The sequence below is a fragment of the Dipodomys ordii genome, unplaced genomic scaffold, assembly GCF_000151885.1.
Source record: "Dipodomys ordii isolate 6190 unplaced genomic scaffold, Dord_2.0 Scaffold1, whole genome shotgun sequence".
In the NCBI taxonomy this organism is placed as follows: domain Eukaryota; kingdom Metazoa; phylum Chordata; class Mammalia; order Rodentia; family Heteromyidae; genus Dipodomys; species Dipodomys ordii.
Window position 1 is genome coordinate 55902270 of NW_012267217.1, and position 108789 is coordinate 56011058.

Sequence of the window (108789 nt, forward strand, 5' to 3'; positions counted from 1 at the left end):
CCACTTGAGCCACAGTGCCACTTCCGGCTTTTTTCTTTATGTGGTGCTGAGGAATCGAACCCAGGGCCTCAGGCATGCAAGGCAAGTGCTCTGCCACTGAGCCACCTTCCCAGCCCCGTCCTTGAGATTCTTATCTCCAATTAATTACCAAAAAGCCAGAAAGAGCTGCTGTGGCTCAAAAGGGTATAGCACTAGCCTTGAGCACAAAAATTCAGGGACAATGCTTTGGCCATGAGTTCAAGCCCAGCACCAGCACATGCACACACATAAATCATTCTTAATTACCTTAGGAGATGTCAGAGAGCCATTCTGGGATGATCTACGAAAACACTGCATGCACACCATGCTTCTGGGCAAAGTTAGGGCTTAGCCCAATGTCCAGTGAGAATGGTCTGATATACGCAGTCCTAACAATCATAGGCCAATTTGTTTATTGTTGTTGCTATTATTATTATCAATACTGAGGTTTGATCGCTCAACATGCTTACTAGGCTGGTGCTCTACCACATGAGACATACCTCCAGCCCTAACATTTGATGATTACTTTGAAAATGGAGCCTAATGAACTTTTCTGCCTGGGCTGGCCTCGAACTAGATCTCAAACACAGATCTCAGCTTCCTGAGTAGTATTACCAGGCATGAGCCACTGAAGCTTGGCTGACAAATTAATTTTTTTAATCACCTTCCCCCCAAAGCCACAACTAGGTACAGTTTTCATCTATTCTGTAAATGTGAGCTACATGGACTCCCAGAGTACACTGCATACAGGAAGGGCCCAGTGGCAGCCTAAGGGTGGGTGGGGCATCTTGAGCCTGATTGGGGGTGGGGGGAATTGACCTCCAGCTACAGCAAGGGCTCAAGGGGCTAAGATGGATAGTTGAGGTAACTCCTGGGAAGCAGGTGAGAAAAACCAGACATCTCAAACCCCAGACTGCCAAGAAGCCTGGTGAGTGCTTACAGTGATGGTGAAAATGTGCCCACTTTTCCCAAATAAATCAAACAAGGGCTGAGGTGTTGCTCGGTGGTAGCATGAGCTTAGCATATATAAAACCTAGGTTCAATACTTAGTACAAAAAGAAAAGAGAGAGGAAGGAAGAAAGGAAGGAAGGGAGGGAGGGAGGGAGGAAGACAGGCAGATAGAGAGAAAGAAAAGACAGAAAGAGAGAGAGAGTGAAATGAAGGAAGGGTAGGAACTGTTAGAACAGTGTGGTGATAGCACATACCTACGATCACAGCACTCAGGAGGCTGGTCTTGAATTTAAGTGATCTTTCCACTTCAGCCTACTAAAAAGTGGAGACCATAGGCACCACACACTTTCCATGTTGCAGTGTCCAGTTACACAACGTTATTTAGAGTGTGACTATACCATATTTCATTCCTTCTATTACTGGAGTGTAGATGACTTGGTTCCAATTTGAGACTGTTCTAAACAAGGCTGCTCTAAATTTCCTTTTACACACCTTTTAGAGCCAATGTAGAAATGGTGTCATAAGATGCACATATGCTCAACTTTGGAACCTATTATTACCTCTGCGCTCCCCAGGGGACTGTGTAGACGCTCCAGTTCACCACAGCCTTGTCTGCGCTTATTAGTGTCACTTATGTGTTAGCCGTCCTGTGGGCATGTCATAGCACTTCATTTGATCTCTGTTACTCCAAATAGTGATACTCAATCCCTTTTGACATTTTATTGGCATTTCTGTGGGATGTCCAGTTGTCTTGTTCTCTCCCCCCCCCCCCCCCCCCCCCCCGTCATGGGGCTAGAACTCACAGCCTGGGTGCTGTCCCTGAGCTCTTTTGCTCAAGGCTAGTGCTCTACCACTTTGTGCCATAGCTCCACTTCCAGTTTTCCAGTGGTTAAGTGGAGGTCAGAATCTCACATGCTTTCCTTCATGGGCTGGCTTTGAACCTGTGATCATCAGATCTCAGCCTCCTGTGTCCTTAAGACTACAGGCATGAGCCACCAGCACCTGGCTACCCATCCCTTCTGGGCTTCTTGTCTTTGCCTTAATGATTTAATGGAAGTTGTAGGTCAGATGTACTGACTGTGAATTTCTTTTCCCATTTTGTAGCTTGTTTTTCCACTCCTTTGTGTTGTCTTTTGGTGAAAACACTGGGGGGAGGGGGGTGTTTTGTTTTATTTATTGTCTCCTTTGGTGGTAGTTGCTTTTGTGCCAGAACTGGATTTGAGCTCAGGGCCTAGAAGCTGTCCCTAGGAGTCTTACAAACCTTCCTGCCTGGGCTGGATTCTCAGATCTGAGCCTCCCAGGGAGCTAGGATTACAGACTTACACACAAGTTTTAAATTTTAATGTGGTCTAATTTATGAGTCTTTGCCTGATAGTCTCCTTTACCTTATAGCAATACAGTATTTTTGCCTACTACTAGGTCATGGAGTAATTCTTCTATTTTTATAGTTGAGAAGTTTTATGTCATTTTCTTATTTATATCTGAAGTCTTGGAATTGATTTTGTGATTTATTTTGTACTTCAAGAAGGTCCAGTTTACTAAGCAGCGTTTACTGAAAGGATGAACCTTTATCCACTTACTGTGTCATAAACCAAGTGCCCCTCTACCCCCCTCTGTATCCTCTATTATTTTCCACTCATTTCCTGCTAGTACCACAGTCTTATTTACTGCAGCCTAGTCATAAGAATTCATGTCAGCACTAAAGATCCTCCAACTTTTGTTCTCCTTCAGAATTATCTTTGGTATTCTTAGCACTTTGTATTTCATGTAAACTTTGAAATTAGCTTGTCCTTTTCTCCAGTGCTGGATTTTTTCATGAAGATGAAATTGAATCTGTGGATGGATTCAGTTGGCATCTTTTTCAGCATCGAGTATCCTAGTACAGGGGTGTAGTGCATCCTGCATTGAGCTCTTTGATTGTTCCCAGTATTGTAGTTACTGCATAGATACCTTGCATACTATATATTAAATGGGGTGCGTGCGTGTGTGCGTGCGTGTGTGTGTGTGTGTGTGTGTGTGTGCATGCGCACCCGCGTGCGCCAGTCCTGGGGCTTGAACTCAGGGCACAAGTGTTGTCCCTCAGCTTTATTTGCTCTAGGCTAGTACTCTACTTCTTTCTTTGTTGATGTTTAACTGAAGATAAGAGTCTCACAGACTTTTCTGCCTAGGCTGGCTTCAGATTATGATTCTTAGATCTCAGCCCCCTGAGTAGCTAGGATTACAGGTATGAGCCACTAGTGCCTGGCTTAAATGCATTTTTAAGTAGTACTTCATTCTAAGCATAGAACGGTTAGTTATCAGCAACCCTAGAGGAAATCCTAATTTTATACCATTTTACAAATAGACACAGAGGGGTTAAGTAAACTAGCATGGTTATTTAGTTGATATAATTCCAAAATGCTTTTTAAAATGACTGTTTTTGGGTGCTGAGGATTGAACCCAGAGCCTTATACATGCTAAACATTTAAAATCAGGACCTACATTTAAAGAGCTGCCTATTAGATTTGAATACAAGTACAGTCCTAAACAAACAAACAAAACAAAAACACAAAACACCAAGCCAGGCCCCAGTAGTAGCTCATACCTGTAATCCTAGCTACTCAGGAGGCTAAGATCTGAGGATCATGGTTCATAGCCACCCCAGGCAGCAAAGTCCATGAGACTTTTATCTCCAATTAATTGCCAAAAGGAGAGAGGGAGGGAGGTAGGGAGAGAGAGAGAGAGAGAGAGAGAGAGAGAGAGAGCTGTATCTCAAATGGTAGAGCTCTAGCCTTAAGCAGAACAGTTCAGGGTCAGCACATAAGCCCTGAGTTCAAATCCCAGGACTTGCACCCCCACAAAAAAAGAAGTAAATGAAAGCACCCAAACAGTCTATACACACATTCCAGCCAATGCAAGGATAATACCAGTTGCGCTGCAGCCTGCCTGGGCCTGCGTGACGGTTCTATCACATGGAGCATTCTCCTCAGTTCTCTTGTGGCTCAGAGGCCCCTCTGCCCATTCAGACACAGCACTTAGATGTCTGACAGCGTCTTTTGTGTCTCCTAGCAGATTGCCCTTCCGACTCCCTGCTCTCGTGAGCTGCTTAGTAGTTGTCAAAAACGATGTTATAACCTGCCTGCAAACTTGTTTGATCTACTGTCATAATTTCACTGACCCGCCAAGCCCCATGACTCATTATAGTTGAACTGTTTGTATTCATGTGAATTACGGGTGGGAAATCTGGTACATTTTCTACTGTCCGGACTTGTTAAGATTCTATAAAGCCAAGAAAAGCCAGTGGTTAGTCTTAAACCACACTGTGTGGAAAAAAAGAGTTTAGAAATATAGAGCAAACTTAAATATCTTTCTAGTTAATACTGGTACTATAAAAGCATATGACGATGCTTTCACTTTAAGGAACATAATCTCTGTCCTGTTTACTTCTTACCCACCAGCCCCATTTAAAACATATTGAAGAAAAGTATATAGAAAAATTATGTATTTGCGTGGAATAGGTAATGTAATCCTGACAGTATTTTCCTTTATAATATTTAGTTATCTGAATAAGTACTCACATATAGTAATCCTTTTGCCAGAGGATGGATTAAAGGTAAAGTTAAAACGCTATTCCAAATATAAAATGAATGAATGTGGTAAAGATTTCATTCCTGATGAGCACAGGGAGCTTATGCCTATAATCCTAGAAACCGAGGAGGCTGAGATCTGAAGATCACAGTTCAAAGCCAGCCTGGGCAGGAAAGTCTGTGAGACTCTTATCTCCAATTAACCTCTAAAAATTGCCAAAAGTGCAGCTGTGGCTCAAGTGATAGAGCACTAGCCTTGAGCAAAAAAGGCTTAGGGACAGCACCCAGGCCTTGAGCTCAAGTCTCTATCCTGGCCTTAAATAAAAAGTTATTCCACTCATTGATGAATGAAGGTGACAGTAAGATTTAACGAGGGAACAATACAGACCCACAGTTTATAGACATATTAAGAAGTATTAAGATTGCTAGTTTAGGCCAGGCACAGTCACTCATGCTTAGAATCTCGCCTCCTCTGGAGTGGAGATCAAGGGCATTGTCAGGACCAGCCCAGAGACAGCCAAAGTCAATGAGATCCACGGGAGGCATGGCTCAAGTGGTAGAGTACCAGCCAAACAAGCAAGCTGAGAAGTGAAGCCCTGAGTTCAAAATCCAGTACTGCAAAAAGAAAAAAAGTTAAGATTCTCATTGCAACCAATAGCCAGGCATGGTGGCCTATGTATCCTACATACTGTGTGTGCAGGAAACATAAATAAGCCGATCATAGTCCAGGTCAGTGTGGGCAAAAACGTTGAGCCCTTATCTATAAAACTGAAAGGAAAAAGGGCTCAAAGGGGTGAGCACTTGCCTAGCAAGTGTGAAGTTCTGAGTTCAAAACACAGTACTACAAAAATAGATTGCTGGCTTATGTAAAACACGGGCTGTCCATCCTGCAGCGTGGCTCTTCCGCACAGCAACAAACTGGAACCTTCAAAGTACCCTTTTCGTTGGACAGGAATCTTTGCCTTTCAGCTAGCCAGCACTCAACAAGCTCACCTGCCACTTGCTAAACGGGAAGCTTCAGTCAGGGGTCAACAGTGAGGTCAACAGGGCGCTTTCTTGTCTGTGGCCTTCAGGTCCCTGTGTGATGCTGACATGAGGGTCTGCCTGCTATTCCGTGCCTGTGTAATTCCTTTCCACGCATTCAGAGGAAACCATGTTGTCAAGATGGTCGACAGAATTTCTACTGGACTTTGATTCCAAATACCACGGATGGCTGGTATTGCCGTACTTCGTTGTCTACCTTGCATGGTTCTTCCTGATCTTCCTGGAAAGGTCTTTAAATGTTTACTTTCTTTTACTTTAGTTGTTGCAGTGCAGGGGCTGGAACCCAGCACCTTGAACATGCTGAACCAGAGCTCCACCACTGAGCCCCAGCCCCAGCCATTCAAAAGAACCTTTTGAAAGGCTTTTCTTTGTAACTGCAGCTTTCCACGCCTGGTGATCTTAGTCCTAGATTTGTACCAACCCCAGGACGTCTGCAATGTCTGAGGACACTCATGGCATGCAAAAGAAGACCTTTAGTGACAGCGCACTGAAAGCCTCAGTTGTAGGGGAGGCTGCGCTCACGTGCAAGGGAGCTGGCTCCCTGCTTTGGACACAAACGCACTTCAAAAGGAAATTAATATTTCTAAACGAATGCATTCCCTTTCCTCCCCCTATACAAATGCTAATTACGGCACTTGTAGGTTTCTCTCTGAAATCATTTATATTCATATTCATGAACAGTGTCACTCCCTCTTGCTGTCTGGCCGCTGTTGAATCTCATCTGAATTATTTCCAGAAATCAAATTAATTGTGAGTTAACAGAGAAAGGGAGCAATCTTCCAAGTCCATGGGATAGGAAGACACTGATGGATAGGTTAAAAAAGTTTGTTTGTTTGTTTCCTCTGGAGTAAGTGCAGGGTTTGCATTCAAAGCATTTGCGTAGTGGTCTTGGCTTTCACTGGCCTTCTACTGGCTTTAGCTCACTTTGTGAAGCAGCCAAGGGCAGAGAAGGCCCTAAACATTCTCAGCGGGGGACCTGGCAGAGGGGAACAGGCCAGAGTCACAGTTCCCCGCATAAAGAGTCCCGAGGCCTGAATGCATTCTTGGCTAACAATTAAATGAATGGCTTGTTCTCGCCCCTTCTTTCTAGTTAGCTAACCTTGGGCTGCCTTGGCCTCCTCAATAGCATTCTTCGGGGGAGATGTTTAGAGATAGAATGGAAATGGTCACAATTCACAAATGTGGGCAGTTGAAATCTCAGGCAATGGTTTAGCAAAAGGAGGATGTTTCTGTGGGGCTACACTGAAAACCAACGATGGATTTCACCTGTTCATCTTCGCCTTTCCTTCCGTCTGTTCTGAAGCTCGGGAGAGATCGCTCACCATTCTTTTGGAGACACACTGTAGATGGCCAGTCTCTATGATTGTTTCCTGTAATGAGAAATAAGGAAGCTCAAATGTTTATCTACACATAAAGCTTTGTCACTGCAAATAAAAATAGGCACAGTAATGGGGCAGGGCTGAGGGCCTCTGCATCTTCTCGCTATAAGCTTGGTTCTCTGGTGTGCTAGTGTGACTGTCCAGCTTCCCTGATGTGCTCTGCCTCCAGGGGCTGCCCCCCCCCCCCAGGACGCTGTTGACATGAGGTTGTTTCAAAGAAATAGTCTCCTAAGTTTGAATTTGCAAAAAAAAAAAAAATCCAATACAGCAGATCCAATCTATAGATGGACCTTTTGTGTGTTTTCATAGTTTCTGTGAATTTTAGTAGCCTAAAAACGAATGTTAAAAAAAAAAGTTGTTTTACAATTTTTAGAGCCCTTATAATTGTTATAGTTAGCTGTGGTTTAGAATAATTTTGTTCTAAGAAACTTAGAGCCTCCAAGTTGAGAATCACATTAGCTATGGTTCAAGTATTTTCCTTACGAGAATACATAATTATCTTTATTACAGTATCACCTTTTATGGATGAATATCTGAGCATAGAAGAGTGGTGGGGAGGGGTGCTACAGAAACCATGATGACTGAAATTAGTTTTGTCTCAGATGCTGGGGCTGTGGACCAAAATAGCTTAGTCTCCTGATGGGTTGAGGATGAACAGAATTAGTTTATAAAGAATATTCCAACCAGATGTCTGGGACTTTGGTAACTGCACTTGCAAAGGAAGGCAGGGGGAAGGGGGGAGGATATTATTGTTATATAAAACAATGGCCACCAAAGATCAGAGACATTTGGATGAAAGAAAGATATGAAGTCTTCTCAATGCTGTAATTGAATATTGGCCTTATGTTAGACACGAGGCTAAGACCTTTGAGGAGGGAGAGGGAGAGGAAGAAACTATCTTCAGCTGTGGAAATACAGAAAGGTATTTTTTGAAAGTTGCTCTGTGCGTGTGTGTGTGTGTGTGTGCGCGCGCACATGTGTGCATGTGCCGCATGCTAATACTGGGGCTTAAACTTAAGGCCTGAGCTATCCCTTAGCTTTTTTCCCACAAGGCTGGTATTCTTCCACTTGATCCACAACTCCACTTCTGGCTTTTTGCTGGTTTACTGGATATAAAAATTTCATGGTCTTTCCTGCCAGGTGTGACTTTAAATGCAATCCTCAGATCTTGGCATCCTGCGTAGCTAGGGACTACAGGTGTGAACTGCCAGTATCCAGCAATGAAGCAGTTTATTATTTAATTTTTTTGTTACTATAAAGGTGATGTGCAAAGGGATTATAGTTACATAAGTAACATGTACATTTCTTTTTGGACAGTGTTGCTCCTTCCTTTGCTCTCTCCCAGCTGATGAAATAGCTTTAGAGCTGAGCCTAAAAGAAAAAAGAAAAACTTGACAGGAAGAGATGACTAAAATGTACCATGCCTAAAAATAACTGCAAAATTGTGGTAATAAACTTGTCATAGGGGCTGTGGGTGTAGCTCAGTGGTGAGTGCTTGTCTAGCATGCACAAGGCCTTGGGTTTAATACCAGCAACACACACATTCACACACATGTGCATGTGTGTGCATGCGCACGCGCATGTGCACGCACACACACACACACACACACACTGTACTAGGCATGTTTGGAAAAAGCAGGTAGACATATTTGGAGTGTAGTAAAAATTTAAATGGGAAAGTAGTAAGAAAACCCTTCTGAATAAAGTTAATTAAACCCAGATTATTGAGGATTCTGACCATCTATCTCCAAACTGGTATTCTGGATTTTTTTACTTAGACTTGCTGCACCCTAATCACAATGAAGTGTTAAAAATGCAGACTCCATGCCAAGCACCGGTGGCTCATACCTATAATCCTAGATACTCAGGAGGCTGAGATCTGAGGATTGTAGTTCAAAGCCAGCCCGGGCAGGAAAGTCCATAAGACTCTTTTTTTTTGGGGGGGGGGGAGGGGTCCGGTCGTGGGGCCTGAACTCTAGGCCTGGGCGCTGTCCCTCAGCTCTTCAGCTCAAGGCTAACGCTCTACCACTTGAGTCACAGCGCCACTTCCAGCCTTTTTCTTTTTGCTTATGTGGTGCTGAGGAATCGAACCCAGGGCCTCATGCATGCAAGGCAAGCGCTCTACCACTGAGCCACCTTCCCAGCCCCAGAAAACAGGAAGTGGTGTTGTGGTTCAAGTGGTAAAGCCCTCACCTGGAGCTGAAGAGCTCAGGGACAGCACCCAGGCCAGAGTTCAAGCCCCATTACCGACCAAAAAAAAATGCAGATTCCCAGGTCCCACTCTAGATCAGAACTGGGGCTGCAGTACGCTGAATCTACTACATTTGGATAATTTCCCAAGATGATTCCAATAGCTGCTAACGTTTGAGAACATTTGCTGCCATGACAGTGGCAGGCATGGGGTAGACTTTCTAGACTGGGGATGAGGTTGGGGTGGTGGGAGGGAGGGGGCTTGAGGGTCTGGAACACAGAGTGACTGGCCGTGATGGGTGGGGAGAGGCAGGAGCAAGCAGAGACCACCAAGGGGACTGAGCTGCTGCACTGGGAAGACTGGGGGGCATCGTCAGAAGTATGCACAAGGAGCCGGGCACTGGTAGCTCACACCTGTATGTAATCCTAGCTACTCGGGAGGTTGAGATCTGAGGATTATGGTTTGAAACCAGCCCAGGAAGGAAAGTTGGTGAGACTCTTATCTCCAGTTAATCAGCAAAATGCTGGTAGTGAGGCGTGGCTCAGGAATAGAGTGCCGGCCTTGAGTGAGAAAGCCAAGGGATAGTGTGAATCCCTAAGTTCAAGCTGTAGTCCCTGCATGAGGAAGCAGAGAAAGATGAAGGAGAAGAAGAGGAAGGGGAGGAGGAAGAAAGGGAGGAAGAGATGGACGAAAAAGGGAAGGAGGAGGAAAAGGAGGAAGTGGAGGAAGAGGAACAAGAGAAAGAAGAAAGGAAGAGGAGGAAGGAGACGGAAAAAATAATGACAATAACATGGGGTCACTCTGAACCTCTGCCAGTCTGTGTTTGACTCCCCCTCCCCCTCTAACATAAAATGCTTCTGGAGTTTTCCAACCGCTCTGCGCCATACTCTCAGGCTGGGCTCTTTTGCTGGGCCCCTTCCTCCCTCTGAGGCTGCCACCTTGGCCTTCTGAATCTTGTGCGCTGACCTGCTGGTCCAGCCGCAGCGTGAGTGAGCTATAACTGACCTGCCAGCTACGGCCAGAGCCCACACTGTCGCTCTGGGTGCCCATCTGGGCATTACCACTTTTTCTGCTGCTTCTCCAAGCAGAGCCAGTCTGTGCCCATAACTGCTCCAGGGGTCTCATGATGGATGCTGATGTTCAGCCTCACTTGTTCAGCTGACACCTGACACAAACCTAGAGCCCACACAAGGCATTGTGAGAAGCATTGCTCTGTCTGGAGGTCCTTCTGCCAGAGGGCTCTTATCATTCAGGCAAAATGCCCCTTCCGGTCTCCTTGACTCCCTGAGGGTCTGGTGGAGGCTCTTAGAATCTTCTCTCCGCTATGAAAGGGGATACGCTTGCTCAAGGCATTGTTCATTCTGTCTGCTCTCTTCTTTACTTCAGGGCAAAACATGGTGGCTCATCTCTGTCATCCCAACCACGTGAGAGGCAGAGATCAGAAGATTCAAGGTTCCAAGCCAAGCTAGGAAAATGTTAGCAAGATGCCATCTCAACAAACAAGCTGGGTGTGGTGGCCCGGGCCGGTCACCCAGTTACACAGGAGGCCAAGCCTGAGGCCACTTGAATCAAAAGGCTCAAGGCCCTAACCCACCCACCCCCTCCCGAAAGGAACAAAAATGGCATGACGGCTTGGGTCAGTGGTAGAGCACCTGCCCACCAGCAAATATAAGGCCCAGAGTTCAAACCCCAGGAGTGGGGGGAAATGTCCTGAGTTTGTGGCAGAGCTGGTTCCTAGCAGGTGCTCTGGGGACCCCCACTCCTTAGTGGGGGTTGTAGGGCAGATCCTGTTGACCAAAGAAGAGGCTGAGGTTTTTTTATTGTATTCTCTTAGGGAAGTAATTCATTCACCGGATAACAAATTCCAAAGATGCGGAGGTATTTATCCAGTGAAGTCTCCCTGGCGGTGTCCTGCCCCAGCGTACCTGTGTGTGTATTCAAGTAAAAGTCTACCTGGCCCTACCCTGTCAGTGAAAACAGCATCTTATACACACCTGCTGCTCACAGCTGCATAGTATGCACAGCATCAGACCTATCGCAGGCACATGTGACCGCCCCATCTCACCTGGGGCTTGGCCTATGTCCAGTGTGTTGGAATTAAGGCAACACTACAGTGGATAATTTGCCCAGGCCACCTTTAGTCATGATGGACAGTTCCAGGGCCACACACACACACACACACACACACACACACACACACACACACACACACATCTCATACCCCTAAATGAAGTGTGCATCATTTTACATAACACATGATTCCTCCTGCCTTAGCCTTCCAGGTGCTGAGATTACAGGTGTACACGGCTGTGCTGGGCACTTTATAATGAGCACCACCGGCTGCATCAGGCCTGCCCTGTTGTCAGGCAATGTCTCCTGAGCTGTCGAGGCAGAAACAGATCCGCTTTCTATCACTATAGTTTGTGTTTGTTTGTTTGTTTGTTGTCGGTCATGGAGCTTGAACTATGGGCCTGGGCACTGTCCCTCAGCTCTTCAGCTCAAGGCTAGCACTCTACCACTTGAGCCACAGCGCCACTTCCAGCTTTTTTCGGCTTATGTGGTGCTGAGGAATCGAACCCAGGGCCTCATGCATGCAAGGCAAGCACTCTACCATTGAGCCAACTTCCCAGCCATGTAGTTTTTTCTTTCAGAGAATATCGTAGAAACGTATAAAACATGCTCTTGGAGCTTGGCTTTTTCCATTTAGCCTAATTTCTTGGAGATTTCTTCCAGTCTGTTGCATGCAACAGTAGTCCACTGCTTCATGGCTGAGAAGTCTTCCATGGTCTGAGCATGCCCCAGCCTGGCTGCTTGTTTACCTACTCAATGATACTGGGGTGGCCTCCAGATTAGGGCTAATTATTAATACACTTCTGTAAACATGTGTATATTACACCGCAGATAAACATGGACGTGCCAAGTTCTCCTCAACATTGCCTAATGTTTATACCTTATTATGAGTCCATATAGAGATGATGTCAAATATTTGAAAGACACATGAAAAACTCTTATTATATTCTTCTTTCTGTAAATTGTCTGTTTCCTTTGTCCATTCTGGAGGTCAGAATAATTTTTATTTCAGGAAAAAAAAAGTGGGTTTGGGGAGCTGGCAGGCCATCCAGATGGAAATGTTTAGCATTTCATATAAAAATGCAGGACTGAGGCTGGGGCAGAGCGGCTCATGGGCAAGTACAAGGCCCTAAGTTCAAACCTCGGCTCCACCAAGAGAAAAGTGATGCAGTATAAGAAGCAGGGATATCTTACTAATGTTTTAGGAGCTAGCCATACACACACACACACACACACACACACACACACAGACTCACACGCATACATGTTTAAGGAATCATGTCCAAGTATACACAACATTTAATTGTAGTTCATGGATCTGCAGATCTCTTTTTCTTCTTACATTTTTCAGTTTTCCAGATTGTCTACAATGCATATGAATATGTCTTGGTGTCTTTCAGAGAGGAGGGGAGAGGGAAAGAAACTGGAAGAAAATCTATGCCACAAATGACATGATTTGGGTGTGCGTTTACTTGTCTTCAAAGTTTTGTAGCATTCTCTTTTCATTGAACATATGCTGTTCAATAAAACACTACTGAAGTTGTATTTCAGTTATCCAATCAAGCGTGTTTGACTCTGCCTGTCGGACAGCGAATACAAGGAAGTGTTCACCAGTGCTCTCCATTCTGTTCTCTCCCGGCAGGATGTTTTGGGCGGGGTCTTGATCACCGCTCTGCTCATCGTTCTCACCTACCCTGCCTGGACCCTCATTGACCGCCTGGACTCGGCCAGCCCCCTTTTCCCTGTGTGCGCCATCATTGTGCCCTTCTTCCTGTGCTACAATTACCCAAAGATGGATTACTACACCCCTACCAGGGCGGACACCACCACCATAGTAGCTGCCGGGGCTGGAGTGACTGTGGGCTTCTGGATCAACCATTTCTTCCAGCTCATGTCTCAGCCCGCCAAACCTCTCCCTGTCATTCAGAACATCCCACCGCTGACCACTGAGATGATCATTTTGGGTCTGACCAAATTTACAGTGGGGATCGTACTGATCCTCTTGGTTCGTCAATTTGTACAAAATCTCTCACTGCAGGTGTTATACTCGTGGTTCAGGGTGGTCACCAGGAACAAGGAGGCCAGGCGGAGACTGGAGATTGAAGTACCTTACAAGTTTGTCACCTACACCTCTGTTGGCATCTGTGCCACAACCTTTGTGCCAATGCTTCACAGGGTTATGGGATTACCCTGAACCTCCATCCTGCTGGTCCTGAGAGCCAATAGTATACTAGGAAGTTGCGGGGCAGATAATCTTGACAACTCATATTAAAATCTTAAGTCATACCCTTGCTTTGCTGATACAGCTACTGCTGTGAGTCTAACAATGATTGGTCTGTAAGAATTACGGTACAGTGGATCTGTGATGAAACCTTGAGAAAGTTCTTTGAGAACATGCTTGTCTTCTCTGTTACATGGACTTAGAGGATCTCGTTCTGGGTGGCAGGAACTGTGGCCTGGCTTAAGGAAGATCGCAGCCTTGCTGGGCTCTGGGAGTCAACAGACCTGGGGTAATGTGAAGGCAGAGCATTATTTCAATTCATGCTAGAACACAGTCTCATATCCAGTATGGGAGAAAGGACAGTGCTTTGCGTAAAACTTCCTTCCTTCTGCAGATGGACTGCCTGGGCCCATGTGGGAGTGAGACCACCCTGGTCTCTTACAGCAGGTGAGGCAGTGGGACGGGGCCTGTTGTAGGGGAGAGCCATGGTGTCCTTCAGGGCCCACAGTTACAGGGAGCTGGGAGGCCATCCTTGAGCCTTCTGCAGGTCCACGGAACGATGGGTGAAGGCCATCTCACAGGTAGATACCAGGGTGGGAGGGGCCGATGCTCCTGCCCCCTCCTCTCTCAATCTTCACAGCCTTCCACCATTTGGGCTTTTGCACAAACCCAGAAGGCCCTGGCTCCTGTCCACGAGCAGAAGAACTTTATCCTTTGTCGGACCTGACCAAGCGGGGCCTAGGTCTCCCTAACATTGCCTGATCCTGACAAAACCTCCTGGCACCACGCTTTCTTTTCTTTGTTACTTTCTGGAATTCTATTACTCATCTACTAGTTAGCACCTGGGGCTTCCTTTCAGTCTTCCCACCTCTGATCTCGGGGCAAATTTTACCTCTCTTGGGAAAACAAACGAAGCAAAAATAAAATAAGTAATAAATATACAAACAAACAATACCCATTAAACCTAGGACTGGGCTGGGCACTGATGGGTCACAACTATACTCTTTGCCACTCAAGAGGCTGAGATTTGAGGATCGCCATTCAGAGCCAGCCCCAGGAGGAAAGTCTGTGAGGCTTACCTCTAATTAACCACACACACACACACATACACACACACACACACACAGAGCCAGAAATGGAGCTGAGGCTCAAGTGGTTAAAGTACTAAGCCTTGAGCAAAAAGAAGATCATGGAGAGATCCTAGGACCTGTGTTCAAGCCCCAGGACCAGCATAAAACCAAACCACTCCAAAACCAAACCAATCCAAAACCAAACCCTAGGACCATCCTGGTTAGACTTGGAAAGGAGATCATTATGCGAACACCACAGTTCCCTGCCAGGGATCCTCTTCAGCTCTTACAGATAAGGAATGGGTTCCAATAACTTGGTTAAAGGCTAGGATAAAGACAGGGTTGGCTACGTACGGTTTGAAGAATGGCCCCTAAAGCACCAAGGTCAGTGTTCTACATCACTAGCCCTTCACCTGCGCTTGTTGGACACTGCAGGGGCTCAGACCTGTGTACCCAGCACAAAGGCTGCCGCTACCCTCACGAGGCCTCAAGGCCTGGCGGTTGGGGTTTTCTTTGGTATTTGGCTCCATACTACAGTTTCTGAAGAATAATTCTTAGCAAAGCATTCCATTCTTTTACTTAAAGTTATTTTCCCATTTATCAGCATTCAAAGGCAGGGATTGAAATGGCCCAGGGTTGACTGACCAGTCTTTGCAGTCCCATGAATGGGGTGCAAGGAACCCCATGTTACTGGTCTCCCTAGCCCTTTGGGGCTGTGGCTGTTCGTGGAAAAGGCTTCATCTGTCTCTGTCCCCCAAACTATGGTGACAAAACTGGATAATATTTACACCAAATCATTTCAGTCCAATTGTCTGAAGCCAAGCCACAAAACATTGAGCTTTCCTACTTGTATCTTTGGAAAAGAGGGCCTTGGGAAACATTTTTACAGCTGGCCCTTCTAAAGTCCACCAGTAGGAAAGGCCTCAGTAGTACAGATACACTTAAGGCTCTGTTTATATAATTTGGAGTGAGGATGGATATATTAGCCACACAACTTAAAGAATCACAAGGACTTGTCCTGATTGGTCTACCAGTCTCTGAGAACAGCTAGACTTTAAATAAGTGTTCATTCATAAGTCCAACCTTGACTTAGCATTCTCCTGTTTGGTGGCACAGAATCAGATAGAAACTGATTAGAGAAAGTTATTAACTCTATTTAAAATGCTACCTTTCCCAGACACTTCAGAGCTTGTGTTGGGTCTCTTTAAGACATCTAGATTCTCTCTCTGGATAAAGGCTGCCCCCTGCTGGCTTGTCTATAGTTAGTTCAGACCCCTCTTCTGGAGTGGAAGATTGTGAATTTACAAGTTTGGCTCCCCACAATGTGGCCATAGAAAGCTTTACAACCTGGCTCACCTGGATGCCAGAGCTCTCAGGATTACTGGTTTTCTTCCTACCTTGTCTCCATTCTGCCCTCAACCTGCTACGACTCAGGATATTTCCCCTGGAACCTTCATTCTGCCCAGCTATCATTTTGTGCTAGACTTTCTCAAGCCTGTACCATAACAGAAAACAGGAAGAAAGAACACAGGTGGGAACCTGAACTGAAGACCCTTAGATGCTAGTGGCTTAAATCGCTGGGCGCCAGGCCCAGTGGGGCCACGCTTCCCACGCATCATCACAGCACGCAGTGCCAGGCCGCACACGCCAGCATTCTTTGCTGGAAGCAGGAAACTATCTTGCTTATGTACTGTATGTAAATGTATTCTTCCTAAAGGAAAATCTTTTTTGTTGGACTGTAAGTTCTAATTAAATGCCTTAAAAGCTATTATCCTGGACTTTTTTTTTTTCTCATAACCTAGGTCTTTTTCTCTGGACGCACGGGACTAGAGTCAAAAAAGGGGGCAGGAAGGATAGGAACAAAAACAAATCCAATGTTAGGGGCCTGGTGTTGGTATAGTCGGGAGTCTGAGATCTGAGGATCACAGGTGGCAGCCAGCCTAGGCAGTCAAGTCCATGAGCATCTTATCTCCAATGAACCACCAAAAAGCCAGAAGTAGAATTGTGGCTCAAACAAAAAAGCTAAGGGATAGGTGCCCACGCCCTGAGATCAAGCCCCAGTACCAGCACCATAAATAAATAAGTTCAGTGGCGCGCTACGTCATCCAGTTGCTCCCATGATTTGGTGAGCGTCACAGAGACCACAGGTGTTCGCTGCAACTCCTTGACACTGAAGAGCCTCCTCTCACTGTGTGTGGAGTCTGCACAGGTGATGCTGAAGCCTACATGCTACCAGCGCTGCGAGTGCAGGCAACTAACAGCGTTTCACCGATGAGTTCACTGTCTTCTAAAGAGAACAAACAGTCCCCCAATTCAACTTCATTCACATCACTACCTTTAGGCACCCCTGTGGTTTGCAAGGGCAAGCCAAGATTCTCTTTCCACGGTGAGCAGTGTGTGTGTTTCATACGTGCATGCTGTGCGCCACGGGGGCGGAAGGCTCCCCCTTCCTTGTTCTGGGCAGGTTCTCCAGAGCTGTACTGTCTCCCAATGCAGAAAAGAATGACAGATAACGACCTGGGGTAACAGGGGTGTGGGGAAAGAGAGCTACACCGTGGGATCTGGGAGGACAAGGAGACTGATCTTGAGATGATCACAGCAACTCGGAGAAGGCTTTGTGGAGACAGGCTTCCAGGACAAACCGGGTTTGCCAGGGATGGGTTGGGGACTAGGAACAAGATGCTGCTCCATGCTAAGGAATAGCTAGCTAGTCAAAAGGACTTCCTCAAATCCCTAGCAGGTAACAAGGGGAAACCAAAACCCTTGTCATTGGCAACTGTGTCCAAGGAAGAGACATCCAGAGGTCTCTCCATCAACCTCACCGGAATATTTAACTGTCTGCCTTGGGCACACTCCTTATCTGCAATATCCCAATAGCTCTCATGCTTTATTTCAAAGTTCTGTCTTGGCAAGATGGCCAGCAGCAGGGACTTGTTCTGGTTCTTCATGGTCGCTGCATTTCCTGACCTTCTCTTTGATTAACTGCTTGAAGAAGTCCTGAGGAACTTCATTAAATATTTTTACCTAAATTAGGCACCAGTGGCTCACTCCTACAATCCTAGCTACTCTGGGAGGTGGGTATTGTGAGGACTGCAGTTCAAGGCCAACCTTGGAAAGCAGGAAAAAGTTCATAAGACCCAATCTCAACCAAATATCTAGCTGGGCACCTGCACCCCAGCTATGATGACTCACTGTCTAGACCAACTTGAGCAAAAAGTTGAGACAGGATCTCAAAAGTAAGGTATGGAAGCTGGCTCACTCTCATAATCCTAGCTACCCAGGAGGCTGAGATCCTGAGAATGGTGATTCAAAGCCAGGGCAGAAAAGTCTGTGAAATTCCATCTCCAAAATAACTAGTAAAATGCCAGGCTAGAGGCATGGAAAAAGTACTAAAGTGCCAGCAGAGCAAGTAAACTGGGCAAGTTTGAGTTCAAATCCCAGTACTACCCAAAATTTAAAAGGTGTGGGATAGGGGCTGGGAAGGTGGCTCAGAGGTAGAGTGCTTGCCTTGCATGCATGAGGCCCTGGGTTCGATTCCTCAGCACCACATAAGCAGGGAAAAAAAAGCCGGAAGTGGCATTGTGGCTCAAGTGGTAGAGTGCTAGCCTTGAGCTGAAGAGCTGAGGGACAGCGCCCAGGCCCAGAGTTCAGGCCCCACGACTGGACCCCCCCAAAAAACCAAAAAACAAAAGGTGTGGGATAAAAGGTGTTAGATATGTGTCTCAAGCAGTAGCAAGGGCAAAGCCCTGAGTTCATGCCCACCACTACTCTCTCTCTCTTTCTCTCTTATACTCCAGTCCTGGTTCTCTGAGGACTCCTAAGTGTCTGATCCTTTCTCTGTCTAATGACTCTAAGAGTAGTGCTTTGTTTTTTCACCCTGAACCAAGCAGAAGAGCAGTATATATTTACCTTATTTTAAACAGTGTCTGCCTCAAAACTACTGAGCACTGAAGGGATGCCTTTTAAAATTCATTGGCTGAGTGCCGGTGGCTCACAACTGAAATCCTAGCTACTCAGGAGGCTGAAATCCAAGGGTTGTCATTTGAAGCTAGCCCAAGCAGGAAAGTCCATGAGATATTTATCTCTAATTAACCACCAAAAAGTTGAAAGTGGAGCTGTGGTTCAAGTGGTAGAGCACTTATCCTTGGGCAAACAAGGTCAGAGACAGTGCCCACGCCTGAGTTCAAGCCCCAGAACAGCACCAACCCACCCCCACCCCGCCAACTCATATGGTGATTCTTCATTTTTAGAAACATAAGGCTTTAATAAATTACTCTGGGCACATCCGTTGTTTTCTTAAAGTGGGGCACACCTGTAGTACAGACTCAAATATTTACAGATGTACACACTGAGAATGAGAGTTGAATGTGGGCCATGAATAGAATGCTACATTCTTAAAACCATGGCCACATGAGACAAGGGAGCTATATGAAGCCAGAAATTCTTCTTCCTTTTCCACGCCTGTCTATATGGCATGCAAAAACAAACAAGAAAAGCAGGAATGGAGCTGGGGAGTTCCGGCTGGAACCCGTCTTTAATGCACACACTCAACACATCTGCTAACCTTGCTCTTTTTCTCCCTTGCTTTGACATCAGGAAGCACAGGCAAGGAGTCTTTCCACTGTAGGTGCTTAGTCAGTAGCTCCTAATCTACACAAACACCAGCTCCATTCTCGGAGACTGGGACATGGGGGTGATCGGGCCCATGATGTCTCAATGCTCCTCCTGCCTGCAAGGACGGCACCATGCACCCACAAGGGTCTGGGGAGGAGTGAGGTCTCCCAGGCTTCCAGTACCCCAGTCACATGGGAACCAGATGGGCAGCACTAGGAGGGGGGCAAATTATGCACAGCACACTCTAAACACAGACCACTTGAGCCATCTTCATTCGAGACTGACTCCAAGATGTTCAAGTATCTTGAAATCCAAAGGATTTCCATTATGCCTCCTTAGAAACCCCAGCCCACAGCCTCCTCTGCACAACAGGTAGGCGTGTATTCTCTACAAGTCACACTGATGCAGGCCGTCTGCCTGAACTGATCTTCCTGCAGCACAGCTGATGTGGTGCCTCTGTCTGGTTTCGCATCATCTGCCTCAGTAACACCCAAAGTTCTTGGTTTAAATGTCCTGCTTCAGGCCCACCGCTGAGAGCTCTAGGTAATCCACCTATCTCTGACTGGGCTTTTATTCCTTATCTACTCAGCACCAAATGAGGACATCTATCAGGCTTCTGTCTGCAACTGGCTTCCTGTTGGCCCTAAGGAGGTGTTCATTTCAGAGCCCAGGTATATATTAATTTCTCATGACAAAAAACAAACAAAACCTGGCCTGTGGGAAAGTAAATTTTCCTTGCTAGCAACTTTGATATCCAAAAGGCACATTTTCTGGGCTGGAGGCTTGGCTCAGTGGTAAAGTGCCTAGCAGGAGAAGGCCAAGTTCAAATACTAGTAAAGGGGAGGGGCCCATTTTCTGCACATCTCACTTTTCTGTACAAGAGGCCGGCCTTGCTTGCTGCCTGATAAGCCTTCCAATTCCAGAGTGGCAGAAGCTCTCAGCCTTGCCAGTACCCAGCACTGGTGAGCTGTTCCAAGTTTCCTACTGCAGAATGATGCCACATTCCAGCCTTCCTTAAACGAAAACCATCAAGGCCAGCCCTTATGAATATGGAGTAATAATGTAGACCTGGCACATATTCTCACCACACTGAGCAAGGAGAGAAAAAAACATGGGGTTTAGGCCAGATGTAATCTTACTGAGCCTTTTGCTGGAGATAGTTATTTATATGACATTGTGTATGTGTAAGGTAGCAAGCTTTTAAGAAAGCAAGTTCTCTGAGGTCTTTTCTAAAGGCACTAATCCCGAAGGCCTTATCCTGATGCTGTCAGTTGACGTCATCTAATTGCTTTTCAAAGGCAAGAGGGGGGGGGGGAAGGGGAGAAAGAGGGATCCCCATTCTGTAGCATAGTTTCAAACTAATTTATTCAAGATATGTAATGTAGGATATCCAAGTTTATGTTGTATACCATTACAAATTAAACTGTGACGCTAAACAAATGGAAAGAAACTATTAAAAAAAAAACCAAAACTCAACAAAGGCCTCATCTTCAGGTACCATCACATTGGTTTATACCATATATAAGATTTTGGAAAGACACATTCAGTCCCTAACAATATTCAAGATCTACAGGCTAGGAATATGGCTTAATGGTAGAGGGCTTGCCTTGCATGCACGAACCCCTGGGTTTGAGTCCTCAGTACCACATACACAGAAAAAGGCAGAATTGGCACTGTAGCTCAAGTGATAGAGTGCTAGCCTTGAACAAAAGAAGCTCAGGGACAGTGCCCAGGCCAGAGTTCAAGCCCTGGAACTGGAAAAAAAGAAAAGCAATATTCAAGATCCTTATAAACATAATTAAAGCAGAACTTGAATGTGATTGGCTGGGTCAAGTGCTCTCTAATCACTAATAGGTTCAATTTTGCCTTAAGGTAGTTTTGTCCCTTTTTGGCCAAAAATGTTCTTTCGGATAAAATAGAAGAGCCAAAGTTAATACCCACACCTTGGAGTTGTTGATGTTTATATATCACAGAGACCAGCTTGAGAAGCCGATAAGCAATGTCCTCAGTCACTGCTGAGCCTGAGCAGTGGCTATGCTGGCTGATTCCTAGTTAGGACACTCCTGTCTAAAACGCTAATAGTCAATTCAACATGCTTTAAATTCAAAACACATCCTCTGACCTGGTAATACCTCCATGGAGGAATATAAGCTACTTTACAGACATTTTAGTGGGTATGCAGATTAATATGGTGGGTTTTGAGTTTTTCTAATGATTAAGTGTGTGTGTTTTGAGTACTGGGGCTTGAATTCAAGACCTTGAGTTCTTGCTGAGGTTTAACACTCAAAGCTGGCACTCTACCACTTGAGTAAAAGCTCCACTTCTAGCCTTCTACAGGTTAATTAGAGATCAAAGTCTCATGGACTTCCTGACCCAGGCTGGCTTCAAATCATGATCCTCAGACCTTAGCCTCCTGAGCAACCTGGGCCTGGCTACAAATCCTCTTTTTAAGAGATGGAGTCTAGATTAAGGCAGGAAATGACAATGTGAGACAGGGAGGACTGACAGGAAACTAAGCTTCAGGGAAAGAGAGCTCTTACACCTTCCTCTAAAGCAAGACACAAACTAGTTGCTTAAGTTTATAACTAGTTATAGCATGTATGGCCTCAGACAAAATATCTTTCATGCTTCCTAAGGTCACACTGCGGTGTCAATCTTGTTCTCTTCAGCTCTTATAGCACAGCATATGCTCCATACTACATATACTTAGGGTACCATAAACGAGAGCAAAAAAGACTTCCACCTCCTCAATCATTTTGAATACATGTGTTACATGTTTTTCTTTCACTTTAAAATGACTTCAAAAGGGCTGGGTATGTGGCTCCAGTGGTCAAGCAGTTGTTGTGCATGTGCCAGGTGCTGAGTTCAATTCCCAGACATTGCCAAAAGCCATGCAAGCAACCATAAAATGACTTCAAAAACTGCAAATGTCTGACAACAACTGATTCTTTATTTGGGGGAAGGGAGTGCCAGTTCTGGGTCTTCAATTTAGAGCATGGGCACTATCCCTTAGTTTTTTTGTTTAAGGCTAGCATGCTGACACTCAAGCCTCAGCTTCATTTCTAGCTTTGTTTTGGTGATTAATTGGAGATAAGAGTCTGACCACTTAACTGGCAGGGCTGGCTTCAAACCACAATCCTCAGATCTCAGTCTCCTGAGTTTGCTAGCATTACAGGCATGACCCACCGGTACGTGGCCACTATTGATTCTTTTTTTTTTTTAATTTCTTTTTTTTTAAGTTAAAGCTTTTCTTCACATTTTTAAATTGTTATTGTAAAGGTGATGTACAGACAGGTTATAATAGTTATATAAGTCAAGTAATAAGGACATTTCTTTTTGAACAGTGTTGCCCTTCCCTCACTTTCCATTATTGACTCTCTAAACCTAACTGTATTGTCTACGTCAAAGGTAAAGGGCAAAGGCTGACTCCTAGATAATGTCACACATGTGTACTGTATGTTCTACTGCTTGCAGGTGTCATGGGTGCAGTGAGTAGCACTAGCGTATGAGCTCCAGCTCCCAGGGCCAGCACAGCCCCCTGCCGGCTTTCCTGGGCCTTTACCCCACAGTGCAGCACCACACAGGCACACGAGTCGCATGAGCTGGCTTAACGCAGCACTTTTTACTTTATTAGACACTGAAGCACACACAAATGGCCACTCTCCACAGAGCAATACTGGAAGAGAATCACACTGCAGAGTCCCATCTTCATAAAAATGGCTCAATATTGATTTCCAGCGAGGAACAGGGCATGGTGAGCTCAAATCTGGTGATAACATCAGGATGAAGGACCCCAAGCTTCCCCACGCTGAGACCCCTGGCAAAGACCTCAGCACAGCGCCCAGGAAAGAATGCAGGGCCTGAAACACACAGAAAAACAATCAGTATTTCCTCTGGCCAAAAAAACCCAGCATAGATAGCTAACACCAGTGACACTGATCAAGATGCAATGTACTCATAAACTGTTGTATACAACTACTAAAAGATGGTAAGACATTTTAAATTAGAAATAAGTTTAAAAAATAGAAGCCTACCAGTCAACTTTAAAAATGATTCTCATCAAACCACTGATTATGAAAAGAGGCTTCCTTACTCCAACACTGGCAAAAGCATTTCTTTTGCTATTACACCAAGGAACCACGAGAATAAAGCAAGGGCAAATGTGACATCAAGGCAAGAGGAGGCTGCAGAAGAGGCAATGGGAGAGGCTGAAGGGAGATCTGTTCACACCCAGAACTGAGAAAGAATTAAAACTGATGGACCACATGAGAAGGGTCCCGCTAAGAAGAACATAGTAGATGCACTTAGCTTCCCTCCCTTACTTCATGGAGAAACCCAGGCTGAAGTGTCATGGCAGGCCACTGGAATCGGCACGTCTAATTACAGGCCACCCTGTGCAGTGACGGCCGTTCCTGTCTATAAGTGCTTCCTAAGCAATTCTGGGGTTACTCATGTGGACCCACTGCAAAGACCAGGCTCCCCCACAAGTCCCAGCTGATCCTGGCTGTGCTTCAAGATGGGCAGAAGGCTCACTCTTCATTTGGTACCAGAGCCTGAACAGCTTGCAAACCAGCACCACCCTGGAGGTTTCAGCAGCTAAGAACATACACACACACAGGATCATCCCCTACTTGCTCCATCACCAGAGCCACAGGAAGTGATCAAGGCTCTGCACTCGGTTCAAATTGTCTTTTAAAGTTCACTCATCTCTTTCACCACCCACTTGAAGAAGGATCAGGCCCGCTGCTCTTAAAAGATGTAACCAAAACATTACTGGCACGGTCTATAAATACCCAAGCAGAGTCAAGAATCAAGTTTCCAGCCTGCTACTCAGAGCAAGTGCATTATTTATGGAACAGTAAACTGCTGAGTCTCTAATGGCTCCAAGGTCAGCATAATTAAGAATACAGAATTGGGCTGGAGGGGAGAAGAATCTGACACTGTTGAGTTAATACCACAGAGACATAGAATTACACATATAGTCCGATCAATATAGAAAGAGCTTTCTATTCTGGGGAAGACTTGAAATATATTTTTAATTGGCATTCAAAACCCCAAAGCAAAATATAAAGTGTCTGATTTTTCACAATCTGCCAAGCTTAACAATTCTGCTCGCTATCAAGGCACAAAGTCCACTGAACAGCATGGAAGTGCTGTATTTGGCTCTGTGCACTAATCCACTTAGCAAGAGGGTGAAGAAGGGAATCACACAAGATTGAGAACAGAAAGGCATGGTGGGATGTGTATCTGATAGAGACTACAAATTTTAATTCTATCAAATGAAAGCCAAACTAACGACTATGACTCCAACAACAACAGTGGAAAACAAACAGGAAGAGAATTTGTAAAGGAATTAAAGACTAGAAGAAATCTTCAAATGACAAAAACCGAAGCTTGTCTGAAGGTGTTGGTAGTGATCTGAAGGAGTGCTGGGAACCAGTTCTTTCAGAACTGCTCCCCACATTGAACTGGACCTGAACACACACACACGCACACATGCGCGCACACACACACACCTGCACCTGATAACCTTGCTATACTAAAAATCTGGCCTTGGATCTATCTTTGAGTTGAATTTGATCATACCCATTTTAACAGAAGCATAAAACCAAAATATTTTAGAATCTAAGCCAGATGTACTAGTTCTGACAATGTTAGCAAAATACAGCCTCAGAAATAACAAGGCAGAATTTTTACTTCACACAACTTTCTGAGTCAGCACTTCTAAGCTGAATGCAGTTATATTATCTTTCTCTCTCTCTCTCTCTCTAGGAATTTGCATCAAACTTTGCTTTAGCTCATTAACGAGCTATGTATGTGATCAAATAAACAGAAACATTCCTATCACTAAATAAATTCTTCTTTCTGAAAGGCAAAGGAAACTGAAATTCGAATCATATATGATACATGATAGAAGACAGATCTACATGTGATAGATATGAATGAATAAATGAATGAATGACAGGAATATGAAAAGCTCTTATCCCACACAAGGACCCATATGAGTCATGACAGCACCCTAAAACTCCCCTTGGTCAAAATGCCTACACCAACAAGGCAGGAACTAAAGGGACCTGCTATCCTGTCAGTCAGCACTAAGCGTGTCCCCACCTCATTCTCAGATCCTAATAAAGCCCCAAACTGGGACTTCTGTATATAATCCACTTCATGGAAAACTTCATGCTTTAACATGTGATGACTATTTTAACTTGTCCTGCCATTTTTCACTTTTTTAAAACTTTTATTGGCAATACCAGTGACAGAACTCAAGGTCTTGTGGCTCAAGAGCTCTACCACTTGGAGCCATACCTCCAGGACTTTTTGCTTTCATTTATTTTTCAGATATTATCTTGCTTTTGCTTGGGGCTATCCATGGATTAAAAGTCTACCTAGCCCTCCTACCTATTTAGGATTATAAGCATGCACCACCACATGTATGAGGACCTGGATTCAATTCCTCAGCACCACATAAGCAGAAAAAGCCGGAAGTAGCACTGTGGCCCAAGTGGTAGAGCGCTGGCCTTGAGCTGAAGAGCTGAGGGACAGTGCCCAGGCCCAAAGTTCAGGCCCCATGACTAAAAACTTGACAGTTTCATCTTGCCTGTTCAGTTAGAACAAGACTGAAGTTCTGTCTTCTAAACACACACTTTGAGAAGTTTACAAAAATATCCATATTGAGAAATACACTTCAAACCTAAAAATATATCCCTTGCCTGATACCACCATGAACTAGAAAATAGTTTTTACCTACTAGAATGCAAGCATTTCTTAATGTTTTAACAAACTGCTTCACTGGCAAAATAAAGAACCCACAGTCCATGAAGGCAGCAGTGAGGCCCAGAATTTAAGATGACACCATGCTCATAGCTGGCAGGAGGGCAGCTTAGCATGGAAACTCAGCAGACTAATATAATCATGGTGATCGAGCTGGGACTAACACATTTGAAACCAGAATCCTTATCTGAACAGAACTGAGGAAGGGTCTGAGCCTTGTGGATATCAGATCTATATGATAACTAAAAGCTACCTGTGTAACATCAACAAACAAAAGCATTACTTTTTAAAAGCTTATTACATTAGTAATATGAGGGAGACGTTGTTAAAATATTTCCATATGTGCCTGATGTTCTTTTGAACAAATTCGCCCTGCTACCATGTTCACATCCTTCTACCTTCTCCCTTTTCCAAACAGTGCTTGGTGGGTTACTACCGCATCTTCATGTGTGTGTGTATGTATGTTTGTATAGGTTTGTATGTAGATGTGTGTATATGTATCATATAATCATTGTAGTCAATATATAATTCTATTATATGTACTATATTGTATATGTTATATATATAATACTGTCATATAGCACACACACTATGTGTGTAATGGTCTTTGGCTCTCTCCTCTTCCTCCTTCTCCTTTAGATTCACTGACCCCTCATAAATCTAAGTCTCTTTTAACAACCATGTCCTATTACCATTACTATTACTATCATTATAATTGTGGATTTCTACCTCAAACAAGCAAAGAACATACACTATATTGCTATTTGAGTTTGGCTCATCTTGCCTAACATGGTAACCTCTGCATCTACCCATGTTCCTGCAGATGGCATCATTTCATTCTTAATCCATCCATGGATAGTTAGGTACCTGAGCTGACCCCACAGTTTGGCTATTGTGAACAGATGCAATAAACATGGGTATGCTGGGATCTTCCTCTATAATGATTTACTTTCCTTTGAAATATATTCGAGTGGTATGGTGGGATCATAAGGTGTGAATTTCTAGAAAAGAGTAATGTGGAGTGTCCAGAGACATGGAGTTGCCAATTCATCTATTGTCTACAGAGCACAATTAGTTTAATCTATATTTTTAAGCCCATAGTCCCTGGTTTACTGATGTATCAAGTTGTATAAATAATACAATTTTCAGACAGGGAGGGTGGTTCAATGGTAGAATGCTTGACTTGCATGCATGAGGACCTGGATTCAATTCCTCAGCACCACATAAGCAGAAAAAGCCGGAAGTAGCACTGTGGCCCAAGTGGTAGAGCGCTGGCCTTGAGCTGAAGAGCTGAGGGACAGTGCCCAGGCCCAGAGTTCAGGCCCCACGACTGACTGACAAAAAAAAAAATTACAATTTTCAACCTCTATCTAAAGGTTCCTCTCAGACCTCTTGGAGGTCCTTGTGTTGATTAAACTTTTTGCACACTAAATAACTTCCAACACACACACACAAAAATGTGCAAAATAGATTTGGGGAAGATAATATTCTCTGTTCAAATACATGTGAAAAGCACAGACAAAAGAAACATCGGTTAAGCACAAATAAGAGTTTAATTTCCCAAGCTTAGTGGGGTGTGAACAAGCTCCTTAATTAAAGCCTTTGTGGAGTCTCTTCAAGGTCTGTAATCGTCTCTGTGCTCCAACAGCAGGGACACTCTGAGGACCTTGGGGTCATTCCTGGACCGTAATCCAGCACAGCACCCAGTCTTTAGCACATTTTCTGGCTAATTGACCATCAAAGCATTCAAGAGTGCCTTCTCTCACCCGTTGCCAAACACCTTTCACAGTTTCTTTTTGCCTCATCTTTTTTTAAAGAGTAATATTATAGGGCCCAAGAGTGGATAAGCTTTAGACATAGAGTCATTCCTTTAATTTCATGAAGCATCAGAAATAGAAGCTTAGGGTGGTAACTGAGCAGATCCTAATCTGAGAGCTTCACAGGGTCCTCAACCCAAACTCCTGCATTGGCTGTACACATTCGCTGAGCACCATGCTTGGTCCATCTCAAAAAACTCACCAAGTCTACTATGTCACCCCTCCTCTCTTCATGCAATCAGTACATGATTTTAGGAACAAGCTCACATATTATAAGTGTTTGCAACCTGATACTTTGCCACCTCAATTTCACAAGAAAAAGATAAAAACAAAAGGAGGACAGGGAATACTGGTAGCTGCCACATATCATACATGTGATAACTAATAAAAGAAATGATCTACATAAACCACTGAATCCAGAAGTGAAATACAAAACGTAGACTTATATAGACATCATAAGCCACTGGGCCAAGTAATTTTTTTTTTTTTTTGGTTGGTCGTGGGGCTTGAACTCTAGGCCTGGGCACTATCCCTCAGCTCTTCAGCTCAAGGTTAGCACTTGAGCCACAGCGCCACTTCCTGCTTTTTCTGCTTATGTGGTACTGAGGAATCAAACCCAGGGCTTCATGCATGCAAGGCAAACACTCTACCACTGAGCCACCTTCCCAGCCCTCCAAGTGAGTAATTTTTGTCTCTCTGATGACTGATAATGACTGATAATGTAACAGGGAGTGAAGAAAGGAATAATCATTTAACAGGCTGACTCTAGGGCTGGCACCTGCCCAAACCTTTCCTCTCTACAAAAGAAAAAAAATCCTACCATTTCATTCTGGGATGAAACTGACAGGGTAAAAGCCATAACTTCCTGTGCAGGACTCTCTCCTGTTTTCTGCCAGTTTTCTGAGAACCTGATGCCAGCCTATCAACATCACCTTCCTTTTCTCATTCAGACTGAAGTAAAGGAAGAGAGGACTAGTGTGTAAAACTGCACGACGGAAGCTAGGGATGTCCTAGGGTGCTTGTCTAGCCTGTACAAGGCTCTGGGCTCAGTCCTCAGACTGGCAAAAATTGAAAGCAAAAACTTGCACACACATGTGAGCATGGCATTACAGTGTTTCTCAAAGTCATAGAACAAGCAGTTTTTTGAGGGTAGAAAGGAATTAACATAAAGTATGGAAACCTCAAGGGGAAAAGAAGTATAATATAGGGAAGATATACATTCAAAAAGAAAGGTTTAGGAATATGATGATCCAAAATATTACTTCCAAAATACCAATACAAAAATATTTTTTTCAGATCTTAGCATACTCAGGAGAAAATGTCTGTACAAAGACCATTTAATTTGTAAGTAGAGACTGAATAATTTCCAACTGGTAATATAAAACACCCATTTTCCTCCGTGATGTATACAATTCTTCACCTTGCATTTGAAGTGAAATATTTATGGTACCTAAAGTCTATAAAGAGAGGGGACCTAATCCTTTTGAGTTTAATGGCCATCTTTCATCCCTTTCTGAAGATCAAAAGAAAGAAAAACCCCTTACACAACTTTACAGTGCTAATCCCAACACACCTGCAGACATCATTAACTCTTAAAGCAAAGCAACAGGACATGAGGAACTGGTACCTACTTAACCCCACCGTGCAGACTCTGGGAGGGAGCCAGGTTACGGCAGCCCTGGATCAAGACAGGGTATGGCAACCCCTGTTATAAACAAAGACAGGGTCCTAGGACCTTATTCCTAACAGGAAATCAGAGCCAGGTTTATCATAAGTAAATGTCTTCAAGGATAGAACCATTTTTTGGCTGAGTATGATAGCACACATTTGTAATCTTAGCATTTGGGAAACTGAAGCATAATAAACAAAAGATTGAGGGCAGCTCATACTACAAAATGGGATCCTGTCTCAAAAAAGACAAAAAATGAACAAACACCACCTTTCTTATAAATCACAATGTCTTTGTAACTATTTAGAACCCTAACTCCAGAATCTCCAGGTCTCAGTGTAGAGAGTATTATCATTTATTTCCATGGCTGTCACTTTCTGAGCGTTAATTAGCAGAAGAGATACTAAATGGTTAAGTAGAAAAGGCCAGGGGAAGCGGGGGGCGGTGATCAGGAGGGGAAAAACTGGGAGAAAATGAGGGAGGGCTGACACTGTTCAAAAAGAAATGTACTCATTACCTGACTTATGTAATTGTAAACTCTCTGTACATTACCTTTACAATAAAAATTTAAACTAAAAAGAAAATGCCAGGGGGACATCAGGTCTGTCAGTTTTCGCAGTATGTCTCATATATACACACGCGATACAACTATTTCAAAACCTGAAGGAAGTTGGGCATGTTGCAGAAGCTTCTAGGTGACCTACCTAATCACAACTTTAAATGAGTCTCAAATTTAAAGGACTTGTAGCTCTGGGCTAACAACGTTCTCACTGTCAATCAGTTTTGAAAGTGCGCCTTCCATCTGTCTGACACTCACATCACTCTTCCCAGTATTTTTTTGTAAGTACTCACAGGGTATACTTAGAAAACTTAGATGAAAATAGGGATCACCTGCCTTCCTGTACCAACAAATGTTTTTCCTATCTTTCATTTGACAAACACCCATTTAAATGGACTGTTTCTCAAACCAAATACGGACAACATATTACTTCCTCTATGTGATGATGATAATGATGATGACAAAGAAGAGAAAAAGAAAATGTCGAATAGATGTGACTGCATCTCTAATTCCACAATTAATTAACAAATTCAAATGAGACCTTTGTGTACAAGCAGTACTTGGAACAAATGTAACTTCAAACCTATAATTATAATAGATGTGTTTTAGAGTTAGATTTCAGTTGCCAAGCAGGGAGTGTTAGAGAAAAAGAAAAAAGCATACGCAGTTGTGAGAATGTGGTAGTGTGTTTTCTACTCACTTTTTTCCATTCCCAGTAAAAGCAGTGCACAGCCTCTAGGCAGCCCTGGCCAAGCCCTCTGAGGACCAGGCAAATTACAAATGGTTTGAAAAAGTAAAGCACATGGAGATTAGGAGGCTTGCCCAGGGCGAGCAACAGGATAGGCGAGAGAGCAAGCAGAAGGTGAGGGGCCACGCACATGCCCCTGCTGTGTGTGGCCCACGGGCACAGAGGGCCTACAGCAGCATGCTTTTAACCTTTGGTCAAGCTGGCCATTCGTGTTCACAAACTCCTGGCAGTTCATCCCTTTCTTACCTTGTGCCATACTCAGCTATACTCTATAACTATTAACACAATAGAACACTGGCAAAACAGAGAGCAACCCAGGAAAAGCAGGGACATTATCTTTTTCTCTCTTGCTCATTCACTTTCTCAATGAATAAATTCCAGATTCATAAAATAAGGCTACAATTACATGAGGAGAAAAAAGCATCACGGTCAAATCATCTAAAAGTTCAGCAAAAACAAACAAAAAAACCTGTGGTAGAGATTGCCTCCAAATTTAAAGTCCTGCAGAATTCTTGTGACATAAAATCTCGTGACTTAGGAGGCAACCCCATCTATTATTTTATCTGAGATAGAAGAAAATGTCCCCTAATGCTACTTTTTGAGGACAGATCTAATGTGTTCCAAGTATACTCTGAGAGTGACTCATCCTTTCCAAAATGCTTTCACAAATTCTAGCCTCTGCTCTCCCAACTAGATCATGCAGACTGGACAGTATTTAATTCCACTTTACAAATAGGAAACTGACACAAAGAAATGAAATGTCATGCTGGGGAAAAAAACCCTGTACAGCTAAAGATAATTTTAAAAATAAAATAATTAAAAATGTCACTGACACTCCTGAACCTTTTCTTTATATGTTACTAGCCACATGGCACACATTTGTAATCCCAGCTAAGGGAAGGCTAAAGCAGGAGGACTAAAGTTGGAGGTCAGCATGGGCACATATAGATCCTGTGACCTAACAACCCAAAACACAAAGTAAAACCACAATGAAGTCCTTGTTTACCAGTTAAAGTGATAAAGACTATGCAGCACCCGGTTTGACTTTTGCTGTAGCACAGGTGACTTACATGCATGGCTTCATCATGATTACTGTCCATTCAGGCAAAAGTGCCTCACACCTGTAATTCTAGTTACTCAGGAGGCTGAGATCTGAGGAGAGGCTGAGACCTGAGGATTGAGTTTCAAAGCCAGCCAGTGCTTTGAAAGTCCATAAGATGCTTTTTAACTACTTCAAGGCCAAAAGTGGAGCTGTAACTCAAGTAGTAGAATGCCGGCCTTGAGCAAAAAAAAACTCAGGGACAGTATCCAGACCCTGAGTTCAAGCCCCAGTACCAGCATTAATAATAAAATAACCACTGTCTATAAATCTTGACTAGCCTTTTCAAGTTATTTTATATACACATGGCTGAAGATTTTTTTCACCTTCCATTATATTTAATCTTTAAGGTTTTTTTTTTCCCCGAACTTCTCTAAATATATGTATTTCTTTTTGGGTTTTTTGTTTTGTTTTGTTCCCAATATGTACCCTAGGCTTTGAATTCATAAACCTCCTGCTTCGGCCTCCCATTAGTGGTATTATAAGGCACATGCCACCCAGCTTTTTTGCCTCTTTTCATTTTTCTAAAAGTAGCAGTACGGGGATTGGGGGGGGGGATCAAAACCAAAAATGAATCACTATGTGAATCATTAGATATACAAATTTCACAATGGACTTCTAGCACTGGTATTAACAATTCACAGACAATATAAAATTACATCGACCTCTTTTTTTGAGACAGAGTGTCACTATGTTGTCCACACTGGTTTCCGACAGTTTTTCCAACTCAGTCTCCTAAGTAGTTATGACTACAGGAATGCCACCAGGCCAGATTTGACTCTCATCTTGTAATACAGATTTAAAAAACAAACAAACAAACAAAAAAAACCTTCCACTACCTTTCTAAAAGCAACAGAGATAAGCTAAGCACTGGTAACTCACTACTATAACCCTAGCTATTGAGGAGTCTGAGGATATGAGGATTTTATTTAAAGCCAGCCTGGGCAAGAAAGTCTGTGAGACTCTTATGTCCAATTAACCACCAGAAAACTGGAAGTGAAGCTGTGGCTCAATGTGCTAGCTTTGAGCAAAAGAGGTAAGGGACAGTGTCCTGGCCCTGAATTCAAGCCCCACAACTGACAAAAACAAAACAAAACAAAAACAGAGATGTCTACAAAAGCTTTCTCTCCGGAAGGTGAGTGCCAAAGTAATGTGACTTAGAAGGGAGACCGTGAGGTATCTTGAGCCTGAAGAGAAGGAGAAAAGAAGAAAAGCAGAGAAGGCTGGGTTCACATCAACCACAGACACAGCTCTTCAACAACAGTGTAAACAAAATGCCATCAAAATCAGAACTGGGACCTCCTGAAAGAAGATACCAGCTGCTGACCATTTGTACAAAATGAGCCCTGGGAATATGCAAGAATGTCAACCTGCTGGATTCCTGCAAAAATATGTTGTAATTAAACCTAAAACCAGAAGGGAATTTCTCCAAACACTGAGGGGAAAGACACATGCTAAGAGATTTGAAGAAAAAAAAAAAAGACTGAAAAAGACAGGAGGCTTGCGGAGTTCAATCAAGGGAGCTGAGGAAAGAAGGTCTGGATGTGGGAGAAGAGGAACTCTGGGTAGCATGTCAGAGGGAAAGCCAGCTGAGAGAAAGCAGGAGGAAGGCATGTGAACTGTGACAGTCCTGCAGAAGCATTCAGGCTCATAGAAGTGAGCAGAGCAGCCTCACAGGGAGAAGATGGCAATGGAGAAGAGGGTTCAGCTACAGCACCAGGCACTGATCTATAAGTAAGTGAGCAAGCTACACAGCTGGCCTTCCACATCTGCAGGCCCCCCATCAGCAGATTCAGCCACAGGCACATCAAAAATATTCAAAATAAAATGGTCTGCTCAATAAATGCTTCTTATCATTATCCCCTAAACTGAGCAGTACACCAAGGGTCTTAATTAGGTATTGTAAGTAATCTAGAGATGATTTAAAGAACATGGGAGGAATTCGATACTTTATATGGAAATACCATGAATATGGTTTTACATACGGGACTTAAAGAGGTCTAAGTCTTGAAACCAAACCCCTTGGACACGGAAGGAAAGGTAAGTGCATATAAATGTACGTGTATTATGTATACACAAGTGTATGTAAAGTGAGACATTACCGGTTCTGAGAAGACCTTAGAATAGAAAGCCCTTCTGCCCAGAATATCACTCTAAGCAGCAATGGCTTAAATACAACAGGAGTTCGTTTCTCTTTCATGTCAAAGCTACAGTACTCTAGAATAGTAGAGACCTAAGTCTAGTTTGAAGGCAGGAGAAAAGGAAGTGCGAGGTAGTAAGAGTTTCCTTCTTCAGGGAATAAGGCCTTTATTCTCGGTGGCATATGCTCTGTACACTGTAATACATTTATCAGCCCTAGAGAATTATTTATTTTTGCAGTTACCCACCCATCTATCCAAACAATCCTTCGGGACTGAAGGCCACTAGGCCACCTACAGGGCAGACATATAGTTTACCGGAACATACTACTGTCTTAGGACTTAGTGCTTTGTAACCACTACGCTGCTCAATGTGGCCAGACCCGTGCCAATATCTAAACGCTAACTGATAAAAATTAAACTATATGATGAAAGCCGAGCAGTCAAAATTACACTAACATCTGGGACCTTCAACAAGCTTCCTTTATAGCTCTTTGTATTTAAGGTTTTTTCTCTTTTTTTTCTTTTTGGTCAATTGAGGGGCTTGAACTCAGAGCCTGGGTGCTGTCCCTAAGATCTTTCACTCAAGGCTAGCACCCTACCACTGTGAGCCACAGAGCCACTTCTACTTTTCTTACTGGAGGTAAGAATCTCTCTAGGACTTTCCTGCCCAGGACTGGCTTTGAACTGCGATCTTAGATCTCAGCCTCTTGAGAAGGTAGATTTACAGGCATGAGCCACCAGTACCCAGCTATGTATTTAAAGTTTTTAGTGGAAGACTGGAACTCAAAGTCTGGTTTGAAGAACAAGGAAAAAAGGGAATACATCATGGGAGATAAAAACATATTTCTCTCCCTGTCTGCCCAGTAGTGGTAGGTAATTCTAAAGCATGAAATGCTGTTCTATGTAGTCCACAACATGTGTGCCAACAGCTCCATGAAGGAGAAATGGGGAGGATCAAATCTTACATAGGACAACTGTTTGGTGTCCTCCAAAGAGGAGCCCTACTTCACAAAAGTGCTACTACTCACTATCCAGTTACTCTTATCGGGTTTTCTTACGTAGTGCACAAGCAATTTAACATGAAAACACAGAAATGTATGTAGCCACAAGGCCACAAAACTATGGCCATAAACTGGCTGGGAACAAAAAGACAATCAGGGCCATGATCTAAGACATTGCAAGGGAGTTACACATACCAGGGGCCACTGGGCTGCCTTCTGGAGGCTGCTTGTGTTTCATCCTCATAGCTTTGTGTGCAGCTTAGACTTTAAGAAATAAAAAGTTGGCATCTGTAATCTGATAGCATTTATGTAAGAAAATAAGCAACATTAAAACTCACTCAGCACATATAATTACAAAGGTAAATGATGGTAATTTAAAAACTGAACTGTTAACTTAATTTTTTGTTACTAAGCCAGGCACTAATGGCTTACACCTGTAATCCTACCTTCCTAGGAGTCTGAGATCTAAGAATCAGAGTGTGAGTTCAAAGCCACTCTGGGCAGGAAAGTCCAAGAGATTCTTATCTTTAACTACCAAAAGGCCAAAAGTAGAACTATAGCTCAGGTGGTGGAGTGCTAGCTTTAAGTGGCAAAAGCTAAGAGTGCTCAGGCTCCAAGTTCAAGCCCTAGTACCAGCACAAAACAAAATTTTTTTCTGGTCATTGTTAACACTGCATTTAGTAAATAAAAAAGCTTTATATTTATCTTCCTAATGCATACAGCATAGCTATATATACAGTACTTAACAGATACAGTTATCTGTGGTATTAAAATTTCATAGGGAAGCAATTAATAAAAAAAAAAAAAACTCTTTAAAAGGTCCTTAGAGGAAAGGCAATTTTTAAAAGGCTGGTTACTAGACAGATTACAGACATGTATGCTTAGCTACTTGGGAGGCATTTTGAGGTAGATTATAATCCAGGCTGGCTTTGGGGGAGAAAAATCCAACTCTATTTAAAAAAATACGTGAAAGGAAAATAGGACTGGAAGCATGATTCAAGGGCCAAAGAACCTGCCTCACAAGTGCAAGGCCCAAGTTTAAACCCTAGTACCTCCCTCACCAAATAAAACACATAAATAATGCTGGCACGTGAGCTACAGCAATATCTAGCAGATGGAATATTAAACCTGACCAAGCCTTTTAATGTGGGACTTGGTGTTAAGAACTCTAATTTTCTGTGAGTACTAAGATGTCAAGTGCCAAAACTCATGAAAAGAAAAAGAAATCATTTAAAATTTTGTTTAAAAAAACAAAACAAAAAATGAGAGGGGACTGGGAAGGTGGCTCAGTGGTAGAGTGCTTGCCTTGCTTGCATGAGGCCCAGGGTTTGATAACTCAGCACCACATAAGCAGAAAAAGCCGGAAGTGGTGCTATGGCTCACATGGTAGAGCGCTAGACTTAGCTGAAAAGCTGAGGGACAGCGCCCAGGCCCAGAGTTCAGGCCTCACGACCAGTGGGGGGAAAAAAAGGAGGAGGGATAAGAAAGATTAATAGAGAGGCATACACCTTTGTACAATTAATAGAAACTAACTTTTAAGGGCTGGGAAGGTGGCTCAGGGGTAGAGCGCTTGCCTTGCATGCAAGAGGCCTTGGGTTCGATTCCTCAGCACCACATAAGCAAAAAGAAAAAAGCCGGAGTGGTGTTGTGGCTCAAGTGGTAGAGCGCTAGCCTTGAGCTGAAGGGCTGAGGGACAGCACCCAGGCCCAGAGTTCAGGCCCCACAACTGGACCCAAAACAAAACAAAAAAAACTAACTTTTAAAAAAAGGTGAAGTGAACAATGAATGGAGAAAACTTGATCTTATCCATATAGCATAGGGACGAGAATGAATGCGCTCAAAACTAAGACAGGGCCAAGTAAGTCCCACGGTAAGAGCTGAAGCCTTTAGGAACAGCCGGCAGCCCTTGTTACACTGCTGTGCCTAGGGTGCAGCAATTGCTCCCTAATGGTTCCATGTTGCTTCACATCTTCTAATTCCTTCAAAGATGCTATGAGAATGGCAGTATTTGAGAACTTGCCTCAAACACAAAAAAGCAGATAGCCAGTGGGACAGGAACTACTTTTACACAAGGTAATAAAGGAGCTTAGAAATTTCCACATTTTTTCAAAGCCTATCTTGCCTTAACAGAACACTGTCTTTGTTAGGTAACTAAATATGGACACACAATGCACATTCATTATAGTCCAGAATGCTTGGCATAAATCAAACCATAAACTAAACACCTTGACTTCAATACAGTATTCCAGAGATACTTTCCTAATACATTCCGAGGCTCATATTACACTAAGAACCAGTGTGACCATCAGGAAACATCCCAATTTCACCCGGATATTTTAGCATCTGCAACCTTTCCCAGGTGTCCTGAGAGGGGAACAAGGTTAAGACCTACAGGTCAAGCCAATGATCATTAGGTATTACTGTAACAGAAGGTACCAACCTCACCACAGTGTGTGCATATGGCACAGGATTAAATGTGCAAACTACTTACAAGATTATTTTTCATTTCACAAAATGAATTCTGAACAGCATGAAAACTAGAATTGTCAAAACTGAAATGTCTTTCTCTTCATTGAGAGGTTTGCTTCAAGTTAAACTGGAGTTTTCTACAGCACTGTAAATAATCCAAATCGAAGTAGGTAACAAGCTAAAGAGGGAAAAAACCACATGCTTAAGCCACTACAGCAATCACAAACAAAACCCGCTACATTCTACAAGAAATTATTTTTGCCACTGATCTGCCCAGGAACCACATAACTGTTCTAAACACAAAAATGTCGAGAATTTTTCCCTTGCCCAGAAGTGGTTTTTGAAAAGGATAAATGCATCTTAACATACATAATTTAGTTTGCAACAAACCACAAAAATGAAGGGGAAGAAGCCTGAAAAAAATAAAACCTGTACATTTGCTATAATAATCTGATCAAATACCACTGAAACACTCTGTGCTGAATCCTTCTGAAGCCCTTAAAATAACTCTGTAGTCTACTAACAAGTTCAAGTTTTTCTTTAGAACACTAACCTTATTCTAGCATCAATGTGACATTCTATCTCACTTTATGGTCTTCAAATACAAAGTCGCTAAGCAAATGAAGCATATGTAAGACTAAGCGACCACGGCCATTCACTTTGGTTGTGGCCTTTCAAGTGCTCCACAGATATTCCCGCATGGTGCAGAGGGTGGCTTCCTACATAATGAGCAAGGTTACAACTCACACCAACACAGTTCCTTGGAATCAATGTGAGCATCAACTGACTATCAGATTTCTCTTTACAACAAACAGGGCCAAGTTTCTCAAAGGAAACTCATTCTATTCCAATGAAGTGGTACATGAGGAAGCTGTGTAACAAACATCAGGAGGGACAGAAAGAAATTAGGTATAACCGCCAGTGTAATTAACATTAGCAGAAATCTCTGGTGAACAGACTTTGCTCAGTTATAATTGCAAAGCCACCAGGGATCTTTAATTATTAAAAAGTAAACCATATGCCAGAGTAATAGAAGACAGCTCACTAATCAAGAATGGTATGAAACAGTAGTTCTTAATATGGTTCTAATCTACTTTTTGATACTCTGAAAGCTTTTCTTAGCAGAAACAGCTATATGCAAAATTTGAAAAATGATGTAGCTAAATACATCCCAACAACTAAACTACAATTTTATGTATGAGTCTGGAAAACAATTTTTCCCCTTAGTTATGGTATACGTGTATACATATACATTAGATGAAGAACTAATACGAGCTTGCTACTGACTTCTTTTGACAAGCCATTTCTTTAGACCTTGATTTGACCATAAAAAATGGATAATCATATTTGTCATTAGATAATCAAAATAGACTTAGAAATCCCTATGAAAAACAAGGAACAGTTATTTACAATGACACTAATTCTCTTTGGCTTGACAGTTCTTATAGAAAGCATCCTGAGAAAGAAAAGCACTTGGGAAATAGGAGCATGTTCATGAATCCAGGGAGACTTATGTGGCCAGTGATGGTGATAGGCAGTGAAAATACAGACCCCACCTTTTCACAAGGAAAGCCAGCTAGACATTTTGTGTATGTGCTGATTCAGGCTCACATATATTTAAAGGAGCTTCTCAAATTCATGCATCTTGAATATTTCATTGATATAAAAACTTTAAAATATGATACTATTCTATTATGAAGGCCAAAATAGACTAAAAAGAAAACACAAATCTGAATCTGTAAATACTCATAATAATAAAAAAAAACAAAATATAGCTGAGAGCAGGAGAACATGTAAGATTCTGAGTTCATGACCAGCCTGAGCTATCTATTAAGGGCTAGGATGAAGCGTAGTGGTATAGTGCTTACTTAGCATGTACAAGACACTGCCTACTGTCAATATGCAGCACCATTAAAAACAAACCAAAACAAAAAATAAACAAAATAAGTAAACAAAAATTGAACAAAAACTTGGCCTAACAAACTAAACATAAAGATCTATAACCACACAAGAAAGAGTTTTACCATCTATGTATGTATTTCTTAATTTTAAAAAGTATATTGTAAATTAAAACAGCATTATTTACATTAACATACTTAGGATTTCAGTTATATCATAGGTTTAGAATTATAAAACTCTGACTTTAAAAAGGAGATTGAGTTGGGCACCAGTGGCTCACAACTATAATCCTAGCTACCCAGGAGTCTGGGATCTGAGGATCCCCGTTGAAAGCCAGTCCTGGAAGAAAAGTCATGAGACTCTTATCTCCAATTAACTACCAAAAGCTGGAAATGACGCTGTGACTCAAAGTGGTAAAGCACAAAAAGCTCAGTGATAATGCCCAGGGCCTGAGTTCAAGGTCTAGGTCTGGCACACAAAAAGGACAGTGAAGTCAGGTACTGGAGATTCATGACTGCAATCTTAGCCACTAAGAGGCTCAGATCCAAGAACCACAGTGTGAAGCCAGCCCAAGCAGGAATGTCTGAGAGTCTTCATCTGCAATAAAGTAACACAAAATAGCCAGAAATGGAGCTGTGGCTAAAGTGGTAGAGTACCAACCTTCAGGAAAAGGCTCTCAGGGACAGTGCCCAGGTCCTGAGTTTAAGCCTTAGGATTGGTACAAAAGAAAAAAAAAGGGGGGGGGGAGTTTGACACACATTTGCTGAATAATAAAAAGTTCGAAATGGTGTATGTATTATGAAATTTTCCAATGATGAAGGTGAAAGCTTCTGCATTAGCAAGATTTCTTATATCTGAATTCTTGGTAGAGGCATGACTACTAGCAACCATGAAGCCTTCATTCTAAAATTGTGGGACACCTATTACCTACCCCAACACCTATCACTGCCGTATCAGTCCTACTACAACACAGGTCTAATTCTCTCACCTATTGAAAAGCAGTAGCTTCAACGCTTCCCTCCTAAGTGGCTGAAACCCCTACTGACAGGAATATGAAAGGTAGATGGCTTCCACAACCCACAATCAAATCACAGGGCACTCCCTGCTCTACACCACGTTTGCCATGCTTAGCTTCTGCAAGGGGTCTGCCAAGTTTTCCCTGGCCCCATCTATCCCCACAATGCCCATCTCACTTTGAAGGCTTCAGGCCTCATCTGGTGTCTTGGAGAACTGTAGTACAGTGGCCTCTTATCTTCATGCTTCTCAGCAATAAGGCATATGTCTTACCTGTCCTTGTCTCCAAAATGAGGAGACAGGAATACAGAAGGAACTTACCCAGGCAGCAAAGTCAAAACATAAAAACACTGGTCTATATAAATATCATTACTATAAGTGTCATATAAAGAATGACATCAACAAGTCAGGTTTGAATGTACCATTTCTGCTTTTTGTAATCTTACAAGTAATTAAGACCTCACTTATATGGCACAATCTGCTTTAGAACTGAAGTGCGTCTAACCTTGGTCACTTATTTTTTAAGTAAGAGTTCTAAAGTTCTGATAAACAAGTTTGCAGAAGAGGAGGACAGGTCTCAGAAGTGAGACTTCTAGAATGGTAAAGCAGTGAAGGAACAGCTAAAGGCACTGTGAAGGTGACAACATGGCCTGTGGAAGCAATACTGAGGGACAAGCCTGACTCAGTCAACTCCTATGACTAGCCTCACCCTAGTTCCTTCACTTCCTTACACCGTTAAATCTCTTGATTTTATTGAAAAATAAATAAAACAAAGACAACTCCATACATCTTCAGTCTAAAGAAACAAGTATATTTCAAGATCATTTTCAAAAGAAAAAGAATTCTCCAAATGAAAGAGAAAACAAAAATTAAACCACCAACAACAAAGAAGCAATCTCTGAGAGTTAGGGAAAATAAAATATAAACAAAAATATTTCTGCACCAAATCTTATATCACATTATAAATAATTTCTAAATAACTTAAAAATGAAATTTCTCTTAGAATGTTAGGATGTCAAAAAAAGTTATTAAAAATCAGTAAACAGTAGGGATAAGGAGTAAAGTATTTTCTCAAGTTGTTTTGGGGTCTCTTGTCAAAGAAAATAAACATACTCAAACTACAGAGCCACGAAAAGCAAACACTGCAGAAACCCTGAGACAATGAAAAATCAGCTCAGCCATAGTGTGAATACCATTCAATTAGCTGAATATTACAATTCTTAGACCAAGATTCACAGGATTTCTATGACTTGACTAACGTATATGAAGTCTTTCAAAAAATGTTGGGATTTGTGTGTTTATTTTTTTCTTTTGCCTTAAAGCCTCAGATGGCTCTGAGTGCCAACTGTCATTTTGGGTTACTCAGCTTTTGGCTTGAACTTCTGGGCTCAGCACAACACTGGCAGCAGGAAGGTGCCAGGAACTAGGGATCACCATGGCTCTTATGAAATAAAAAGTATATTGTTCAGCACTTAGGAGTTATTACACATGTATCCTGAAAGTGCCAAGGCAAAAGGGATAATTTTGTGAGGCTCATGCCTATAATCCTAACTACTTAGGAGGCTGAAATCTGAGGATCATGATTCAAAGCCAGCCTGTGGAGGAAAACCTGTGAAACTCTCATCTCTAATTCATCACCCAAAAAGCCAGAAATGGAGCTTTGGCTCAAGTGATAGAGCATCAGCTTTGGGCCAAAAAGTTAAGGGATATGTTCAGGCTCTGAGTTCAAACCCCATGACTAGCCTGCAAAAAATAGAATAAATGAATGATACGTTCTGTAAAATATTAATAATTGAAAAAAGCTGTATCTCCTTTTCTTTCTACATCCAGTAAATCAAAAGCAGGAAACACCAACCAATCAACCAGAAGAAAAGTGTTAAAGGAGCTGGTCTATTCATCCATTCTCACTACATCTGGATCCGGCAGGTCTTACCCTCTGACGCTTTAATCACATAGCCGCCCTTGTCTTCACCAGGGGGCACATTGAGCAGCTGCATGACCCTGTCCAACAGTCCATGGATTATCTCAAACCCAGGATTCTTGTTGTAGTAAACAGCACAGAGATGCCTGTAGTTTTTTGCACCTACATCTGGAAAAATACAAAAACTGGTCACAAAGACACATTAACCATTATTTAAGGAACGTATTATCCCCAACACAAACTTGGGCAAATTAACAAAAAAGAAAACCGATTATTTAACATAAAGAGAAATATTCAACATCAGAAATGCAGGGTAAGATAAAACAGTCTTTTCGACAACCAAATTCCCTGAGGTATTTAATCGGGAGGGAGGAGTGAGTATCCCTCAAAGTTGACCTAGAATATAAGACTTCTTTTGCAGTACAAAGTTGTCAAACTCTTTGTAAACAGTTTAGTAGTATTTATCAGTATTACAAGCCATACTCTCTACCTATGATACCTTCCAAAGGAACTAATCCAACAAGAAGACTTTGTTTACAAAGATGTTTACTCTAAAATTACTATTTCCAATGTAAAAAATTAGAAACAATCCATCCAGAATAACTTTAAAAAACACAGTACAGTTACTCCTGAGAATGCTGCACTAGCTGTTAGAAAGCCATTTTATGAAGGTTTATCCCAACAGAGTAAAAGAAAATAGTACATTAAAAAAAAAAAAAACATGTCACCAGATGCTAGTAGTTCAAGCTTATAATCCTAGCTACTCACGAGGCTGAGATCTGAGGATCTTGGTTCAAAGCCAGCCTGGACAGGAAAGCCTGTGAGACTCTTATCTCCAGTTAACCACCAGAAAACCAAAGTGGCACTGTGGCTCAAGGGTAGACCACTCACCTTGAGCTGAAGAGCTCAGGAACAGTGCGCAGGCCCAGAATTCAAGGCCCGGAGTTCAAGCCCCACGACCAACCAAAAAAAAAAAAAAGTCACAAGTTCAAAAAGAATCATAACTATACTGTGTTGTGAAAAAAAATCTGTGAAGTTAGAAAACTATGATGCAAAGCTGGCAATGGTAATTATCAATGTTAGAAAACCATGAAGCAAAGCTGGCAATGATAATCATCAATGATAGGCTGGTGGTGGCCCCAGGTGCAGGGACATGGATGCTGGAGAGGATCCCGAAGAAGCTTAGAATCCCAGCAATGCTCGTTTTTAAATCTCAGTGGTGGTTATAGCCATGTCTGTTTTATAATCTTTAAAAAAATATATAAACAATACATAGTGTATATATAGTGTATATACAGCATTCTACATATCTTCATAATTAAAACATGGAAAAGAAGAGTAGGAAAAAGAGAAAGAGGAGAAGGAAAGGGAGAAAGGAGAAAGAAGAAAGAAGAGAAGAAAGTAGAGAAGAAAGGAAAGCAGAACAAAGAAAGAAGGGAAGGGGAAAAGGAGTGGGAAGAAAGGAAGAGAGGAAACAGCAGCAGCAGTATACAGATGAATCGTGTGTGTGTGTGTGTGTGTGTGTGTGTGTGTGTGTGTGTGTGTAAGGAGAAAAGGCGTGGGAAGAAAGGAAGAGAGGAAACAGCAGCAGCAGTATACAGATGAATCGTGTGTGTGTGTGTGTGTGTGTGTGTGTGTGTGTGTGTGTGTGAGTCGTGGGTCTTGAACTCGGGCCTAGGCGCTGTCCCTGAGCTCTTCAGCTCAAGGCAAGTGCTATACCACTTCAGCCATTTCCGGTTTACTGGTGGCTAATTGGACATAGTCTCCTGGACATTCCTGCCAGGGCTGGCTTCGAACTACAATCCTCAAATCTCAGCCTCCTGAGTAGCTAGGATTACAAGTGTGAGCCACTGGCGCTCAGCTATAGATGAATCTTGAGGGCGGTCAGTGAAATAAAACAAGCCAGTGTTAATAGGACAAACCCCACCATTTAGATAAGATATCGCTACTGAGCTGCAAGCCCACACCTTCCATACCCTTAGCTCTCTCTTCACAGTAACAGCATAGTGAATGATGACTGCCACAGCTGGGGGGGGGTTGGGGGGGAAGAGAGGGGAACTGCTGCTTTGTGTAGTTTCAGCCACAGAAGAAGAAGAAAAAGCTGAGGTCTTCTGAATGTGTACAGTTAATCACACTGCACTGCACACTCAAGGATATTCTGAGGATAGTTCTTACGATTTTTAAACTACGTAATTTCTGAAAGTATATGGTGTACAGAATCACAACTATGCAGACATATAACCAGAAATTAAAACTTCCAGATCTAGGAAAGAAAAAAATAATAGAAACAAACAAAAAAAAACCTGTTAACAGAGGTTAAGTTTGGGGAGGGAAAATGTTTTTTAAATTTATTTTTTCAAAAATTAATATATTCTATCTTGACATGAAAACATTCTATAAAAACCCAGTATTCAAAAAAAGACTAACAATTCATAAATGAACTCTGATGTACATAGATAAACAAACTATTATCTATACAATGGAATATGACTTAGCAATACAAAGTTACAAACTATTGATGAACTTGACAACTTGGCTGACTCTCAAAGGCCTTATGCTGGGTAAAAGAAGCCAGTCACAAGTCTACAGAGAGTATATGTCTGTGTTTATATGACCTGGCAAAGTCAAAACTTCAGCAAGAGAATAGCTATCTTCATTTACATGTGGAAGAATGTGACTAAGAGAACAGCAGGAGGTGTCAGGGTAATGGAATGATTCTAGATTTTGTGGTGATGGTTTAAAAAGTGTACTGCATATAAGACTCAAAGTTAAATAGTATCATTTAACTTTATAACTATTATACACTATGGCCCTTTAGTAACAAATGAATATGGGACTCATTTTGCTTTTCATATTATAAGAGAAAGAAGACAATGTCTATCTCAGGGAATAAACTGAAAACAGAAAGTTCTTTCATACTGACATACAATGAGCAAAAGCTCTTCTACAGACTCATCACCACAGGTAAGAGCTACTAGTCATACTTACATAAGACTTCCTTTTATCTTCCTAACACCCAAGTAAAACATGGGTATTTTAAGACTCCATACTCCATTAGTAAATTCAGAGGACAGTGAGCACATAAGCAGGGTAAAAGAGAACTACATATACTGATATTCTGATAATATCAGGTGTTTAAGTGCCTGTCAATCAACCTATGTCCATATAATTAATTATGAAAAGTATTATTGTGCACATAAAAGAGATGGAGAAAGAAGACCTCAGAATGGTAACATTAACTTGCCAAAGTCAAGCTAAGTAGCCAGAGATAAGCATAATGAAGTACATAGTAAGTTATAATAGCAGAACTTGATCAGGGTTAGCTGACTCTAAAAGTGCTTGCTCGTTCTACTACTTTATGGTATACTCTAAACAAATTTTAGGTAAAAAACAACAGTGTAGTAAGTACAGGGAAAACTTATATTTTTTTCTTTCCACGCTTAATAGAGCCAAAGATGTGCAATCTTGAAGTATTTATACCATAATAAACACATTTTAATTTTCAAAACTTTGCTAATATATAAGAATTCCACTTAAGTAACTGATGAAGTAGGCCCTGAGAGGAGACTCGAGCTCATACAGCTTCTTTCCAGGCTTTGCCTTTGTTTAGAAAAAAGACATTTAAACAAGGTTAACTAGACCTTGGCTCCAATCAACCCAGTTCCTGGAATGGAAAGAATGTCCCTAGGTCCCCCTCCCCTTAACAACATAACCCACCTTGATCGTTCAAGTTAGGGACCGACCCATAAAACAGATAGGATGTAATATGGCTCCAACTGGCGACACCATGTGCCCAGGTAAACTCCGCCTATTGGCCACCTGTGTGTGATCTGGTATGACTGTACAATCTTTTGTGTGTGTTGTGATCCCATTAGTCACCTGCGCACAACCAGGCTCGACCTCATGGATTTTGCCTTTAAAAACCAAAGTACTTGGGCCGCTCAGGGTCGCAGTATCAGCATCGGAGCCTTCTCAATGAAGTTGCTTCTTTGTTAACAACTTTGTTGTGGTGGGCTCTGTCACTCCAGATGACTAGGTGGGCTTGCCTGACTGTCTTCCTACTACACTGAAATAATTTTTTTTTAAGTTGGTGAAGTTTCTATTCACCAACAGCATTTTAATTTATACAAAGTCTATTCTGAGTTCAATTTCTGATTGAACAGACATGGAGAAACAAGTATTCTTACCATTTAACATTTCTTAGTGCATTGTACGTCCAAGGCTCTTGACTCCATGCAAAGTAGAGGTCAAAGCCTGGACACTGTTGCACGAACTACAGCCTTAATAATGATTTTCTGAAAAACAACAAGTCTGGAAAAAGAAGGAAGCACACACAAACACTACTAAACAAGGCCAGAGGCAGAGAGTGGGCCATAATACAAAGGTCAGGTGAGGTCCATACAGGAACACCAGGAAGCTGTTATTCTCCACATTCCCATTTCTAAGGATAAAGAAATCTTACATCGAAAAGCAAACTGAAAGGTGCAAGAATAAAGATCAGTATTAAAATCAGGCAGGCATAAAAGCCCACTGACCATCACATGAACATAATAAAATAAGGGACTTAAGTCTACTACGTACTCCACCTTCCCTTTACCTATCTCTCCCTCTCTCCTCTCCTCCTTTCTTTCTCCCTTTTTTTCTCTCTTCCTGAAGGGGAAAAAAAATGAAACAGAACCAAATTATCCCTTTCATACTACTGCTTTGCTTCTGGGTATTTCTGCCATGTGGTACCCATTTGTTAGTGTCACATGCTTCCACTTAAACACACAAGCACGTATTGAAACTACTTTGTAGTTCCGTTTTGACTGTGAGAGTAGACCAGCAGTAATGCCACCATTCAGAGAACTCAGCAACATAAACTAGAAGCTTTATTTTAGTAATCTTTGCTTTGCAATATTCCTTTCCTGATCACCAAATTATAGAAAACTTATCTTTCTGAAAAAGATCACAACTTCTCAATCAAAAACATGAATTTTTTTAACAGTGTTTTTAGTGATCAAAGCAATGACATAATAAAAATAGAGAACTTAAACAATTAAATTCTACCTTATTTAGGAAAGGTTTCAAGATCTTCACAGACCAGACATAACACACACACTTTTATATTTAATTTTGAAATATTTTAAAGAAAGACCACTGGCATCTCTAGCTATGTAATTAGTAGTTAGATTAGACTCATTACTAAGGCCTCCTTCCATCCTACCACTGATTGGCTCAATTTCACATTTTCCAAGGACTACCATCCCCACTCTCCACCCACAACTTGCTTCTTCTTCACATCTTGCTCAGATATTCCCTCTACTGTAGTTGAATTGAATTAAAGAAGAAAATAACCACACACTCTATTTCTACCCATTCTTCCTTACAGAAACTGCTATGTACACTAAAATTCCCATTTCCTAGTATTTGCACTGAGAGACCATATTACATCACAGGAAGTTCACTAACTACAAGCCACAAGCAAGAACTATTTAAATTTCATGCCAAAGCTAGGGTTTGTTGGAAATGCCTCAGTTCTTTATAACTCAGTTAACAGACCTCTTGTGTCATGCCATCAAACAATTCTGCTTTTTAAATGGAGCTGCCAAGTATGTCAGCCTAAATTATCCATGTATTTCACAGACTTCAAAGTACTGCCTGGAGAGGGCTGATCTAAACCACCCAAAGGAGGGGAGGCTAGCTACAGTTCTGTAGGCTGAAAGAACATGCCAAGCAACTTTTTTCTTTAAAAAAGAATGGTATGTGATGTCTCAGTATATGACTATACATAAAATTCACATTTTTAGAATTAGGTTTCTGCTTGGTGTAGATTCTCTCTCAAGAATATACCGCTGATCAGAAGTGAACTGGTTGTGCTGGGTAATGTGATCCTGTAAAAGAGACTGGAAAAGGGCAGTCTTCAAGAGACCCTTTTCCATCCCTCATGTCACATTCACCCAGAAGCCTACCCCAACATGCTGGGAAACCAAGAAGACTTCTAGGGGAAGTCAGGGACCGATATAATGCTGAGACTACAGCTTGGTCAAGCTCCAAAAATAAAACCAGTAACCTTTGTATCTATGTCTACTCCACTCAAACATCTTATTTATTAGTACTGGCACCTACAGGACCATAATTTAGAATGCAAAGTCTGATTAGCTCCTAAAGAATTCTAGTGCAAATGAATGAAAGAATTCTGTGAAGCCTTAACATCTTCAAATATAGTATACAATATATGGAAAAAGGAATCTTATACTCTTGATAAGACTGTAAGTCAATATAAAAATTCTTTTTGGCTGGGTGCTGGTAGCTCATACCTGTAAGCTTACCTACTCAGGAAGCTGAGATCTGAGGATCGTGGTTCAAAGCCAGCCTGGGCAGAAAAGTCAAGACTCTTATCTCCAAAAAACCACTCAGAAAACCAGAAATGGTGCTGTGGTTCAAGTGGTAGAGCGCTAGCCTTGAGCTGAAGAGCTCAGAGACAATGCCTAGACCCATAGTTCAAGCGCCATAACCGACAAAAAAAAAAAAAAATTGAGAAAACTTAGGACCAACTTCCCTTAAGTGTTTCTATATTATGCCTCAAAGTACAGACTTCTCATTTTTAAATAATGCCAAAAAACAAATGTGAAGAAAAATGTCTAACCTTCTCAACGCATGAGGGGGAAAGTTATATCCTTGTGGGTTAGCTTTTATTTGGTTACCATAAACCTGGAATGGATTTTTATCTATTAAAAAAATATAATATTCAATGCATGACAGAGCACATTATATTCATGTTAGCAGATCTTAACTCTGTGGAACCAAATATACTAAAATAACTTTCTATATTAAAAATGATATATTTACACAGCTAAGATGCCATCACATATGCGGATGATGCTACTTCAAAAATTGTTAATGTCAATGTGCCTTATACCCATATTTTTTGAATTATTAATTGGAAATTCTACATGCCAAAAATATGAAATAGTGAAATTAAATTAATCCAGACTGATGACATAAGCCTTCCCTGGAAAACCGCATTCCACATGTGGATGCTAGATAATCTTCCACTATTGGAGGGTTCCAGAATTAATGGACCACTTCTCAACTGAGATATCTCATAAGACCATAATGAAATGTTTTATTGAGCTCTTTATCAATCATATAATTATACAAAAGACTATAAAGCTCTAGCTCCTATATTATATTGATTTATTTCTTTGTATGTTTGTTGTCCTGGTGCTGGGGATCAATCCTAGGACTCTGCATAAGCCCCGATGTTGTAACAGCTTATATAAAGCAAACACACACACACACACACACACACACACACACACACACCACGTAACTGACAGCAGATTAAAAGAATAAATACAATCTCAAAGACAACAGAATAAGTTATGTTCTCTGGTAGCCATGGTGGTAAAGAAAGGAGGGAGAAAGAAGAATCTGAAATATATTGCAATTAAAGGCTTTAAAAAGTTCAGTGCTAAGCCTGGCGCTGGTGGCAGATGCCTATAATTCTAGCTACTCAAGAGGCTGAGATCTGAGGATAAAGGTTCAATGCCAGCCTGGGCAGGAAAGTCCAGAAGATTCTGATCTCCAGTCGACCAACAGAAAACCAGAAGTGGTACTGTGGCACAACATGGTAAAGTGCTAGCCTTGAGCAAAAAGGAGCCCAGGGACAGCACCCAGGCAAGGTAGGTAAGGTAGGTAAGGTAGGTAGGTAGGTAGATGATAGATAGATAGATAGATAGATAGATAGATAGATAGATAGATAGATAGATAGATGAATACATACATACATACAGTGGTTAAAGCCAAAGTGCACAGTACTCCACTGACACATGTCTAAGTGACAAATGGATCCTGCTAATCCTGTGAACTTTACAAATCAAACTAATTTCTCTAGTCTTTAGCGCCTTTTAAATTCGAACACCTAAAGTCAGTCATGGGCTTCCTTCCCCTGGCCAACCAGTGAGTCCAGGTGTGCTGGCAGCTTCAACAGCCCTAAGGAATAATGAAGGATTGCAGAGCTTAATCTGGATATAAGAAAAGGCCACGTTAGTGGTATACAATTTATACTTGCTTTTCTTGGCAGAAAGATTACAATTTACAATTAGGTCTTTCGCTCCCCTGCATCCCACCTCCCTCCCTCTCTCAATTCATTCTTTTCTAGTTATAGTTATGCTTCATACTGAACAGAAAGAACTAGTAATGACTGAAATCAACTCACAGAGCAGCTTGATATGAAGGCTTCAGCACACCACTGCTGCCTTCTGTTTTTAAACTGAGCAATTACTCTATGGTAGTCTGTATTCAACTTCTTGTTCCAATAACACATGCCACCCTGCCCAACAGAAAAGATAAACCAGCTCAGTCCCTTTGAGGCCTAATTTTTAAAAATGCTGCAGCAACTTCTGATCTTGAGGTTCAATAAATGCACTAGCCGGCTCTCTTAACCTGAATGTGTCTAATTTACAGTAGAAGTAAATGCTTCAAGGGTATGCCTGGCTCACTATCAAACCAGCAGCCTGATGATCTCATTCAATACAGATGGTCTCTTGGATTGTCTGTAAAATCTGTTAAGAGTCCATATTAATCTAGCACTGGTGGTTCACACCTATAATCCTAACTACTTAGGTAGATGAGATCTGAAGACTATGGTTCAAAGCCAGCCTATGCAGGAAAATCAAAAAAAAACTCAGGGACACTGACCAGACCCTGAGTTCAAGCCCCAAGACCAGCACAAAAAAATGAAGGAAAGGAAGGGGAGAGGAAGAGGGAATGAGAGGGAGAGGGAGAGAGATACATTCAGGTCAATCATGAAAACAGGGGCCTTGTGAGCACCAAATTGACTGTAGATTCATTTCCAGTTTGGAAGATATGATTGTCACACAGAAACTGATATGAGGCTAAGATTGTTAGGTGTTTCTTAATATTAACTAAATAAGCCAGGGCAGTTATCACTCCATTGTGCTCCCTGGGTACTTCATACATTTGGAAGGCTATCTGTAAGAATTTGCTTTAGGTCTGTCCCCTTCCACTTGGCAACTTTTTCTCTGTAGTCTAAAAGAAAAAGGAAGGATTGGAGGTATAGCACTTGCCTAATAAGCCCAAAGCCCTGAATTCAAACCCCAGTTCTGCTAAAAGGAAAAGTAATTCCAAAATATTTTCCAGCAATGTGCTGAATGAAACTTTTGGAGGCATGCTTGCCACTCATCGCCTCCCACTCAGCCCACACTAATGAGAACCGGAGAAATTTTCATTTAATTTATCAGTCATTATACTTATGATGGTTTACTATTTATTTCTCCAGGAGGTTTCATTATTATGAAAGAGATCAATCTAAGCTAGGTAAATCTAACAAAAAAATGGCTTAAGAGTCAGTAAAAATAACCAACTATCTTATTGAAAAGTTGGTGATGATTTTCTCTAAAACCAAATCAACATTCCTATTTTCTTAAGCAGACTCCTTATTGCCCCTAGTGCCTCACCAAAACAACCATAATACTTTGATGGCCAGAAGAGGTTTTCAAGTTACTCTAGGAGAAAAAATTCCATAGTCCAAGATACTAGGTATCTGAGACTGCTAATACTTTAACAGTAAGAGCAAGAGCAAACATTGCTTATTATGAGGTAATTTCATTCAATCCATATAACAAGTGTAATAAAGTGCCATCACCATTGCCACTGTATACATTAAGAAACTGAGCCACAGAGATACTAAATAAATTGCCCAAAGCCAACCACTGGACACTATGGTGCTGATTTGCTTCACTATAGAGTTCTGATGATAGGAGGGACCCACATGAACATATTTTAAATACTGCATTAGAAAAGCTGTCTTTGCTATGAAATAAAATCCAGGCCCACCTAAACAGAAAACATACTCCAAATAAATTAAAACAAACCTATGTTTTCAAGATGACAGACTTACCTAGCACATTTATTGCTTTCATTGTTTAAATCCTATCAATATGACACAAAGTAATTTTTGACAAAAAGTAGTATAAGACAATGAGGAAAAGTAGAATTAAATGGAAATGAATCATGGTAAAGGTACAGTCGTTACAAATGAAAATGGGCTAGGGGGAAACAAAGGTTTGCTATGGAGACAACAACTCTTCTCCACAGTGCAATGGTTCAAAGGAAATGTTAACCTTTTGAGTAAAAAGGTACATAGCCTGGGTTTAATTTGTTAAGAATTGGCTGACAGCACTAGCACTTAAGATCAACATCTCAATAGAAGAATTCTTTCCAAACACAGTTTGGGGCCAGTCTGTGCCAGGACCTTTCAACATACAGATTAAGAAAACAGCACAGGCTCCTTTTCCCAGGACTGCAGGTAATACAGTGCTCCCTGCCTATAGCCAAACTTTTCAGCAATTGCAGGCCTCCGTGTACATGTCATCCTCATTCTCTGGAGCTCCTGCTCACTGCGCTCCTGCTCATGAGCATGCCCAACCCATGGAGCTCTTAGAGACCCTGGCATTATGGAAGATGTCTACTGTCAAAAGGGTCATAACAAAATTTGGGGGGAAGTGTAATGTAATTAACCTAATCCTTTGCTTATAAATATTGGTAGATCACGGATCAAGATAGTACAAAACATAAAGAACCAAGGTTGAAGTCAATGTTAACAAAGTTACCCAATATTGACATAGGTAACAAATTCTCAGCTCCAAGTCATAAAGAACCCTCAAAACTATTTGCAGCTGGTACAAACAAAAAAATGTTTTTCACTTTCTATTATAGATTTGCCACCACCCCACAAAAACATTCTACAGGTTGATATTGAAATGAACTTGTATCTCTAAGAATATATGCACCAAGACCTAAATTCTGGCCCCAGCTCCAAGTCCAATATTTTATGAAGCTCTGGGAATATTACTAGTTATCTATCTAAATTTTCCAATTTGCTGGAAAAGAGATGGAAACCAACCTTAAACAAAACGTTTACTACAAATGTTAGAAAGTCAAAGTATTCTCACAACACCTACTTACAAGATACAGTTTCTGACTACTTTTATAGTTAAGAACGATGCTTTCAATCCCCTTCAAAAGGAATTGAGGAGTCAGGCACAGGTGACTCATGCCTATAATCCTAGCTACTCAGGAGGCTAAAATCTGAAGATCGTGGTTCAAAGCCAGCCTGGGCAGCAAAGTCCCCATGGGACTTTTAGCTCCAATTAACCATGCAAAACTGGGAAGTGGCACTGTGGCTCAAGTGGTAGAGCACTAGCCTTGAGCACAAAGAGGTTCAGGGACAGTGCCTAGGTCCTGAGTTCAAGCCCCACAAACAAAAAAAAAAAGAAGAAATTGAAGAAAAGGTTTCTGCTTTTGTCTTGCCATTCAAGGGAACATATTCTCAATTTTTCAGTCTGAAGTAAGAACCACTGAATAAACACTGCCAGAATGGTAGGTACAAAATCCTGAGAACCAAGGACAGCTGCCAGCCATAGTCATGCTCATAAGGGGACCGCTACACATGCAGGTCCAAACCATGCATTAGAGTCTGCGCCATTGCCTTTGAATGAAACAGACTTCTTTGGCAAGTGTGTATTTACTCACTATACTCACAGTTAATAAACAACCAATGCATTTCTAGTGTTGCTATACTAACAAAGGAACAAAACCAGTGAAATGCATTCACTATTACTGGTACAGCTCAACTAGAATGCCAAGATACCAAGTGTGTTATAATGATATGCATACAACTTACACATTGTAAGGAAAAAAAAAAAGGAAAGTGTCTCATTGCTTTTTGCTTGTTTGTTTTGTGGTGCTGGGGATTGAACCTAGGCTCTTATACATGCTAAATAAACACTTTACCACTGAGCTACAATTCCAGCCCTCTGGGGCTATTCAAGTTGAAGTTTTGTTTTGCTTTGTTTTTATGTTGATACTGGGGCTTGAACTCAAGGCCTCATATTCTGATTTAGCTTTTTTACTCAAGAATGAAGTTCTACCACTTGAGCCACACCTTCATTTCTGACATTTTGCTAGTTAGCTGGAGGTAAGTCTCAGGCATTGTTTGCTCAGGCTGGCTTTGAACCATGATCCTTAGATTTTAACCTCTTGAGCAGCTATACAGGCATGAGCCACCAGTGCCCCACCTTCAAGTGAGTAAATTTAAATCAGGATCTTCAAATTCTTTGTGAAAATGTGATTTCCATTCATAAAAGACATATCAACTGAAACCTAGCATTACTAGAGTTATTTAAATAAATCAAACAGGATCGGAAGTATAGCTCAAGTGATAGAGGACTAGCCATGAGCAAGAAAAGCTAAGGAGAGTTCAAGTTCCAATACAATCTGCACCCAAAAAATCAAACAACAACAACAAAAATCAACCATAAAAACACGTTTATGAAACAAGTGGGGAAATTGAAATCCTAAGATATTTGATGATAGTAAGGTGTAATAATGATCCTATCATTTAAAAACAAATGAACAACAAAAATGGTAGAACTCAGGTGCTTTTTTTTTTTTTTTTTTTTGGTGGTTGTGGATCTTGAACTCTGGGTCTGGATGCTATCCCTGAGCTCTTCAGCTCTACCACTTGAGCCACAGGGCCACTTCCAGTATTCTAGTGGTTAACTGGAGGTAAAAGTCTCACAGACTTTCCTGTCCAGGCTGGCTTTGAACCATGATCCTCAGATCTCAGCCTCCTGAGTAGGTAGGACTACAGATGTTAAAAGTATAAACTAAGGTATGTACTGACAAAATGATAATCTGTCTCACATTTACCTTAAAATTATCTGAGGGGGTTGGCAAGAATATGGATGGAAAAAGAAAAAAAAGCCTGAACTACTGAAGTTAGGTGCTCCATTCACAGGAATAAATTGGACTATTTTCTCTACTTAAAAACTTAAAAAAAGTGTGCAAATGAAAGGTGATTCATTCTTACCTTTGCTAGAATCTTTCACTACAATGTCAGAAATTTCAAAGAGTTTCAGAGGAAGGGGCATCTTCCTATTTGCTGCTATGGTCTTCAGGAGACCAGGAAGGAGGGTAGTTCGCGCCACCTGCAGGAAAAGACATGACACTGCACTGACCAAACAGGAAGCATACAGGCACACTGTGCTGGAGGGGAGACAAAGCCAAAACACTCCTGGACTTCAAAGGAATGCCCTTCTGGGAAAAATCAATGCCTAAAATATCCAAGTCACTTTAAATGTTCAATTCCAGTCACTAGAAGAACTGAAAATATTCTCCAGTACAGTCATACAAAACATAATTTAAATTAGTCTGACCTAGGGATTACTTATCATTTTAAAAATTAAAATTGGGAAACAAAGGAGGAGGTTACAATGCTTGATAAGAAATGTACTCATTATCTTGCCCATGTAATTGTAACCCCTCTGTACAGTATTTTCACAATAAAAAATAAATAAAATTGGTTTTCAATATTTGATATGTATATTTTCATAAATTAATTTAAATAAATTAAATAAAAAGTAATCAAACCAAAAGCCAAGACCTGTAGCAGTGGTACTCATTAGACACTACAATGAAAATGAACTATACAACTTGTAGGTGGAGATGGGAGGGAAAAACTGGGAGAGAATAAAGGAAGGGGAGACACTATCCAAAAAGAAATATACTCATAACCTGACTTATAATTCATAAAACAAAATGTGGGGGGAAAGCCAAGACTATAAAAAATGTAAATGTAAGTGAGGACAATGAGGAAAACAGAAGACAAATATATAAAGCATTAAAGCATACAGCTGCTATGAGCAGGCTGCAACCAGTTCTCAGCTTGTTATTTATTAAGGGAAACAGGAAGACATGTACATTAATTTCATCCTTACTGTTACAAGAAATGCACATCTCAGTTCTTCAAAAACAAAAGAGCAACACATCGCTGCTTTTATCTGTAAATAATTTCTCACTTTACACTATACATTGGCTCCCAGCACACCATGTTAACAGAGTGCTTATGAGCAGTGGTGACACAATTGTTATTTCTGTAGAGACTCTATGCACCATTAGCCTGAGCTTCTTAGGCTAGCTAATCTTCATCCATTCTCCCTCTTATGTTACATAGTTCTTCAACACCAAAGTCAGATCACATAATTCCCCAGCTCAAAAGTCCCAGTAGCTTTCCATCCAATTTTGAAAAAAACATATGCTTTATATGGTGTGATACAATCTGCCTGTGGCTCCCTAACTCAGCACCCCAATTCCACCTAGGGCTCCCACTTGTTCTTTATTTCCACATTCTTGTGTGGCTAACTTACTCCTCCAGACATCAGCCCTGCCCACCAGAGAAACACAGGCCTCCTAGTTAGCACCCAAAGCTATCAGTAAGTCCCAGAAAGATTTGCTGGATAGAGTGCTGAAAAAGAAAGAACATCTCTCCTGCCCTTGGAAAGCTGCAGTTAGGCTTTCTCAACTACTGCTCACTTTCCCGGCTAGAGGCAAAGTGCCCAATTATCACAGGAACAGAAGCAGCCCCTCTCTCTGTTTCTTCTATAACTTCAGCTATCCATGGTCAACTGCAGTCAGAAAATATTAAACAGAAAATTCCAGAAGCAATTCCAAAGTTTTAAATGGAGTAGTATTGTTAAGGTCTCTCATCCCCACTCCATCCAAGCAAAGGTATGAATTAGCCACTAGCAAATCTACAAAGTATGCTGCATGACTGGCCATTGGCTGTCAGTTATCAGTTATTAGGCAGTGTCAAAGGGCTTATACTCACATAACTTCTTTTACTCACTAATGGCTCAAAGTACAAGAGTAGTGCTATAACTCAGATATGCCAAACAGAAAGGCTTCCTTTATGCAAGAACGTAAAAATTCCAAACTTAAGAGAAAAACCATACTATGAGGCTGCTAAGATCTGTAGTAAAGTTAAGACACTCTAGGACAGAGGGACTACATCTGTGTAAGTTTTATTACAGGAAATTGTTATAATTGTTCTATTTTACCTATCATTTTAATTAAGGTCTTACCGTGCCTCATTCATATATAACTACCACAGTTACTATTGATAGGAAAAAACAATACATGTAGGATTCAGGTTTAGGCATCTTTTGAGAGGCTGGAAATATATCTGCCATGGGTAAAAGATTTAAAAAAATGTTTAACTTATTAGAATATAATAAAACTACTTTTGAAGAGAACTATTTTTTTCAGCTTACTTAATCTTTATTTTTGGTGGTACTGGGGTTTGAACTGAGAGCCTCAAGAATTCTACTGTTTAACCATGACCTCATACCCCAGTCCTTCACTGATTCATAGGGTCTCATGCTTTTCACTAGGCTGATTTGGGAAAAAAATCCAGCTCCCTACAGTCCCTTACATAATTCAGATTACTGGTATGAATCACTATGTCCAGTTTATTTGTTTAGACAGAAGTCTCACTAAACTTTGTCCAGGCTGGCTCTGAACTATGATCCTCTCAATCTCAGACTCCTCCATAGCTGGGATGACAGAAGTGAACCACTGCACCTAACCTTTCAGTTTATTTATCGATAAGCCTTATGTGGTTAATTTAAAAGCATCAACAATACAAAAAAGTAATGCCTAAGCCAGGCACCAGTGACTCATGCCTGTAATCATAGCTACTTAGGAGGCTGAGATCTGAGGATAATGGTTTGAAGCTAGTCCAGACAGAAAAGTTTGTGAGACTCTTATCTCCAGTAAACTACCAAAAAGCTGGAAATGGAACTATAGGTCAAGTGACAGGGGACAGTGGCCAGGCCTCAAGTTCAAGTTCCAGTACTGGCACTACACACAGAAAAACATACGTGTGTATGTGTGTGTGTGTGTCTACACACAGAAAAACATGTGTGTGTGTGTGTATGCTTGAACCTGACCAAGCTTCTAGATCTAATAGGGTACCAGAAATAAGCCACTGGAATATATTCAGCAGAATCTTAAGTTGTAATTATGGGGATTCTACAGAACAAATGCCCTAGACTTAATTCGAACCCAGATTAGAGTCCTCAGCAGAATCCGACCACCCTGAAGTCTGATCTCCAACTTCTAGGTTCTACACTTGTAATAATAAATTTATTGTGTAAGCCAAAATTGATTCCATAACTCTGCTTACAAAAATTGTAATAGTTTAAATTTTATTTTTGAATTAAAATATACTCATTTACATATTCATATATGAAGACGGCTTAAAGAAGCCCATCACATATATATGAAGACATGTATGTATATATGTGTGTATATATAGTTCTCTTTTCACATTCATGTACTATGTACTAATATTTAACATGCAATGAAATTTTACAATGTTTTTCTTGCTTATTCTCTTACCTACTGGAAGAAAGTACAAAGTTAAGAGTTATGCAAAAGAAAACAACTTCACATGTAATTAACCATAAATGTCTGTTAGTCATATAAGTAGTGGTGGTAAAGCAGAAATATAGAATCTGCTACGTCTAAAAGACATTCTCATCTCGAATGAATTTTATGCAAGAATACTGATTCTTTATGCTAAATCAAATAATCAAATAAAAGTTCATTAAGTTTTAATGAAAATCACTCTATGCAAATTAGTCTACTTCTAATTTTCCACATTAATACACAGTTCTATAATAAAATTTAGAATCTTAAAATTTAAACATTTTTAGAACTTTAAAAATTTAACTAATCCAGCCCCCTATATTAACATAGGTCCTAAGAAATTGTCTCTCAAATCTGAACTGAGATATTACTTATAATAATATTTAACAATATATACTTTTTTTTTTTTGTCAGTCGTGGGGCCTGAACTCTGGGCCTGAGCACTGTCCCTCAGCTCTTCAGCTCAAGGCTAGTGCTCTACCACTTGGGCCACAGCACCACTTCTGACTTTTTCTGCTTATGTGGGGCTGAGGAACTGAGCCCAGGGCCTCATGCATGCAAGTCAAGCACTCTACCACTGAGCCACCTTCCCAGCCCCAATATTTAACAACATTTAAAAGCAGATTCTTCCAGTTTTAAGATTCTCCTGGATTCTAGAAGATATTTACATACTCTAGAAAATTTATATACACTAGAAAAGCAGAATACAAGAAGCATAGCTCCTGTTAGTAAGCAAAGATAGAACTTGACATGCTATCTCTTTATAGTTAATGCCTCAGTCTGTAACAAGTCATTCACTATTTACTATTTCAGAAATGTTCTCATTTAAATATCCCCAAACTCTGCAGGAAGCTGCCAAGGGACTGCAACAACTACAAAAGCTATAGACAATACAATCAAGAGCTGATGTAGAATGACTTATGGAGGCTCAAAGAACACGTTCTGGTTCATTTATTACAAATGAATGGTAAAGAGATGAAATCTGACAGCTTATGTGAAAACACAATTATGAAATGGAAGTTCAGGTAAGAGAAACTAGGCCAGATAGTATAAAACATACAAGAACTAATTTACAGGCCAGGTGTGATGATTCATGCCTACAATCTCTTCCTCCAGAGGAAGAGGCAGGCAATCACACACATTCAAGGCCAACCTATACTATACAGCAAGATATGCCTTGGAAAAATAAACAACAACTATGAAGTTCATCAAGAAAAATTTATTTTTTATTTTAAAGATTCTTTCAAAGAGGTTTGGGATATAGCTCAGTAGTACTGTCGGCCTAAAGTGTATAAAGACCTAGCTTATATCAACAATCACAAAAACAAACAAAAATAGGAAAGCATGTAACAACTGACTATCATCCTATCGAAGCTCTAGGACTGTGCCATTAAATATGTTTTAACTGAAGAGATTTCCTAACTCATGTGCTAACTCTGTCTTAATTTAAATTCTTACATAAATTCTTACCTGAAATTCAGCTGTTTTAGGATTACTTATGTGGACTGCCTTTGTCGCAGAAATATCCAAACCAAGTTTATCAGCAATATCTTCTTGGGAACACTAAGAAGTACAGACAAAATAGGTAGATATGGAAAAGAAATGACTACATTTAACTTTAAAACTCAGCAAGGTTAATAACCATAAGCTAAGAACTTAGGTTACTAACTTCCACAATTAGTAATTTATCAGTTTCAAGTCTAAAGAAGCTACAGTGTAACATTAATAGCTCTCTTACTTGGAGTTCTATCCACAATATGAAGGCAAAGTAAAAATTTCATGTGTGTGTGTACAAAATAGTGTGACTACACCCAGGGCCTTCCTACATAAACTCCTGCTCATCTTCCCAGTCCAATTCCTGATTCTCTACATCCCCTAGACTTCAACACTTTTCTAGCCCCACAGATGGCCACTCTCCAAGGCTCTACTTACCTATCTTCCACTTATCTCATGAAAATATCCTAATGGTCCAGTCAAAATTCTCTCTCCCTTCTGTTTTTCTAGTTTCAGTACCAATGTTATTCTTCTCAATCTATCTGGGGTTATAGTGGGATGGCAGGACTTAAGAGAATTCAAAGCCTGAACTTAGCCCATATTCTACTGTATCTTCCCTGAACATGCTGAGGCTCCTAGCAACAAAAAACTGTTAATCCACTACCCACTAAAAATCGAACATCTGTCTCCCCTGTCCAGAAACCAGAAGTTATAGAAATAAATTCACTAAGCATGAAAACCTAATAAAGAATGTAATAAAGACATTATATATTTGCACAGCGCCTGACAGTAAGAGACCAAAATTAGATAGTCTACAAACATGATGTCAACAAATCATTACTGATGATAATTACTGTATATACTGATGCTATTTAAAAAAAAACAAACTTGAAGACCTAACATGAAAATAGAAGTATGTTAAGATTCCTGGACTGTTTTCCAGAGTTAGGGCAATCTTGCTCCTATGAGGCTCTAAAGGTAGTCTTTATGGACTAGTTGGCCTTTCCACCACTTTTTTATTTATGTATTTTTTGTCGATTGTGGGGCTTGAATTCTGTGTCTGGGCGCTGTCCTTGAGCTCTTCAGCTCAACGCAATTGCTCTTCCACTTGAGCCACCGCGCCACTTTCGGTTTTCTAAGTGGTTTATTGGAGCTAAGAGTCTCACGGACTTTTCTGCCTGGGCTTTGAACCCTGATCCTCAGATCTCAGCCTCCAGAGTAGCTAGGATTACAGGCGTGAGCCACTGGCACCCAACTCTATCACTTTTTTAAAATGATGAAGAATAACTGAAGTAGATACATCAACTTATTTTATACCAGTGCCAGCTCTGGTGATCCTTGCCATATTCCTCTGTTAAGATCCTGAAGCCACATTCAGATAGAACAGGGCAGGGTTCCCTGGCCTACAATGGTGGCAGAAAGGGACACAGCACAGCACTAGAAATAAGCATTTTCCCACAGCACACTTTACATAACAAGATTTAGATAGAAGGCAAACAATGAATTTTAAAATGCAATTTACATAGTACAAGCCACTCTCAAAGAGAACACCATGCAAAAGGGAAGGGTGCCACAGACACATGGCAATGAAACTGTGTATCTGAATGACTTATGATTTACCATGAAGATAGACGGGAAAAGGATAAAAACCATTTACATTAAGCAATACTAAAGTGGCAGTAATTAGGACATGGGAAAGAAGATGTTTTTAAATATTAATATATATGTGAACATTAATATAAAAAAGCAAATGAAGTCCATAATTTTTATGGATAGTTTTCTTTTAGTAAGACTAAACTAGGTATATAGTCTTAAAACTGAGCCATAAAGAGATACAAAAAAAAAAAATCACAGCAATGAAATGTGAATTGCTTGTATTTGGAAAGTCAAGGACTGACCACCTTTTAAGAAATGATTGGCCATCTTTCTTGGGCAAAACTGGAGGCATCAATAATGACTACCTTTGTTCTGAATCTATCAAAATGAGAATGTATTCATGGCTATATGCTACATACATTCTTTCAACTCTATGGCTGACGGCATGGCTTGAGTGGTAGAACAGCTGCCTATAAGTGCCTGGCCCTGAGTTCAAATCCTAGTATCAGACACAAAAAAATCCAACACTATTCTTTATATTACACTTTATATAAAATTATGAGTGCTTACAAATGGAAGTGTACATGTACATCCATGAATGACAGTGCTGTAAGCCAAGCATGAGCAACACAAAACAGTGGTAAAGAATGGTTCTAAGAATCCAAAGGCCAGAATTCTAGTTATGGTTCTCCTATTGTCTGTGAAAATATTATCACTGATCTTGGCTCAGTTTCAGGCATCCTCACCAGTATAGTGTCTAGTCCATAACAGTATGAATGAATGATTGCTGAATTAGAAAAAGCAAACAAAGCTGAATTTAGGAAACCTAGACAGTCCCTTAAAATCCTCTACCAGGGCTGGGAAGGTGGCTCAGTGGTAGAGCACTTGCCTTGCATGCTCGAGGCCCTGGGTTCGATTCCTCAGCACCACATAAGAAAAAATAAGCCGGAAGTGGCACTGTGGCTCATGGTAGAGTGCTAGCCTTGAGCTGAAGAGCTGAGGGACAGCGCCCAGGCCCAGAGTTCAGGCCCCACGACCGGACCAAAAAAAAAAATTAAATAAAAAAAAAATCCTCTACCAGGTGAAGAATTTCAGGGGTGGGAGTGAAGTGTGGGTGCTGGTAGTTGCCAGTAGTAGTTCCTTCCATAGATCAGTAAGCTGAAACTTACTGATATACTTAATAAATGCATTGTAGGTTCAGTAATGCTCAGCAAGAAGGAAAAAAAACTACAAATTACATACACATTTTATTATTTCAAATGGTCAGTCTGGTGGGGGAGGGAGATTTCCTTCTTATTTTATAATAACATTCGTTTCCTGATTTAGGTCTTTTATGTCAGCTTTTCAACTCAAAACAAATGTTTATGAACATGTTCAAAGACAGAGAAATAATGTGGAACAGTCCCCATGCCCTCAACCAGGGCGGCCTCTAGTGGGCAAAGTCACAACCAAATTAAGACCAAATATTCTAACAATAAATTTGGTTACGAACTCCACCGTGAACTTTCAACACTTATTTCAAACTATAAAACATTTGGTCATCTGTCACTAGAGACATTATTTTTATGTCTCCACACTTTTTTGACTATACAGGAAATGTTTCATATTCTTTAGCAGAAATATAATCTTGATGAACAATTTTTTCTTGGAGGAACTGGAAATTTCAGTAGTCTAGATTTTATAAACTCATAAGAAATTAAAGAAAAAACACTTGAGAAACTCTAATAATGTGCTAAATAGAAAAAGTACATTTAAGGCATACCAAAGCAAAGGTGAGTGCTTCAGTGAATCCAGCAGCTGCCACATCAACCCGAAGGAGTTCTGTTAACTTGTTAAGAGGAAACTGAAAATTAAAAAAAAAAAAAATCACTATTTTACATTAATTAAACATGTGTGTGTGTGCGCACACTGGGACTTGAACTCAGAGTGTGGGTACTGACTCTTTGACCAAGACTAGCACTATATCATTTGAGCTATAATTATAAAATGTTACTTCTGGCTTTTTAGTAGGTAACGGAAATACAAGTCTCATGGACTTTTCTTGTCCTGGCTGGCTTTGAACCATAATCCTCAGATCTCAAGATTCCTAAGTAGCTATGATTACAGTCATTAGCTACCAGTACCCTTCAATAAAACCTTATGGAAGGATGGAAGGAAAGAAGGAAGGAGGGAAGGAAGGAAGGAAGGAAGGAAGGAAGGAAGGAAGGAAGGAAGGAAGGAAGGAAGGCAGGCAGGCAGGCAGGCAGGAAGGCCAATTAACCATTAAAAGGCTAAAGTAGAGCTGTAGCTCCTGGGCATTTATTCAATAGAACACAAATAACGTCACACTAAAGTGACCAGCACTTTATGTTCATTGCAGTTTTTTTTTTTACCACATCCAAGATATGGAATCAATCCAGATGCCTCTCACTGGATGAATGGATCAAGAAAATGTGGTGTATATATACAATGGAATTCTACTCTTCCATCAGAAAGAATGATATTGTACCATTCATAAGAAAATGAAAAGACTTAGAAAAAAATTGTATTATAAGCGAAGTAAGCCAGATCCAAAGAAACAAAGGTGGGCTGGGAAGGTGGCTCAGTGATAGAGCACTTGCCTTGCATGCTTGAGGCCCTAGGTTCGACTCCTCAGCACCACATAAGCAGAAAAAAAAAAGCCAGAAGTGGCCTTGTGGCTCAAAGTGGTAGAGTGCTAGCCTTGAGCTGAAGAGCTGAGGGACAGCGCCCAGGCCCAGAGTTCAGGCCCCAAGATCAGACCCAAAGAAACAAAAGTCTGTATAGTTTCTCTCATTTGTGGTAAGTAGAATGTGCCTATAAATCTACAAGTAAACATACTGAGTAGTTACAAAAAATACACTTGGACATAATAAATTACACGTCTTTGGACATTCATACAATGAGACCAAAGGAGGATATGCATAGGAGAAAGATCACAAAGGTTTAATAGCTATGTGCATATGATCATATAAAATAATATAGGAAATGAACTCAAAGAAAAGGAAACAAGAGATTTTGTTGTTGCTGCTGTTTTTGTTGTCTTTTTCCTTTGTCTTGACTGATAGTTTATCTTTGGGAGGGGAAGGGGGAAGCAACTAAAAGGTACAAAAGGTACAACAAAGAATGAACAAATATAGCAGTCATATTCACTAGACACTATGTGGAAAATGAATTCTACATCTTGAGGGTGAGGATGGGAGGGGAAAACTGGGAGAGAGCAAGGGAAGGGTAGACAAAGTTTAAAAAGAAATGTACTCATTACTTGACTCATGTAACTGTAAGCCCTCTGCATACCACCTCTACAATAACAATACAATATATATTTTTTAAAAAGCCAATTCACCATTAAAAAGCTGAAAGTGGAGCTGTGACTCAAATGGTGCAGCACTAGCCTTGAGCTAAAAAAGCTGAGAGACAGAACCCAGGCCCAGAGTTCAAGAAGAGAAAAAAGGGAAAAGGGGAAAGGGAAAAGATTTATACAGAAAATACTATTAAAAGGAAATTACCCTTTCTCCCCTTACTAACATAATGCTAATATGACACACACATAAATACACTGCCATAATTTCATGTACTTCTACAGACGTGCACACACATACACACACACAGCCTTTTCCTTCCGGCCCAAGTTGAAAAAAAGCATCTCAAATTTGGAGACTCAACAAGGACTCCACACTCAAAACCTGTCTTTCTTCAAAGAACCAGTCATCTCAGGTTTTCAACTCAGTCCAATCATCTGGGCATCTGTTTTGTATCCTCCCCATAGCAAATGTTTCCCATAGCAAAGCATGTCCAAATACTGCCTAATTCTTATGTTCTGTTTTTCTCAAAGCCTTCCTGGCATTCAATAATCAGTTTCTAACAATAAGGAGTGTTTACTTAAGGGTGCAATCTTACTTGATTAGCTATGGTATATGTTTTGGGGAGAGCCATCTGAATATTGTTATATCCATAAGCAATAGCTGCATCTTCTACAATATCACATGCATGGATAATGTCGGCTCTGGTCGGTGGAATTTCAATCTCAATCTGATTGCCATCACCTATGACTTCCGACTTTAAGTACATCCTGGTCAGAAGTTTGGCAAGATTTTGTGGAGTTTCTCTGAAAAAGAAATGTACAAATCATAAACTTCATTAGATTATATAAAATGTGTTCACAGGGCTGGGAAGGTGGCTCAGCAGTAGAGTGCTTGCCTTGCATGCATAAGGTCCTGGGTTTGATTCCTCAGCACCACATAAGCAGAAAAAAGTTGGAAGTGGTGCTCTGGCTCAAGTGGTTGAGCACTAGCCTTGAGCTGAAGAACTGAGGGATAGCGCCCAGGCCCAGAGTTCAGGCCCCACGACAGACCAAAAAAAAAAAAGTGTTCACATTTTCTTTTAAAATGTTTTAAAATATGCTGAAATAGTAAGCTTTCCTTTTAAGTTCAATTAGACCTCTATATCTAATAAAGTTAGCATTCTAAATGAAGCTTAGTCTCAAAGATATCAAAAGCCTCTCCAAGAATTCCCTCGGGAAAAGTTCAATAGCCTCTGTGTATTTTGCTTTTGAATCCTCTCCAACAGTAAACAAATAAATGAAGTTTTCAAGGCATACCTGATTCCAACTCTTTTGTTAATTAAATCAGCCCTCACCATCTCCCTTCGGTAAGCCAGTTCCTTCAATAAAAAGAGTTTGAAAGCAAAAGTCAGTTCCCATTAGATACACCTTGAGTATTCTTTTAATTAAATTACTTTGTTCCCATTTTATTACCTAGATAAGAAAAGGTTCTTACAGCCAGATATTGAAAACAAACTTCATATTTAAAACATTAAATATTAAATAAAGAAGAAACTTGCCATATTCGATTCACATATGAGCATTCTATTTGCTATATGATATTTGTTACTTGGAGTTAATACAAAATGCCAAACTTTTCTCTTTTATATGGTTAATTCCCATTCCCATCATTTCTAAGATGTTTAAAAATCCTGCTAAAAGTTTTTCATTCTCATCTTCTGCAAGTAGTGTGTATGAACAAAAAGAACAATTCTATCATAATAACAGTTTACCATACAAGATTATTAAGAAGACATGTCTCTCTTGCCATGTCCCAAGTGAAGAAATGCAAAGATGCCCCAAGACCTGGCTGAGATGTGGGAACATTTCAACTAAAAGGTACAATTAGTAATCATTCTCTTCCAAATGGTATACAACCAAATGGGGTAAGAACAGACATGTAGAAAACCCAGGCTTTATCATACATTGGAGTATTTATCACCAAATTACTCTCAACAACATAACTGTCACTAGCAAGAAGGCTACAAGTTTAACCACCTGTGTTGATCCAAGTAAAGGCCCCATGCCAGTCTTGCTACTCAAAATGTAGTAGGGCAGAAACATCTGCATCACCTGAGTGCTGCTGAGAAAGGCAGACTTCAATTCTTAGAGCCAGCAGTAGACACTGTACATATAGGTATCTACAGGTCAGTAAGATACCCAGGTGAAGTGAATGCACAGGACAGTTTGAGAAGCACTGGACCAGATGCTAATGATTAAAAGAGTAATAACAAATTTTTACTAAGTAGTCACTATTAGCTGAACAATAGAAGACACTTTCAAGATAGTCTGACCTAGTTCTCTAACAATTACTAGGATTCTCATTTTACAAGTAAGGATTTTAGGTTTTAAATAACTAACCAGTTGGTCCTAGATCAAGATAATAAGCTGCAGAACCCAAGGACTGCTACATTCTCAACTGCTCAGAAAATGCTTGTCAGATAAGTATTCCATATATTAGTGAGTGTGTGTATTAGGGAATAAACTAGTGAATTTGATAAATTCCAACACTCATACCATTAATCACTAGTTTCTGACTATCATTCATCTCTAGTCAATGTATTAAAAAAAAAAACCTTACCTTATTTTCTATGAAATAACAAAGACTAAAAAAACTTTCAAAGTACTTGAGAAAATATGGTAATTCATTTAAGAAAGAACTTTTCCCCCAGAGTCCTTCCTCTCTGGGAGAACAACCTAAGGATTAGTTAAATTTATATTCAGGAGAAAATAAATTAACAAATGCCAAAACACTTTTTTAAAAGTTTAACATCTCAAATTTATGACAGCAATCTAAAATAAAAATACATTTTAAAGACTTATCTACATGAGAAAAAAGTGAACTAAATATTAAACTACATTTCACTTCTTCACAAAAGTATATATGCAACACAGCAATTATTCATATTAAAAAAGAGACTTTTCGGCCAAGATCAGTGAGTGGCTCATGCCGGTAATCCTAATTACTGAGGAGACTGAGATCTGAGGATCACATCTGAAGCTGGACCAGACAAAAAGTCTGTTGAGTCTCTGATCTGCAAATAACCACCAAAAATGAGCTGGAAGTGGAGCTGTGGCTCAAGTGGTAGAGCACTAGCCAAGGGAAGGGGGGGGGAGAAGGAGAGAGGAGGGAAGGGAAGGGGAGGGGAGGGATAAAAACTTTTCTTAAGTCAGATTTGTTTTGTTTGGTTTTGGGGTTTTTTGGTTGTTGTTTTAAAGAAAAACACTAAAAAGCTAGCACTGGTTAATTCCAACTACTGCTGAGATAAACTATAAAACAGGCTAAATTCTTCCTTTCTGAAGGAGACATAAATGATCCCACTGGTGCTACTTCTTCCCTCAAATCCAGTTCCATAAGGGACTGTCTGCTGGAAAAGCACAGAGTAATTGCCTAGCAATCACAAGTTCAATCCTTAGCACCACAAAAATAAAGAAAAGAAAAAGAAAAATTTAATTTTCAAAATAATTATAAGACTAAGCTAGCCAGGATGGTAAGGAAAGCTGATAAGAAGTAAACCTCTGAGTGAGGCCTACCCAGATCATTCTGCTAACAAAGCAGCCACATAACTATACATATGAGCAGGCTTAGCAGAGACAGCCCAGTTAATCTGGCTCAGACCAAAAGACTCATAAGATTAATAAATGACCATTATTTCAAGCCATTAAGTCTTTAGCTACTATCTATAATTGCAGCTTAGTAGCAGAACACTGCTCAGCATGTGTGAGGTCCACTGATATGGCCAAACATTTGTTATAAGGAACGGGGAGACTTTTGACCCAGCTAAGTTTTTATCTACTGCAAAAGATGTTTAAGTTAGTAAGATGGTGGGGGACACACAAATGGAGAGAGGAAAGGTGATCAAATGAAGTTATTAGATCCAGTATACATTATGTAAAAACTGAACTATGTAACTTAAGGGAACTACATAACTTGAAGATAGGAACGGTGATGGAAGAATGAGGGAGAACGAAGAGTAACATTCACCAAGATGCATTGTACTTATAACCTGACTTCTGGAATTGAAATCCTTTTGTATAACTACTGAATGAACTTTAGGTTCTGATTCACGTCACATATGGCAGGAATAGTTAAAAGGAGAAAAAAATAATAAAAGAACGGTGTCACTGAATCACAGTGCTGTACATCTTTAAATAGCCATCTTTATATCAAGTCATTTTGGGGAAAAGAAGCCCAACAAGAACACTATTATTTTAAGCCAGCCACAGTAGTGTACCTACTTGCAACCTCAGCACTCCAGAGGCTGAGGCAAGAAGAGTAGGAGTTCAAGACCAGCCTGAGGTACATAGGAAGTTTGCAAGGCAGCCTGGATTACACAGTAAGACTGTCTCAAGAAAAAATTAGCAATACTAGTTTAAACTTCTATTCTTACAGGGATCTTGGAAGACTGACTCCATGTAGGAGTCCACAGTATAGAGCTTAAACAAGGGCCAGTGAGTGATACAGTACTCTATATAGTCCAGGTAGGTGGCACAGTTATCCTTAGCATTTAAGTACTTACAGGAAAGGTACTTGATTTCCTGTTAGGAAAAGCTACCTCAACAGCTTCAACCCTGAAAGAAAAGGGGCAGGGAGGAGTCAGAAATAAATTACTTAGGGAAAAAAAAGGGAGCCATAAATTCTACAAATGTTAGCCAATAAACCTTTTTTTGGTCCACAACTCCAGCCTTAACATTATTAATCACCAAACTTAATACTGCTGATTGGATTAATCTTCTGTACATAATAGTCTACTGATCTGTCTTTGGAAACTTCCTCCCAGTTCTTCAGTCATTGTCAATTGAAGTGTCCATTTGTTCTACTTATGTAGAGTATGACTCCTTTCCAAAATTGATATGTAACCCAGGCTTTAGTGGGGTATTGTGTTACAGACAAAAGATAACTGATACAACCACCAAAATACAAATTAAAAAACAACCAATGCAGGCTGGAAAGGTGTTTCAGTGGTAGAGCGCTTGCCTTGCATGAATGAGGCCCTGGGATCGATTCCTCAGCACCACGGAAGCAGAAAAAAAAAGCCGGAAGTGAAGCTGTGGCTCAAGTGGTTGAGCACTAGCCTCGAGCTGAAGAGCTGAGGGACAGCGCCCAGGCCCAGAATTCAGGTCCCACAACCAACCAAAAAACAACCCATACATAAGCAGGGAGCAGAGAGCTCACGCCTATAATCCTAGCTACTCAAGAGACTAAGACCTGAGGATCACAGTTCAAAGCCAGCCTAAGCATTAAAGACAGACTGTTATCTCTCTCCCCACCCCCTGTCTCTGTCTGTCTCTCTCTGCCTCTCTCTCTCTCTCTCTGCCTCTCTTTCTCTCTCTGCCTCTCTTTCTCTCTCTCGTCAGTCATGGGCCTGGGTGCTGTCCCTCAGCTCTTCAGCTCAAGACTAGCACTCTACCACTTGAGCCACAGTGCCATTCTCAGATCTTAGCCTAAGTAACTAAGAGTACAAGCGTGGCCACTAGTGCCCGGCTTGACTCTTATCTCTTAACTATCAAAAAGGCCAGAAATGGAGCTATGGTTCAAGTGACAGAGTGCTAGCCTTGAGCAAAAAAACTCAGGTGCAGCACTCAAGTTCTTAAGTACCAGAATGGGCACCAAAAAGAAACTCCACAAAAGAATACAGTCCACATCATGTTAGTCATACTTTTTATAGTTATAGTTTTAGTCTGAATTATAACTAATACCTCAGAATAAACTATGATCTAAATACCCAGTAAGTGCATGTAGGTACATTAAATAATTTTTAATTTAAAAATATTGGAAAAAAGTCTTACAAGCATATAAATGATATGCGCTTACATTTCTTTCTTTAGCTGTTTCTTTTGCTACTCCATTTTTTCATTCTCAAATCCAACAGTTGCTAAATACAAATTGAAGTTCATTCTCTCCATGACTACCTTAGTTAGCAGGAACTTGGCCTTACTAGCACCACATCCCCAAATCTTCTTTAAGGTGCTTTCGGTTTTTATTTTATATTTTAAACATATATCTTATCTCCCCCAAAACATTCTAGGTTCTAGTTACAGGCACCAGATTTTTGAGTGTTCTGTAGCACAAGGCCATAATGCCTTCATAGGTCTTCCATAAAGGTGTTGAATAAACTTACGTAAACTGATTTTCACAATATTCACTGAACATGGTGACAATTATATCAAGGACTATTTTTGCCTGCAAGAGGAAAAAAACAAATATAATGGTAATTTCTCAATATATTCTCTTCACTTAGATAGTAATGATATTTTAATGTAATTTAATTCTCAAACATCTAGGAATAACTTCACATATACATTCTAAGAAAGGAAGTGGAGTGAACATTGAAATAGACGCCCGTTCTTATCTTCAGGTGTTGTGCATTTAGGCAGTTCTCTGAGAGTTACCATCCATGACTGAGACAAATCATTTAGTTCCCCAACTTCCAACCTCAGGTCACCAGGTTTTAAGAGACACATATGGCTGATTACAAGAGTAAATGCAACCAAGTTCACAAATCTCTGAAGCCAGACTGAATCCTGCCCAGTCACTTACTAAGGGTATGACTCTGGAGAAGCCACTTACACTCTTTCAATCTCAGTCAAATTACTTGTTCAGAGGAAATAATAAAAAATTCCTATCTCATTCATTACTAACAGAATTAAATGCATAAGTCACAAAACATGTATTTTTCTATTGTTATTATAAAGTGATGTACAGAGGGATTACAGTTTCATAAGTACATTTCTTTTTGGACTCCAATGAGTGAAATAGCACTCCACACATATCACTGTGAATAAAACTCAATTTGCTAAATAAAACTTCATAGCTACCTCACTTTTAGAAAAAAAAATTTTTTTTACCAAGTATACAAAGATCTCTAGTTTTTCAGCATTTAAATCAAGCCTATTAAAATTTCTATAGGTTTATACAGTTCTTGTTATGGTATTTATTTTCAGCCTGTTCTCTATTACACATATGCCCACCTCTCTCACTAAACTAAGAATTCTCTGAAGCTAAGAAACAGGTAACTCAATAAATTCCTACCATGGGAAAAACATTAGTGCTCACTAAATATCTGCCAAATAACTAGGCTCTGGTATCTCATGCCTGAAGCAGTAGCTACTCAGGAGGCTGAGATATGAAGATCACAATTCAAAGCCAGCCCTGGAAAGAAAGCCCAGGAGACTCTAATTTCCAATTAACCATGAAAACGCTACAAGTGGAGCTATGGCTCAAGATGTTGAGCACTAGCCTTTAGTAAAAAAGCTCAAGAACAGTGCCCAGACCCTGAGTTTGTCAGCCCCAGGACCAGCACAAAAAATAAAAATTGTCAAATAAAGAAAGTACCATAAATGAAGTAGAGAATTTCTTCATTTTTGTAATTTTCTCAAATTTTGAAACACCCTGCTACCTACAATAAACATTTTAAATTTTAGCCAGCTTTAGCCCAGAAGTAAAATCTGTACTGTTTGATAATACAAAAACAGACTAAAAATTTTATTTACCTTAGTAAAATCAGTTCCTGTGCATTCGATAAACACATTTTTAGTATTTACTGTTATTTTGGAATGATCCCCTGCAAACAGTAACAATAAAGCAGTTTCAGAAAACAAAGCATGTTGTGAAGCTCAGCAAAACAGAAAACTCATTTTGACTTTAGAATACAACAAAAACTAACAGCTGAGAGGTAAATGAATGTAACATCTTTCATTTTAGGCTCCCATTGGAAGTTGGAGAATGCTGAAAATAATTACAGCATTGTCTTATCTAGTCTTCACAGGAAAACTGAAATTTGGAAACATGAAGGCCCTTCCCCAAGATCACAAGCTATTAAGCAGCAAAGTTAACATTTGGTATAGCCAGGCATGACTGTACTAGAATTCAACATTTCAAGAAGGCATTCCTTCCAGCTACCTATCAGCTAATCCTCCTCACTTCCAAAGTCAATTCTGCAAGCATACTCATATAAACACTTCACAAAGAAATTAGGACTGTAAGTTTAAGATTTAGATTTTTATTTTAACTATCAAACTACACGTGCTAGACAGTCTGAGTTTAAGTGAACTACTGTGGAAACTAAAACTAAGATGAAACCACCATGAAGTGACTCACCATTGATGATTGGAGGCATTGACAGGACAACCCCATTGCTGTCATAAATAACTGGGTACAGTGGTTTACTTTCAATGATATGTAAATAATGTTTAAGGTGGTTATCAGTCTGAAAAAAATTAAGACAAACAAAATTAGCTGTTTCTATGCAATTAGTTTGCCAACCTAATATTTTAAAACGTAAGGAGGGCAAGGAGTCAGAAAACATTAGTAACATTAAAATATCCTAAACCACAGAAACTCTAAAGTTTAATTATATTTGAATGGGAGAGCTAAAACTCTAACCAATTTGCTTCAATGTACTACTGACTAAGGAAAAAGGAAGGGAGAAAGAAGTCTTGGCAGAGGGCTGGGAAGGTGGCTCAGTGGTAGAGTGCTTGCCTTGCATGCCTGAGGCCCTGGGTTCGATTCCCCAGCACCACATAAGCAAAAAGAAAAAAAGCCGGAAGTGGCGCTGTGGCTCAAGTGGTAGAGCACTAGCCTTGAGCTGAAGAGCTGAGAGACAGCGCCCAGGCCCAGAGTTCAGGCCCCACGACCGGACCAAAAAAAAAAAAGAAGTCTTGGCAGAACTGGAACTGTTGCTTTGAATTTGCAATTGGTAAAAAGAGGATTCCCCTGTCCTTCCACTTATAGTCATTTGCTTACTCAGCCATTCTACCACTTACAGTTTTCATCAATCACTGATATTTTCAACAAACTATAAAGATATCAGCTCAGGAGTTGTGGATCAGAGGATCAGTTTCAGGCCAGTTTGGGCAAACATTTAACAAGAATTCACATCAACCAATAAGCTGGTAAGGTGATATTCAAGGGAGGCACAGGTAGGAAGAGCATAGTCCCAGACCAGCCCATAAAAAAAGCACAAGACCCTATCTGAAAAAAGTTAAGCAAAAAAGGGCCAGAGGTATGGCCGAAACTAACAGCTGCTTTTTCCACATTATAGTATTTCTTTTATGTTGTTGTTGTTGTTTTTTTTGGAGTCCAGTCCTGGGGCCTGAACTCTGGGCCTGGGCACTATCCCTCAGCTCTTCAGCTCAAGTCTAGCGCTCTACCACCTGAGCCACAGTGACACTTCCGGCTTTTTTTCTTTATGCTTATGTGGTGCTGAGGAATCGAACCCAGGGCCTCAGGCATGCAAGGCAAGTGCTCTACCACTGAGCCACCTTCCCAGTCCCCACATTATAGTATGTCTATTTGATATTTGCAATTCAAAATGATGGTTGAATTCATTTTCTCTGTTGGACCCAAAATTTCTAGGAATCTACAAGACACACACAAATACACATACACACACACACACACACACACACACACACACACACACACACAACCTATTACTTTGCTTATATGAGTTTTAACTATACACAAACGTGAAGATCATAATGTAGTATAATCTATTTCACTGTGTCTCAATTCTTTTCTTGGAGTACATTAAAAATAATCCAAAGCCAGGTGCCAGTGGCTCATGCCTGTAATCCTAGCTACTCAGAAGGATCACAGTTCAAAGCCAGCCCAGGCAGGAAAGTCTGTGAGACTCTTATCACCAGAAAACTGGAAGTGGTGCTGTGGCTCAAATGATAGAGTGCTTGTCTTGAGCTGAAGAGCTCAGGGGCAGCACCCAGGCCCAGAGTTCAAGCCCCATGACTTAAACCCCCCCCCCCCCCAAAAAAAACCACACACACAAAAAAAAACAAAAAAAACCCACAGACTAAAGTTATAACAAGAGCCTGCAAATCTAGCAACTCAGGAGGCTGAGATCTAAGGATCACAGTTCAAAGCCAGCCTGGACAGTAAAGTTCATGAAACTATTACCTTCAATTAACCATTAAAAAGCTGGAAGTGGAGCTGGGGCTCAAGTAGTAGAGGTTTGAATTCTCCTTTTTTGGGGTGTGGAGCAAAAAAGCTAAAACCTTTAAGCAGCCTGAATTCCTAGAAGCAGGGGTGGGGACTTAGGACAATAGGTTCCCAGACCTGCCAAATTTGTACCATGAACTCATGAGACTCTGAACTCTTGGGCTCCCTGTGACCCTGCTCCCTAACCATGACTCTGTTTAGGCCCCTCAACTTCTGCCGCCACTACTCCATGCCTCACATCTCCTGACTCTCCTCAGATCACTGTGATGTCCCTCTTCAACCCTCTATTAGCATTTACCTGGCTTGTTGACATTGTTTTCTGCTCTTTCTTTACTACCCTTGTGGCTTAGTTTCCTAACAGTATTAAGTGCATTTGAGGCTACAAGTCTTTGGGACATGAGTCTGCTTGCTGTTGTTGGCTTTCTAATAAAGATTCCCAATTCGACCTCTCAAGGAAAAAAACACATAAATAAATTTAAAAAAGCTTTAAGCAAGAGAAGCTCAGAGACAGTGCCCAGGCCCTGAGTTCAAGCCACAGGACCAACACACACCCACAAACAAACAAACAAAAATAACAAGAAGCAAAGCTAAAGCGTGAAGTAGACTCCACTGTCAATAAATCTCAGGTTAGCCTAGACACTCCTGTTTATTAAAAAAATTCACTCCGGGCTGGGAAGTTGGCTCAGTGGTAGAGTGCTTGCCTTGCATACATGAGGCCTTCGGTTTGATTCCTCAGCACCAATAAGCAGAAAAAGCCGGAAGTGGGGCTGAGGCTCAAGTGGTAGAGCGCTAGTCTACAGTTGAAGAGCTGAGGGACAGTGCCCAGGCTCAGAGTTCAGGCCCCACAACCGACAAAAAAAAAACTCACTCCATTTCCGTACTTCTGAGACTTGAATGTAAAGGCATTTTATGACTTACACAAAGCTACCATACAATGAAGATCAGCATGTACCTTGTATATGTTCATTAATTCACAGGCTGTATGCTCCTTTGTCTTATTGAGAGGCTTGAATTTGATATCTGAAGGGCGCTTTGCAGTGTATGTAAACGGGCCTGACAAAGTGTCCAAATCATGGGTGCCAATGGCAACAAGGGCTCTTTTCCTGAATGTTAAGAGGGAAGAGAAAAGGGGGGGGGGGAGAAGTAGAAGAAAGGAATAGATCTGAATATTCCATAGCAGAAATTCCACATGGAACAGAATATTTACTTTAAATTTTAAGCACTTCCCTAAAGTAGCAAATTGCTCTTTTATGGCATCTTTCTAAAAGGCATAAATTCTCACATTACAATAGTAAGAAATAACAAAGGCACTTAAAACACATTACTCCAATAACTGGAGCACATTCCTTGCCACTATGCAGTCCATATGACCCACTTCTTTTTTCACTCTTTTTCCTCCCCATGTCCTCAAGTAACAAGAAATGTTTTCTGCATTAATTTACTGACATTAAATTTACTGTGTTTGTCAGCTTTTCTTTATTTTCCTAAATTTTCCATGATATAGCTGTAGGTTTTTGGTTCAGAAAATTCTATTATAAAAGCTATGAATTGCATTTAAAGTTCAACATGTAACAAAGTTTAAAAGGTATTTTCAGTTGTTGTATAGTTTAGCCACAAATGATTTGAGGTAAATTTATAGCAAGCTATAAATAAAGAGAAAGAAATCAAAATAGGAATTTTAAAAAGAAGCAGAAAAATAAAGAACCAAATAAATAAATGAATATGAAACGAAGGGATGAAGATATAGTTCAAATGGTAAATCAAATAGCCTTGGGTTCAATTCCCAGTTCAATAAATAAATTAATGTTATTTTACTCAATGAATTATATTATTTTGGAATACCCAGAATTATCATATACAATGAAATATATACATGGCTCACTAAGTTTAGATAAATTAACAATTGCCAAATCCATGTGTAAAAACAAAATAGAGACTATCTGGTCTTAGAAAAAGTACTCCTTGGGGCTGGGAAGGTGGCTCAGTGGTAGAGCGCTTGCCTTACATGCATGAGGCCCTGGGTTCGATTCTTCAGTACCACACAAGCAAAAAGAAAAAAGCCGGAAGTGGCGCTGTGACTCAAGTGGTAGAGCACTAGCCTTGAGCTGAAGAGCTGAGGGGCAGCGCCCAGGCCCAGAGTTCAGGCCTCACAACCGGACCAAAAAAAAAAAAGAAAAAGTACTCCTTGGCTGGGCACAGATGGCTCACCCATGTAATCCTAGCTATTCAGAAGGCTGAGATCTAAGGATCATGGTTTAAAGCCAGCCCATGCAGGAAATTCCATAAGATGCTTACTCCAATTAAGCACCAAAAAAAGCCAGAAGGGGTGCTGTGGCTCAAAGTGGTAGAGCTCTAGGCTCTAGTGCCCAAGTCCTGAATTCAAACCCCACAACCGACAAAAAAGAAAAAGAATAAGCACTCCTTAATGGGTAAAAAATAGAAAAAGAAGAAAAAGGAATCAATGAAACTAAAAGAAGGGAAGGCCAGGGAGAAAGAAAAGAAGGAAGGAAAAATGGAAGGAGAGAAGAAATAAGGTAATCTATAAGATGATCATTATATAATAAAAAATATGGGTCTGGCACAGCAACGTTAGACTGTCTTGAGTCTAAGTAACTAATGTTACTTAACAATATTATTAATGTTACTTAACAATATTTTTAAAAACAATCTGCTGGAGAAAAGGATTGAGGAAGGGAAAGCAGAAGGACACAACAGGGAGGAAACGGCAAGATGGGAAGGGAAGGGGGACGCAGTGAGACAGGAAAGAATAAATGAGACAAAACCACAAACCTGCAAATATTCTGATGTAATTTCTCCTGAAGTTCAATGAAGCTGTCATATCGATCTTTAGTAAACTTTATATTCCGGAGAACTGCTGCTACGGCATAAGGCCTCACTTTACCTGTCTGAAATTCACAAACTATCAGAAAGAGTAAATATTAAGCCTTTATTTATCTTATGCAGCCTTGACAGGGTTATGAGGTTTTATTCGAACAAGTGTATATTCATGTATTCAATCAACAACTAATAAGGTGGTAAAAAGACAGTTACTGCCTTGTGCTGGTGGCTCACATCTATAATCCTAGCTGCTCAAGAGGCTGAGATCTGAGGGTAGCGGTTCAAAGCCAGACCAGGCAGAAAAGTCTCTATGAGACTCTTATCTCCAGTTAACCACTCAAAAAGCCAGATAAGGAGCTATGGCTCAAAGTAGTAGAGTGCTAGCCTTGAGCAAAGAGCCACGGACAGTACTCAGGCCCTGAGTTCAAGCTCCATGACCAGAATAAAGAGTCACTTTCTCACAGAATTTACTCAGTAAGTCTTTTGAAATTATACTAATAACAAAAAAAATCTTTAAATAATTTTTTCATAGTGCATATCTTTACCAAAATAACCTGCCCAATTTTGTCTTTATAAATTTTATTGATGTAGCTTAAGAATTTTATCTCAGACTGGAGGTGTGGCTCAAATGGAAAAACATTAGCCAAAAGCAGAATAAGCTAAGCAAGAGTACAAAGCCCTGACTTTAGGCCCCAGGACCATCACAAAACAAAACAACAATAACAACAACAGAGAATTATATTTAAATGGGTATTATTTATCTAATTCAATTATGTTTTTGGTAGTGCTGGGCACTGAACACTGGGCCTCTTGCTAAGCCCGTCCCTAACACCACCAGTCCTTAAATGGGTTTTGAATAAGCATTCGGGTATTTTCCAAGATAATTTATGAAAAATAGATACTTTGGGAGTTTTGTCACTTTTTGGTAATAGGATGACAGTTTTGAAGTGCTAAAGACTAACACATCCCCCTTAGCGAGTGCTCAGCGTGTCAGAGGGTTAGCTTTGTTCTCTTCCCTCCCCACCTTACTGACATACACAATTTTTTAAAGGGAAAAGTATAACGTTATCCTTATTACCTCTTCTGTGACAATCAATTTTTGGATTTCTCCATTTGGCATTACCCGCTTATATACTGGAGCTTTTATCCTAAAATAATATTCAAATAGTTTTAATCAAAACATTTGATAAATTACATTAATCTTAGACTTACAAACAGAACATACACAAAAATCACTAGAATTAGAGCACTGAGTCAACTTCTGGCTGAGTACTAATAAAAAACTGACAAACTTTCTAACTTTAAGTTGTCTAAAATGATACAACACCCCTCATGATAATGAGTTTCCTATCTCTGAGTCTCAGCAAAGGTATCAAAAGCATTTGAGCAGTGATGGAAAGTGCTGAATTGGATAATCTTACTACAAACACAAGATTTTGTGCTTCTCAGAAAAAATAAGATATATTAAAGATATAGATTCACTGGTCTAGGCTAGAGCTGTTGCATCACAGAAGAAAGATGGTACCTGATGAATCTGAAGGCATCTATCTCTAGGCAATTCTTTTTTTGGGTGGGGGGTACGGTTGTGGGCCTGAATTCTGGGCCTGGGCGCTGTCCCTCAGCTCCTCAGCTCAAGGCTAGTGCTCTATCACTTGAGCCACAGCACCACTTCTGGCTTTTTTTTCCTGCTTATGTGGTGCTGAGGAATCGAACCCAGGGCCTCATGCACGGAAGGTAAGCGCTCTACCACTGAGCCACCTTCCCAGCCCATCTAGGCAATTCTTAGCACTACTAGTTAACTACTCATGTTTTCTGGCAGTGCTTGTCAAACTTCCATGTGTTTACAATCAACTGAGGAGTGTGTTAAACCTCAGATCCAAATTAATGTTATTTTGGATAGAAGGTAAGAGTTTGCATGTCTACCAAGCTCTCTGTGATACAGATGCTACGGACTCAAAGACTAAACTTTTCAGTTGAAAGTCACTTCATAATGGTCTTATAAAAATCACTTGTGGTACTTTTTTAAAATACAGATTCTAGCCAGACTGGAGGTATGGTTCAAACAGTAAAGGACCAACTGTCAGCAAGAATGCAGAGATAGAGCTCAACGCCCTTAATTCAAGCCTTAGTACTAGCAGCTTTTTCTCAAGGTCTCAGCTAAATATTCAAAATAAAGTACAGATTTGGATCAGACAGGTATGAGAAACTCTATAAATAAACATTTGATTATCATGCATGAAATCAATTGTCTAAATCCCCAAGTCACTATCATTTCAGACTCATTGTTCATCTGATGTTTTCATAATTTTACAACAGACCAGATAATATATAAGTAATTTGAAAAAATTATAGCTATTTTTTCATCCTATTCATTTACGTATTTATTACATGAAGAGTTAGAAGGGCCCTTAAAATCTCCTTCATTATAGACCAGGATACAGCAAGAGAAGCCAATGAAATTACCCAAGAGAAGATAACATGGCCATCATAAGAAATTCAAGTTTTCTAGCTTCATTTTAGTAATTTCATCAGGCATATGAAGAATTTTTTAAGAAACCATAAAATCATCACTCTCCCGTTTTAAAATATGCCCCAAATGAAAGGTGACTCAATGGGCCAGCTAATTGTTAATGGCTACAATTTACAAGAATCTCATCCTGAAATCATCCCTTTATGCTGACCTAACTGCTGATTACAATAAGAGAAAACTTCCTTACCTTTCTTTGAAGACCTGAAGTCCTCGAACCAATCCTTCTAGGCATAGAAGATCATATCTATTGGCAGGGACATCAATTTTGTAAAGAACGACATCAGAGGCCCCCTGTGCTTTCACATTACCTTGTTCCTTACTTATTATTTCCTTCTCAGAAGTCTAAACCAAGCAAAAAAAAAAAAAAGTTAATGAACTACATTCTTTTCTACAACAAAATTGGTTTTATTATATCTGCAGTGAAAATACTAAAATGTTATAATATGCAGAAAAATACTCAAGATATATTCAGTTCTGTCTCCTCAGTCATTATAGAATAGTGGAAATTCATCTAAAGCAAGAGTCAGCAAACCATGGCCTACTGGCAACATCAAGTATCTTATATTGTAAATACATTTTTTTATTGTGAAAATACTGTACAGAGGGGTTACAATTACATGGGCAAGATAATGAGTATATTTCTTATCAAGCATTGTAGCCTCCTCTTTTGTTTCCCCTTCCCATCCCTTCCAAGCCTCCCCCCACCCCCCCCACCAAAGTTGTAAAGTTCATTTTCAACATGATAACTTGTACTTCTCATTGTTGCAATGGGTCCACCTGTATCCTTATTTAAATGACTTGTTTTTCCCCTTCCCCTCCAAAAATTATACCGACATCAAATACAGTGAATTTTTACTGGAATACAGTACAGATATATAGCTATGTATAATCTATTGCTTCAGGCTGGGAAGGTGGCTCAGTGGTAGAGCGATTGCCTTGCATGTATGAGGCCCTGGGTTCGATTCCTCAGCACCACATAAGCAGAAAAAAAAGGCCGGAAGTGGCGCTGTGGCTCAAGTGGTAGAGCACTCGCCTTGAGCTGAAAAGCTGAGGGATAGTGCCCAGGCCCAGAGATCAGGCCCCACAACCGGACCAAAAAAAAAAAAATCTATTGCTTCACAATGCAACAGCTTAGTTATCTCAAACAATATAAGCTACGAATTCTACAATATTCACATCTAAAAGAACAAAGAGAACCAAGAACAAAGAGCATCAATAAAATGAATCACCAAATAAATACAATTCCTCATAAAGATTTGAACATCTTAGTCCTGCCAAATGCCAGTGGCTCACACCTGTAATCCTAGCTACTCAGGAGGCTGAGATCTTAGGATCACAGTTCAAAGCCAGGCTGGGCAGAAAAGTCTGTGAGTCTCTGATCTCCAATTATTCACAGAAAACCAGAAATGGAGCTGTGGCTCAAAGTGGTAGAGCACTAGCTTTGAGCAAAAGAGCTCAGAGACAGTGCCCAAGTCCTGAATTCAAACCCCATGACCAACCAAAAAACAAACAAAAAAGACAATATAAAAACAAATCAAAAGGCAGGTCTTAGTGGTTCACACCTCCAATCCTTAGTCACTCAGAAGACTGAGATCTGAGGATCTAGTTTCAAAGCCAGCATGGGCAGATAGATCTAAGAGACTCTCATCTCCAATTAACCAGCAGAAAGCCAGAAGCAGAGGAATGACTCAAGTGGTAGAGCACTAGAATAAAATAGCAAATCAAGAGGTCAAGGCCCTGGGTTCAAGCCCCAGTACCAGCAAAATTAAAACTAAAGTGTCAAAACATTAAAAGAGATTGTGAGAGGTGATGGTGGAAATCAGAAAAGACAATAGGTCAATGGGAAATAGCCTAGGGACAGAAGAGTATGAACAGCAAGCAGAAAGCAACCAAGAGGAAGGAATGAGAAGAAACACCACTAGGACAGTAACTTGTAATGCAATAGCAGGGCTTAGATATCTTAATTACTACATTACAGCAAAAACTTATGAAAAGATAAAAGATAACCACTGCCAAAAAGTTAAAGTCTATACTTCATGTTTACAACAGATAACTATAAACATATAAGAAATTCTCAATAAAAATGACTATTACTGCCAGGCGCCAGTGGCTCAAGCCTGTAATCCTAGCTACTCAGCCAGCCTGGGAAGGAATGTCTGTGAGACTCTTATCTCCAATAAACCACCAGAACACTGGAAGTGTTGCTGTGGCTCAACTGGTAGAGCGCTAGCCTTGAGCTAAAGAACTGAGGGACAGTGCTCAGGGACAGAGTTCAAGCCCCCCCCACACACAAAAAAGACTATTCCTATTACCATTTGCAAATCCCATTTAACCAGTATTTCCATAAATAACATGTTAAAATAACTGATGTGTTTCTATCAACATATGTAGTGGCTTTGGTTTTACATGACATTATCTTCTCACTGACATAATATGAGTAATTCAAACCATTGCCCATACTACAAATTACAGTCTGTGCTCATACGAAGTACAGAGGAAGTTGCTTTTGGACACAAAGTACTTTGTGCCAAAGCAGTCACCCTTGAGGAACCACTTCAGGCAGTGCTGGGATTCCAACACTCAGGAGGCAAATTACCAACTAGAGAAAATAAGAAGCCAGAGAGGCAGGAGCAAGAGGAAGAATGGGAGATAAACAATAAATGGGCAAGCAAATAGAGTAGTTTTTAGAAATACAAATGGCTAACATACATATAAAGAAACAGTCAACTTCTTTAGCCATAAAGGAAATGCATATCAAAACCACACTGAGATTCCATCTCACACTAGTTAGAATAACATTCATTAAAAAATAGCAACAGGGGCTGGGAAGGTGGCTCAGTGGTAGAGCGCTTGCCTCGCATGCATGAGGCTGGGTTTGATTCCTCAGCACCACATAAGCAGAAAAAAAAAAGCCAGAAGTGGTGCTGTGGCTCAAGTGGTAGAGCGCTAGCCTTGAGCTGAAGAGCTGAGGGACAGCACCCAGGCCGAGTTCAGGCTCCACCACCGGAGTCCCCCCAACCCCCCCCCCAAAAAACACAAATGCTGGCAAGAATTTGAAGTGAAAGCAAATTTCACACACTGTTAGTAGAAATGTAAACTAGTACAACCACTAAGGAAATCAGTATAGAAATGCACCGAAAAACTAAAAATAGACCCATCTTATTATCCTGCCATTCCCCTACTGGGCATATAAAAGAAGGAATACAAATCAACAGACAAGAAAGACATCTGCAGTGCTGCTCACAATAGCCACAGTATAATCAGCTAAAGTACCCAACAACATATGAATGGATAAAGGAAATATAATACATATGTACCATAGAATATGTAAAAGTAAAATTATATTATTTGCATGAAAATGGATGGATTTGGAAAGCATCATGCTGTGTAAGATAAGCCAAGCTGAAAAAGCCAAATGCCATGTTTTCACTCATATTCATAGACATACAAATATGTATATATATATATACATATTGATATATATACAATACATACACACACAGAACATGCTTCTAACTGTGGGACTATTTAGTGGGATGAGGGAGAAAGGAGAGGGAAAAAGAAAGATGTATGAAACTATGTATGAAGATGCCGTAAGGAATCTAAATGAAAGCTGTTTATCAATAAGGGGATGGAGAAAGAAAAGCAGTAGAGAGGGTTATTCTGATAAAAATATGATTTATGTACATCTAAAATTCCATACTGAAACCCCTTGGTAAAATTAATGCACACATACACACACACACATACAGAATGGCAAAAAAATAAAACAGTTTAGGAAGGGAAGGTAGCAGCCAAAAGAGGACACGTGAAAGGAGAAGGTGAATATGGTCAAAGTGATTTACTCTCATGAGTGAAAAGAGAACAATGAAACCTGCTGAAGTTGTTGGGAGAAGAGAAGTGAATAAAAGAAAATGGTAAGAGGTGGTGAGTTTGATCAGGATTTACTGAATGAATATATGGAAATGTCAACATAAAATCTTCTCTCCTACAACTAATGTATGCTTAAAAAAATTTTCAAAAAAGAAAATTGAGAAGGAAAAGTAAAAAAACCTAAATTTAAATAATGTATAATTAAACACTAATAAAATATCATTTTTAGTGAAACTAAGTTACTTCTCTGAAGACTTGAGGAAGGTAGATTTCAGAAGATTATAAAAATGACAGAATCTAAACCATTTATCTCACAAATAAAATGAATATACTGAGAGACAAAACATACAAAAAAAAAAGACTCAAGAGGCAAAGTAATCTTCCCTAGAACAGAGAGCACAAAGGCCCACAAATGAATCACCTTCATCTAACTATAAAGTAATAAGGATGGGCTGGAGAGATGTCTCAAGTTGCATAAAGCACCTACCTACCAAGCACAAAGCCCTGAGTTCAAACCCTGGTACATACAATAACACAATAAATGCTGAAAAATAAAGATATCTAAAATACGTATGTAAACATATACATGTGTATATATACATGTGTATATATATAAGTACATATCAATACATACAATTTCATCAAGTTCCAAGCCAAATTCAAAACATAGTTCATCAAATTCTTCGTCAGCTAAGGAAAAAAAGAGAGACTGTTAATTTTAATCTGTTCAACACAAATGAAAATGATTCACAAATTTCATTCTTATCAATCACCTTATGCCAAGCATGTTAAATGTCAAGTATCAGACGTTACCATTTAAAAATAAAAGTTTTGGGGCTGGGAAGGCGGCTCAGTGGTAGAGTGCTTGCCTTGCATGCATGAGGCCCGGGTTCGATTCCTCGGCACCACATAAGCAGAAAAAAAGCCGGAAGTGGCATTGTGGCTCAAGTGGTAGAGCGCTAGCCTTGAGCTGAAGAGCTGAGGGACAGTGCCCAGGCCCAGAGCTCAGGCCTCACGACAGGACCCAAAAAAATTTTTTTTAATAAATAAATAAAAGTTTGGCAAAGGTTAAGAAAAAGGACCAATTACTCTATACTAATATCAACCATAAGCTTAGGTTACCAGAGCTGGGACATTTTTTTCACTGGGGGGGGGGGGAAGGAGGAAGAAAACACCTGTTTAGTAGAGATCAAATAGAAAGCAGCTCCAATTCACAGATTCACACAAAGGAATGTCACCTAAATCCCAGCCTTTAAAATACTCTGAAGCGACCTGACACTTGGCTTTGGAGTCCGGCCAATCACTTCCCAAGTGTGAGAACTTGGCACCTGAGGTAAAGTTTCTTGGCACTTTACCAATACCCTCAATTGAAAAACAACTTTTCACGGTAATTTTCATCATAGAACTGTTGGGAGTATTTAAATGACATCAGGCATAGTACCGTAAAATATATCATAGTTTTCTTCCTTATTCTACTTTGCTTTTTTACCTGGTACATCATTTTCAGGGTTTCTACATTACTGAAACTTGAACACAAACCAGCATTATCAGGATACTTTAAGGAAAACTTAGAAGTCTGTAGATTCCTGATTCAGAGCAAGGGCTGGGTTCAGTTATACAAAGCATGCAAAGTATGTATGAGACTCAGGTTCAATCCCCAGCACAAGAACAAAAAAAACAAAAAAGATTTCTCTATTCCAAACATTAAACTTCAATTCAAGAGGTATTTACTGAGCACACATGATATGCCAAGGCTATAAAGATTAATAAAATATAATTCCTGCCTTGATTACTTCCTCTTCTAGCAATAAAACCACAGTGTAATAAGTATAATCAAGTGCAAGGTACTGCAGTGGCATGAAGCTCCACTTGAGCCAACACTGCTGCATAAAAAATGCGTTGATTAGTAAATAGCTGTAGGTACAGAAACAAGAGCTTGGCAAAATGGCTAACTCTAAGTAATTTAATATGAATGAAGACTAATGTTCACATCAAGAAAAAACAGAACAAGTAGAAAATGAACAATTCATGACATGTCTAAGGAACAGCTGTGCTATCTGCAGGTAATAGGAGTTACACTAGCAGTGGAGCACCAACCAGGAGCAAAAAAGCCCAGCAAGAGCACAAGACCCTGAGTTCAAGCCCTAGTACAGCATGCGTGCACGCACACACGCACACACATCAAATCTAAGACATAAGGTAGAATCAAAGCTATAAATGAAAAAAGTTATGAGACAGGAAGATCAAAGGCACAATTCGAAGAATATAATAAAGAAATTAAGAATGTGTGTCACAAATCTATTCATACAACAGAGCTTAATTAAAAGCACTCTATGAGCAGAAATTTCAATCACTGTTGGATACTTTGGCTTTTATCTCATGAAAGAAAGGCAAATTCACTAAGGGCCCACAAAGTTTCCAAAACATATAGACAGAAACATCACTAGCTTGGAATAAAAGGAGGAGAAACAGGTCAAAAGTCTTTGCTCCAAAACTGTATTAGCAGGAAGTAGAATCAGAAAGCTAATCATGCTTTCTGGGAATAGTGACAACAGGAAAAATACAATGGAATCTCAGATAGACCATCGCTGGAATGACTTTTAAACAACAATACCAACAACAAAAAACGAATGTTGATAGGAAAAGCATAAACGAGATATTATCTGAAACAAAAAAAAGAAAGAAAAATGGAAAAAAAAAAACAGAAGGAAACAAGATGGACCCATACAGTGTGGAAACCAGAAGATGTGTGAACATATTTCTGACCAGAGCCTTTGAAAGACCCAGAGGCTAACACTCTCTAGGGACAATCAAGCTCACTTTCAAGCTCACTCTCATAACATGGGAGGTGGAGGTGGGGAGGGTGAAAGGGAATAAAGAAGTGCAGCTCTAAAACATGTTAAAACATCAAATAACTGTAAACAGGTTATGAAGCCTCACCATTTCTTAAAATGTGGATAATTGCTTACATCTCTAGAGATGGAGACCTGGCTGGGAACTGATTATAGACATTTTTAAAATTGTCCAGACATCATCTTGTGCTACTCAAGTAGATCATACACCACTGGTGAGACTGGTTTTCAAGGGAAAGCAAAAAATACAAGTAAGCATATTATATATACTAAAGAGTGGTTAAAGAATTAAAGCCAAGTTACAAAGGGTAAGGACTTGGGACAGAAAAGAAAATAAGGCCTACAGAATAGGTGATACTTAAAAATACACCTTTAAAAATATTTTGAGGGTGTGTGTGTGTGTGCACGTGCGCATGAACTCGGAATCTGGGCACTGTCCCTGAGCTTTTCAGCTCCAGGCTAACACTCTACCACTTGATCCACCAATTCCACTTCCCACTTTTTGGGGCGATGAGTCTCCAGCACTTTCCCATGGGGCTGACTTTGAACCGTGCTCCTCAGATCTCAGCCTCCAGAACATTCTATGATTACTGGGCGTGAGCCACGGGCACACAGAAGTTTTTTTAAGTTAACTTTTACTTTCACAGTAAGAATAATACTTTATTCTGAGAAGCTCTTCAGCTATTACGAAGTGAACTGTTGCTTTGTTACCATCCTGCCATCCAGTACCAAAAACAGCTAGCTCCAATCACGTGAACAGCCTTTAAACAATCTGCTAGTTATGGGGTGGAGTAGATGTCATTCCGCTTATTACATCTTTGGTTTCTATGTCTCCTCTTTCCCTCCTCCTCCCGCCATGGTTGTGTTTTCAGAACAGAGGAAGTGATCATGCATAGCAGGAGAACTAAGTCCAAAAAGACGTATCTTTCAGGCCTCGATTCAACGTAACTACTGCCCAGCCAATGCTTTTCTCAGCACACCTTATTGCCTTTCCTGGACTGTGTGTCTCCTTTACCAAAATGGGGACGAGGTGTCGGGTGCACAGGTGCACAGCTGTCGGGTCGGTGCCAGAGACCTGCCTGGCGTTCAGTAACCACAAAAAAGGAAACGAAAATGCCCTCCATCCTCAAAGTCCTGCTCCCACCCCCGGAAAAACTGAGTTTCCCCAGTGCCAAACCTAAGATGCTTATTCCCGGGTGCGTGAGCCACGGGACCCAGGCTGGAGCTACCCACGCCACACGAGCTCCGCGCCGGACCACGGAATGACTGACACGCAGGGCGGCGCATGCGCGGGAAGCGCCACGGCCGCCGCCGCGAAGCCGGCTCCCGAGAAGCTACCTCAGCCCACCTGAGCTGCCCGCTACGTCAGCCCTCCCCTGTGAAACCCTAACGGCCCGGGCCTCACTTCTGCCCGACCGTAGGAACGGAGCCGCGAGATCAGGAGGCCCAACGTGTGTGGCGGCACTCACTGTAGGTCCGGCCCAAGGCTTGAAAGAGCAGATCGCGCTTTACGCTGACAGTCGGCATGGCGAGGTGAGCGCACCGCGCCTGCGCCCTGGCTCTGAGGACACCCCGCCTCCACCCCCCATGCGTGGGCCTCCGCTTCCCCCGGCTGGTCAGGGCTGTCTGAAGTAGAGCCAATCTCATTCCAAAAATTTTCGGCTACAATTTTTCTATCTATCTATGATGGAAATGCACCTCTTAAGATCACTGCAAGCGTACCTAATTGCCTGAGACTTAAAAGCTTGTAAGGGAGGCATGTTTGCATATAATTGGCTACAGTTTGACAGGCAATATACTGGACAGATCCTGAAGGCCCGAATGCGCCACGCGCTAACGCCGAGGCGGGACGGAAGTGAGGAGGGGCGGGACTTCCGCATTGAGGGGCGTCCTGCTCCGAGGCCTCGAAGGAAAGCGCGGTTGTGCTCCAGGACTTCCTGGAGAGGAGGATCGGGCAAGGCTGGCCGTCACCTTTTACGTCAGCTTCCTCCTTTATTCCGTCCTGGGCCCCTAGGCGTGGTATTCCCGGGCTTTGTTTGAACGGCACAGCCGACCTATCAGGTAGGGGTTGTGACTGGCAAAGGCCTCTTTGGGGAAGAGGACAGGGGTAGTTTTATTTCCCGCCGCCCACTGTCAGCTGCTAGCTCTGTCCTCTGCCAGCATTTCCAGCTCATAACGACCTCTGGTTAGGTCCTGAAAAGATACCCGGAAAGCCCCTGAAGTGTATTTCCAGTGAACCACCAGGAAAGCCGGACGTGGAACTGAGGTTCAAGCGGTTCAGCACTAGCCTTGAGCAGAAAAGCTAAGGGAGAACACCCCGGGCCCTGAGTGTGAGTGCCAGGACTGGCACACAAAGACACCAGCCTCTACGCTCCAGTCCCTGGAAGTTACTTGTGACTTTATAGGGAATCTAGGTTTCTGCAAATCAAGCTAAGAATGTAGAGAGATTGTCGTGGGTTGTCAGGATGGGCCCTGAATGCAATCAAGGGTATCTGTAGAAAGGAATCCGCGCTTAGCGTGTGGCTGCTGCGAACCACGGATGCCAGCTGCCCTCAAAACTTGGAAGACATAGGGTATTTCTTCTGTAGTCAAAGGAGCAAACCTAAACCCACTTGTATTTGTCCCAGTAAACCTGCTTTTAGGGGGTTTTCAGCCTCCAGAAACGTGAGCAAATAAATTTTTACTTTAAACCAACAAGTCTGGTAATTTGTTTCCGAAGCCCCTAAGAACAAAAACACCAAAGTAGGTATTAACGTTATCACCTTTTTACAGATAATGTAACTAAGAGGCAGGTCCAGATGGAAGCCCCAGAGGCCTTTATCCTTTCAACCACAAAGCAAGTGAGGGCTCCACAGCTCTTCACTTGAGGGAGCAGAAAGCTAGCTAGGTGGGATCTAGACCACCCTTTCTGTCAGCCATGCAGGTTGGTTGGTTTGTTTGTCACAGGAAGTCACTTCCCAGTAACTTACAGATGGGCAACATTTCCCAATACCATATACAACTTTTTGTCAAAATTGCTGGTTATATTAAATTATTAAGCATTTCTCTATTAATGCATACTCTCCTATGGGCATTCCAGAGGTCTCTGTGACTTCTGAAAATCAATTTCCTCATTTATAAGATGGAAAAATAATAAAAATCCACACAGAATTTTGTAAGGATTAGAAACAGTTCTCTGAATAATCCTGGGTCTGAAAACCGGGCAGGTATTAAATTTTTTTTCTGTACTTATTATCTATTGGATTCCTGCTAATTTCTAACTTCATTCTCTCCATACCCAAAATTTTCCATTTTGCTTTTTATCCTTACACACATTGCAAATACTATGCACCTTCCTTGTCAAAAGTCTGTTAGAAGATGCTTTTTTCAATACTAGTACTGGAGCTTAAACTCAAGGCTTTGCTCTCTTGCTTGGCTTTTTCCCTCAAAGCTGGTGTTCTGCCACTTGAACCACACCTCCACTTCTGGTTTTGGGCTAGTTAATTAAAGATAGGAATCTCAGATTTATCTGCCTGGTCTGGCTATGAACTACAACTCTCAGATCTCAGTCTTCTGAGTAGCTCAAATTACAAGCATGAGCCACTGGAACCCAGCTATTAGATTCTAATAAAAAAAAATAGAAAACTACACTAGGAGGGTCCATTACATTAGCTGAGTGATAGGAAAGATGCATGGAAATGTTGATATAGTATTTCATAAAATGTAAGTAAGTGTCATTTATTTTAGGACAAACGAGAACAGGAATGAGGTGGCAGCATTTCTTAGAATGAGAGGCTGTTATAAGCCTTTAGAAAAGATTATTTTATTAGAAATTAGGGAGATGAAATAATGAAACACATTTTTTTACACACCAGGTTGGTAAAATTCTTAAGAATGTGGGAGAAAAATGGAGCATGTGCATACCCAGCAACACAACAACTGCACCCCTAGGAATAACCAATAAAGAAATGATTCCTGGTGCACCAGAAGACACACAAAAAAAGTTCATGATTGCATTATTGATTGTAACAAAAAGTTGGAAACAACCAAATATCCATGAATACCTGAATGAGTAAACAAGGACAAATCAGTGAAACACTCCTGCCAAAATGAACTATAGCACATACTAAAGTGTATACATCTTAAATCATAGCAAAGAAAAAAAAGTCAGAAGAATATATACAGTATAATGCTGCCTATAGAAAAATTAAAAAATAGGGGGCTGGGAAGGTGGCTCAGTGGTAGAGCGCTTGCCTTGCATGCATGAGGTCCTGGGTTTGATTCCTCAGCACCACATAAGCAAAAAGAAAAAAGCCGGAAGTGGTGCTGTGGCTCAAGTGGTAGAGCGCTAGCCTTGAGCTGAAGAGCTGAGGGACAGTGCCCAGGCCCAGAGTTCAGGCCCCACGACCGGACCCCCCTCCCCCTCCAAAAAAAGAAAAAAAAAAGACAAATTTAAAAATAGGCTAACTCTAGGATCAGGATGCACCCAAAGAACTGTATGTTAAAGCCCAATACCCAAATAGTGCTAAAGGAAAATGGCAAAAACTTTAAGAGGTGGGGACCAGTGAGAGTTACTGAGCTTATTGGACCCTGCTCTTGAGAATTGTCTCTTCTACTCTCTCTTTTGCTTATAGAACATGAGTTGAGTGGTTTTACTCTGCTATATGTTCCTGCCATAATGTGCTATCACATACCCAAAGCCACAGAGCCAAAACCATAAGCTAGAATAAACCTTTTCTTGAAGACCCAAGAAAGTAGATGATCTGGTGTGAAGGCCTGGGAAGATTGGCCTGGGATTACAGGTGTAAGCCAAAGCACCTGGCTAAATAATTAACTTTCATTGTAAAATGCATGTATGCAGATTAGTGTGAACAAAAATGAAACCCTGGGGTGTGAGATTTTCTTTACTGTTTCTCTTACAGTCTAAAAAATTGGAATTAATAGTTATTGATTATATTATGATTTTTAAAAACATGTATAGAAAATACAGTTATGCATGGTGACAGTGGCTCATGCCTGTAATGCTAGTTACCAAGGAGGCTGAGATCTGAGGACTGCAGTTCAAAGGTAGCCTGGGCAGGAAAGTCAGAAAGATTCTTATTTCCAGTTAACCACCAAAAAGCCAAAAGTGAAGCTTGTGCTCAAGTGGTAGAATACTAGGTTTGAGGAAAACAACTCAGGGACAATACCTAGGCTCTGAGTTCATGCCCCAGGGCCAGCACAACAACAACAAAACCTTTAAGGAAATGGAGGTGTGACTTGAGGTAGAACACCAGCCTTGAGTGAGAAAGACTTGAGTGAGAGTATGAGGCCTTGAGTTCAAGCCCCAATACTGAGACAAAAAAAAACAATTCTCCAAAACTAATAAACCAATTAATAGAGGGGAAAGCAGATAAAGAGACATCTCAGAAGAAGTAAGAATGGCAAGCAGATACATGAGCAAATAGTCAATATCCTTGGCCATAAAGGAAGTGCAAATCAAAACAACATTGAGATTCCATCTCGCCCCAGTTAGATCGGCCAATATTGAGAATTGCAACCTTTGTTGCAATTTTTGAGATGCCTCAAAAAAGTTAAACATAGAACTTTCTCTAGGATCCAGTCAGTCATATCACTCTTAGGCATCTACCCAGAATGTCACATACCAGGATACCATAAAGACACTTTTACGTCCATGTTCATTATTATACCACTCACAACAGCCAAGTTGTGGAAATAGCCCAGATGCTCTATAATAGATGAGATGGATCAAAAAATATGTAGTATGTATTCACAATGAAATTTTACTCATCCATTAGAAAGACCCTCGATCCTCAGATCTCAAACTCCTAAGTAGCCAGGATGATGAGCTGCCAATACCTGCCCTCCTCCTCCAAATATATTCTGAACTATTTTTTGTCTTATACCACATTGCTTTCCTACTTCTGTCTGGGCCCTCAATGGTGAAAATTGATTTCATGGCTGTAAGGAGATTTATAAAGAGATTGAGGTTTACTCTTCAGCAATAATTAGCTGGGTTGTTTTGAGCAAATCACTTGGCTCTGTGCTCTCAGTTTTTCTATGAAATACATAGTTTAGAATGTTAAGCTTCTGTTTTCCTGTTAGTCTTAATGCTAGATATCAAGAAGAGTCATAGAAAAAGACAGCTTGAAGAGTTAACACTATTTCAATCTAATAATCATTTTACCCCCAATAACCCAGCAAACAATATGTTTACAAATAAATGCATGTTGAATGTTGAAGAATAAGCAAATGACTGAATTGTTGATGAAAATGATGGGTTGTGGCACTGATTGGGCCCTAGAGGGCCCATGCTTGACTTCAGCAGGCTGTGTGATGTGAGGGTTCTTTTCTACAACCTCAGCTCTCTGGAGAAATGACAAAAGCATTATCACATATAGTCCAAGTGATTAGGATTTAGAGTTGGCCAGTAGATTATGAATCCAATTAATCAACCACTCCTACTATTTAGCTCTCCCATCACATACCAAGTCCATCTTCATTCTCACTAGCTTCCACAGGAGGTGAGGCCATCGTACTCAACATTCATCCTACAAGTCTCCTCTGGGGTCTTCTTGCTTCCTCTCCTTGTCATATCTGAGCTAGTCTAAATAAGTGCATGTTATCTTTTTTTTTCATTTATGGGGCTTGAACTTAGGACCTGAGTGCTGTCCCTGAGCTTTTTTTTTGCTCAAGGCTAAAGCTCTACAACTTAAAGCTACAACTCCACTTCTGGTTTTGATTGGAGATAAGAGTCACAGGGCCTTTCCTGCCTAGGCTGGTCTCGAACCATGTGATCCTCAGATCTCAGCCATCTGAGTAGCTAGGATTACAGGCGTGAACCACCTGCATCCATTGACTATTATTCTTCCTCAAGGAGCCTATACAGTTTGTTCTGGGCCTTGTTACACAGTTGTACATGTACTTATTTTCTATTTCTCCTACAAGACTATGCCTCAGGAAGACCTCTCTCACTAGCAGGCAAGTCAATGAGTGAACATGTGGGAACTCTCAAAGGCACCACAATTGCGTTTTAACTCACCTTTGCATCCTCAACACCAAAGACATTGTCCAGTTGATGTTTGTTCCTGTGAGGTTAAAAATATAATAATAAAAGGCAAGAAAAGAGTAGACAAAGAATGGCTCAATGTCAGCACGGCTAATTAGGATAAAAAACCTGCAAGGGGAAGCCTCTAACCAAAGCTAGAGCCTCATGCCTTGCTTACAATCTGAAATATTTATAATGGACCTGAAAGAATGCTGGAATTGTCTAGTGGAGGTGGTTTGAAAGTAACTAATGGTGGGACAGATGATGGGAAATAAGGTCACAATTGGAGAAAGGAAGGGAGCCAAGCCAGGATATCTCTTCAAGGTCCACCCTGGAAGTAGATTTTGGTCTGCTGCCTGCCTCTTGAATTTATCTGGTCTGGGAAAGAGGACAAGGCAGGCGTGTTAGTGAATGGAGGCACTGTTCTGGTGCCTCAAGATAAGGGCACCTGGTCTTTGGGATCTAACATAGGGATGTGGGCAGGCAAACGTGAGGAAGCAGCTCAGTCAGCCCCCCAGGACTGGGGGGTGATGTGGAGACCAGCATCAGTAAGCTCAGCCTTGCTCCCGCTGCAACCTGGGTACCTTCAACCATTGCCCCAGCTTTGATGGTTCTGGAGGAAGGGGTGCATCGCCCACGATTAGCTGAAAACTAGTCCGATTCTGCTGGCAATCTCAGGCCCCTTTGCAAGACTGCAGGAGTCCCTGGCCCTCCGCGGTTCCTTGAGCCCCGCAGGTGCGGGGACCAGGCCCTGTGCTATTAGCCAATGGAGGTGATTGGCCCCTCAGCACTGCCAGCAAGCCCTCCACCCAGGTAACGTTCTGGCTCCACGTCCTCCTTCCCCCTCCTCTTCTCCCTCCCCCTCCTCCCTACACCCCACCTTCCCTCTACCCTGCACCTCCCAACCCTGTCTCTCCCTCCTCCTCCCCTTCCCCCGTCCCCGTCCCCTCCCCCTCCGGCCACTGGCATCCCACTGGTGCAGTGGGTGCCTTCGTTCTTCCCCGCGAGGACCTCATCACTGCTGGCCAACACTATGACCGTGGACCCGGCCAGCGGTGACTCGTAAATGGGAATGCGATGCCCGGATCCTTAAGACTGTCCCTTGTCTCTTCACCCAAGGCCGCGTTAGCTTTTCCGTGAACCCACGCAAAACCTGCCGAGTGGGGGACTTCACCTGACCCGGGAGCCCGCCCAGATTCCCGTGTTAGGCCCAACAGCCATCCCTGGACGGTGCACATGGCCTAGCTGAGCGCTTGCTTTCATGTTTGATGCGCTGCGCATGCACCAAAGAGGAGGGCATGGGAAGTATGAGGGTTACCAGGAGCCCTTCTGTGAGAGTTTAGACTTTTTTTTTTGGTACCAGTACAGGACTTGAACTTGGAGCTTGGGTGCTGAGCCTTTTCACTCAAGGCTGGCACTCTACCGCTTGAGCCACAGCTTTATTTTGGTAATTAATTGGAGTCATGAGGTTCACAGAGTTTACTTCTGAGGCTGGCTTTGAGCCACAAAGATTTCAGCCTCTGGAGTAGCTAGGCTGGCAGGCTTGAGCTACCAGTGCCTGGCTTGGATTTGAGTAGCTAGGCTGGCAGGCTTGAGCTACCAGTGCCTGGCTTGGATTTCGCTTTTCTTTGACAGGACTGGGGATGGGTCTTGTACTTGACTCTACCACTTGAGCCACGCCCCTGTTTGAATTAGATGCTTCTGAAATCAGAAGTCATTTTTATGCTACGATCACAAATTGCACACTGTCGAGACAGAAGTATTAATGATAACAATAAATTTATTATTTAGAATAGCAGCCTCAGTTTAAAAAATACACTAAGTCAGTTGCTCATGCCTGTAATCCTAGAAACTCAGGAGGCTAAGATCTGAGGATCACCACTCAAAGCCAGAAAGGGCAGGAAAGTCCATGTGACTCTTCAATTAACTACTATAAAGGTCAGAAGTAGAGCTGTGGCTCAAGGGATAGAACTCTTGCCTTGAACAAAAAAGCCCAAAGTCAGTACCCAGAACCAGCACAAAACAAAAACAAAACAAAACAAACAACAACAACAAAAACCCACACTGAGCTACTCTGGGGTGCATGAGTGCTAAAGAAGTAATTCAAAACATTGACTCAGCACTGGTGGCTCGTGCGGGGGTTATGATGTTCAAAGTCAAGAAAAGCATGACCACATGTGAATACATGCTTAGACTAAGATCTTTTACTGAATGGGTTTATTTCCTTATTTATTCCAACATCTTAATTTATATACAGACATACACACTGCACGAATTTTGATAAGGAGGCACACAATTTGATAAGGAATCACCATCACATTAATAGAGTATATTAACTCACTGTTTTCTAGTTCATGTGGGTAGACTTGTTTTATAGAGAGTATTATTTTGAATTGGAAGGAGAGTGGAAGAGTGGCAGAGTCACCATCCCCAAAGATTTCTCTTATCCCCCCTTCCTTGGCCCCTGTCTCCAAGCAGCTGTTGATCTATTCTCTGTCACTACAAATGAGTTTGTACCTCTAGTTTTGTATAAATGGATTTCCATCACCATCATATGTACTTGTTTTTTGTCCAGCTTCTTTCAACTCAGTGTGTGTGTGTGTGTGTGTGTGTGTGTGTGTGTGTGTGCACGCACGCGGGTGGCCAGTCATGGAGCTCAAACTCAAGGCCTCATACTATTGCTTAGCTTTTCCCATTCAAGCTGGGCATTCTACTCCATACCTCCACTTCCTGGCATATTATTTTGAGATTCATTCTTTTTTCCCCCCCGAAAAAAGTTGGATGGAATTAGCCTAGGTCCTCACCATTTCCATACACATTTTAGAATTATCTTCTCAATTAAAAATAAAAGTTTTGATTTTATGGCCAGAGAAGTTGAGCATTTCTTCATGTGTCTACTGGCCATTCTTATTTCCTCTTCAGAGAAGTCTCTCTTTAAGTCTTATTAATGGGGCGGTTGTTTCTTTGAAGATTTGCTTTTGGGGGATTTAATTTTTTAGATATGAGGTCCTTGTCTGTTATGTGGCTAGTGAAGATCTTCTCCCAATCTGTGGGCTTCATACTGATCTTGCTAGCTATGTCCTTTCCCATGCAGAAGCTCTGCAATTTAAAACAATCCCATTTGTCCAACATTTCTTTGATTTGTTGTGTTTCTGGGCTGTGCCAAGGAGCCCTAGAGTTTCTCCAATTCCTTTCTGTAATGTTTTCAGGGTGTCTGCTTTGACTTCGAGGTCTTTGATCCATTTGGAATTGATTCTAGTGCAAGAGGATAGTTTTCTACAGGTGTTTAACCAATTTTGCCAACACCATTTACTGAAGAGGCTGTCTTTCTTCCATTCTATATTTTGGCTCCCTTACAGAAGATTAGATGGCTATAGGTTTGTGGATTTATTTCTGGGCCTTCAGTTCTATCCCATTGGTCCTCAGGTTTGTTCTTGTGCCAGTACCAAGCTGTTTTGATTACTATGGCTTTGTACTAGAGTTGAAGTTTGGTATTGATATTTCTCCAGCACTGTTCTTTCTGCTAGGGACTGTTTTTGCTGTTCGGGGTCTTTTATTCTTCCATATGAATTTTTGGATTGCTTCTTCTATTTCATTGAAGAAGGAAGTTGGGAAATTAATAGATATTGCATTGAATTTGTAGATAGCCTTTGGCAGTATTGCCATTTTACAATGTTAATCCTCCCAATCCAGGAACATGGGCGGTTTTTCCATGTCCCTACATCTGCTATAATTTCCTTTTTCATGTTTTAAAATTTTTCATCATAGAGATCCTTCACCTTACCCAGTTAGAATTGCTATAATCAAGAAATCTAATAACAACAGATGCTGGAAGGGATGTGGCCAAAAGGGAACCCTACTGCGCTTTTGGTGGGAGTATAAAGTTGTTCAACCACTCTGGAAAGCAATGTGGAGGTTCCTCATAGAGCTCCACATAGAGCTCCCCTATGACCCTGCAATCCCACTTCTGGGTATTTACCCAAATGATCACAAACAAGGCCATACTAAAGCTACCAGCACAACTATGTTTATTGCAGCATTATTTACCATAGCTAAGATATGGAACCAACCCAGATGCCCCTCAGTAGATGAATGGATCAAGAAAATGTGAGACACACACACACACACACACACACACACACACACACACACACACACACACAATGGAATTCTATGCTCCCATTAGAAAGAATGATACCACTCCATTTGTTAGGAAATGAAAGACTTAGAAAAAATCATATTAAGTGAAGTCAGACCCAAAGAAATTTAGGTCCTGTGGTTTCCCTTATTTGCAATAACTAGTATATGTCTAGGATAATCTTATCAGATGAGCAGAAAAGGTAAAAAACTATGTACATATGACCATATAAGATGATGCTAAGTGAAATGCACCCCAAGATATGGACACAGGCGTTTTTCTTTGTTGTTGTTGTTTTGAATGTACTATGTGATTTTTTTTGTTTCTTTTGTATGTTTTCCCCTTATGGTATATCCCCTGTTGTCATGGTTCTTGTTTTTGGTACCCTGCATCTTGTATATACATTTATCTAATTTGGGGAGTGGAAGGGGAATAACAAAATGTTGAAACAAGGACACAGGTTGCACCATTGCAACAATGATATTCAACAATGATACTCAAAGACACTATGTTGGAAATGATCTTTGAGATGGGGGTGGGAGGAATAGTAGGGAAACAAACAAAGGAAGACATAACAATGTTGGACAAGAAATGTAGTCATTACCTTACTCATGTAACTGTAAACTCTCTGTAGAGCATCTTTAAATAAAATAAAAGAAAAAGAAAAAAAGAAAAGTTTGCTAAGACTTTCTTGGAATTACCTTATGGTGTATTTTGACTCTTATATGATTTGTTTTGTTTTTATATTTTTGAGACAGAGTCTTTTTATGTAGTCCAGGGTAGTTTTAGAACTTGAGATCCTCCTGTCTCACCTTACTAAATGCTGGGATTACAGGAATATACCACCACACTTGGCTTGCAAGGGTTTATTTATCCCAGGAGTACATTTCAGAGTATATTTGTGAATCACCTGTGGAGTTTTATTAAAACATAGAATTCACCAGGCACCATTGTCTCACGGCTGTACTCCTACCGATTCCAGTGGCACAGATCTGAGCAGGAAAGGCCATTATGAGATTCCTTTGCCTAATTAACCACCCAAAAGCTGGAAGAAATGGCTTAAGTGGTAGAGTGCTAGCCTTGAGCACAAAAGCTCAGAGACAGTGCCCAGGAAAGATCCTGTTCTAATTTCAGCGATTGCTCCACTAACAACTTTTCTTTTCTTTTCTTTTTTTTTCAGGTTGTAACAATTTAATCTCAATCAATTCAAGGTGTCCACTCACTCCAATCCTTGAGGAGATCTGATATCTGCTAGCTGTGACCTTCTGCTTCCCTCATCTCTAATGCTTATTCCCCCTGTGGGCTTCTGTCTAGAAAGACAGCAGCTGAATTCTCTCACCCGCCAGGTCTGTCCTTTACTTGGTTGCTTTTGTTCTTTTCTTGATCAAGTGGAAGGATCTGGTTGTTCTTGCATCTGTTTGGCCTGTTGTCCACTAACAACTTTTCTTAGCATTTGAGGTCCTTGAGTTGTATTGGCACCTTTTTAATCTTCTTCAAGTTGGAAATGTTTGAGGGGGAATAGTTTCAAATTCACTCGAGTGATTCATACTAAATGTCCAGACTGACATGAACACCAGTGTGCCTCCTTTCTAATGAACTATCTGTACATATAGCATGTAGCTCTATGAAGTGTTTGTCTTAAGTTTGGAAACCTTTCTGAACTACTTAAACAAGGGGCTAGTTTTTTGGGGGGGGGGGTTGGTGGGTTGTGGGGCTTGAACTCTGGGCTTGCGCATTGTCCCTGAACTCTTCAGCTCAAGGCGAGCGCTCTACCTCTTGACCCATAGCACCACTTCCATTTTTCTAGTGGTTTATTGGAGGTAAGAGTCTCACGGACTTTCCTGCTCAGGCTGGCTTTGAACCGAGATCCTCAGATCTTAGCCTTCTGAGTAGCTAGGATTACAGGTGTGAACCACCAGTACCCGGCTAGCTAGTTTTAACTAGAATCTTGATATGACTTCCCTGTCTTCTTTTGGCAAAGAAATATATTGAATAATTAATAGAGTTGCTTTAAAATAAGAATAATTTGTTCTTTGTTATGCTTTTTAAACATAGTGTGACATAGACCCACATATGAAGAAAACCAGGCTGCCAAATTTCACAGAAGTGTTTGAAATTTGTCTTTTAGCACTAGTGTGAAGGGCTGGATATGGAACCCTAGTAAAAGGCTGGGAAGACAACTTACGTAATATCTGGGTGCATCCAGGTATTTGTAGATTTCAGTATAATACTGAGTAGTTTCGTTACCCTTAAATAATTCTTTTTTTATTTTTATTTTTTGGGTCCGGTCGTGGGGCCTGAACTCTGGGCCTGGGCACTGTCCCTCAGCTCTTCAGCTCAAGGCTAGCCCTCTACCACTTGAGCTACAGCGCCACTTCCGGCTTTTTTCTTTTTGCTTATGTGGTGCTGAGGAATTGAACCCAGGGCCTCTTGCATGCAAGGCAAGCGCTCTACCACTGAGACACCTTCTCAGCCCCCCTTAAATAATTCTTGATCCACCTTATTTATCCCTTCCCATTCCCTAACCTCTCACCTTTTCATTACATCTACAGTTTTGCCTTTCCCAGAATGCCATGGAATTGGAATAACAGAGAACCAACCTTTTCAAATTGGCTTCTTTAACTTAATAATACACATTTAGAGTTCCTTTATGTCTTTTCGCGGCTTGATAATGCATTTCTTTTTAGTGGTTGAAAATTTTTCCTTGTCTAGGTGTACTTTGTTTATCCATTCACCTTCTAAAAAAGAAAACATTGCTTCCAAGCCTTGGCAATTACGAATAAAGTTTCTATAAAATACCCAAAGGAGGTTTTCAGGTGGACCTACCTAAGTTTTCAACTCCCATGGGTAAATACCCAGAAGCGTAATTGCTGAACTGGAATGGGAATGGTAAAACCACATTTTCTTTGGTAACCAACTACCAGTGTTTTACTTTAGCCATACCATTTTGTGTTCCCATTAGCAATGAATGAGAGTTGATCAAAATCTTGCCAACATTTGTTGTTGTCAGTGTTCTGGATTTTGGCCATTTGCCTAGGGATTTATTAGCATCTCACTGCTTTAATTTACATTTCCCTGATGACATATGAGAAGCATCATTTTTATATGCTTATTTGCTATCTGTAAAATGTTAATGAGGTGTCTTGAAAGATCTTTGTCTTATTTTTTATTTTTACAATTGTTACTATTAAGATGTTGTACAGAGAGGCTACCATTTCATAAGTCAGGTAATGAGTACATTTTGTTTTTAGAATGTCATCTCTTTCTTTACTTTCCCTCAGTTTTTACCTCCCATCCCTGCCCACAAGTTACATAGGTCATTTTCCACATAGTGTATACTAAATAGCATGATTATATTTGTTTACCTTTCCTGCTTCCCTTTCTGCACTGATCTTTACCCCTCCAGGAGAAAAACCCAAAGCAAAAACAAACACCACCTCCAACAACAACAATGACAACCAAAAACCATAGTTTTTTTTTTTCGGGGGTGGGGGGAGGGAGGGAGGAGTTTAACTGTATTTTTTTTTTGTCTTTTCTTTTTTGGTACTGTGGATTGAACCTAGGATGATACACTTGCTAGGCAAACATTTTGCCACTGAGCTACATCATAGCCCTATGTTTTAGTTGGGCTCTCTCCTTATGGTGGAATTTTGGAATTAGAGTTCTATGTATGTTTTGGATAATAGTTCAAAGATACACATATATATATATATATGCACACATAATTCTATTTATATGTATGTATGTATATATATATATAATTTCTTCTACTTTGTGGCTTATCTTTTCATTTTCTTGACAGAGCTATTTTTAGAGTAAACATCTCCTAGCAAGCACAAGGCACTGAGTATAAAATAAAATAAAATTATTTGCAGCCAGATGCTGGTAGCTCACACCTGTGATCCTAGCTACTCAGGAGGCTACGATCTGAGGATTGTGGTTGGAAACCAGCCCAAGCAGGAAAGTCCATAAGACTCTTATCTCCAATTAAGTACCAGAAAACCAGAAGTGACACTGGTGCTGAAAGCAGTACAGTGCTAACCTTGAGTGAAAGAGCCCAGGGACAGCGACCAGACATCAAGCTCAGCACTGGGCTTAGAATGTAACATCAGGAATTTTGAGGCTAAACATGATAAATTAAGAGAAGGACTTTTCATCTTCACAGTGCTTTTTGTAGACTTTAAAACTGAAACAAAAAATTTCAGACAATACCTGACCAGATCTACTGAGATGGGCCACCTAAAAGAACTTTCAGAGCTGTAATGAGATTTCTTAATATAAGGAATCTTCATTGTGGCTTCTTTTAAGCCATTGAGTTGGTAAAATGAAGTCATGTGTGTTTTCATATAATTTCTCACATAAGGTAAATCATATTCAGTAATTAAAGTGCTCTATGAATTTAAGGGCCCATTGTTATAGGAGTCTTGATTTTATGACAAAGCATAATGGAATTCACATTTTGTTAGTTCCTCAATCCTCAGTAATTATTAGTATATGATAATTACATTTTCTCCAAGGACTCTATTGTTGCTTGTATAAAGTGTGTGTGTATGTGTGTGTGTGTGTTCATATGAACATGCAAGAAATAAGCAATAGAAATTAAGTAATACAAAAGAGGATTCTATCCATTTAAGTATTATCCTTTTGAAATTTGGACCTATAAAACTAAAAACTAAATTTATAAAACTTTTTTTTGTATTTTATTTATTGTGAAAGTACTGTACAGAGGGGTTACAATTACATGGGCAAGATAATGAGTACATTTCTTATCAAGTATTGTAGCCTCCTCCTTTATTTCCCCTTTCCATCCCTTCCCATCCTTCCCCCACCCCCTCACCCAATCCTCCCCGCTCCTCCTCCCCCCCACACCAAAGTTGTAAAGTTCATTTTTCGACATAATGACTTGTACATCTCATTGTTGCAATGGGTCCACCTGTATCCCTATTTAATTGATTTGTTTTTCCCCTTCCCCTCCACAAATTATACTGACATCAAATACAGTGAAAGCAGGGGTTATACTGTGGGGGAGGGACATTAATTTATAAAACTTTAAATGTAGCTAATGCAGATGGTCTTAGCACTTCAAGCTAGTATTTCCAATTAAAATTGTATAAATGTAGGGGCTGGGAAGATGGCTCAGTGGTAGAGCGCTTGCCTTGCATGCCTGAGGCCCTGGGTTCGATTCCTCAGCACCACATAAGCAAAAAGAAAAAAGTCACAAGTGGCACTGTGGCTCAAGTGGTAGAGTGCTAGCCTTGAGCTGAAGAGTTGAGGGACAGCACCCAGGCCCCACGCCCGGACCCCCCCTAAAAAAACAAAAATAAATAAAATTGAATAAATGTAAATTAGTGTAAGGATAAAATAATATGTAATCAACTTATTTTTCAAAAGATTACAGTAAATTTTTGGTTTAAACCTACACTTTGTTCATTTTGTATATATTCTGTATTCTAATTTCGCCATTGTGATGTGTCTTTATACTGTGTCAGAAATGTTTATGAAGTTCTAATTTATTTGTAGGTTATGTATGATAGCATTGCTTAAGATTGTCTCCTTTGTAAAATTTGAAGGTGCAATCAAAAGCTACTAGTTTTTGAATGCCAAGAAATTATCTAATATTTTAAGCTTTTCCTTTCTGTATATTACTTACTAAACAACTTTTTTGTATTTAGACATTTACATCAAATTGCTGAACAAGATTAAAAATCATATTAATGCAAAATTTTAAATGTCTATTTGAGGATTGGTTATATATTCCAAGTATTTTGATATCATGACTGAAATATAGGAATGTTCAATAAGTACTGATCCAATGAAAAATAAATTAATGAATGCATCTTTTATATCCAGATGTCATAAAAATTATGGATTAAATAAATGATAAATAATAGCCTTAGTAAAAAGAGGAAAGAAGGGAGAGAGGAAGGGAGAGAGAGAGGAAGGCAGGAAAGAAGTAAAGGAAGGAAGGAAGGAAAAAGGAGGATTGGTTCTGCTCTGAGCCAGTGGAATTCTCTGATTAGTGAAGCCATGATTCTACCAATTGTGAGAATAAAAGTAACCTGAAATGTTTTAAATGTATACAGAAACCTGAGCTCAGCTTGATGGCTCTCATTTCAACTTGAGATTCAGTATATTGGCTTTTCAGCTTGATCAACTTACTGACAAGCCATGAAGTATAGTAACTTACAAAGTGCCTTTATTATAGACATTATATGTAGGATAATTATTACTGTCAGTGTGGTTCCTAACTATAAATAAAAAGGAGTAGGTTTTTGTTTGTTTGTTTGCCAATCCTGGGTGTGGATTCAGGGCCTAGGCACTGTCCCTGAGCCTCTATGGTCGCACTCTACCACTTGAGCCAGAGCACCACTTCTGGCTTTTTATGTGTATGTGGTACTGCTAGGCATGTACTCTGCCACTAAGCCACATTCCCAGCCCAGGAGTAGGTTTTTGTTTTTTGTTTTTTAAATATGATTTCAACCTCAGTGAGTGGTCTTTAACTTTCAGATTCCATTACTTCTTTTCCTTTTCTCATTGTCATTGCCATTATCACTGTGGCTTTCAGGTTGTTTGGGAACCCTCAAATGCACCCCAGTGTAGTGGTGGATATATGATGCACCAGAGAATGCACTAACCCGCAAATCTACCAGAAAATTTAGTATGTGGCCTCTAGAGGGTGCACTAGGAAAAAAAAAAAGCATCCTTTCTTTCCTGGGTTTATAGACATTGGGTCACATCTGCATTTGTGGCTTGTTGCTAGTTAATTGGAGATAAGAGCCCAGGCAGACAAAATCTGATTGTGGCTTCAAGCCACAATCCTCAGATCTCAGCCTTCTGAGTAGCTAGGATTACAAATGTGAGCCATTATCTTCTTCTAAATTATTATTATCTTCTAAAGCCCTGTTTGTTGTTATTGACTAAGGTGGTAATAATTCAAGAGAAGTCCATCTTTAAAGATGGACTTTTAAAGATGATAATCTAGAAATATTATTTGAGCTTTAGTTGCGGTATGCATTTATTTTTGAAATGTCTCCAGTTTCTATTTGAATGGGAACTGATTACTCTCAAGAATAACTGCTGTTGGGCTGGGAATGTGGCTTAGTGGTAGAGTGCTTGCCTAGCACGTATGAAGCCCAGGGCTGTATTCCTCAGTACCACATAAATAGAAAAGGATAGACCTGGCGCTGTGGCTCAAGGGGTAGAGAAGCTCAGGGACAGTGCTCAGGCCCTGAGTTCAAGCCCCAGGAATGGGGGAAAAAACTGCTGTTGAATTACAGGTAGAATCTAGTTTTAAAAATAAAGTTTTTGGTACTCAATGATGAATCTGTTTCTCTATACCAATTGGGAATAGCAGTTCTTAAACAAGTTACATCAAAGTCTGTGAAGGAAATCCAGATCTTTATATAATAGATGTCTTTATCACAATCACCACCTACGCACCCATTAAGGTGAAAGCATCTTTTGTGTCATTATCTATGTTTATATGGATTCTCATATTGACTTGGTTCATTTTTAAAAGTTGCGTTCTTGGGAGAATTGAAAGGGGGAAAAGTGGGGGGGGGAGGAAGCTAAAGGAAAGGAAGATGGGTGTGGTCTGTGTGTGGTAGTTGTACTTAAAATCCTGCCACTCAGGAAACAGAGGCAGGCTTAGTAACAAGTAGGGAGATAGGGAGGTCAGAAGATAAATAGGTAGACAGACAGATGGATGGACAGACAGACAGACAGACAGACAGACAGACAGACAGACAGACAGACAGACAGACAGACAGACAGACAGATAGACAGATAGACAGATAGATAGATAGATAGATAGATAGATAGATAGATAGATAGATAGATAGATAGATAGATAGATAGATAGATAGATAGATAGATAGTGGTAGATTTATAGATGCTGATAGGCATGATAAAATGATTGATGGATAGAGGACAGATACAGAAATACACATAGAGTAACATGGCTCCTCAGATTTGGAAGGAGACCAGAGAGTTGAAAATGAAATGCAGCATTCACCAAAACTTTGTGATACTAGGATTCTTTTTTTTTTTACCATGGATGATTCATGTAACATAATCCAAACAGTAAATTTAAAAAAAGTCTTTCAGAAGAATAGGATTTCATATTCATGGGAATAAGCTGTAAGTCTGGAAAGCAAGTAGATTCTGTCGAGTCAGTTCTTCGAACTACCCAGTTGGGTGACGCTTTCCTGAGGGAAGCAGCTTGCCATACATAGCCTCTAGTCAGCTTTTGCCTCCATTGACAAAGATGTATTTGACCAAGGGGGAAATGGAGTTTCTCAACCTGAGCTCTTTATAAAGGCTGGAAAACACCAGCTCTTATTTTCATTCATGCTTGTCCAGTGTGCTTCTCTTAAAGATTCTGAGGAAGGGAACAGTCCTTTGCGCCTTCCTCTACCTTCACCCAAATGATTAGGAGTACTTGTCAGTGGCATCCTCAGGATCCCATTCATATCTAAAAACCCTTAAAAACATAAGCTCAGGCCAGCCACTGGTGGCTCAGGCCTGTAATCCTAGCCACTCAAGAGGCTGAGATCTGAGGATCACAGTTTGAAGCCAGCACAGGCAGGAAAGTCTGTGAGAAAACAAAATGTGGTACTGTAGATCAAAGTGGCAGAATACTAGCCTTGAGCACAAAAGCTCAGTGACAGCACCCAGCCGTAACTTCAACCCCCTCAACGGACACACACACAACCATAAACTCAGAATAGGGACACTTGTGAAGACCCAGCTGTTGTGACTAGAAGAGCTGAGGATGGAACCTGGACAGCTAAGAGCAGTTGTACTTTGGGGGGCCAGGACCTCAGGACTTTGGGTGCTTAAAGATGTTTATGTGAAAAAACAGAAGTCTAGCATAGAAGCATTTACAATTCCATAAACAGAAGTTAAGCTATGTACCAACCCAAATGCCACAAAAGAATAAAGCACAACATGATCATTGAAATCCAGTTTTGAACTATGTTCAAACAATTTTAAATGAAGACACTTAAAGTTCAGAGTTCTTTCTTGGCTGTATCCCTAACAGGAGCTCTCCCTACCCCATGTCAGTCAAGATTCAGGTGGCTTTCAGAGTAGCAAGTTTTTCTGTGAACCCTCTTCTCCCCTTGCCACCCAAGTAGGAGTTTATTAACTTAAGTAATCTCTACCTCACATCACAAGAAGCCAGGAAATACTACTTGTATTTATTCCTTAGTTATAATTATATGGATCCAATGAAACCCACATAGTCTCTCCATCCTTTAGTTCCCTCTTACCTTACTGACCACTCTGTGATCTCTGTGATTCTCATGAGCACTGTAATCGTTTTCTCCCACAATGCCCTATTAATTTAACTTCTTATCTAGGAATTGTGGCATACACTTGTATGCCCAGCACTAAAGAGGCTTAGGTGGGAGTCTTTCCATTTCAAGCTTAGCCTACACTACAGAGACAGACCTTGTCTCAAACAAAAATGTGTTCTCACTCATACTGAAGTGCTATATTCAAAACCAGGCACCAGTGGCTCATACTTATAATCCTATCTACTCAGGAGGTTGACATCTGGAAGATTGTAGTGTGAGGCCAACTCAGGAGAAAGGCTGAGAGACTCCATCTCCAATTAACCAACAAAAAAGCTGAACTAGAGGCTGTCTCTAGTGGTAGTGAGCCATTCACAAGACCCTGAGTTCAAACCTCCATTCTGCACCCTCTTAAAAAAATTCCAAAAACCAAACTGCTAGAGCCAGCCCACAGTAACTTCTGTATATCTCCTACATGACACTGTAGTATACCACCAGGTTTCTCTTTATTTTCAATCAAAATACTCTCTTTTTCCAGGCACAGGTGGCTCATGCCTATAATCCTAGCTACTCAGGAGAGCTGAGATCTGAGGATCACGGTTCAAAGCCAGCCCAGGCAGGAAAGTCCGTGAAACTTCCATCTCCAATGAACCACCAGAAAACTGGAAGTAGAGCTGTGGCTCAAAGCAGTGGAGCATTAGCCTTGAGCAAAAGAACTCAGGAACAATGTCTAGACCCTCAGTTCAAGCCCTAGGACTGGCCCACACGCGCACCAGGCATGCTCGTGCGCGTGCACGCGCGCGCGCGCACACACACACACACACACACACACCTCTGTTCTTTTAGTTACAAGGCATTCTCAGCAGACATACTTTGTAAGAGGCTACCAGATTGTTTTTACACATTTCACAAATGTGTGGTATGCCATTTACTTATTTTGTGAATGCAGTTATCGTAGTATCAAAATACAACACAATGTTCACAGGTAGAGCATTATTATAAGGATGGAAACTGATTTAAGCATCATGTCTCGGATAACAAGCAGGAGAGACAACTGAAATAAGTTAGACTTTGAGGAAAACGCAGACTGCCATGTTTATCTTGGAGGAGCATGGATTTCTTTATCTCTGCCTTATGGAGCCCTCTAGGGACAGATTGCTCTTGTTTATCCTTTGCCTATCCCCAGAATCCAGAGTGTGAGCTGAAGAAAGACTTGTAAGTAAATAAGCCTAGTCTTCCCTGATGTCTAGACTACTTACAATTCTTCTTCTTCTTCTTCTTCTTCTTCTTCTTCTTCTTCTTCTTCTTCTTCTTCTTCTTCTTCTTCTTCTTCTTCTTCTTCTTCTTCTTCTTCGTCT

At 40.7% G+C, this 108789-nt stretch overlaps 2 protein-coding genes across 4 annotated transcripts in view; one reads left to right on the forward strand and one right to left on the reverse strand.

Moving 5' to 3' along the window:
• Positions 1–13696, forward strand: part of Sgpp2 (sphingosine-1-phosphate phosphatase 2) — a 51881-nt gene extending 38185 nt beyond the window's left edge. The window contains exon 5 of the mRNA XM_013019450.1: positions 12862–13696. Coding sequence (XP_012874904.1) covers positions 12862–13413 — 552 coding nt within the window. The 3' untranslated portion in view covers positions 13414–13696. The remainder of the gene's footprint in view (positions 1–12861) is intronic.
• Positions 13697–22717: 9021 nt separating this feature from the next.
• Farsb (phenylalanyl-tRNA synthetase, beta subunit) lies at positions 22718–88524 on the reverse strand. Of its 3 annotated transcripts, none has more exons than XM_013010902.1 (17): positions 88440–88524; positions 84753–84808; positions 80433–80489; positions 78794–78863; positions 77668–77783; positions 75830–75980; positions 73024–73132; positions 72417–72487; positions 71045–71106; positions 69443–69494; positions 66201–66262; positions 65501–65708; positions 63366–63446; positions 59984–60076; positions 55116–55233; positions 42248–42403; positions 22718–22984 (listed from the first exon to the last, which is right to left on the reverse strand). In XM_013010902.1, exons 2-17 carry the CDS (start codon positions 84791–84793, stop codon positions 22833–22835), a joined length of 1599 nt encoding a protein of 532 aa, XP_012866356.1. In that variant the 5' UTR covers positions 84794–84808; positions 88440–88524; the 3' UTR covers positions 22718–22832. The 3 variants fall into 3 exon arrangements, with proteins under 3 accessions (XP_012866356.1, XP_012866349.1, XP_012866365.1); XM_013010895.1 differs by having other exon boundaries at positions 80433–80587; positions 88440–88519; XM_013010911.1 differs by lacking the exon at positions 88440–88524 and adding an exon at positions 88148–88208.
• Positions 88525–108789: the final 20265 nt, after the last annotated feature.

Bases quoted from the DNA above. Each gene is read 5' to 3' on its own strand.
- Farsb (XM_013010895.1), bottom strand. From the start codon at position 88,497: ATGCCGACTGTCAGCGTAAAGCGCGATCTGCTCTTTCAAGCCTTGGGC. The intron at 78,864-80,432 runs GTAAGGAAGTTT...ATATTATTTTAG, and splicing joins CTTCAGGTCTTCAAAGAAAG to GATAAAAGCTCCAGTATATA. The intron at 69,495-71,044 runs GTAAGTTTATTC...CTTTTCTTTCAG, and splicing joins TATTGTGAAAATCAGTTTAC to GGTTGAAGCTGTTGAGGTAG.